The sequence below is a fragment of the Talpa europaea genome (assembly GCF_964194135.1).
Source record: "Talpa europaea genome assembly, chromosome: 6".
Lineage (NCBI taxonomy): Eukaryota > Metazoa > Chordata > Mammalia > Eulipotyphla > Talpidae > Talpa > Talpa europaea.
The window spans coordinates 65,364,098-65,508,276 of NC_140072.1; the positions used below are offsets into that span (position 1 = coordinate 65,364,098).

At 45.0% G+C, this 144,179-nt stretch overlaps 1 protein-coding gene across 10 annotated transcripts; it reads left to right on the forward strand.

Moving 5' to 3' along the window:
* Nucleotides 1–10,457: 10,457 nt before the first annotated feature.
* On the forward strand, nt 10,458–107,409 carry BCL11A (BCL11 transcription factor A; the record flags this gene model as incomplete). 10 transcript variants are annotated; one of them, XM_084235784.1, is made up of 6 exons in its annotated part: nt 10,458–10,512; nt 17,212–17,541; nt 92,193–92,294; nt 97,499–97,641; nt 98,179–99,241; nt 107,308–107,399. In XM_084235784.1, the coding sequence occupies 6 exons, from the start codon at nt 10,458–10,460 to the stop codon at nt 107,397–107,399; spliced, it is 1,785 nt and encodes a 594-aa protein (XP_084091910.1). The 10 variants fall into 10 exon arrangements, with proteins under 10 accessions (XP_084091910.1, XP_084091904.1, XP_084091911.1 ...); XM_084235778.1 differs by having other exon boundaries at nt 97,499–99,393; nt 107,308–107,409; XM_084235785.1 differs by lacking the exon at nt 98,179–99,241 and having other exon boundaries at nt 107,308–107,409.
* Between the last annotated feature and the right edge of the window lie 36,770 nt (nt 107,410–144,179).

Sequence of the window (144,179 nt, forward strand, 5' to 3'; positions counted from 1 at the left end):
CACATTAAAGTTTTTCTAGAATCTTTAAATCTACATAGGCAAAAGATCTATAATTTTTAGCACAACCTTTTTATGTGCTTAACATTCAAATAATTAATGTATATGCTTTCCCCCCTCATAGATTCACAGTCAGAAACTGAGTTTATTTAGAAAATCACTAATCTTGTATTTTCTCCTACTAATTAAGTTCTGAGTTCAAGATGCATTATTTTGAGAGGAGTGGGTCATGAGTCTTTTCTTGCCATATTTGAAGAGCATATTCTGATTTTCCTTGTTCCCTGGGTATCCCACAAATCTGTGTTTGGGGGTGGGTGGAAGAGCAATTGCTAATATAAGGAGGATCTGTGTCTCTTTGATTTGTTTGTTTGTTTTTAAAGATTTATTTTTGCATATGAGAGCTGGGGTGCAGGCCAGAGGTGCTGGAGGTGAGAGGATTCACCAGAGACAGAGTGGGGAGCAAAATAGGCAGATGTACTGAAATACATTGGTGAGGGGAGCAGTGGGCAGGTGAGACATGAGAGGTCTGCTGTGCCATGTGGGTTATAATTGGCATTATGTGCAGAAACATCCCTGGCTAGGGATCCAACTAGTGCTGCAGGAGCTGTGGATTGCTCCATAGTGCTGAGTTTTAACCCCTTGCACCACCAGGGAGGTCCCCCTCTTTGATTTGTTTGTTGAGCTAGAACAGGTCTCAATATTTAAAGAAGGTGGTATCCAGAGAATCATGCTCCACAGAACTTTGTTACAATGTACTTGGATTTTGGCTGTTTGAATATTTTATTGTATTTCAAAATCTGAGAATTGAGAATAATAAAAAGGGCATTTTGTTTGTGGTGGATAGGGTTGTGAAGTGCCTGGGAATCCAAGTGGCCTACTTTGTCTATCTTTATCATGTACCAGACTTTTTCCTAAGGTCCTACTTTGTGCTGAGGGGGCAAAAAGGATGTATATGACAAAGGCTCTGTTCTGTAAGCACTGCCAACCCAGAGGTTCTCAGGAAGTGGCTTTTATGACACCAGTTACCATATGAAATACATATAGAGAGACAGGTAGTTGTTTCCAATTGATGCAAATGGGTTTGCAGTTATAAAACATAGGTTAAACAGCTGTGCAAATAACCTATATTTCTAAACTATCTTTAAGTGAAAAAATACAAGTTTCCACTACATGCATATTTAATTTATTTGTGACCAAACTTGTATACCTGTGTCCTTTTCACCTGCAGCAGCAACTGGAAATTCACTCCTTGATTCAACAAATGTATTAAATGCCTACTATGTGTGGGCCTCCCCGGTGGCGCAGCGGTTGAGCGCTGGGTTGCAAAGCTGCCCACAGCCTCTGTGGTGCCGGTTCAATCCCCGGCTGCTCCCCGGCCACCAGAGGAGGGTCCCACATGGCGCGCAGACCTCTCCTGCCGCCCGCTGCTCCCCTCAGCAGTGTACTTCGGTCCTTCTGCCTGCTCTGCTCCCCGCTCTGGCTCTGGTGAATTCTCTCACCCTCCCGCACTTCTGACTCTACCCAGTGCATGTATAAACAAACGAACAAACAAACAAACAAATAAATAAATAAAAAACATGCCTCTATTAAAAAAAAAAAAATAAATGCCTACTATGTGTAAAACAAAGTCACTTGAAAAATGTAACATCCACAGATGCTTTGGATGGTAATACAGACAAATGGAAATACCAAAAACTAATTTCTCAAAAGTGACTAGTTATGCTATTATATAACATCAGAAAAATTGTTAAAACAATAGATAATACAGGGCCTCCCTGGTGGCGCAAGGGGTTAAGCACCGCTCTATGAAGCAATCCACAGCTTCTGCAGCACGAGTTCGATACCCAGCCAGGGAGCTGACCCACATGGCGCAGCAGACCTCTCCTGTCTTGCCCACTGCTCCTCTCACCACTGCATTTCAGTCAGTCTGTCTGTTCTGTTCCTCACTCTGTCTCTGGTGAAACCTCTCACCACCACCACCCCATCTCTGGCTTGTACCCCAGCTCTTGTATGCATAAGTAAATAAATATTTTTTTAAAAACAATAGATAATACAGATATCCTTGCTCAAATCTCATTAGTTAACATTCTTATTTCTGGGAAACCAAGTTCTTTCTCCAAAAAGTAAAAATCTGGTAACAGAAGTGACCAGTGCTGCGTTCCCTCAGACAAGTAATTGCTAAAAGCTTAGAATTGTTCAAATCAGCAATGTGAAGGCAGGGCTATACAAAGCAAGGATAATAGTATGCATTTGTATGGCTTTGGCATGTGTAATTCGTGAACTTTATGTGACATGCTTGTGCATGTGTATATGTATCTTAGTGCCTTACAAATAAAAGCCATCCAAGAGCAGGGACCGCATCTCATGTCTGCTCAGAGCGGTGCTCCATAAAAAAGAAAGAATAACAATTCTTAGGACCAGATTCTTCATTTTATAGGAACCTGGAGGCTTAGACAACTGACCTTGTGCAAGGGAATGTTTTTTAAAGAGAAAGAGAGAGAAAACAGGCAAATTGTATACAACCAGAAAAGGGAAACTAGAGAGATTTGTTTATCTATCATATTGCCAAGAATGATGAAATAGGAATAGATATTTTCTACCAGAAAAGTTTCCTTCCTTGAATTTTGCAGGGGAAAAATTACTGATGACTAACTATCAGGAATAAGAGGTGTCAATTTTTGGAAAAAGGACTAGAATAACCCCGGCTATGGGAATGATTGGCATACATCTGGAGTAATTGTGGGGTTGGGCAATTGTGAGGTTCATTGGAAACTGGCAGAAAAAAAACTTGAGCCTGGTGACATATTTTGATGACTACTTCTCTTTTGTCACCTACCTAATTCCAGAGCAGGCCAGCTAATGCTATTGTGAAGTAAGAATTAGCAAGGCCTTATGGTACTTGGTGGCCTGATTTGGTGGTCTGATTTCAGTCAGAGAGAACAAAAAAAGAAATTGCTCTTGTGGAAGTGCAAAGATTTTAAATGCAGATGTGGTTGCTGCACAATTCTTTGGTGGGTTTTTCTGTATAAAGTCAGTGACCCTGGGGTCTGCCAAAAGCAGAGGTCACATCTTGGTGGTAGTGGTGGCATGCATTTCAAAATGTCATTTTAACTCCTCTACCTCTTGATCTTTATGGAATAATCTTTCTAAAGCATCAAGAGTTGGGGAAGCAAGTGTTGGAGCTTTTTACCTTCATCTTTTATATCCCTCTAATAGATATGTTAACTAAAAAAACCCACACTATCCCCATCTCCCATCCCACCATCATCATTTCTACCACCCCCATCACCACCACACCACCATCATCACCATCACTACCACCATCACCACCACCACCACTACTACCACAATTACCACCATCACCACAATTACTACCACCATCACCACTATTACCACCACCACCACCATCACCGTCGCTACCACCATCACCAACACCATCGTCACCACCACCATCACCATCACCACCATTACACCACCATTAGCAACACTACCACCACCATCATGGTAGCTATTGCTTTCTGAACAAACCCAGTGATACCAGGAAAATGACAACTTTCTGAAAAAAGATGTTAATACTACCTTTATTTTTATCATACAGTTGATAGACCAATTAAAGACGATATGAGGTCCTCTATTTCTCTCCTTTGGTAAATTTATACTTTTTCATCAGAATGTAACCTAGAATGTATATTTCTGTGTATACGTTCTGTGATGCAACATCACTGACATATAATCTTGATTTTTAAGTTCTCACTCTATATATGTATATACATATATGTTTCAGGATAATAAAATAATGAAAACATAATAATAGCAAAGAGTACTTGTACAAGTAAAGGACTAACTGCCTATAAAATTTCCTTTTAGACAGTGAAGTCATAGCTAGAAGTTGGCAATAAGGCCATGTAAAACCACTAAAATTCATTTCATTTCTGTGATGTTCTGTAAGGGTGGGGGGAGGAAGGAGGGAGGTAAAGAAGGAGGGAGAGAGGAGAGAGAGGGGGGAGAGAGAGAGAGAGAGAGAGAGAGAGAGAGAGGGAGAGAGAGAGAGAAAGAGAGAGAGAGAGAGAGAGAGATTGATCCAAAGGCTTCCTCAGCCGAGTTGTTCTGTCTTTTATAAAACCACCTCACATCTGGACTGATAACTTGAATTCCACCCAGTGCCATTTAAATAGCCCAAGTTATAAACCTCTTAAACTTGGGGTTTATAATAGAAACACTGACAGAACCTTAACTATAGTGCCTCTATAGTAATGAAAGCACAACTATTTCATTATAGCAGTGTCTGGCAGGGCTGCTATAATTAAGAGTCTGTCAGCGTTTCCATTATAAACCCAAATTTTAAGAGGTTTTTAACTCACATTGTTTTAAATCACATTGGGCTGAAACTTGTGGTACAAAATGTCAGACCAGATGTGTCTGTGTGTGTGTGTGTTGAGTTGCTTTTCCTTTTATTTACCTCCTTTCCCCACCACCCCCCCAAAAGAGGCAAATAGGTAAAGCTTGTTTTTAAGATTAGATGTGAAAAAAATATATTGAAAAAAAATTATTCCCTTGCTAAAAGCAAAAGATTCCTGGGGAGAGGGGAACAGAGAAGGAAGGTTGAGGTAGTTTTTCTTTTTTTGGCTGCTTTGATTGTATTTTCTTGTTTTAGAAGCAACATTTTGAATAAAATGATCACTTGATACTGGGTTCTTAATACTGCTTTACTTGGAAGATATTTGATGATGTAGGCTGTTGGAATGATAGAAATAGCTTGCAGTATATTATTAATTGTTCAACTATTCTGATCTCTAGAATAATCTTTTTGACTACCCTTAGTGGAAACCCTTAGCGGAAACTTTTAGGTCTAAATGCACCTTTTAGAGTTTTACCTGATCAATGTCTAATTGGTCTCTGGGGGAAACTTACAGAATTTGGATAGTTATGTTGGTTTCATTTATACAAATATAGGATTTATTCATTTATTCACTGAAAAACCCTTATTGAGCATCTACTATGTGCTAAGTGTTGCATTAGGAAGTTTCAAATACAGTACATTGGCTAGGTATCATTGCCCAGCACCTATAGGCTTGATGTCAGTGTTAGGGAGCTAAATTAAATATTTCATCAAGCAGGGTTTTAACAGTAACTCCTTGTTTTCAAAAGGTACTTAAGGGGAAAGAATACTGCCCTCCCCCCTACCTGGCCCACCCCACCATCACCATTAGTGACTTAGCAGACAACAGCCCAGCCTAGAGGAAAGGATAGACTTATTTAGAGCAGAATCAGCTTTTTCCTTCTTTCCTTTCCCCTTCCCTTCCTCTTCCACTGTTCTTTCTTTTTTGGGCAGGTCCATCCAGGTCTGTGAAGTGGTCTGCCAGCCAGCAAAAGACCCAGAGAGCCTCTGGAGAAAAGACAGACTAATGTTCCCACTGGCATCTCCCCCGGGGAAGCCTGTACCTTTGTAGAAGGTGTACACACTGCCCCCCCCCCCAGGGGTGTCCTTTGGGTCTCAGGCTCCGGATCACTACTACCAGAGGAGGAAGAGATGTTATAGGAGAGTGGTGGGCTAAAGGAAGCTGGGGAGAGGAGGAGAGTGTGGCCTTTCCACTCACCCTTTCAATTTAGAGTGTTCACATAAAGACACCCCCCTTCTTCTCATACAGCCTCCCCCTTTCTTTTTTTTTAATTAATTTTTCTTTTATCTTAACACCCTAGCCTCCTGGCCCTCAAGAACCTCATGGAAATGCAAAACATATTCCTACTGTAGAACCCAAACCTAAGTTTTATTTTATGAAGATGATAGTTCATTCTGTGTATCCTGAACTGCCATTAGGCAGAGAGACAGAGAGAGAGAGAGAGAGAGAGAGAGAGAGAACCCATTGTATTTATAACCATTCATTTAGTCATTCATTTATTTATCTTTTTGTCTATAAAGGTGTTTCCCCTAAAGGCAGACAGTGAATATTTTATACTAATCTTGTAGTTTCCATCGAGACAGACCTTTTAACCCTTCATTCTCCAGCTCAGCCTGAGTCCCTCGCGCCAGGCGATCCGCACGAGGGCTGGGGCTGTATTAAGTCTTCCTCTCGGAGCTGTTTGTTGACCACATTCACGTTCAGAGCCCTGGAGCTAAAAGCACTTTACACCATAAAATAAAAGCACTGTCTTTTTTTTCTAAAAGGTTACGTCTGGAGGCCACGCGGCTCATACTTCATACCGAAAACTACTGAAAGGACTATGAAATCCTCTATGATTTACACTCTTTCACTACATTAGGGTATAGATCTACTCGACTCTAAAAATACGGTGGGTTTCTAACCGACGTGAATATATGTGCATTATTTCAGAAAGTCTGTTAGAAAACTTGTCAACACATTATAAAGCATAAACCAGGACTTGGCTATTAAGTACGGAGATCAGAGGCAGAATATATACTGCAGGAAGTCCTGGGGAGGCTCCTCCGCCGGCAAGATAAAAAGGGGGAGAAGGGAGGAGAGGGGTCGTCTGTTGGCCTGGAGTTTACACTCTATGTCGTCACCAAAGATTTGGGAAGGAGCCCACAGAGCGTTATTACCCCCTCCATGGAATCAGCAAAGGTTCTACAGCCCCAAATAAAGTTAACTGAACGGTGAGAAGATAATTTTAACGTTGCCATAATTTATTGCTTTCTAAAAGCCACTTCGGGAAAGGTAAATATACTTATTGTGTATCCAAGTGTGCGTGTTTAACGTGACCCTATACCCTCTACAAAACCACCTGCATCATTAATCAATACTTATGTAATATTCTAAGCCTCTTAAAACAACACATTTTTATTTCTTTAAGCATACACACAAACCCACCCCTCCCCCCGTTTTGGGCGCTTTAGCAAGAATCCGACAGCGGTGAGGGAGGGGGTGTCACGCGTAGTGGCGAGAATTGGGGACTGGAGAGGGGTCCGCCACCAGGAGGGATCAGATGCCGATGCACAGCTTTGGTTTTCTGGACTAGGTGAAATCAGGCTGGGGGAGGGGAGGGAGCGGAGGGCAGTTACTATTTCACTCTTGGCATTTTATGATGGTGAAATTAAATATATGTTAATGGTGGAAACGTTGCTGCTTACCACTCCATTGGCACTCAGGGAAAGCAGCTGCAACACTGGGTTTTTAATGTATGTTTTAAGATGTGGTTTCGGAAGGAACCCCCTGGAATCTGAAACAAGTGCAATAACGTAGCAGACCTACTTGTAACTAAGTGCTTAATTTCCTATGATTTTTTTAAAAAAGAAAATCAATAAAATGTTGCCAGTTATTTATTGGAAATAACCACAGATAGCCGCCCTGATAGGGTGCCGGTTTTAGAGAGCACACAATTGTGTAATGAATTGTAATTCAGAAGACTGTTAAATGTGAGCCACAGAACCTTTCAGAGGTAATAAAGTCATTACTTTTTACACTACAGCCAACCCTGAAAAGCCTTATACACACCATTATATATAAATCACACATATATATTTTCACAACACATTCACCTATTATATATCTTCTCTATATGTGGACTTTTATGGATGGATGGGAAAAATATTTAAATTTCAAAAGCTCTGTTCCAAAATAATCTGACTCACTATGGATACCAAAAGGGGCTTTTATTTTATTTATTTTTCAAAGGCCTCCCAGTTGCACTTTCTCCTTCCCTCTCATCTCCTTCCCTCTCACAATTCTCCTTGCCCCCCTTTAACCTCCTCCACGGCAAGGACATTCCTGTGGCCACGCTAAGGCTAGCTTAACCAGACCCGCCCCCCAGCCCCCCCTCAAAAAAAAAATCGTAGAGGAACAGAGACGCTAATCTGCTCTGAAGAATTCATGAAAAGGGGGAAATGGTGTAACGCATACTCTACAGAGCTTTACTGCAAGTGAATCTTTCTGCTTCTTAAACAGGATTTGAGTTTTTTTCACCCTTAAACTGGAGGAAAACAATAACAACAAACCACATTTACACAAACCCAGACCTGCCCACATCTCTCCTCACGCTGAGCATCCACACTTCATTTTCTTCCTCGGAGGGGCCGGAAGCATCCCCGAGCTAGGCAAGCCAGTCATTTTCTAAAAGGTTTGAAACTTTACTAAGACAGCACATGAATAAACAGCCGCTGGCGGGAGCGGCTGGGAGGTGGGGGCGCGCGTGCAAGACCCCGGCCCTCGCTTAAAACAATAAAGCCCTCCGCCGAGGGGGCGAGTCACGACCAGGACGCCCTTCAGGCCGAGGAGGGGCGCGGGGCGGCGCGCGGGGCCGCGGGGCGCCCGGGGGAGAGGGGAGCAGGCTGCCGGCTCGCGGAGGCACACTCGCGCGTCCACCTGCAGCGCGGTCTGCGGCCCGCCGCCCGCTCCGCCCGGCGCCCCCTCCGCGCCGCCCCCGGCCCTGGCCCCGGCCCGGCCCCGCGCGCTCCGCGCCCCCTGCCCTCCGGAGCTGCAGCCGCGGCGGTCTCGGCGCGGCTGAGGCTGCGGGCGGCGCAGGCAGGCGGGGAAGCCGGGAGGCGGGAGACGCCGGGGGAGTTTGCAGGCACGTTTCTGAATAAACTTTCCAATCGCAGGGGGTGCTGTTGCTGTACATTTTACGTAAAACTGAAAGTATCCCACGCCAGAGTGAAGCCCGCTTTTTGACAGCGGTGCGGTGGCGTGTGTGTGTGTGTGTGTGTGTGTGTGTATTAAAGAAACAGAGGTTTATTTCCCAACAGGTCTTCCCTGATTTCGCCGCAGCGTACACAGAAAGTCCAGCGCGGCCGCGGGCTCCCGAGCGCGCCCCTCGGCCCGGGGCGCCCGGGAACGCGGCGCTAACCCGGGGCCGTCACCCCACCTCCGCGGCCGCCCCGCTGCTCCTCGAGCCAGACGCCCTCTCTCCAGTCCCCATTTTCTCTCCCCCGGTAACAGCAAAGGAATAGTTGTGCCCTGCCCGCAAGAACCTCCCCCGCCCCAGTTCCTCAGCGCGTCTGCAGTAGCCCGGAGTGGGAGGGGGTGTGTCACTCCCCGGGACCCGCTCGGGGACCTCCCGCGGCGCCGGGGCTCGTTCCCAGGGCCGGGAGCTACCGAGACCGCCCGGGCTTTGTCCTCTGGCCCGCGGCCGCTCGGTGAGGTGGACGCCTCGGCGCCTCCCTCGCCCCGGGCCCGGCGCTCCCCTCCCGGGGTCGGAACGTGCCCCGAATCAGGCTCCAGGTTCTTTATTCCTCGGCCTCTGGCTCCCTCCGAGACCCCCGAGAGCCTCGTGTCCCGGCTTCCAGCCGCGCTTGGCCCCGGTCGCGGGCGCGGGCGCTCACAGCCTCGGCCCCCGGCTTAGCCTAGGGGGAGCTTCCCGGCCCTCCCGGCCGGGCCTGCGCTCCCTCACCCGCCCTCGCGCCCTTTCTCCAGGTCTCCAAGCTCCGGGAGGCCAGCCGCTGCGCCTCGGACCCGCACCCTCCAAACTTGGGGCCGGACTCCGCTTTGCCGCGCGCTCCCTCCCGCCACCCCGCGCCCGCTGCGGAGCTGTAACTTGGAGGCTCAGCGCTCAACTTCGGGTGATTTTCTTTGCTATCCTCTTCTTGGGCAAAGTTTCCCGGGCACAGACGCCGGCTCCGGGCTCGCGCTCCCTCCCCGGGCGTCCGCACGCGGGGCGGGGAGGCGGGTGCGCGCGGGGGGGGGGGTCCGGCGCGACTCCACCTGGCCTCCCTCCGCCCGCGCGGCCGGCCCGGGGCCGCGGGCTTCTCCGGCACTCCGCTCCCTCCCCCTTCCCCGCCCGCTTGAAAAAATAATCTTTCATTTTAGGGTCCGCGTGCAGGGGGGTGGGGGGAAGCGCTGGGCACACGTCTCGCTCCCCCCCCCCCCCCAGCCCCTTTCTTCTTTCCGGGCCACGCCGCCGGCTCCGCGCTCGCTGCGGCCACTGGTGAGCCCGCGGCCCCGCGCCCCTCCCGCGCCCCTCCCCGCCCCTCCCCCGGGGCCGCGTCTGGCGTCTGCTGAGCCCCCCGCCCCGCACCTCCCCCGCCCCGCACTGGCCATTGGCTTGTCCTGGTCTCTTTTTCATGTCCAGCCCCTGATGTGTGTCCATTGGTGTGAGCTTCCCCTTCCCTCCTCCCCTTCTCTCCTGCTCGCCCTGCCCATGTTTTGTGTGTCTCTGTCCATCCAGACTCCTGACGTTCAAGTTCGCAGGGACGTCACGTCCGCACTTGAACTTGCAGCTCAGGGGGGCTTTTGCCATTTTTTTCATCTCTCTCTCTCTCCCTCTATCTCTCCTCTCTCTCTCTCTCTCTCTCTCTTTTTTTTGCTTAAAAAAAAAAAAAAAGCCATGACGGCTCTCCCACAATTCATCTTCCCTGCGCCATCTTTGTATTATTTCTAATTTATTTTGGATGTCAAAAGGCACTGATGAAGATATTTTCTCTGGAGTCTCCTTCTTTCTAACCCGGCTCTCCCGATGTGAACCGAGCCGTCGTCCGCCCGCCGCCGCCGCCGCCCGCCCCGCAGCCCACCATGTCTCGCCGCAAGCAAGGCAAACCCCAGCACTTAAGCAAACGGGAATTCTCGCGTAAGTAACCCAATAATAGTAATAATAATTATTAATAATCACGAGAGCGCGCAGGACGAGAAGCAAGAGCGAGGGGGGAAAGAGGGGTGTGTGCATGCATTTAATTTTTTTTTTTCCAGGAGAAAAACCTATAGTAGGGATAAAAGAGATTAAAGGGAAAACAAACCCTCATCCCATCCCGAGCCATAGGCTTGTGTACACTTTTGGGATAGCATATACCTTTTAATTTTACAAATTTCTGACTTCTGTTTCCTGCTCTCCGGTGCTTTATTTCGCTTTTCAAAAAGGAATGCAATGATTTCCCTTTCAATTTTGCAAAATAATGAACAATGCTAAGGATGTGAACAACTCTCCGGCAAGCCTAGGGGAGCAAGCTGGTGGAGAAAGGGGGGCTGCTTTTACTCTTCCTAGAAAAAGGGGGGGGGGTGCACAGTCCAAACCTGAAAAACAATTCCCTGGGAGAAGAGAGGTGAGGCTGGCCCTCGGACACCAGCGCGCCCGGCCAAGTGCGCCCCGGAGGAAAGTATCACCTCCACGGCAGTGGGAAAGTGGGGCTGTGGGAGGGTCCGGGGCGCTCCCGAGTGCGGGGTCCGGAGAGGGGCGGCCGCGGCCGGGGAGAGCGGGACGGCGGGGCAGGACGCGAGGCGCGGCCGGCGCTGCCGCCTTTTGTTCCGGCCCGAGGTGGCCGTGTGTCCCGCTGCCTTTTGTGCCGGCTCCGCGCGGGCCTCGGCTCCGCCGCCGCCGAGGGCAGGAGCCAGGGCCGGGGGCGCGCGGCGAGGGAGGGCGGGCGCGGGGCCGCCGGCGCCGGGCTCCCCGCGGCCGACCCCTCCCGGCCGGACTCGGTGGAGGCGAGAAGACGCGCAAAATGAAATGGAATGAAATAAACAAGACAAGAAAATGTGAGATGTCTTTCCCACCACTGAAGTCCAGCGCTCCGCGGGCGCTTTTCCGCCTCGCTCTCCCCTTCGGGTCCCCTCCCCCCGGCGACACCCTCGCCGTCTCTAATAGTGGGGGGAAATGCAACCCCCTCCTTCCCCAAAAACCCCTTAGTTGCAAACTTAGAGCGCCGGCGGCTCGGAGAGGGAGCGAGGAACTCCCTCCTCTTACTATTTTTTGGAAGATTTTCAAAAAAAGTGGAAGTGGATTTTGATTGGGAAAAATCTCGTGTCTGAATGTTTACAAGCACCGCGTGTGCGGGAGCCTCCTGCCAACAAACAGGCGCAGGGCCGGGCGCCGCGCGGCGGGCCGGGAGCGGGCGGCGGCGGCCGCCGTGCCTGGTCCGGGCCCCGCCGGGCCGCGCTGCGCCCCCGCCCCGCCCGGGATCGCCCACCCGGCGCCGGCCGCGCGCCCGCCCGCCCGCGGCGCTGCGACTCCGCGCCCGCCGGACCCGGGGCTGCTCCTCGCCCCAGCACAATGCCCAGCCCGCCTCCCGCCAGCGCGGCCGCGGGGAGAAGCTCGACTTTCCAAGGCATTTTTATTTTGCAAAGCAACTGAGAAAGCGCGTTCTGCCTGCCCTCCCCCTCTCTTCCCCGGACGTTCCTGGCGCGCGGCGCGGGGCCGTGGGGAGGGCACCACGTGTGCTCCCTGCCCCCTCCGCGCCCCGCCGGCCACGAGCACCCCGCGCTAGAGCGCGGCCGGGCGGGTGGGGGACGCGGGGGTGGCTCTGGGGGCTGTGCGGGTGGACCGCGGAGAGCCTGTGTTTTGGGAGTGCTGGGTCTCTGGGACTCCGCACGCTGTACCCCCGAGCTCTCCCGGCCTCCAGCCCGGCCTGGGGTGCTGCTGTGTCCTTGAGACTCTGTGTACGGGGCGGCCAGCAGGATGCTCCCGGGAAGGCGGGCGGTGGGCACTTCCGAAAGTTTAGTCGCAAGGTGAAGAAAGGCTCGGGAAGGCCCACGTCCCTTCCTCTCCTCACTCTCGACTCTTATTTTAATTTTTGATGCAATTTTAAATAGCCACCTATACCAAGTTCTGCTTTTTTTTTTTAAGGGGGGGTAGGTGCGCTCAGGGAATCGAATTTTTCTCTGGGCCCTGGAACTTGTCACACATTCTGAAGCTCCCCCGCCCCGGCACGTCGCGGGCCCTCCCCCTCCCCACCCCCGCGCCTCCCTCCCCCGCCGCTCTCCCCCGCCCCTCCTCCCCCGGCGGCGCCGGATGCGGAGCAGACGCGGCGCGCGGCGGTGTGAAGTTACGGCGCGGCAGGTACCCGCGGGAAGCAAGGGCCGCGTTCGCAGGACTCGGGAAAGCCGGGCCCCTCTTCGCAAGGGCGCGCCGGGGGCCCCGAGGGCTGACCGAGGCGAGCGTGCAGTCGGGGCTGCTCCCAGCCCCCCCCCCCTCGGGGCCCATCCCGGGACCCTGCTGGCCGGCTGGGTCCCCCACCCCCCACCCCCTTAATCCTCGGCTAAGGTACCCACTTGGAAGGGATGCGTCTTTCTCGTTTTCTGGGTGCGCAGAGGGGGCGGGAGCCATCCGGTCCTCAGGAACAACCCCCCCCCCCGCCCCTCCTCCGCTTCTTGAGCTGCGCGAGCCGCTCGGTCGCTAGGAGGCAGCGCGAGATCGAGAAAGCCCAGCGAACTTGAACCTGCGCCGGAGCCTCCCCGCCCCCAGCCCTGCGTTTCTCGGCCGTGGAGGGACGAGCTTTGCGAAGGTGGGGGCGGGGGAAACGGACGGTTAGGGAGAATTCCTGCCCCCCCCCAGCACCCCCAATGTCTTTGTTCTTCATTTTGACTTAAAAATGCTCCTGGCTAGGTCTTCGGAGAGGAGCCCCGGCGCGCGGCGGCACCCCGCGCCCGGCGCGGAGCCGGCTGCAGTTCTCGCTTTCTTACCGGGCGGGCATTTCTGGCGGGGAGGAAAGGCGAAGGTGCCCGCGCCCCGTCGGGCCAGGCCGAGGCCGGGCCCCGGCTAGTTGGCACTTGGTCTCCGGGCGCACGTCCACCCTCTCACCGAGCGCCAAGCGGGGCCCCGGCGGCGGCGGCGGGCTCGCCGGCTCCTCCGCGCCCGACCCCTGCGCCCCCGCCTTCTGCAGCCCGCGCCGCGGAGCCCGAAATCACAACAATAGTAATAGTTATCATCATCATGATGCGGGCGAGCAGCGTCATTAATAATGAATAACTGCAGCCGCCACCGCGCTGCGCACGCCGGTGCCGGGAATTGCGGGAGAAACGCGTTTGTGGCGAGCGCCCAAAGTAAGAAGTGCGGGTCTGTGGACACAGAATGAATTTCTGGACCGGCGCTTGAGGTGTGTGCGATGGTATCGAGGCTGCACCAGAAGAGCCTCAAGAGTTTTCCAAACCTCACTTTCCATTTCACTGGCGGGCTGGCCCGGGGAGCCGCAGTCCCCCTGCGGCCGGGCCGGGCTTGCGTGCAGGCGGCAGTCGGGGGCCCCTGGCTGCCCTCTGCCTCCCGGCCCCGGGCCCCGAGGCTCCGCAGCCGGGGCTGCACGTGTTTGCAGCGAGAGCGGCCTGAGCCTGCAGCCAGCACGCTGCTCGCTTTGTGCCTCACAGTCCCCGCGCCCAACTTTCTGCACACCCCGCCCCCGTCGGGCCCCCTGCCCCGAGCCTGTTGCCCCTGCCCGCTTTTGTTTCTTTGCTTTTCCTTTCTGCATTTCAACCTCGGTCTGCTTCCTTACCCAGTTAAGACAATCAAAGGGAAGGACTTGGAAAGCGAACTTGAAGGCAGAGCCCCTTTTCCTCCTCCCCCTCCCCCAGCAGCCCACGTTTCCCCAGATCCTTCCCTACATTTCTTCTAAGGTTTTTTTTTTTTTTTTTTTTAAATATATTCCTTTGCAACTGCATGGAGAGGAAAGAGATCTCAGCCAGTCGCTGGGGCATTGAGACGTTCAAGTCTGCCTTGCTGTTTGAACGCAAAAGCATTTTATTTTCTATTTTCTCTCTTCCCTCGTAGAGAATTCTCGGCTAATTATTATGATTATTTGCCTACTCCCTTCTACTTCAATCCTGGACTCCCCGCTTTGTAGTCGAAGCTTAGGCCGGAGCTTAGAAACCGTGGTATTGTGGGGGCCAAGAGGATGAAGTTGAATTGAGGGAGGGGGTGAAAAGGCTGAGGTTAGGAATGTTTTTAGGGAAAGGAATTTGCATTAAAATACAGAGAAATTATCAGATACCCAGAAAGGAAATGTTGATTGCCACTGAGAAAAGATGTCAATGCAAATCAGTAGACTACACCAAGAGAATTGTATTTTCATATTTTCTTTGTGCCCCACTCTGTCTGATTTTTAATAATATAACAGGAATAATAAGAACACGTTTTGGTGTTTCTCTGACCATCTCTAGCCAAATGTTTTGCAAGGGGCCCGATGTTAAACGTATTTCATACATTAGGATATAATTCTTGTTAATTAGCAATAATTTACGTTAAGAGCATAGAAAATGTTGAGGTTACAGGTTTTATATCTGTACATTTGATCATCTTGTTATTTTCAAGAACTTTGCCTCCTATAAAATTAATTAGGTGAAATGTGGAGGTGTAATCAGCAACCTCTGAATTACCACTTCATTTCCTGGTTTTGATTGTAAATCAGTTCAGTCACTACATTTAGAAGACTTTAACCAAGTATGTTTTGTACCGCATTACCTTTTAACTATTTGATACCTAGGAGAATATTTCCTTTTTCTCCTAAATAATCCTACTTTTCAGGAATGTGTCAGGTCTTGGGAATAAGAAATGAATTTTAACAGTGGGATTTAAATTTTTTTTTTTTTGCAAAGGCTCTGCTTACTAATTTTAATAAAAAAATTATTTTTATGAGTCTTTCTTTAATCTGTAAACCTCAGAACATGCTATTAGTGTTGGACAAAAAAAAAAAAGCCCCATTTGTCAATGTGTACTTAAAAATCCTAATTCAAATAGCAGGGATCTTGGAGAAAGACTTCCCTATTCGGTTCCTCACTTGGTAAAAATGAAAGCAAATGTAGGAGAAAAATGAAAAAGGTGTAATGCAAAAGCACTTCCGTTTGTCTTTTATTTGAAAAGTATGCATGAGTATTCTGTATTTATCTTTTGGTCAGTATGTTGGGCAAAGTGCTTACCTTGCTGTCTTTATTAGTAGGAATATAACCTTCATATTCCTGTGGTGACCTTATGTTAAATTAGGAGGAGTACCAGAGGCTAGAAATTATGACATGTCCTACTTGAGCACAGGTGCAGCTAGGCAGGGCTCTCTCAATATTATTTCACCCAGCACATCTGGGAGTTACTCCAGATCTTCCCCCTCAATATTCAGCCTGGGTAGGGTTGAAATAAATTTAACCTGAGTTCACTGGATTTTTGCACTTTATCAAAATCTGTTCCAATATTCTACACTCAAATTAAAATCTATTTTTTGATTCTCTGTGGCTTTAAGTTCATTAAATGTGAAATTGGCAGCTTGCTAAAGAAGGTCAGACTGATTAACTGTTTAAGACTTGTACATTTTCTGCTTCAGTTTTATTAACTGGCAGCATCCTGAATGTGTTTTGTATTTTGTGATTTTTTTTTTTTTATAGAGTAAGTATAAGGCTGTAAGTTACCAACTCTTTTCCTCCTTAGGAAGGTTAAAAAATGATAGAAGCTGTTTAAATAGATGCTGGAGTATTTTGGTGTAAAGTTAGAAAAAAAAGGAAGCAGGAATGACAGACATATCTACCTTGTTATACCATCGCTGGTGATTATGTGTGCAGAAATAGTCTCATAATGAAGCGTTTTGGAGCTCATTCAGAAAATTAGTCAACTTTGACAACATTAGGCGAAGTATTTCAAGTCTAAAGAAAGGACTTCTCAGCCCTGTTCTGAAATGTGGCATTTGCTTGACCATTCTGATTTTTATGTGATGGGGGCCACCGAGTGCAAACATGTTTAGAATATTTTAGGCATTCCTTTCTTCAGAATGAAAAAATGACTAATTGGCTTATTTTCTTAAGTACTCAAAAGTATCCCATTTAGCTAATGTGTCTGAGAAGACTTGCCAGTGAATTTGGTATTTCTTTGATTTTGTGGCACTGCTGAGAGTGAGATCAGAAAGATTTTTGGCAGTGTGAATTATGCTGCGTTATGATTATTATTTAGATCCGTTTCACAGGTGAATGCAGTCGTTTTTTTATTACGACGGTGTAAATGTGGCACATTTTCTGTGTGATGTAGTAGCTTTCTAATTTATGAAGCTCTGTCTCTGTGTACTTATGAGCATATACATTTACACACAAAGGATCTGTGTGTGTTTGTCCACCTCTCCTTTTATTTATTTATTTTTTTGGCACAATAGACAACTTAGTCTATAAGAAAAAAAAGAAGTAAATTTAGTTTCACTCAATATTTTTGCCATGGGAGGGGGGTAGTTATTATTTAACTGTAAAGCTTTCTTTTTGTCTGTGTTAACTATTTATTTGAGTCACATTCTTTCTAAAGTCACAAACCAGATACAGTTGTATTGTGGGGTGTGCATGTGTGGGTTTTTTTGGAGTTATGCAAGTCTGACAGTTTTCTTTAAATATATGATGATCTGCCTCATGGATAAATTTTGCTTTCTTGTTGATGATTTCCACATCCTTGTGCATTTTAGATGCTCATGTTTTCTGGGCATTATGTAGAGGAGCCTAGAAACACTTTACATAATGTGGTGGGATGGGATGAGGCTGAGAATATATTTCCCCCTTTTCTCTCCTCCCTGGATCTCTAATAATTGTGCTTTTGTTTCTCTAACCACAGCCGAACCTCTTGAAGCCATTCTTACAGATGATGAACCAGACCACGGCCCTTTGGGAGCTCCAGAAGGGGACCATGACCTCCTCACGTGTGGGCAGTGCCAGATGAACTTCCCATTGGGGGACATTCTTATTTTTATCGAGCACAAACGGAAACAATGCAATGGCAGCCTCTGCTTAGAAAAAGCTGTGGATAAGCCACCTTCCCCTTCACCAATCGAGATGAAAAAAGCATCCAATCCTGTGGAGGTTGGCATCCAGGTCACGCCAGAGGATGACGATTGTTTATCAACGTCATCTAGAGGAATTTGCCCCAAACAGGAACACATAGCAGGTAAATGAGAAGCAAGGAGAAAAGCTGTTTGCATGTTTTCTTTTCATTTTCAGAGGCGCTGTAGCCAAGCACTAAGGAATGGTGAAGTGCTTTCTGTATTTCTCCATGTGACTGTCCATGCCAGCCCTGTAATGTTAAAATAATCATTCCTATTGCTTATGTCCAGAACACAAATAAATATTTTCCACTTCACTGAGTCAGATGTAGGTGGAATAGGTACACACACCTGGTACCCTCTCTCTGGATCTGCCGATTCTGAATTTCTTTCCTTTTTACTTCCCTCCTTGTTTTTAAGTGTTGAACCTTATTACTACACCTAGTTCAGTTTCCAGTGTCCATATCCAGCCTTGATGACAAATCCGAGGCAGAGTGGCCACAGAGGCATTTATAGTTGGGCCAGTGACCTGTTGGAGGCAGAATACCTGGTCAGGTCTCCCTAGCAGTGCAGTTAGTTCTAAAGACTTCTGTGAGCTAGGGTACGTTGGGGGGCTGCAGGGCACTTTGGAGGGGGTGGAAAGAGTTAACTGAGCGTCAGGACTAGCCTTGGATCCATATTGGCTGTCAGCCCGTATGGGGCTGTAATTAAACACAGCCCCGTGGTGGGATGACACCGTGACCTTGACTTTAAGATGCCATTTTCGACTGGCCAGGCCAGAGTAGAGAGGGCAGTTGCTGAAGCGCACAGACATGCTTACTCGAAAAGTTTAAGGGCATGTTGGAAATTTCAAAAGGTTGGTTTGACAGGAACGGCTGCTCCCTGCAGCCTGCCTCCTCAGCTAAATGATAAATGCTTCTCTGTGCTCTCTCTTGTCTCTGATGTGGTTTTGACAGATGTATCTTGATTTTGTTTGTGGTTTACACAACCACATGTCACCCTTACAAATGTCCAGTCCAGACTTCCACTGTTTCTGCTATGACACAATGTAAAATTTCTTTTGGAAAAATAAATCCACGTATTCAACAGCTCCTCTTCCTTTGGTTAATTTTAGCGGAGGTAGCTAGGCGTGTGCTTTTCTCAGTAGCTCAAGGGAAAAGGAATTAAAGGCTAACAGAGGGACTTAAATCCCTACACTGAGGGATAAACAGCAAAACTGCATAGTGGCCCTTAAAGCATTTTTTTTTTTTGTACTGAAACAACATAACAGAAAGTGAATGCAGATTCTGTGGTAACAAAAACCCAGTATCCCTGTGGGTGGATCCCTTTCCTCTGTTTCCCCTGCCCCCTCCCCCAGATACAGAAGGTTTGTTCAGTTTTAGACAGTGCGGATATTCAATTGATTCACTGAAACTAGTCTCTCCGACCTAGTTTGACCACCAGGTTGAACTGTAATAGGTTAGTGGTCCAGAGGGGATCGAATGTCATATTGTTTCTCCTCTTCCCCTCTGGAATTTTGATCATTATCAAACGTGGCATTTTCTTTCTTTTTTAAATGCTCCCTGCAATAACACTTACTTTGCCTTTAGTGAAATGAGATCTCTGCTACCAGGGAAGCTTCATTTACAAAATCTTTTTCTCAAATCTACCATCTTTAGCTTAAGTGACATGTAGTTTAAGGTTTTATCTCCTCACTCCCTCCACCTCCCACCCCTATCCCGCCACACCTCCCAGTAGGATATGGCAATGACCATTTCCATGTGCTGTTTTGTGACTTGAAGGAAAATGAACAGAAGTGTAAGGCATGATTAATGAAGCAAGAGCAAGCGGAAGGGGATTTGTCGTCTTCGGAGATCCAAAGCCTTTCTAAATCACCAAATATGGAGTAACACTTGCGTGATGTAACATCGTATTTACATATTGAGCTGCTCGTTTTAAAGACAAAACACAGTGTCTGTCAAGCAAGAATTAAAACCACACTTCTTACTGAGGTCCCAGATAGGTTATTCAGTCTCAGATTAACTAGCTCAAAAATTCTGTGCCTCTGTACTTAGAAAAGGAATGTAAAAACTGGGGGGAAGGCTCTATATATAGTTAAGACTTTTTACTATCACGGTTGTGAATCTATGTAGGAAAAGAAAAGATATTTTGCTTAACTCGCTGGTTGTCATAAAGCTTCTATTATTGTATATATTTTCAGAACTACTGCAATAGCAGAGCCCAGAGAAGCCAGAGTAAAAAAAGCAAGTTTGAAGTGTTCTATAGGACTAATACTAAATAATTCTACTAAGATTAGAAGATATCCAAGGTAGCTAAGATATTCAGTGGGTGCACAGGTGCTAACACCCAGGTGAGGTAAACCTTGCATGCATGAATAATTAGAGAGTCTTGATTCCTTTCATTGTGTTTAATCACCTGTTCCTACCCTGGAATTGGTTGAACATAAATAGCCTGGTCACATCTCAAAGCGAGATGTCAGTAACTAGAATCACGACTTCTCATGATTCACAGTAATGAATTAAGAGATTCCTATGGTGAAATTAACATTCTACCATTACACATAAATTAAGATGCACTGGCTCTCAGGTGCCTCTGGAGCTAAGTTCTGGAAGTCGGCTGTGTACTCCCAGCCTTTTCTCTCAAGCACGTCTTCACAATTCCATGTCTGCTTTTCTTTTTGTGTTAAGGAAGGAAACAATAAAAGCAATCATTCAGTAGATATTTGAATTGTGTCACAAAAAGAAAGGAGAAGCAATTCTCTGTATTAGGAATGAGCTATATTGATGAATCTCTGAAAGAGTATGTTTGGCAACCACATAAAGGTAGTCATTTAAGTGTGCTATGTAGGAAAGACTTTATTAAAGTGATGTAAGTTGGATTTGAGCTAACTGTGTGCTCTGTGCCATTCTGTAGGCAGGAAGCAGGAATAAAACAGTGACAGATCTTCTTCCTGAGATAAATGCAGCTTTGGATTTAGGGCTTTCAAATAAGAGAATAAGGTAGAGTTCTTTAAGTGTTCAATAAACTGGTATGCATTTTGACTGCATATAGGCTTCTCTAAACTGAGCATTTTTTAGAAAAGATGATTTTTACCTGGCAAATAGATGGGTTTGCGTCTAGTACTTCACCCATGGCCACGTGGTAACACCACACATAGACGTTGGGCAGGTGGCTTTTTCTCCCCCCACTTAATTCAAATACTCAAAATATTGTATGGCTGTGATGTATTGAGACCACGGAAATAGAATTAATTGAACTGGAAGTGAGCAGGTTATTTCGTGTGGGGCACAGTTCATCAATTTGTGTGTCAGATTCACCATCACATTAGCAGCAGCCTTTGCCTGGCAGGCTGGGCTTCTAAGAGGAGTTTGGTTTTATTTCCTAGTCACACATTTTATGATGGGGAAAGAGTCGCTGAAGATTAGTGAATATGAAACTGCCTGTTCACTTATAGGAAAGGCCGAAAAATACTATCCCACAGTGTCAGATCTGAGGTTTGGGGTATTGCATATAGAAATCTTTAAATTAGTGTTGGGCTGTCATAAAGTTATTTGCTTTTTGAAAGAGTGAGAGGAAATATGACAAGTCCTATCAAGTGTAGTAAAGTGTACTACAACTGTTATATAATTTTTTTCTCCTTAAAATCAAGAACATAGACTTTTATATTAGGATTTTAAAATTTATTTGCCTAGACAGTACATTCATATCTAGATAATAATATGTAAGACAGTCTAATGGAGGGGGAAATACTAATGCAAAACAGAAAGACAGTTGCATGTTTTTTAAAGGTAAATCAAGTATAACTCCATTTCAGAATTTAGAAAATCAGCTTGCTTTCTCTTTTTTTGTACCCGTTCTAATTCTTTCCTGGCTCAGGCTGAACTGGAGGATGTATTTGTATACCTTATAGTATAATTGTAAATGAGACTATAAATTATAGCATGCTATTATGACTACTTATTTTTCATTTCTCTTTATTTGTGTGATTCTGAATAAAAACTACTGACTTCTGAAGTGGATTTTTAGCATGGCAGTTAAAAAGCAACAAACAACCACCACCACCATTCCCCACCCCCCATATACTGGTGAATGTTTTATTTACCTTTAGAATCCAGAGAACAGAGAATATTGTTTCCTCATAAATACCTAGGATTTTCATAGGGAGCCTATGCCTGTCAGCCTACCCAGAGGCTCATGTTCATGAGACTGGGAGCCCTATGTACAAGCTGTATTTGTAAATAAGACAGAGAAAGGTTGTGAACTGGCAGCTTGGATGTTTTGTCAAAGTACAATGTCAGAGAAACTCTTTCTAAGACAAATTGTAAATAGAACTGTCACAGTGATTGCATGATTGAGCCGCAGAAGTGTCTTACAATTGTTGGCATTGTCAGAGGAGTTTTGAAAGCTTAATTAAACACAGTGGCCCGCATGGCTGCTAAATTTACTCCGGGAAGCCAAAAAGAAAAAACCCCTAAAATGTGGACGATCCCAAAGATCCCAAAGTTCTTTAGACATTACCCTTTCTGTGACACAGAAAAGATGCATTGTGCATTTTTCCTAGTTGTCTTTTATAAATAATAGTTTTGAGAATAGGTCCACGTGATATGAAGATCATCCTGTGTGTGATGTGGAGATTGTGTTAGTTTTTCTGTCTCCTGCTGTTACAGACAGTTAATGTAAAAATGGCCTTTTATTGGAAACACAAATATGTATTCACTTCAAGAACAGGAGCAGAGGGGGAAAGTTTCCCTCCCATTCTCTGTGTTCGTTCTGTGAAAGCTAAAAAAAAAAAAAAACAAAAAAAAAAAAACCCAGTGCTGTGATTTCTTAAATCACCCTATTCCTTGTTGTGTTGCAAGTTGTACATTTTACTTTAAAGGATCTGAAATCTGTTTTGCACACCTTTCTCCTGGTGAATGTGGCATTTAATTGTGGAGCTACCCATGGGTTGAAAAAGGCAACTGCGTTTAGAAATGAGCAGGCAGTGTCAGGACCGGGAACCTTAGGCTCAGGGAAGAGGGGAGTTGGATGCATGTTAATGGCACATTTTAGAGTCCTGGAAAATCATTAATTTCACACTGCAGCCTCAGTGTAGTTTGGTTAATGTGGGAGGACTAAATTGGAGGATGTAACAAACGTGCAGATCCTAGACAGGCATTTTTCAGCATTTTGTGATTTCTTAGTAAAAAGGTTTAATAAAGGAGACTAGGTGAATGGTGACTTCACACACTGTCCAGTGAGAAAGCAAGAAACTTTGCCTTTCTTTGGGGGATAAATATGAAATTTAACCAAGAAGCACAGCTAGGGAGATGCATGGCGATTGCGTCATTAGATGTTAATTTAATCTACTTTGGTTGCTCTGTTCACACCCTTTATTGCACAAAGAAATCATTTGACAAAATTTACCCCAAGCCTAAGTCTGTTTTTACATACAGTAGTACCAGCTTTGTGCAATAAAAAGCACTTAGCATCAAGCTGGACCCAGCCTGGCACTTTGCCACTTTTTTAGCAAGAGATTTAATCACCAAGGATCTTTAGTACCTTTCTGCTTGTTCAGATTTCATTTGGGTCATGGTTATGTCAGCAGTGTTGTTATTACAAGGATTTAAAAAAAAAAGATTTGAACTTAGTGCCCATTTTTAACATTATCTCAAATCAAGCCGGTTTTTATTTTATGTGTCAATTTGGAGGACATTAATAAAGTTCATAAAATATGTTCAGACTATGAAATCTAATGGATAATGGCTATTTATTTGTAATAAATAGTATTTTTATTTGTAATACAAAGAGAACATTGGCCATCTCATCCCACCTTCTTCTGTCCTTGCCTCCTCCCCAGGTAAACAGGCATCTTTAGACTGCTTCTCTCCTTCACTTGTAGGGTGGAGAGCACTGGCCAATATCAGTAAATTTACCTTTGTAATTTGCCATGTAGTTTTTACAACAATGACCTAATTAATTTGAGCACGAACCATATTATTGCTACTGGAGTCATTTTCTGTCACAAACTTAATTTCCAGGAAATGTAACCTGACGAATAAGAATGCTTTAGCTCTCCACATGTGCTCCTAGAAACCAAAGGCAGATTTAAAATAATAATAAAAAAAAAAGCCAGCATTATTAAAGCCAGTGTGCTTGATGCCAAACGCAATTGGAAGCCAGTAAACATCAGACTGTATTTCTAATCAGTTTTAGAATGTAACGTATTCCATGTTGGGTTTGCTGGAATTTGTCTCCCTGCTTTTTACTGGCCAGCTGCACTCCCTATGCATTTTTAAAACATTTCAGCAAAGGCTTTTGCTGTTCTTAGCAGGGTTTAGTAACTTGGGGTCTATTTCTGAGCTCATTCGTCATTCTGTGATGGCATTGAGTTAGGTTGGCAAGGGAAGGATTTGAGGCATGGGGGGTGCTGAGGTCACTTCTGACCCCAGCAGGGAATAGGTGAGCTTCATTTGCCTTTACAATAGGCGCAGAGTTACTGCACCTTGGAGGGGCTCTCAGGTGCCGCTCAGATGGGCGCATGTAAAATGCCCTGTCAGATGCGGAGCTGGAATATTAATGCTTCTTCCACCACTGCACCATAATAAAGCTGTACACAGCAAGCTTAATATGCAGCTAGTCTGGGGAATTGTGTAAACTTAGATAGCCCAGTGTGAAAGACAGCGATGTAAAAATGCTCGATATGCCACAGTTTCCATTCTTGTTCTCCTTTGATCTATAGCAAAATGAAAACATCATCCTTTCCTCCTTTGGAGTTGTCTCCCCAACTCTGCCACCTCCCAATCCACCACCAGAATTTTTTACATGTGCTGGTATGGAGAAATGCGACATAATTTGTTTCATATGGTTAATTACAGGCGCTTGAATATTTAAGATTTTAAATAGCCACAGTTCCAGCTTTTCCTGTTAAAAGTATGTGATTTGAACAAAGGGAGTACAGTGTAAATATTTGTGGTGATTTGCAACACCCCCCTCTCCCCATTAAACACACATACTCTCTCTCTCTCTCTCTCTCTCTCTCTCTCTCTCTCTCACATGCTGACTTAAAGGACTTCTGTATCTTCATTTGTACTTTTTTTTTAAAACAACTCTCAACTGGAACTCCATTAAAATATTTTACCATTATTTTTGAGTCCACTGTTGCTTGAGGTTTTAAAGAGGGTTTTTATAATGTGTTCATTTAACAGAATCAACAGCTGTCAGAACCAGTTGTGGTAAATCCACAAAACGTACAAAGAAAAATACACACATTTCCTGAAACAAAACACTTGGAAAAATAAGCTGCCAAGAACTGGCAAATGAGAAGTTTGCAGACTGGGAACCGGAGTGTTTCATCTCTGGGTTCACCCTGGAGACTGATGTGAGCGGATCTGATGCAATTCCCCTGGAAGGTTTACCTGGACAGGTTGCTGTCTGAGGCAACGCTCGTGCACAGGAGCTCGGCTGGCCTCTGCTCGCTCCCTCATCTGCTCCTCTTTTTTTCTCTTTTGAACCTTTAGATAGATGAAATACCGAGTTCTTAGAGTGCTAAACAACAAATTATATCCACTGAAGGTGAGATGATCAGGTTTAAGCTTCCTGTAAAAGAGGCGAGAAGGCGCTGGCACACCCTTTCCCAGGTAGGGTTGGCAGCCTGTTACTCAGGATGGAATCGGCCTCGCCAGGGAATCCCCAGTGGGAGCATGGAACAGGCATGCTGATGAAGGGGATACCTGGGGACCTTTGGTCACTGACAAAGAGTTTCTGTTTGTATCTTCACTGTTGTTAGCATTCGTGATGAACAATTACACCTACAATTTGATCTGAGTGTTAGATAGTGGTGAGTCCTCTGATTAAAAACTCCCATTAAAATGAAGAATGGAATTATTGTGAAACCCGCAAAGGTGCTTTCAGAAAGAACACAGGTGCTGTTGCGTAGCCCCTCCCCCTTCCTCTGTTCTTTTTGAACTTTATGAAAAACACCAACCTCCTGCTAAGCATCAAGACATCTAAATTTATATTCATCATTTTCTTGATATGTAATGACGCATAAAAAAGCTGCAAGAAAAATCACATCTGTTAATTTTTAGGGAAATAAGGTGCAGCTTGGGGACTTACTTTGGCTGTCGAGCAGTGGACGACATGCCAGGTCTGATCTTTCACTTTCTGAAAGGGGGAATTTCTCTTTGGGTCCCACCACCACCATCACCACCACCACCACCAAGCCTGAAGCTTTCTCTTCACCCACTCAGGGGACACCAGGATCCCATGATATAGTTACACATAGGGGCAGCTCACAATGAGTCATTTACTGCTCATGTTACTCCCCCTACCCCCAGTCTTTGAGTTCACAGTTAAAACAATGCATTAACCAATGTTAAATTCTAAATCTCATGAGTTTCTCTCTCCGACTCCATCCCACCCAAAGATTAAAAAAGGAAAATTATTCTTTTACATTCAAAAGTGAACATTGGCTACTGAAGAATGATTTAAAGGCTGAGAAAATTTTCATAATAAATCGTAACCTTCTCATGTTGTGTTTTTGTTATGTTAAGGGGAAATAATCAATAAGGAAAAATTTAATTCTGATAAAGATACTCTTGGATCTTTGAAAACAACTGCTGTCCTTTTAACTAAAACATTTGAGCAGCTTCAAAGACTATGTATTTCTTCTGATCTTGGAGCTGTGTGACTGGTAGCAAGAAAGAAAAAAAAAATCTTATTCTACATACAAGTGGATTGCTTAACAAGTCTGCACAGACACGTACTTGTTTGTACAATAGAGATAAAAATTCCTGTATAAAAATAATTCAGCTGCTGACAGCAGGCATTGTTGTTGGACCTGTCTTTTGTGCTTGTCCCAGCTCTGAGCCCCCTCCCCCCCTATCTGCTTGGGGCAGCTTGCTGCCTGCAGACTCCTGACCAAAAGTTAATTGCTGTGTATTAAATATACAGGTATTATATCTATAGAGGAAAATCTCAAGCCTTCCTATATACCGTCCACTGTACTTTCTGATGTGATGGCAGCACTGCCAGCAGGAGGGTGGCGGGCAAAGCTCTAATAAGGAAAATGACTCGAAGGCAGTTAGGGGAAATTTGGCCTTCAAGTCCCATTTGCTCTGCAGTGTAGCATCGGTTTCTAAACTTTTGTTTTTAATCTAATTCTGATTTACTCTGTCACATCCCATATCAACCCTCATTGAACTCTACTCATGTAGAGTAACATTAGTGTCAAATGAAATTGGTCAGGACTGTGGACCTGTGACTCACGCAGATGGTTGTGGATGCAGGTTACACGCGGCTCTGCAGCTTATTCTTTTTAATAAACGTTCAAATGTGGCACCTTTCTGAGCAGGCCCCACGGATAAGAGAGTCAAGGAGTGAGGAGTAGTCCCCGACACCTTCTCCCTTCTCTCCTCCTCTTCCCCACTTCTTTGACAGACCCACATTTCAGGTAAGAGCAACTGGAGGGAAAGACTTGAGGCTGGGGCTGGAGGGGAAGAAGGGTGGCAGAGAGAAGCTGCCAGAATATTTTCAGTAGGGATTCAGACACAGTCACCAAAGCAGAGCCCTTCTAGTTCAGCAGTGGAACAGTAAGCATCGGCATGTGGTCCTTTCAAGGCTGTTATCCTCAGCCTGACTGGTACCCTGACCGAGACACGGCTGACGTTTACTCTCATGTTTTCACCTGGTTTGGGATTTTGGATTAGGATGAGCCCAGAGGATGGGCTCGCTAGGAATTCTCTCACTAGAATTTCTCAAATGTCGTGAGATGAGTAAGGTGTGAGTTAGATTCTGCCCCAGACTCATAATTGGGAAATGTGGAAATCAAAATTCCCACGGTACTCTCTCTCATAACGGGGCGGAGTGGGGGTGGGGGGTGGACCCCAACACTTTCTGAATGCCACCTGATGTCTGCATGACCTGGTGCTCTTGGATTAAGTGCTGCCAGTGCAGGATGGGGGAATCCCCAGGAGAGAACCAACCAAAGGAAGGGATTTTCTTTTCTAGGAAGTAAACCAGATCCCGTTCCTCATCCTCACATCCTCTCCTTTCTTGCTCCTTTCCCTGTGGAAGGAGAAACTTCTAACATGAACGCCACTCCAAGCTGATGAAAAAGCTGTTTTTGTACCACAGTGGATGTTTACACAGGAGGCTCAACTTGAGGGGGAAAAGGCTTTTTGGGAGGGTGCTGGGGCTGGTGTTAATCTGTTTCGTTGGAGGACTGTACAACATTGCCTATGAACAACTCTGGGCTGTTTTTGATAAATGACCATGTTTAGAGATAGGTTTGGCTCTTAAGGGCTTAGTTTTATGAACAAAGTCCGTAACGATGTTTGCAGCCTCTGTTTGTCTCTTAGCCCCTTTGGCTTCACTAGAAGCTCAATGTTTAGTTTAAGCTCAGTCTGGAAGATATAACAATTTTGCATTAAAAAAATGAGGAAATCATAGGAAGAAAAACCCTTTGCTTTTTGGATGAATCTTACTGATAATTTGCTAAAGCTCATTTGAATTTTAAGCACTTCTTTAATCTTCAAAGGCTAAATTGCTTTATGAATATGCATGGTGTGGGCAGACTTCAGTTCATTACCTAGTTGTAAATTCTAATGACCATTAGGTCCTTCCAGTAATTGCGAATTGTTTTGCATTTTTGATTGGCCTATTAACATGTACATTCGGTGCACATCAGGCTGGCCTGTCAGCCTGCTGAAGGAGAAAAAAAAGGTGAAAATTGTTTATAGCACCAAGATTCTTAGATTTTCAATCTTGCAAAATTGATGATGTAAAAAAATTAAAGCAGTGTTTTTTCTTCTCAAGATTGAAAGTTCACCAAGAGATTTGACATATTTAATTTACATGATGACTTTGCACTCCTTCATTAATGCAATTTGCATATGAAGCTGTTGTTAATCACTTTTGATCATGTTTTGTGTATTAGCTGCCTCAGTGGCTCTACTCCTCAGATGCCCCAGTAGAAAGAAGCAAAATGATGCATCTTCTTGCCAAGTTTCCTTTAGTGAATTGAGGAATTAGAAGTCTAACCTAGAGTAATTACATATGTTTTATCCGTTTTTTCCTTTAACGTTAAGTACAGTTTGTGGAAGCACTGACTGGAAGTCGTTCTCATTTGGGGGGAAGACTGTAAAATTTAAGACTGTGATTGAGGCACATCCAGATCTGCATGGAAATATGTATTGCCTGTCCCTGCTCCCCCCCTCCAAAGTGGCCTGGCAGTTTCCTTGTCAGCAGGACGATGGCGAGGAGACTGGAATGTTCTAGTGTATTAAGACATCAGCTCTCCATCTCTGGAAAAAGAGACTGCTGCAGACTGTGGTCTTTCTGAACAATGTGGAGGGGCTGCTGCTTTAAATCTGCGGCCAGCACTTAAACAACATGGGCCTGGCTTTGGCCGACTTCTTATGCTCTGAGCTGGAGTAAGTTTTCCCGTGGCCTGCGTCAGCTTCAGCTCCTAGCTGCGCTGTCTGTCTCCTCCAGTCTGTCGTGGTCCACAGGCTTCCCGGTGCCTCGCTCAAGGTCCACAAGGCCCTTGGTTGTGAAAACAAGGTGCTAACTAACGGTTTCCGATTTTTGAGAGCCTGTGATGCTGGTGTTTGCCTTTGCTGTTGAATCGACTATGCGGTGTTGCTGATGTTCATCTTTGGTTTATGAGTTTATCACTGGTTAACAAGCAGAATCAGAACACTGAAACTGATATTCGGATTAAAAGGAATGTTTAATGAAAGAAAATAAATTGTGATGGAAAATGAACAGTGTGTAAGGAACATAACTACAATTTTAACCTCTGAGGGACCTTAGCGCTGCCCCACTGTGACTTCCATCCATACCATGCTAAAAGCATGCTTCAGTTCAAAGTTGTTAATATTCAGCTGGGAAACAGTATCCAGAACACAAATAAATTATTAAGTGCATGAACTTTTTAGGCAGTAAGATGAACTGATGGGGTCCATCTGTGAGATCCAGGGGCTTTTTATTTGTGTGTGTCGAGCGATTCTGCCCTCTCCGACTTCACAGCCTTTGGTCTCCGGCCAACTGCATGCATAATTGATTCCACACGCACTATCATTTTCTTGATGTAATTGCTTTACTAAGATATGATGAAATCTAATGGATAATTTGCTATTTGAAAATGGGCAAAAAAATGTCCATACTTTTTGTTGGAGGGAAGGTAGCAGAGAAGAGGGTTTTCGTGTGATCTGATGTTTAAGAAAACAAACAAAACGAAAAAGGCAAAACTAACTTGTGCACGCTGCTTCAGTGCTGTGGGTTGTGGGTAGGAAGGTCTTTGTGACATATGGAAGGCAATGTGTAAATCTCTCTCTCTCTATCTCACATCACCCCCTTCTTTCCTTCTCTCTCTGTCTCACCCCCAAACTTTACAAGAAAGGGATCCTAACAAGGTAAAAAGTAAACAACTTAGTCATCACAAGCCTTATTATTCAGTCTATCCAGGAGTTTTGCCATGTCGGTTTATTTAACTTCCAGGAATGTAAACACTGACACAGCCCTAGAAGCAGCAAGAAAGATTACAGTATTAGAGTTAAAAACCCGTGCGCATGGAGTAGCTGTGCTTTATACTCAGCTATAATAACACTTTACATTGAAACATAATGGTAAGTCAAAGCCGGCTGGAAACTTCTGCTTATATGGAGTACAAATTTCATTCTAATAGATTGGCATAATCTACTGTATCCAGAGTAGGTTGTTATATAATGGAGAAACTGTATAAGTGTCAAGTACACAAATAATTCTGCAGGAAGTAAAGGAAAAGTATTAGAATTTCTCAAATCACCATTAAATTTTGTTGGTGGGACAATCTCATTAGCTCCCTCAAAATCATGTGTGGCTTTGCATAAGTCTTAAAAATGCATTTTGAGGGAATTTACGGACACTGAAACATTGTTTTAATACAAACCAGTTCATGCTTTGAATATACCTTAAAAAAATTGTACTGTTTTTCAAAGCACTTAAATGGAGTAGAGGGGTAGAGAGCTTATAAAGCGAATCCATCTCACTGTGGCAAACTGTTTTTCAAGTAAAGTCATAATAATGAACAACACATGATCTGAAATTTGATCAGCAAACATATACTTATGCCAAGGAATTTTCTTTTTCTCTCTTTTTCTTTTTCATTTATTTATTTATTTATTTATTTATTTATTTTGCCATTCACATACCAACTTTCTGTAAATCAGTAAATCAGGCAGCGGGTAACTATTGTAAGGGGGAGACCAAATGATAATACAGAGAATGGCACAACCAAGCTGTCTTCTGGAAGAAACATTAACACCACCACCACTAACAACAACAAAAAAACCTTTTTTTATAAAACTGGAAACGACAGAATAGTTTTAAGGGGGGGTGGGCGACCCACCCTACCTTCTGATGCTCAAAACTTCAAACTATTAATAGACCACCAGTGAGATAGACTGTCTTTGTGCCTTGAAATGCAAAATGAGGGAAATAATTAGCAGAGGAACAAAATTCTCAAAATTTGAAGAACTTCTGTGATTACTAGGGGTACAGTGAAAAGAAAATGCAAATTTCTTCTTGATCTTAATTAGATTCGATTGTGCAGTGGGTGTGTTGGATATGGGGGGAGTAGAGGGGGCAGGGAGTGCTGGGGGTGAAGTGAGGGGCTGTATGATGTGGAGACAGGTTAGCAGGGGCTTGGCTAGCACAGGCTTGGTGGTGTCGCAGGAAGAAAGGCAGCTGCCTGTGCTGATGCAGGGAAGGTGCTGGTGGGCCCTGAGTCCTGTGCCCCTAATTTCACTGGGCTCATTTCCCTCTGGGTCTAGGGAATTGTGTTTTTGGGAGGGGTGGGCACTGAAGCAACAGCCCCGGCTGCCTTAGGAAGGGGGTGCACGCGGGTGTCTTTCCTGGACCACCTGGGAAAGCTTTGGGGGACATCAGGGGCTCTGTCTGATTAGCTGTGGCCATGAGCCTGTCAAGGCAGCGTTTGCACAGAACCCCAAGGTACTGTGCCCCTGCCCCCCTACAGGCGTGCTCTTTAGAGTTCAGTAGTGATGGTTTGGCCAGAGCCCTGCCAAAGTTTATGGAGCAAGTTTCCCTGGCTGGGTTTCCCCTTTTGCGTGAAATAATAAAAGCTCAGGCCAAGGCTTATGAATCTATTTTTGTTTCATTAATATTATTTATTATGTATTTTATTAATATTTTTAGGAGGGATTGTGCTCTCATTTGACCATTTGTAGTTATAATTAATACATTCCGTACTGGTTGTAAAAAGTGTTCTTGCATTTAATTGCAAGTCAGGATAAATTAATGGATATGATTTAGAACAAAACTCACTTAAAATATCCTTGCAGGGAGCAAAAGTGGGGCAGTCCCTGCATTTCCTTTATTTTCTGAGTGTCTGTGGGGAGCCGGTGGACAGGATCGGGTGGTTTTAACGGGATTCGTGTTCGTGTCCGAGGGACGTGGGCACCACAGGGCGGGGGAGGGGGGGGGGACCTGGCAGGAGGAAGGGCAGCCGGGGCTCCGTTCTTTTCTTTAATTTCTGAGGTTGCCAGGAGGGGCTTAAGCAAAGTGGTCAAGTCCATCTGCTCTGAAGAAGGTGGTAAAGAAAAGAGGTTAGTGGCGAAAGGGAAGGAGCACAAAGGGAAAATTGTACATTGGGAGCTTTGCTCTCCCAGGCCGTGGTGTAGCCAGACTGGTTTAGCAGACAGAATGATAGATTGTTTTGTCAAGGGTCCCAGGGTGTGCCCTGAACTTGAAGCACTTTGTTTATCTTGAATAGAAAGGGAAAAGCGCAGACATAATCGATGTCTAGTTTTTAGGAGCTCGAAAGAGGTAGGAGAACAGAGAAGAGTCGGGGAGGTGGGGGAGGTGCAGGCCCTGGTTGTGGCTGTCCATTAACAGATGAACTTGGCCGAGGGCCAAGCTTTAGATGAGAGCGTGTCAGGGCCCCAGAGCAGCCAAGCCTTTTCAGTGTGTGGTTTTTTTTTCCTTTTTTCTTTCTTTCTTTCTTTTTCTTTTCTTTTCTCTTTTTTAAATACCTGCTGACTGTACATCAAATGCTCCCAGGTCTTTGGCTAAAGGCAAGGAAAAAAAAGACACACAGCTCAATTTTTTTACCTTCTGAACCAGTTGAGGCCAGTCTTTTGGCTACACACACAGGTTCTATCATCTTTCCTGGCTTGCCATTGGGAAAAAAAGAGTTGTGATAAAGCCAGTAACCCCAGGGCCTGGGACGGGAAGGGTTTGGTGTGTTCAGGAGACCAGCGTGCGTGAGAGAGTTTGCCCGGACGTATGCGTGCAAAGCCGGGCTGGGGCGTGACCGCTGTGTCCCTGTGTGCAGGTGGGAAGTCAGTGGAAATGAAAATTTTTGTAACGGATGAAGTTAAACTCCTAGTTGGGAAAGATCTGTTGGTGACTGGGAAACAGAACACATGCCAGCAAGGCCCAGGAATGGTGGGGGGTGGGGAAAGTGACCTGCTGGAAGGCCAGCCCCCCGCCCCCTGCAGGGCTCATGGCAACCCATGTGTCTGGGCCTGTTTGATTCTCCATCATCTTATCTGTGTTGGTCTGTTTCTGTGTTTTTTAGTTTATTGTGACTTTAGACACTTATGAATGCTGGCAAGCCAGAGTCATCAACCCAGTAACTTCCTGACATTTTTAGTTCTTTTACTGTGCAGTCTTTGCCCTCCTGCCACAAGTGGCTAGGTAATTGAATTTCCTGTTACTTACTGGCAAGAGGCATGTTCTGGTTGTCACCAGAGGGGCTGCTAGGGCGGAAGCTGGGCGCTCAGAATTCCACCTAGGCGACACCCAGGGCTTCCAAGTGGTTTGGGGGCCCGTTCAAAATGTAATTCACACAATAAAAAAATGTTCTCCGTACCATCCACTTGAAAAGGCCCCATTGTGAACATCCCTATAAAATATGATAACATGGTGTTTATGTCCCTAGGCTGAAAACCCCCAAGGCTGGTGGATTTTTTCTTCTCCTTTCCTAGTTGCAGATAGAAACTGGAAAAATTGGGAGACCTCTGGGCTCCTCCCTGAGACAACCCAAAAAGACTCAGTCAGGCCCTTCGAGGTAGACTTCTCTCCACTTGGGTGTTTTTGTAACTTATGCTGATAAGAAAGGGAAGAGGGGGGCTGAAATAAGCTCTTAAAAATGTGTTTCTCTCATTTAATCTCCTTTTTCCACCTCTTCAGCCTCTGTGATTACTTAGAATAAAATGGTGAAGAATTGCCCGCATTTCTAGTTGTGTGAGGAGCTGGGCAGCTCTCTTCATCTCTCTAAGGTTATTTCTTCATTTGTAAAGTGGGGGGAGGCCCAGGCAGATCACCATGGACATTCGATAAGAGTGCTTGCCTGGCAGTGGGGATAAACGCTCCACAAAGCTGGTTACCACTGTGGTGATGTTCATGGCTTGGGACTTTCGTTCTCCTGTGAGATCAGGAGTCTCAACATCTCTCCTTACTGTGTGGGGGCCAGCAGGTGGGGGTGAAAGAGCAGGGGAGGGAGGGTTCTAATTGCTCAGAGCCTTGGGCTCCCAGGGGACCTGTAGTGCAGGAGCCACTGCAGATCCCGTGAGAGGGGACAACTGGGGTAGGCATCTGCTGTGGGCAGCTCCCTCGATGCCTGGATCCCCTCGTCCTTACAGACATGTGCTGCATTGCCAGGAGAGTGGTGTGTGACCTGGTCTCTGGGTTCCGAGTCTTAAGGTATCACGGACTGGTTGGGAGAGTGTAGGCAAAACATTTAACCACGCTGTATGGAAGACAACCCAGCGTACCTCTCTTACAGGGTTGCTGCAAGGAGTAAAGCCCTAAATTACTCGCCACACAGGAGGTGCCCCGTGTTGTCTGATGCACCGTTACTCCATCCCACAGCAGCCCAGAAGGGAAGTCCTATTAGCCCCATTTGGCAGAGGAAGAAACTGAGGGTTAAATGACTTCCCTGAGGGGCCAGAGTGATTAAGGATTCCATCCTTTGACTTCCAGTCATTATCCTCTGCTGCCTCCTCAAAAGGCGTGCAGCTTTCTGCTCAGCACCAGTTGGGTGGCATGCCCTGCTGCTGGACTGCTGGCGCTTCTGTGGACTCCATGGTCAAGTTTTTCCTTCTTCTGCACAAGAGATGCATGTCCCTCGGTGGCTGTCCTGGGCATACTGGAGGAGCCTTGGAGCTGTTGGAAGTTTGCAGCATAAGGAATCCTGCTTTGCAAGTTGTCTCTTCTTCGTTTGTCCCGAGTGAGCCAGAAGTGGGATGAGGAAGCTGTGGAGAAGAGGGAGGAGGTTTTACTCTTTGTGTGTGATTTTGTTAGGAGACAGCAATGGTCTGACCAGGAAACCAAGCTAAGACTTTTAAGGGCTGGTGAAGTCCAATTTTAAGCCATGTTGTTCCATTGTCATTTTGGCATTAGCTTGACTAACCACACCTTAAGGGGTGGGGAGAATCAGACCTGCACTGTGAGTGAGAGAATGTGTGCATGTGTGATAGTATGTGCATGTGTGTGTGCATGGGTGATAGTAAGTGCCCGTGTGTGTGTGTGTGTGTGTTGTGTAGGGGTTGCTGGGGACCACCGGTGCTGGGAGGGTACTAATCTGCTTCAAGGAGGTTTTCATTTCTGGTGGTACATGCGCTGTGGTAAGGCAAGTCCGGAAGGCGTGCTCAGAGACTTGAGGGATTTTTTGAATGGAAACTACAGTCAACAACTCCATCTGAGCCACATGTGGCTTTCCCTGAGGCAAGTCTTCAACTGCATGGTGGCCTCCCCCAGTCACTCCACAGGCTGCTCTGACACCATTAATATTTGCTGAAGCAAGACCCGAGGTTCGTTGCAGAGGGATTACATAATGTATTCCAAAACCAAATGTCAGTGTTTTTCTTTTTATTACCTATCATTTTGAATTGGCTGGGCTGCCATAGACCTCCATTAAATTTTTTCAGAGTCTTGGGTATTCAGGAGGTGCCTACTGTGTGATGAGGTCCCTCAGGGAAGCTGAAAGAATTGACCTCAGCACTGACAAGTGTCTTGCTTGGTGAGCCATCTATTTGAATCAAGGGAGGGTGTTCAGATCCACCACCAAGACGCTGTTGTAGGCGTGGATCCAGCTGGTCTTCTGAGTTGGGGATGGAGATGGAAGTAGCTGCTGAGAATACATGTAGGTAAAGACCTCCAAGCCTTCCATTTCAATTCTTACTCGGTCCTGGGACTGGCATGACCGTCCTGATGGTCTCGATTCTTTACTCTTTACCTAGCTCTGCACATTGTCTCGAACGCCTGAGGGCCAGACTGCAATGGTATTTATTCCCTGATCTTCCCGAAGAGGAGCTCCGAGTTTTGTTAGCTGGGACTCCTAGACTGACAGCTGCGGCGATGAATGGGAGACCACTGCTTTGCGCCCCTTCTTTTTTTCCTTCCTAGTTTTCTCTCCATTCTCTGGAGTAACAGGCCAGCTCTCGGTTGGTGGCCTTTTGTTTCTTTCTTCTCTTTTTGGCTCTGCCTTCGTTAAGGTAAGCACAAATTTAATGTCCCAAGAGGCAGGCCGGTGACCCGTCAGGCCAAGTGCCTGGATGTGACAACTCTATAATAAATATTGAATGGCGAGAGCAATGGAAATTTAACAAAGCCATAACTGAGGAGACCGCAGAGGGGCAGTGGACTGGTTAAGAGGCTGTTGGATGAGCTGGGTAGTATTTCTACTTCAACCTGATTGAAATGTCGACTAAAAATCAATGCTGTTGACTAGTGATAATTTACAACGTTCCCGGTGCTAAGTAGTTCCCCGCTTAAGAATGTGTTGGCTGGGCAGAGATTAGTGCAGGGAGTTGTGTGTGTCACAATGAATCAGACGCATTATAGGTCAGCCCTTTATTTGTTTCATCATGACTTTTACACAGTTGTCATGTAATTTATGGCTGCTTTCACATTGTCAAACATTTTCATTGCATCTTCTTCTTTAACACACTCCTGACACAGACATGCTGTCTTGGAAGGCTTGGTATTATTTCATAATCTGAGAGGAGGCCTATAAACCATCAAATTACACTATCTTCAGGCTAATCTAAATGCACTGCAGATTAAAATCAGAGCTCATTTGTCCCTGATGCAAATTATTAAGTTCTAATTATAAACATCCATTTAATTACCCAATACATTTTTATTTTGCGGACACTTTTGAACACTGCTGTCTGGGGTGGGGGGACAGGCCTAGGAGACAATCTGCAGTAATTAATGTACACTTCCCAAATGGTAAAGGATAAACATATGCTTCTTTGTTTGTCTTATTTATTGATTGATTAGATGTATAGAGACTTTGGCATCAGCACAATCCAAAGTTGAAATCCTTTTAAAAATGAAAATTATTTAAAATCTTTTAGGGAAGAAAAAGTAAAATATAGCCAACCACGAGCTTTCCGTTGGAACACATCATCCTAAAATATGGGATTTGCACCAGATTCCGAATTTGATCAAATCTAGATTTTGCAGAAGGACGAGAGAAATCATATCTGTTTGGCACCTAGGATGTATTTCACATTGTTATAGAAAACACTGTCACTTTTTTTTTTTTTTTTTGAAGGATCCCTTTTTCCAGTCCTTGGCCATTCTCTACTAGGAAAAACAGTCTCTGCCTGTAATATGAGGACAGCCCAATTGAGAGCATTGTGATAAACTATTTTTGATTAGCAAACAACAAATTAAAAAAATGGGTAAAATAAAAATTTGTAAAGATCTTACAACTAGACATTTATTCTCCCATAAAGTCAATGGAAAAATTACTGAGACTGGTTGGGGGGTGGGGAGGGGAATGAGATCTTTTGGATATTACAGATTTTTCTAGAACCAGACTTTGATTTTTTTTTTTTAATTTTATAGAGGCATGTTTATTTATTTATTTGTTTGTTTGTTCCGTTTATACATGCACTGGGTACAGTCAGAAGCGCGGAAGGGTGAGAGAATTCACCAGAGCCAGAGCGGGGAGCAGAGCAGGCAGAAGGACCGAAGTACACTGCTGAGGGGAGCAGCGGGCGGCAGGAGAGGTCTGCGCGCCATGTGGGACCCTCCTCCGGTGGCTGGGGAGCAGCCGGGGATAGAACCGGCGTCGCAGAGGCTGCGGGCAGGTTCGCAACCCAGTGCTCAACCGCTGCGCCACCGGGGAGGCCCCAGACTTTGATTTTTAATGATAGTATGTATGACTGCCCTTGGAACCAGATGCCTGGGTTCTGACCCTGAGCTGTGAGATCTTGGATTCCCTTTGCCTCTTGACATTTTTGTTTCTTCATCTGTAAAATATGGGTAATTTGAACCCATCCTGTACTGGCATAGTCTGAACACCACCAGCATATTCCCTACTTCCTCTCCCCTGCTCTTTTAGGAATCTAGTTGCTGGACTGGGCTCACCTGCAAAGAGGGTGGAATTATTTTCTTGGTTTGCATCGAAAGATAGAAGCTGCCATGGAAATTAAAGCTTGGACTCATGATCTCTCAGTAGAAAGCTTAAGAGCAACTTACAAATTGCTGGAAGCAAAACTGAAGCATGGTATAATGGAATGGTGATATTTCACAGAAGTTTCCAGCCTTGCAAGATTTCTCCATCTTTTTTAATTGTTGCAAGCTGTTTTTATTTTAATAAACTCGAAGGAGTATAATGTGTATTTTCTCCAAGCTTGCTTTTTTTGGCAACCATAGCTATGTCAAAATAGAAATACGTTTGACAAAGAAATCAGTTGAATTCAAACAACCAGGTATTTTAAATTCAATTAACTGACTGAATTCAGTGATATTTCCCTTCTTCCTCCCCCAAAGCTGGTTTCTCTGTATGGACATAGCCTACATATGCTGAGTTCTTGGAGTTACAAATTCTTGCTAGTTAAAGGCATCCAATGCAACATGTTTGAAAAAACTCTCCCTCTGTTAGTGCTGAAGACAGCATAAATTGAAGGAACGTGTTCTTTTTAATTCATGGTGTAGGTAAAAGCATATGGCCTGTTTGGGGACATGTGATCTTTGCAATCCATTTTCCAAACTTGGTGTTTACCATTGATTTTAACATGGATGTTTGTTTTTCCATACTGTCCAGTAAATATCATTGATATGTGGCATTGCCTTCCAAATAAAAAGATGTTTTCAGAAGCAGGATGAGAAAGGGCTTTCAAAGTTACTCTTCGGGTAGTGATTATCTAAAACTTTCTTTTATCACCCCTTGTGCTAAGGATAAGGAACAACGAAGCTGTTGTGAAATAGGTGTTCCTTGTAGGACACAGGCACTCTTGAGATCTCTGACTTCAATAGAAAAGTAATTGATTTAAATTACTGCCTCTTTAATTTGTAATGTTTTGGAGAGTTTTTTAGGTGTGCGCTGTTAGGGCACTGATTATCAGCTGCTTCAGATTTTGTGTACTCTTTTGTCTGTGGCAAAAAAAAAGTGCAAACCCAAAAACAATCAAACACACCCACAAACTAACAAGGAAAGGAAAAGTTTAGCTTTAATCCAGCCCAGTGGAAGAGAATGGGATAGATCGAATGAATGACAGCAACTAGAGGCACTCTGTCTGCCTTTAGTTAGTACCTGAAGACAAAGCACCATAACATTCATGCCAAGAGAAAGGCGACAACATATGTATTCAGATATGAAGTTTCAGATTTCATAGCCCTATAGTCTCCCCCAGCCCACGGTATCTTGCGAATGTATCAGCCATTGTATTGTTAATGTATGATAGGTTGCTGCAGCTAGGACAGTCTTGGCTCACTAATGGGGTCAGCCGTGTCACTACTTGATATATGGATTATGTTTACCATGGCATATTTTGTTGGTGAGCTGGACTGTGAGATGGGACCGGATGATAAATGAAGATACCCTACAGTTTTCACACTAGTTCCTGTGGTTCCGTCTCCAAAACAATCGAGCACCGCTGATAATGGAGAGGTTTTTATGGGGACATAATTGACTTCAAAGTTTTAGATCTCTGGCTGAAGTTTAAGATGTAATAGTCCATTATGTTAATGTCTTTCCTTAAAGATCCCATTGACTTAAATAAATTATTTAGGGTTTGTTTCTAAAACCTATGTAAATTCATGAACTTTCTGGCTAGTTAAGTAACATCCTAGTGGCTTTCCAAGACTCTTAATGGAGTCTTACTTTAGGAAAAAAAAACAAACAGAAATACCCCAATACACCAACACTACCATAATAAATAATACATGTGCATACATTACATGTATGCATACACGTTTACACATCTATACATACATGCATATGTATATATACATATATAAAAATAGTGTGTGAGAGACAGATTAGAAAGATCTTGAGCCTTTACCTTGATTCTGATAGGTCAGTATGGAAATTTAAAGAAGCTGTTCATGAGAATACCTCTTTTCATCAATTATAACTTAGGTAAATCAGTCTTCCTGCTGCCTCTGAGGTCTGTTATTCACACAGCTCTGGATTGAGGGACTCAATTGCAAATTTAGAGACTACAGTCTCTAGCCAAAATCAGGCTGGCAGCCTATCTCTTTTGCCTTAACTGAGTTGAAAAGGCTCATTTTTATCTTTCATGAGGCTGCAACACTTGTTGCCTTGAAGTTTCCCTTTCTCAGAGTTCTGTCACCAGTGTATTTCCTGTGATCTGCTTCTGCATCTGGTTAAATGGACTTCAGTAATCCGTACAAGTTACTTCTTACTTATTTTATATCCTGAAAGATATTAAGTCCAACAAGCTTTTACACGCTGAGTCTACAGAGAAAACGGCCAGGCAATTTTTGTTTCAATCTCCGTGTCTCTCTGGAGCACTAGTTCCAGAGGCTGATCAATAGGTTTTATTGTAGACCTCACTGTCTCTAAAAGCATTGTGACCTTATCTGGTCTAAAAATAGTATTTGCTCTTGCCTGCAGAACCTTGACCTGTGAAAACCCATTTGGAACATAACTGACATATCTAGTCAGCTGTATATCCAAGACATGCTCTGTGAATGAATTCTGTGCAAAATGGTCCAGGAGAACACACTCTCAGAAGAAAAGTAGACACCAGTTTTCTGCACACTGCAAGTGCACCTGCTTGCCTGATGTGGTGATGGGTCCCGTGGTGGGGAGCATTGCGAGGGGTGAAGATGAGGCCCCTGAGGGTACATTTGGTCCCTGATAGGGCAGGGGACTACGAGGGGGCAGGAGCTTGGCCTGAGGTACAAGGTGGCTTTAAGCAAGGCCGGGACCCTTTTTAGTGAGTGTGGCTCTCTGAATGCATTGCTTGGTGGCGTTAGGCTCAGATCTTGGTGCAAGGGATTCTCTGAAGCATGACCTGGGCTGGGAAGAAGTATTTCTAAGTTTAAAGTAACTCCCCAATTCGATGATATGAATTATTGTCACTATATTTTTTTTAGGAGTGATAATGGTTTTGTGGTTAAAAAAAAGAATCTTTATCTTTTAAAAATACATGCTGAAGTATTTACTGATGGAACGATAGGATGTCTGCAATCAATGTAAATAATCCAGTAGGCAGTGTTGGGTTGTAGATAAAACAAGACTGGCCATGAGCTGCTGGTGGTGACAAGGAGTTGGATGATGTCTACTTAGGGCTTGATTTATACCATTTTCTCTAATTTGGTATACATATTTGACATTTCCCCAAAAATAAAGGGACTGCTTGACTGGCAAAAAACCAAACGGACTTGTAGATTGGGTGTTGTCTCCTCAACCAGAGCTCAGCTCAGAGCGGGTGTCTGTGAATTCAAGTCTTGTGTCTAGAACATTCGTTGCTCAGGGGGTCGTCTTGGATTCTGCACTGTGTGCTGGGTTTCAGTCTCCTGGAAGAGAAGAGAGCCCAGAATTTATTTCAGAGTGTGACGCAGCGCAGAGGTGGAGTCTGACTTTCGCCTGGGTGCCTGTTCTTGCCTTTGTGGGCATTGGGAAGAAGCTGGTAGGAAGCACCCACTTATCTGGTAGTGTTGATGAAGACTAGTCTCTTGGGACCTTCTTCTCGTGGCCGTTTGAGCCTGGCTATTAGAGAAAATTGGTTTACCTGTGAGGAGGCTGACCATACTCAAGGGGAGGGGGCACAAATAGGTCAGGCAAGAAAAGGTGGGGCACAGCCTCCAGAAGGTGGAAATGATTGCACAGCTGTGCAGGGGCATTTCTTTCTCCAGTGGAGCAAAAGCCACAGCTGTGACTGCATCTCTGGGAGGCAAGGCCACCGGTAGTCTTAATGCAGCCAGTCACATAGGGGCCGGAGGGGCTGGCCTCGGCCGTGTCTGCTGCCTGGACTTCCCAGGCACAGGTCCCTCTGCTTCACAAAATGTCCGCTTCCGTTTCATGCAGAGGCTATTATTAGCAAGTGTCACTCAGTTATCTGAGTGGTGCTTTTAGCTGCCATCTAAGTGCCTGACACTTGGGTTTACAGCAGATTAAATTAAATTTTAGGCTGGTTTGGCTTCACTGGCAGTAGACAATAGGAGCAGCTGTTGTAGAAATGTAACCCAGCACCCTCAAGACCAGTGTGCGTGTGCGTGCGCGGGTGTGTGCGTGTGTACACCTACACGAGCACGCCTTTGGGAGTTCTAAGGCTGCAGGTGACTCTTGGGCAATTGGAGGCCTTCTAGGCCACTCCTGTGGGGATGGGGAAGGTGCCCGAGCAGTCTCCTGGGCAGACTCCTTGATACATCTTTTTCTCTTCTTCCCATGAAATCCCTTCTCCAAAAAAGTGTTTTTACAGACCAATAGTTTCTCTAGCTTGGTGTTATCATGATTGGTTGACAAAGGAAGAGTACGAAACTAGAACCATTTCCTCTTTTTTCTACTGTTTGCAGGGGACAAGCTGGCATGAAAACACCAGTGGAGCCAACAGAAGAAGGGGGTAGATGATTTTGGGTGTGTTGCAATCTTGTGACCAGGTTGTTGTTGTGGGTGGTGGAGGCAGCATGTGTGCCTACCCCTCTCCCCTACTTTCTATCTCCGATGCCTGGGGGTCTAGCAGGCAACCAACATGGGGGTGTGGGGCACTCCTGTTTATTCAGATGTGATCTTTGCTCTTCTTGGCACGCGTGGTGCTGGGTGTGGTTGTGTTCATGTCCTTTATGCCTCTTTCTGTTGAGTCAGAGTAAAGCAGCCACATCAACATCACTTAATAAAAATTCTTCAGAAAACTGTGGGAATAATTTCTCCTTCTTATAAATAGAATGCAAATGTGTACGTTATTCCACCAAAGGAAGACTTTTACTTTTGTAATCGAGATTTTAAAAATTCTGTGGCACTTGATTTCAGTTCCTCAGACTCCAGAATTTATACTCACTGATTAGTAATACATTATGCAAATAATTCAGTTTACATATCCAAATACTGTTTTGCATCATTCACACCTCATGTCTTGAAAAAAAAAAAGTGAAATGTTTCCTCAAAATAAACAAAACCTGCAGAAGAGTTTATTGTAAGGGTGAAAATTAAAAAGGCACTCATTTGCCTGGGAAATTTTGAGGAAATTTTTAATACTCCAGCATAAAAGCTGTTGCAAGACTTCTTAAAAATCTACCTATAGGACATACCATTCTATTATGGTCTATTATGTTATCTTTGACTTACTGAATTTTTCAATTTGGAGGAAAAAGAAGCTGTGACACTACATCAAGTACACATTTGTGCATATATGCATAGAGCCATCCGTGAAAATTTAAGCTGAGTTATTTGAAGGAGCTACAGTAATTGCTTACCAGTGACATGCTTCTTCTGCCAGAGAGAGGAGATAGTAAGTAGATGCGAATTTTGTAATATTCCATGTGAGGAGAGTTAGCTAATTATAGCCACGAATGCTTAAGGTATAGATTGGTAAATGGCAATGCCCCACAGAAAAATAAATACCTTTTGGCTTTCTGCGGGTTTATTTTGTCATTGGAGTCCTTCAGGAGAATAGTGGGTGTGACCTGGAGCCCCTGGGTGAGCGTGTCCCCATGCCCACGTGAATGTCTAGACCAGTGGCTTTGGCCTCACGTGTCAGAACAGAACTGGCCTTGGAAATCTGCACAGGCCTCCAGGGGTTGCAGCCTCACTCTCTGCCGGGGTTAACTTGCTGCTATTGCAAAGTCTGTCAGCATTCGGGAGGACTTACCCTCAGAAGGGAGGGAGGAAAGATGGAAGGAAGGGAAGAGAGCAAGCAGGGACCATGTTTTTTCTCTGCAATGTGAATGCTGTCATATGTCTCCTCCGATGCTCCACACCCATCTCTCTTCACAGGTTATAGACACATTTTTGGCACTGCATGAAATAAGCGTTCCAACATGTTTCTAATCTTTAACTTTCATGTCGTTGGAAGTCTGATGTACTGACTTATATTTGCCTGGAGATAGTTCGGGGCAGAGCACCTGACAGGTGTAATGTTTTGTGTTTTATGTCTCTCAATATGGAGGTTATAGAATCAAAAAGGCCACAGAATGCCTTGAAAATGTTGCTACCCACATACTGAGCATGCATGCTTCGTGGGTTCCCTTTCTTGCCCCACTTTCACATCTACTTTTTTTAATGTGGGCTATATTTAAAGGGACTCTTGGTGTACTTAAGAGACAAGAAACTTCTTGGCTTCAGGTATTACCTCCAAGTGTCAGGATTGAGGAATCCCACTTCTTTTGACTGTCTTTCAAGATTTAGAGATGTGTACTATAGCCTTTTAAAGAACGAGGAGTGAAATTTAGTGAGGAGACAAATTTAGTGGGTGCTGTGGCTTCAGACAGCAGCTTGACAGAAGGTCAGTAACATGCAGACCTGTGAACCATCTCAGTGGACGACTGTACTCACTGATCAGAGACTTTTCACGAGGCTCTTCTAGCTTACTTGTGCCAGGATAGGAGTTTTCAGATCTTCTGGATATCCTGGGTGCCTCCTCTACTATTCTGCTTCTGGTTGAACTTTTAAGGGAACTTTAGGATGACAAGTAGTCTCTTAAAATTTCCTCAACATTCTCTGATAGATTTCTGTTTCTTCTTCTTCTTTGTGCTGTTCTGGTGTGTGGCGAATCTCAGAGGGAGGGTGTGCTTTCTTCCTTTCTCCTCATGTTCATGCAAGTGAGAAACTGACATTCTCCTGTTGATGTGCAATTTCCGCCTGGGCCCCATCTCTAAACTCCCTTCCAGTTGAGCATATTGAAATTCAAGTGAGTTGAGATGTCATTTTAAGGCCTAATCTTGAGTCTGCTCTAATAGACAGAGTAAGTACTGTTATAGTACTTACTAATACTAAGTAGAAACAAGATTCTTTGGACTCACTCTGGGACAGGCTGTAATAACCTCTCGGGACTGAAGTTCTGATCCAGCGTCCCCTCGTCCCTGTCCGATGCACGTGCAGATCACAGAGGGAACCAGGTGAGATGAGCTCAGGTATAGCGTTGTTGGAGGGAGTCTGGCTAGAGAATACCTGGTCCTAGTTTTGTATTTTCTTAAATTAAGATAATTGAAGCTCGGCAATTATTTTAAAGTGTAGGAAAAGAATTTCTCCTTTCTCCTAAAATTAATTTTTAGGGCCAGGCTTTTGTTCCTCATTGGCCAGAGTGTCTGAGGAATCATGGAACAAAGTATAGATCTTTGAGCATCAACATTTTCCATCATGAAAGGGAGAAGTAAGTATTTATTGGGCGTTTTCTGTATAGGTATAGAACTGTGTCTTTTTTTTAAAGATTTATTTTATTTATTTATGCATACAAAATCTGGGATACAGGCCAGAGGTGCAGGGGTGAGAGGATTCACTGGACATAGAGTGGGGAGCAGAACAGGCAGACTCATTGAAATAGATTGCTGGGGAGCAGCGGGCAAGACAGGAGAGGCCTGCTGCACCATGTGGGTAGCCCCCTGGCCCGGGAACTTGTGCTGCAATGGTTGCCAATAGCTTCACAGTGCTGAGACTTAACCCCTTGTGCCACCAGGGAGGCGTGGAACTGTGTCTTTCACTCTCATTTAACAGATGGGGTAGCTTGAGGCTGAGGGGACAGTGATGGACTTGTCATCACTCAGTAGGCCCAGAGCCCTGGCCTCTCCTTGCCCAGCATGACTCAGGGACCCCTTTGCTGCTGCTGGACAGCTGTGCTGCCCCATCGTTTCTATGTGTGAGGGCTGGAGTACTTCTCAGAACTGGAGCTCTGCTGATGAACATCTCAGAACAAGGTGATGCTAACCCAAGGACCTAGTGGTAAAACCCAAACAACGGAACACCCACCACCTGGCTGCTAGTTATCGTGCCCTTTCATTGCACCTTCTTCCTTTCCTTGTGTCCTCCTGCTATTACGGCAGGACTTTCTGCCATGTTTCCTGATGGCACTCCCACCGTGTGGAATGGCTAAATTTTGCAGATGTGTTTGTGGAGCAGTTTGGCATTTTGATCCAGATCAAGGGACATATGGGGTAGATGGAATCAGGTTGGTGGGGATATATGGCCCTCACGGGGCAGACAGGTCTTGAGAATTGGCCACTCTGACTTCTTCCTTTTCTGTACGGTTCTATTTTTAAAGACATCTCTCAGTAGCAGGAAATCCTTCTTCTTGTCTGCCTTAAATCTCTTACGCTTCAGTTTAAACCCATTTCCTCTTCATTCTAGCAAAGACAGTATATTATCACCAGTTCTGGGATGCAACCTTTCATGTTTTAGAATTCTTTGCTCCCTGCCACCGCTCCTTCCTAATCATCCTTATTCCCTGAACTTGAACTCATAGATCTATTATCTTTTAACTCATGTTTTATTTTTATACTCCTCTTTAGAAGCACCTGCATTCCCAAATCTTTTACTCAAACACAACCAATTACTGCAGAATACCATGTACCTTAGTGTTTCCCCTGGCCTTCACTGCAGATCTGTACTCGGTGTCTGGCTTGCTTTAAAAAACCCAGTGCTTCATTGATGACTCACGCTCAGCTCGATGAGCACTAGGAATCCTTGGTCTTTTTCAGTCATCTTTGAGCACAGTTAACCTTTCACTGCCAGCCACACTGATACCTCATCTCTCCCTCCCCCAAGACTCTCACCTTGTGCATATTGAACTTCGTTCTCTACACCTGTCCCAAGATCCCTGACCACCATCTGCCTCACCAGGTGATGGAGAATTATGATCCCTTCTCTGAAGTTATCTTCTCCCTCTTGGCCTCCCTCCTGGTGACACCTTCATGGAGGCTGAGAAATGCAGTGAGTGGCCTTGTGTGCCTCACTCACTGCAGGGGAGAGAGCTGTTGATGACTTTCTGCTGACATCTGGGGAACACAGGTTGGGAGGAGCAGAGCCTAGATTCCCCGAGAGCCTGCAGATCCAGGTCTTTTTTTTCTTTTCTGAGTTTCTAGCCCAATTTGTGTTATAAAAATAGGAGTTGGTCATTGTGTTTAATAGTGTGCTGGGGTGAGGAGAGGTGACAGTGTGTATGGACGCTGATGGAAAAGCATTACAGACTTGGGAAAGCATTTCAGAGCACACAAACATGGCATGAGTAATGACAGGCTTATAGCCACAAGGCCAGATTTTCAACCCTTCTCCCTTGTTGTACCCCAGTTCAATCAAGATATAAATGAAATGGTGAGGGGCCTCCCTGGTCGCGCAGGGGTTAAGTCTTAGCACCATGAAGCTATCCACAGCCACTGCAGCACGAGTTCCATCCGCGGCCAGGGAGCTACCCACATGGTATGGCAGATCACTCCTGTCTCCCCCAACTGCTTCCCTCAGCAGTGTATTTCAGTAGATCTGCCTGTTCTGTTCCTTACTCTATCTCTGGTGAATCCTCTCACTACTCACACCTCTGGCCTACACCCCAGTTCTTGCATGCATAAATAAATAAATATAAAATCTTAAAAAAAATAAGTGGAATGGTGAGAAGAGGGACTCTCTAGGCTTCAGACTCCAAGGTGTTGCATGATAGTCTGGAACCTCTTCCTCAGCCCAGTGGAGCCCAAACATCCCCTGACTAGATCTTTCTCAGGCTGACTGACTCACTTCCTGTTCTGCCTAGCCCAGAGGTGACTGGTAATCCCCACAACATGACCTCACAGTGGACTGAGGGTCCTGGGAACTTCTGCCTCTAGTCTGAAGTCACCAGCAGAAGTGGGGAGTGGGGGCCACTAGGTGATCAAGAGTCAGTTTGCCACACCCTGCTACTCCTCTTGTCACACCTCCACCTTCTTACATGAGGGCACCTGTGTTTCAAAGAATTGAGAGGTAGCCAGCCCGATGGAGTTGTATGAGTGATTGTGTAGGGCTATCTCTGGCTGAATCTCCAAGGCCATTTCTCCCAGTAACTAAGGCTGTCAGTGGGGACCTGGCAAAGACCTGCTTCATAGTCAGTGAGTGACCCCAATTCTTTGGCTGTCTTCGGAGACATGTCACACTGGTACTGGTGAGAGCACATCAACAGTATTCACGTTGCTTCCTAGGTATGGGTATTGTATCCTTCAAAATCTAGAAACTTTCTGAAGCAGGCATCTCATTTTATTTTTATTTTATTTTACTTTACTTTATTTTATTTTATATTGTCATGCCCTGCATGATGCTGGCTCATAAAAGGTATTTAATTCATACTTTGTTCAGGTTGATTGAAAATTGAAAGGCCAGGCTTTGAATTGGATTCCTTGACTCCCTGTTGTGCAAAGGTGGGCAAGTTCATTTTCTCCTTTCTCCCTGTGGAGAAATGGAGAAAGGATTGGGTTGGGATAGGGGATGATGTCTTTGGGGCCTACGCTCCATGGACACCTTTTTTCTTGGCCAAATGGTGAGCTCTTTGTTTGCAACTTCTGCCCCTTCTCTGCTGGGAGTAAGCATTGGGGAGGCTCTTCAGGGCTGGACAAACACTGGGGATCCCTTGGGATATGGGAACCTGGGAACAGCATCCTGTCAACACCCAGAATATACCAGAAAAGAGGACCACCTGCCTTTAGCAGGGCCTGAGTCCTACTTTCCTTCTGGTAGCTCTGGCTGACACTGGCTTGGCTTTGCATGGTAATTGTCTCTCTCTCTCTCTATTTTTTTTTTGGGGGGGGGGGTAATGTATATGAAAGACCTTTGCTATTTGAGTAGGGAAATCCTCTTTTAACAGTGGAATTCACCAACTCTGCCAGTGTGATGATACCCTTTTCTGTGGCTGTGAAGAGAGTCATTCAACAGCTAGATTTATTTGTACAATTCTGATTTATTTCATAAGGAAAGAAATTCCCAATTTAATTCTGTGATTAGGTGAGCTGTTCTCCAAGTTCCAGAACTATGTGGTAGTGAATTGCTCCTCAGGGCCCAGGCTCAGTCCTGCTGTCCCATCAGTGGCCAGGGAGACCCCAGCCTTCCTGTCCTGCTATGACCTTTCTCGTGTGTCTTTTTTTGCCTGCTTCCATCTACAACCCTAGAAGTGACCAACTGGAAAACATTCTCTCTAGAGAGCTGTCTGGAGCGCTGGTGGCCAGAAGTGCTCTTGGGCAGTCCAAGAGGAAGTGTCCTGTGTGGCTGGGGGTTCCTGTGCACTGCCTGAGTCCCAGCCCAGCCCACCTGCCTTCCCTTAGGCCAGTGAAAGCCCTTCCCTTCTGTCCACCTCCTTCCCTCCCTCTCCCCTTTCTTTGGAATTTGGGACTGTGGACTTAGAGAATTCAAGAATAGTGGATCTAGAACCCTTGTTTTCTGACTCTCGCTAGAATATTTTCCCACCACTTGCCAGGAAACAGCTTCTCTTCCATGTGGAAGGCAGAAAATCTCTGGTTTGTTGAGAAGAGGCTTTATCCGCTCCAAAGTATTTTTAGCACAGAACCTGTTGTAGGTGTCATCCCAACTATGCCCCTTTCTGGAGCTGGTCTCACTTTAAATTTTCTAGATATTGGAATAATTGGAGTTAGTAGTTAGCATGGGAAACCCTTCTCTCCCTCCTTGTGAGGGGTGGAGTCGATTCTGTGGTGGGTGGGAATGGGCAGCCAGCTCTTGGAGGGCACAGAGGATCCAGGGGGAAGAGGGGAGGTCAGGGAAGATTCTAGTAGGACCTGAAGATATGGTCCAACAGGACAGAAGTAGGACCTCTTGTTAGAGGCTGACCTGGCACTCACACCTGGTGAGAGTGCCCCCATGGGGTAGTTGGCTTTGGGGCAAATGTACAGTGGATGCTGCTGTGGGAAGCAGCAGCCCCCTCTCTGCCCATGGGGGCAAAGGTTCCATCTATTGCCAGTCCTAAGACTAGATTCGTGTTTCCTCCTTGTCCCACGTTCTACCATCTTGGAGCAGGGTCTGTGTAGATTGGACATGATAGGTGTATGCAGGTCCCTTACTCTGGTCACCCTCTTCCCAGGGGAGAGCCTTTCAAAGAGTTGCACTGGATGAGAAAGAGAAAGTAAGTGGCCACCCCTCTATGGCCTGTGGATTTGGGTAGGGAGGTGAGGGCTCACTATCCCCTAATCTCTTCCAAAAAATTGTCTGTTCTGTGGGCTGCCCTTTGTCTGCTTTTCTCAGGGGTTACCAGAGACGGTGATGTGGCCATGTGACTTGTCACCTGCAGCCCAGGGAGATCTTTCTTGGGTGAGATTCATCTCTGAGATGGCTAAACAGTAAAGCTCCTTCCTCCTTGTATCATCCAAGTGGTGCCATGTGGGTGGGCAGCACGATCAAGTTTATTCTTTCACTTTAGATGTGTATTGCAGTAAAACCTGCCTGTTCTCCTACCCCTCATTAAAGGTGACTCACAGTTGAGAAACCAAAAGAAAATAAACCGTCTTCATCAGACTGTGATCTTCTTCAGGCTCTGAACCAATTTCAAGTAACCTGGGGATGCCCTGATGACTACATCATTGAAGGCTCTTAAATCAGATAAGGGACATGAAGTTATTGGGGGCTTTCATTTCACAGGACCAAAGATTTTAGAGCTGAGAGGAGAGGCAGATGCCATCTAATCTCATTTTTGTAGTCAACCTGTGTTTATTGAGCACTTACTTGACGCCCAGCACTGCGTTGGGTCCTGGCAGTGCAGAGGTAAGCAAGACCAGACAAGTTGCCTCTCATGAAACTGACTTTCTCATTTGGTAGGTGGGTGTGTGTGGCCAAGTGGCGGGGGAGACCACGGGAGGGAAATCCTTTATACCCGAAAGCCAGGAAAGTTAAAGTACACAGGCCGAGAGAGGTGATGTGACTTGCCCAGGCCACCCAGCTACCCAGCCAAGCTTAGCCACAAACCTGAATAGGTCTGCCTGAGTCGCAGACCCCTGTTTTCTCTAGCACATCACACAGCCACCTTTAGTGCTTCAGTAGTTACAGATGGGACTCTAGCTCCGCTTCTGAATTGCCCCCTGGAAGGCATCCAAGATCAGTGGCTTCCAGTTTGCACAGCTCTCCAGGGAAGGTGAGCACAGAGGTGCCTCTGCAGCTCCCCACTGCAGTGTTACCCAGCCTTCCAAAGTTCTTTGGGTAAAATTACAGGCCCAGCAGGGTTTGGAATCACCGAGCAACTTACATTTCCCGGAAAGAGTTCTTGTATTTTTGGCCCAGTCAGTACTAAGTGATGAGCTACAGCTTTTCTTTTGTCTTTGAACACTCATTCCAGTTACCGAAGGGGCGGCTTGGTGAGTAGGGGTAGCATATGATGCACCTCAGTTGCTTGCATATTGGTTTGTTTTGAAAGAAAAAAAAAATCCTGCTTGCTTTCCCACTCCTGCTTTCTTGCCTTCAAGGAATCAGCGCACAAAGCTTGGAGAAGAATTAATAGGAGCCCCTCCTCCCCGCTCCATGCCTTACATGATGAACTTCTCTGCCTCCTGCATTTTTGACTGCTTTTCTGTGGCTTGGAAAATACATTGACTGAGTGATGATTGTTTTCATGAAATGGTGCAACATGTAAAGCAGTGGTTGTCATTAATAGTGCAGTTTTGTAGAGTGTGGCTCTTTAAGCCTTCAGTTTCAGATCAGATTAGCACTCTGTTAACTTAAAATAGCCCCAAAAAAGAAAAAAGAAAAAAAAATAGAACTGTCGGAAATCAGAGGGAAATATTAGCATTATGAAACATGTTAACAAGTGGCCATTAGCACTTTATGTCTGCATGAATAGCATCTTTAAGTGTTTTATTGGTAACAGAATAGAGTGGAGTCACATAGAATGGCATTACTTTTCAAATTGGCAAGTTCTTTTAATTCAGACTTCTCCTTGTTATTGCCTACCGGGGAGCATTTATTCACCTGTCAAAATGTTCGCCAGGGTAGGAAAGGTACTTTAGCTCTTCTGGCTGATCCTGGTCTCAGGTGTAAGGAATTTGTCCCTTTATCATGGCATGCCCCCCCCACCCTGCCCCCACCCCTTGCACCTCCCCACCAGGAGGCTGGAGAGCAAAAGCACAAAGAGAGGAAGACAATGCGTAGAGGAGGCTGGGCCCCTTGTGCAGTTTTGGGTGTGAGTCTGAGCACCTTATCATGCCTGGACTCACGACTGGCTATGGAGAGAAGTGTGTGGGGACTCCCGAGTGGAGACACTCTGAGCCCCTTCCCCTTCTAATGATTCCTCATAAGCCTTGGAGTGTGTGTGTGTGGGGGCTCTAATTTGGTCTTGACGGCCCCTCTCAAGAGCCCCCATCCTTTCTCTTTTCCCCAAACCAGCGCAACCTCTCCATTTATATAATAATTCAAAATTCTGTTCCCTCTGAGCCTTAGGGCCTCTGGGGAAAATAGAATTTGACTGAAACTCAAACTCCAAGCCCAAGTGTCCCTAGGCCAACCGCCTGGTGGTTTTAGAGGTACGACGTGAGTGGCTTCCTGGCAGTTCGGAATCTGGAGGTTCATGTAGTTCATTTTCAGCACTTAGTGATGTGCCAGAAACTGTTCTTGGTATTGGGCTTGTAGCGATGATCAAAACATTCCAAAATCCCTGCTTTTAAGGCACTCTTCTTCTTGCTGGGGTGACAGACAAATAAATATGTGAACTATGTAGCCTGTTAGAAGGTGGTCATACTGCTTTGGAGAGAAATTAGGGGGAAGGAAGCTGGGCACATGTATAGGGTGCTTAGGAAGGCCCCCCCTGAGCAGCAGGATCGCCAAAGAAGTGAGATGTCGGGCTGCGGGGAATCCTGAGGAAGGAGCTTCCGAGTTGAGCACATAGCCAATGCAAGGATCTTGAGCTGAGTGCAAGGAGTAGGGGAGGTGGGTGGGAGCTGAGGTCTGAGGGTGAGGAGACTAGCACCCTGTAGACCAGTGCTAGGACCTTGGCTTTGACTCCAAGGGAAATGAAAGCCCCTGGAAGAATTGGCATCATGTGACTTGGGATTTCCGGAAAGTCACTTTGGCTGCTTTATGAGACTTGAGTTTGAGAAGGTGAGGCAGAAACATGGGGCTGTTGTTCAAATCTAGGTAAGATGATGGCAGCTTGGACTGGCATGGTGGGGATGCTTGGCTTGGTGGCTGGCTGGCTGGCATGGCTGCTTTCTGGGGTGGGGAAGGCATTGGAAGTGCTCAAAAAGATGGGAGAGCTCAGCCCAAGCCCCCTCCTCCCTCCCCTTTCCCTTCCTTCTCCTCCCCTCCCTGCCTCCTCCTCTCCTCCCTCTCCTTCCATTTCCCTTCTCTCCTCTTCCTCCGCTCCCTCCCCCATAAGGCCTTGGATAGGTATTAGATGGAGGAGGTCAAAGAGGTATTGGGAGGGAAGGGAGAGCAGCCCCGGGCCGGGCAGTTAGGAGAGCTCCATCTCAGCTTCACTTGAGGCAAACTCTCACTGGAGTTCTTTCGGGAAGGTGCTTTTTGAGCCCTTTTCCCCTTTTCCTTCTCTGTTGTTTTCAGCTGTACCAAAGACAACTTGATCTTTTGACTCAGAGATAGGTGCTTTGTTTCTTGCATTCCTTTTCCTTAGCTTGTTTTTTCCAGTGCTCAGGTAAACCATCAGGGGCTGCTGGTGAACCATGGGATTTAGAAGTGGGTATGCAAGTTGCATCGTTTACTGGAGTCACCCTCTCGACAGTGCCCGAAGAATCTGCAGCGGCCACCCCCCCCCCCCCCCCTGCGGTCTGTGGCTCTGCCACGCTCTGATGTGCCGGTCAGGCTGGGTTTGGAATTTTGTATGGAAATCTGTTGTCTTCCTTTCCACAGGTCTCCTCCTCTCTCACTCCCCATTCCTGGAAAGAAGCTGGCTGGCAGATAAAGTATTTTTCCTTGAAAGGAGAGTGGAGAGCCCTCTAATGGAAAAGTAAAATAATTCTTGGAATTCTCTTAACATCCAAGCCAACCAGAGCAGAGACCAAGTAAATTATTTGGGGATGGTTTGCAAGGGCCAGAATCAAATTGTTTTCTCTCCCCGACCTCAGCTTGAATCTTTAGAACAGAAGTTGGTAATTTTAGGAGTCTGATGACAAACAGGATTCAGCATTTCTGCGTGCACCACTTTTGTTGCAAGGAGGTCTTTTAGGCTTTGGGGCTCAGAGATGAACATTTTTTATCGGCCACTGGTTCCTTATCATAGGCAGTGCTCCATCACCCTCAAGTCTCTGTGAAGACCTTCAGTACCAGTTTTTAGAGGTACTTAGCTTTCTCTCTCAAGGTAGGTCTTAGCTTTCTCTCTCCTCTCTGGCGCTGGTCTTGCCATTTGCAGCACAAAGTGTTCTGGAATCATAGGTAACCCCAGGGAGAGCCCATAGAAAAGTCTAGGCTGCCAGGTCAGAGATGGAGTAGATCCTCAGGGAAGTGCAGAGGCCTCCAGCCACTCCCTTGGTCCCAGATAAGCAGGTGCTGAGCCTGGTTTCTGCCTTTTCTGTTCTCAGCGCTAACCCCCGCCCCACCAGTTTGTCCCAGTGCCTTAGCTCAGTTTCTATCCTCTGCCCCATTCATATCCTTTTTATTCCAGAGGAAAGCAAAGTCCTCAGCAGAAAGAGCAAAGTCCGACACAGTTCCAAGGGGTGCTGTTCCCTAACCTGACAGCCACACTGTTTTAACTGTGTGTCTGGGGATGTTTGTCTCCAAGCAACGAAACCCTGATGCCCCTTTCTTCCTGCACAGAGAGTGGCCTGGGATAGCATTGTGTCCCCAAGAAGCTTTTTTCTGACTCCTCTTACACTTCAAGCCTTTTCCATCATGTTCTAAAATAAGTGTGGCCAAGTTTGAGTTTCCTCCTATTTTTCATTTATGAAATTTTTTGTAGCTGCTGTCTCAGGGAGAGTAACCAACCCTAGGGCAGTCAGCATTTTAGGTTGGCTCTTTGAGATGAATAACCACTTAGCCGTTGCTCAACTACTTTTGTTTGTGAAATAAAGGGCAGTAAGCGCCATGACATGAGAGAATTTCAGGTTTATTGTGATTGCTTTTTTGTGTTTGCATCTGTCCTGCTCAGTTAGGGCATTGCCTGTAACCTCATAGGAACCGACACCGAAGACCATATGATTTTAAAGCTTTAGAAATCTGCGTGTGTAATATGTCTTTTGTGGATTTTTTTGTTCTTTTCTTTAGAAACTGTAATAATAATCCATAGTAATTATCCCATAGTATGCTGTCCTTTGTTACAGGAGCACTGGATTAGTGTGAAAACGTGTCCTGTGTACAGTTTCAACAGCTTGATTTTGCTTCTTCCCTCTCCCCCACCCTCCGTTTCTGTCTTGTGCTATTTGGAAGACAATTTCCACATTTCTGCCATATGTCTTAGAAAATCTCAGGACTTAGAGGCAGTAGCAGACTTAGGACGGAGAGCTTAGTTCAGGTGGGGAGGTAGCCTGTGTAACAGAGACTTATGCAGACAGTGAGCTGTTGAAACAGCTGCATTTGGAAATAGTGCTTTCCCTCGCCTGCCCTCTTTTCTTGAGAGACTCTCAAACATCTGAAAATGCAAAAGCACTTCACTAGGTTTTAACTTTTCTGGCTCAAACGAAGCAGCTTTAAATCAATGAGCGTGCAGCAGTCTTTGTTCACTTTGCATGTATTTTCCAGTTTTTCGAGAAAAAAGAACTTTTTCTTTTCTTTCTTTCTCCCTTCTGTCCTTCCTTCCTTCCTTCTTTTTCGTGGGTTTTTTTTTTTTTTTTTGGTCCCTTGGTTTGCATTCTGCTGAACTGAAAGAGCATTTAATCCTTGGCCTCCTGTCTGTTGAGATATTATGTTTTTTTAATAGTGCTTGTTTATGACTAAGGTCAAAGACAGTATTTCAGAACAAAAATTAGAGTTAGTTCATAATTGAGTACATATGTATGTAACTGTTTATTTTTATAGTTTGCTAATTTATTTTAAAACAGCTCAGTTATACCAACATGTTTATAGCTCCGTTCATCACATGCCTTACCAGGCAGGGTGTTAAAAGGCACATGCTTTTCAATAGTTTGGACCCCAAGTTAAATTAGATAATGCCATCAGGTAGCAATTTAATTACATTAATTGAATGTTTAGGCGGAAAGGTGGTTTTGCAGAGGCTATAATGAAATAACATTTATTAGTATAGATGTATAAATCTCAGCATTATAGACATTATTTGAGGTTGCTGACAGAAAAATGGACATACAGCAGGCGTCTAGGAGGAAACCTGAGGGGGCTCGCTCATCAGTGCTAAATGCGGCCTTCGCAATTTAGGAGGCTACAGGCACGGCCAATTCCGTCTTGAGCTGCCTTTATCATTAGTCCTCGGAGCAGACACACAAAGGCATTTGGGTGTGTTTTGTATAGCCAGGGCTTTCCTGGGAGGCAGCGTGCCAGCTGGGCTGGCTCACTGAGCCAGAAAAGGCGAGACACAGTCTGGTGAGGTCTTTGTCACCTTGGAGGGTCGAGGCTTGGCACACTTGGGTCTATCTCCCGCTACTCTCTGTAAGCCAGCTCTCTCTGTAATCTGAGAAGGGCTGTCTCAGAGTTCCAGAGGATTTTGTAGACCAGGGTGGACGCGCCTGGCAGAACCCAGGGGCCTGGAAGTGGCACGCCAGCCCGGAGCGAGCACTTGCCTCTGAAGGTGACTTTCCCTTTGATACAGAGGGTGTTAAATGAGGGGCCAGAGCCCCGGCACCCCCCACCCCTCGGCTGCCTTCCTAAATGCCCTTGGACAAGATGGGAGCAGCGGCACTTGGCGAATTTGACAAGCTATTCTGGGCCCAGGTGTTCTTTCCCACCTCTCTGTGATTTAGTGTGGTGGGTGTCAAATGGTGGCTAGAAAAAAAGGGATTTTGAGGTGTGCTAACAACAGATCCTTTGCCTATGAGTAATTCATTGTCTCCTGACACCATCTGGTTTCACCCAGGCTGCAAAGCCTAGTGTGGTGTCCCATCCCCTGCAAAATCCTATGTGGGTTACAAACCAAATGCCACCACGCTTCCCCCACAGCGTCTGGCAGATAAATCAGGTGGGGCTGCTTTAGCTGTTGGGTATTTGCTGAATTCGAAGTTTTTGGCCCACCATTGTTTTGGGGAATGCTGCCCGCATGCCTCAGGTTATTCCTGGCATTCCTCTTCAGGAGTTAGCTGGCAATGTCTGTGCTTAAATGTACGACCTACACGCGGAGGATCCATCATCCTCATTACACATGGGGCCACCTTGTGTCCCCGGCTTTGGTGAAGGATAAGCAGGAAGTTATTTTGTAATGCTCTCGCCTTGGTGTCCTGAAGGTCCCTGTCCCTTGAAAGATTACGGAGGGAGTTGCAAGGAAGGGCCGGGAGGTGTGCATTGAAGAGGAGGCCTACTGGTCAGGACAAGAAGGTAAAGGAGGGTTGGGTTGGCTCCCAAGGGCAGGAAAGTGCTGGTTCTCGGTCTAGAAGCGGTGTTTGTCCAGCTGAACGAAGCCCCGCACGCTTGAATACCTGAGGAGTGATTTACCCCAAGTCGACAGCTGCTCCAACACATCCCACCTACAAGTCCTGACAAACTGGCCTGGTCTTTGGGGGCCATTGTGACTGCAGCAGGCATTTAGAAAGCTGAAGGAAGGACTCCAGAAAAAGACCTTGAAGCAATGTCTTAGTATCTATTCCTTCCCTTCTTGTCAACTCTCAGCTTTTCTGGTTTATGAAAAACGGCCTATCCTTTGCAAACACCCATTGTGCTGTTAGTAATGAAGATGAAAATAAGATCACAGCGTGTTTTTGTGACTCTTGTGTAAGCCTTTGATGAGCATTGTCATATTTGAGCCTCACCTTATGAGTAACCATGTGAGGGGGCAGGAGAGGTGGTAGCTGAAGTCCAGAGAGATTGAAAGGCACGTCTGGTCTTGCACAGATCAGGGCAGACTTGGGATTCATACCCTGGTCTCCTTGCTCCAGGCCCCCCACCTGTTCCACAGCCCACAGGGCAGACGGTTGGGCTGCAGAAGGTTGGTATTTGGTGGAAGATCTGTTTGCAGGGAAGTTGGTAGAGGAGGCAGGTGACAGCAATTAGTTTGCTCTTTTTAGGGTTTGCAGGGACAGATATGTGCCTGACATTTAGCCTTTCTATATAATTTCAAGGATTTATTGCCAGAGTCCCAAAGCACCTGGGGAAATGTTAACTTGGAGAAGTTTCTGAGTAAACACCTCAGGTACATTTCCCAGTGATCAGCAGTACCTGTTCCTTGGATTTGTTCCACAGGGTTGCAATGCTGAGAGAAGGCTCTGAAGAAGAGGCTATGGAGAAACATGGGGGTAGTTATTTCAGCACTGTTGACCTTCCATTCACTTTTTGCTCTAGCTGGACTTTTCTTGGGTTCTGGGTTGCTGAGTCCATTTCAAGGAGAACATTACTATAAATCTGAAAACCACAGGCAATTGGTGGTTAACTTTTTTTTTCTTTTTACACCTTCCTTGTTGGGAGAGCAGGCTGGCAGGGTGGAAGGTTCAAGTGTGTATAATGTTCTGGCATTCAGATTGGTAGCCTCCTCTACCTTTGCAGTGGGTGGTGGGGCAGGGTGAAGCCACAGGGTGACTTAGAAAGGAAAGGGTGGGCCAGGCCTCTGAAAGACCAAGCATCTTCATCATGACTCCTGCATGCCTGCCAGCAGGCAGCTGTGCTCTGATGGCCTGGGAAACCGCTGTGTGCTCTTAACCCCCTGGCCCAGTTTTCTCCCGTGAAGGCTTGGCAGGCATCTCTGTTTTGCGTGTGAATCAAAAAGGAGACTGGGGCCCTGTGGCACGGGGGTGGTGTAGTCCAGCCATCCAAAGGCATGAGTCTCCAGCAGACAGTGGAAATGTGGAGTCTGGTCTGATGGGGCCTTGACACTCAGTGTCTCACATTCTCTACTTCCTTTCCTTCATTTTTTTTTTTTGAACTAATAAAGCAGTTGATAATTTTCAGAAGGTGTACATGAATGCAAAATACTGTCTAATTCTAAAAACTTTACAAAAAGAATTAAACTCTGACAAAATATACAGAATACTGTTCTTCTCAATGGATTTTGGGTTTGCATCTTGTCTCTCAAATCTTCTAAATAGGTTAGATTAGTTGTCACAATCTGTCACACTTTCCTGGCAGAGCCATCTAGGTATTGAATGAGGGCTTTTCATCCCTGGGCAGGAAATTTGAGGTCCAGAGACCACCAGTGATAAACCCTGATACAGCACCTGAATCAGGGTGTGGGGTGTGGGGCTCTGACAACACTTAGGTCTGAACCCCACTGATTCTCTCCCGTCTTGGGCACAGCATGGGAAGTCTTACTGTTTGGTGGGGGACTTATGTCCCCTTCTGAGAATAAGGCAAGGGGCACCCAGTGTGGGAGGAATTTTTCTGGGGCTCAGAGGCAGCAAGGGCCAGCTGCCTTCCAGGGACAGGACTGGTCCTGAATGCCTGCCCAGGCTGGGGTGGGCAGCATGGGTGAGGGGGGCTTTAATTAGTCAGAATTCCTGGAAAAGTGAGGTTCCTTCGGAGCTGCCCCCCCCCCCTTTCTCTCTTGGGTCCTCCCAGAAGGACCTCTGCTTGTCCTTCCATCTACCTGTGTGGAGACAGCTGAGACTGAGGCTCCAGAACTGAGCTGACATGTTGTGGGGGAATGTGACCACTCCCTTCTGGAATTGGGGGTGACCCAGTTTGGAGGAGGTGGTCTCCTCCTCTGCTCCCATCCCCAAGGCAGCGAGTACCATGAGAGGGTCTGGGTCTGCTCCCTTCCCCACAGTGCCTTCCTGAGGTGCTTTGATCCTTCTCTTAACACATTCCATGTGTATTAAGGTGACATACTGGTTTTCCTCCAAAGGAGTAGTCATGCACTCTACATGCACCCAGGCCCTAAAGACTGGTAGGTATCTGAAAGAGCGCAAGCAGTAGGCCCTACTGTTCCTTTTGGAACTTTGGGTGGACCAGTGTTCTCTTTCGGTCTCACATCTCCTTTCCTGTCTGATTTTATCCATAAGAAACTTGACTCTGAGAGATGAGGCGCCTCCTCCTGACAACATAGCTTCTCAGTGATGGGACTAGAATGCCGAGGACCTTTTGATGACCATGGAACATTTTTTTCTCTTCTGCTGTATTACTAGGATCAGAGCTAAATTTGCTTTGTGTGCTTGGTACTAAGAAAGCATGGGGCTGGGTGTAAATGATAGTTTTTGAAGTAGGAGGAAGATAGGGAGGAAGTTCACTGGGGACGATTCCAGAGTGATAGCCAAGATCAGGGAGTCGCGAAGCATGTGTGATGCAGAGCGAAATATGTGCCTGCTAGAACCCGCTATACTGCTCCTCGGAATTCCACGAAGAAGTTTTTCTGTCTGTGTAATTTTATTAGGCTGAGACTTTTTCCGATAGTTTATTTTTCCGTTTGCTCACAGCCCACAGAGGAGAGCCAGGGAGAGTAGCCAATACATTTGCACTGTTTACCTACTCTCTGAGTCTGGAACTCAGCAAATCTGCTGTACGTTGCTCTGTTTCACAGACTTTTACAAAGCAGGACAATAAATTGTAAGCACATCAGCTCACTTCGGGGGACCTGCTATCTGATTGTTGCTTTGATAAGAATCTGTACAAATATTTATATGATTCTGATAGTCCTGAGTTGCGTTGTTACAACATGCAAAGCTGTCAGGTTTCCAGGACTTCTGGTGGCAAAACTTCTCCGTAGAGGGAGGCTTATTTTCAATCTGGTCTTTCCTCCCTAAAACCTTGTTAGCCTGAGATTTCACCTACTGCAACACAACTTGTGTAGAGAGAACCATAATGTTACCTTGCTTCCTCACTCGCTCGTAAATTATCTACAAGAGGTCACTTAGGAATGCGCAGAGGCTGGGGTGGCTTCTCACATGCATCTTCCTGCTTCCCCCTTCTTGTTTCATGTGAGATGAGCACATCGCTATAATTAAGGAAACAAATGTAGTAATTCTGAAAGGCCTTTATCTCTTGCCACTCAGGTGAGTACCTGAAAGAGAATTTATAAGTCATTTGGAAGCGACTAATCAGATTACAAAAGCATCCTTCATTTCCCTGAAGGATCTCTGGCTTCCTGGGACACTTACTTGCCTGCTTACACATCACTGAGGGTTCCAGCCTCTAGACTGTGACCTCCTTGAGGCCGATGGGTGGGGCTCATTTTGTTGGGTTCTCCTACATGTCTGGAAAAAATAGATGAAATTCGCTGCCACTGAACATCCAGTGGAATGAAGGTAACATTCTGGAACAATGATATAAATAAGTGCAACTGACAACCTTCCAGAAGCAGGTCTAGTTGTGAAAACTGCTCTAAGGGTATCTCTAGTGGGAGGGGCTCTCCTGGCAGTTGGAGACCCCTGTTGGTGATTTAGTCACCCGGGAATTGGACCAAGCAGTTAAGTTTTATCCCACGTTAGAGATGAGGACATGGAATCCCAGAGGCGCTGGCGAGCCTGCCAGCAAGGTCGCTGAGTTCCAGCAGCGTGGGCCTGAGTGCATCGAGACACTATTTTAATCAGCTCCCATGGCCACTCTTGGAGGTTGGCAGTACAGTATTGCGGTGCATGTTTACTGCTGGAGAAACAGATGCAGAGAGGTTAAAGGGCTGCTCTGGGCTGCACTGCTAGCAAGATTCCAGAATCTTCTGCCTCATCCCAGAGTCTGAGTGCTTATCTTTCTGACCTTCCAGGCCTTGGACCTGGGTGCCTGGATCTGAGCTCTGGGCTAATGTTTCAGGCCCATTAGCCCTCCACCTGGGCTGCTGGCAGGTGCTGTCTCTGGAGGTAAAGCCGCCAGCCTGGCTCTGGACTTGGTCCTGAGGGGTTGGGAGGAGCCTTGGGTACACCTAGTCATTTCCAAACTTCCTGTCTTGCCCAGGGCCTCACCTTCCTTCCCTGCTGGAGACTGTCTGCCTGACTCTTGGGTAGGCCCCCTGCTCTGAATGCGTTCCTGCCAGGATTACTGCCCAGGCCAGGCCATGGCCAGCCACTCCTCACCCGGCTCTGAAGGCATGTCTGTCAGCCTCAAGGGTGCGGCTCAGGGCAGAGAAGTCAGAGGCTGCTTGGCCTGAGAGAACCGGTCCCAAGGAACCTCACAGCCCTCTCTCTCCTCCTGCCCCAGCTGGAGTCAGGGCCTTTCACTCTCAGGACCACCTCTCTGACACACAACCCCTCAGCGGCCCCGGGTGCTGTCCCGGGCCTGCTGGGTCTCTGGGTTCTCCATGTTGGGTGGAGCAGCAGAACTGTGGGAGTCCCAGCCCCCCGTGCCCAGGGCAGAGCCCTGACATGCAATCGCTCTGGCAAGCAGCCCCGGGCAGGCCTGGGCAGAGGACCGAAGGCGAAGGAGCAGGGGAGCTGCAGCAGACCAGATGAGAGACAAAGCCAGCTCCAAAGCAAATAGCCTGGCGCGGGGTGGGTGCCCCGGCTGGAGGGGCCGGCCTGGGCTGGCCGCCTGGGAGGAATCAGGTTGGCGCCTGCTCCTTCAGAGTCTCAGTCCTGCTGGAGGCCAGCCAGCGCTGGGGAAGTGGGGGAGGAAAAAGGGGTCCTGCAGTCTTGTGGTTGTAGGTCGGGCGGAGGAGCAGTGAGAGACCTGAGATGGCAAACGGCTTTGGCATTTGTCTCCCTTCCCCAACGTGCTGTAGCCCTGGCACTGCCCCCAGGGCCCTTTCCAGCAGCCACTCCACCTCCACTGCCCCCACGCTTTAGTGTTAAGGCATCTCATGGCTCCGGAGGCTCACTGAAACCTGTTCCTGGGGCTGCTGGATAGGTGTGGGGCAGTTGGCAAACATTGTCTTAAGAAGGCAGGACTTTGAAGGGGCTTGGGCTCTAAAGCCAGGCACACCTGAGTTCCTTCACATGCTGGCTGGGTGGCCTCAACGAGTTGATCAACCCCATTTAGCCTCAGGCTCCTTATCTGTAAAATGGGGCTAATTACCTTTCTTGTCCACTGGGAAGAAATGTTCTTCTCTACTCACACTCAGAGGTGTGACAGAATATGCATCTTCTGCCAGGGTATGTTCCAGAAGGTGGTCTTTGAACTTCAGCCTCCATCATTGTGGGCTGGAAATGTGTGGCTGAAGAGGTGTGCCTAGGCCCCCACACCTGCCTGCAGGGCTCTGTCTGCTGCTCTTGCACAGGGCGTGTGTGAGCCCGAGCTCTTCCCAGCCTCCCCAGGTTCTGAGCAGACGTCATTCTCCAGCTCCTTGACTTGGGGCTAAACAAGACAACAGCAGACTTAACCTGAGTTTTAGGGCATGTGCCATAGGGTCATGTCCGGGAAAAGGCAAAGAGAAGTGGATTGTCCCTGTTGCATTCTTACTCTTCCCTTTGGATACCCATGTGTGGAGAGAGTCAGAGGAAGGGAGGATGCGGGAGAAATACTCTCTCTGCCTCAACCCAAATACTCTCAATACCCAACCCTACCTGCTTCCTGTTCTCCTAGAGAAATGTCATTTTTGCAGGAGCTAGACAATATCTGAATTTGATCAAGGTTTATGGTGATTTATGTTTATATAAAAGCCATATGTATATTAGTATATAACTCTAAGAGGCTTCCTTTATAAAGCAACACATTCTTCAGACTCCTCTGTGAATCAGCAGCCTTGCAAAGAGTGGGGGGATCTTGGAGGATCTTGGACTTGCAGCTCATCCCAGCAGCCCCCCAGCTTCCCTGGGCTGCTTCCCAGCCTTCTTCTCCTTCCTGATCACATGGTGGGTGAGCAGATGGGTAGATCTCGCTCACTTCTCCTCAGCACCTTAAATCTGCTCGCTGTTAACATTTAAAAAACAAATGCAACTGCCAGTGGTGGCTGTGTTCTGAGTGTCCCGGGCCACTTCTAGGAAGGGAAGTGGGTATGGGCTCCCTAGTCTTTTATGGTACCTTCCTGGTACTGAGATGATGCAATACCTGAGGCTGTCACCTCCCCCACCTCGTTGTGCATGCCCTGCAACCTTGTGGGGACCCCTCCATCTAGCCCAGCCTGGGTGTGTTTCTTATGCACCTGGTTGGTACTGATAGGGTCCCCGGTGGGGAGGAGTCCCTGGAGTACCCTGAACTATCCCTGCGGCTGTGCCCTGCCAGTAGTGTCGGGGCCCTCTTCTGCCAGGACCCTGCTGGTTATCATTGTGGGCATTATCTTCACTCACCACCTCTGTGCCCAGGGTTGTGGTGTCCCCTTGAAGAGCAACACACCCATCTAGCCAGAGGCCCTTTTTGCTTGGAGTCTGACCAATCTCTCCTCCACTCTGCCTCCTCCAAGGACTTTTGACTCACCCCAACCCTGCTCAGATCAATGTCCTTTCCTATAGGGTCATACTTGGCTCTGTCAGGGTTGCCCATGGAGCCCCCCATATCTCGCCTCATTGGGATGCCTCCATTTTATGCATAACAACCTCTGCAACACCCAGATCTTCGTGAATTTGCACAGTGGTCTTTGACTGATGAAATAGTTTCTTTTAGGACTATGCACTTTTGAATATTTCTCTACTAGATCATTGTTCTGTTATTGGCAATGGGAGAAATGGGACAAGAAGCCTTGCAGTCCTTTGGGGACAATGTGGCTGAAGATAACGTGGTAGCACAGAGAAAGAGGATGCTAGAAGAGTGGTCTTGTATGCCTTCAAAGGAGGGAGAGTTTGCTAAATTGCTGTGTAAGCTGCAAAGTTCCATTCAGTGGGAGCTATTACTATTATTATCATCATAATGGTTTTTATCATCACCATTATAGGCTATGGCAATGAGGGAGGAGGTAACTGGCAAGCACTGAATGAGTTTCCAACTGACTCCTGATTTAAGAAGCCATGAATTTGTCTACCTGAAGCATTCCAGTTTAGTTCAAGAACGAGGTTTGAGTCTAGACCTCAAAGCTCTCTGACAGTTCCTTGGCTTACTAAATTGAGGGCTAGTGTCTCGGATTTGACATGAAGACAACTTATATATCTTTGAAAACTAATTACCCACGTGATGATAAATCTGAATTTCTCAGAGCAGTAAAAAGGTGAAACTTTATCTATGGAAGTTTTTTTTTTTTTTTTTCACTTTACAAGAGGATGCACAACGATATTGATATTCTTTTTCTAGCTCAGTAAATGTTCACAGGTCATTAAGTACTTCACAGAAGGACTTTGGTGAGGGAAGGAAGGCTGCAAGGAAATAGACTCAGCTCTAGCATCTTCTGGTGCGGGCTAAGCACTCTGTGAGCTGAGTGCGGGGAGAGAAGCGGGGAGCAGGAGCTTCTTTCTCTGAGAGTTTACAGTCCCTTTGGAAGCAAGATTTTCTCCCAAGCTGTTGGGAAGACAGAATTGTCAAGACAGAAATCAAGTACTAAGCTGTGTTCACTCATCTCTTAGGACTGTTGATGGGGAAATGGGTGTGCGTTACAAAAATTCAGTTTATAGACTGCTTTTTAGGAACAGAGCTCTTGTGTACAGTGAGGGAGATTTGAGGCAGGAACTGGCCTAAGATTCCTCTTGAGAGAGAGAGTGAGCTCTTGTTGGCAGTCAGAGGGGAAGGCTGGTGTTGGGCGACCCTGGAATTCAGGTCTGTGGAATCAGGACTTGTAGTTCAGAACTGGCCCCTGCCCCAGACAGCTCCGGGGAGAGGGGTCAGCAAGGGGAGGGCTGGGCAGAATTGGAGAGATGCACTCATCAGTCTCTTCTGGAAGGGTAACTGCTCAAATCCGTGTCTTGAACCCGTGGCAAAGAGGCAGATGAAGCCATACTTCTGTCACCCTGCTCCCCTGCTTGCTGCTCCTCTGACCTGACTTTTGCCCTGTGCTAGAGCTCACTGGCGGACAACAGTGGGACCTGTGGTCAGTCTGTACCCACTCTGTCTCTGTCTGGGAAACGGTTCTACAAAGCTCCTGGTGCTGGCCTGGACCCCTACCACAGAGGGCTAGCCACATGCCCTTTGGGAACACCTTAGGGATTGTCAGCTCTGCCTCCCCTGGCTGTGGCAGCCTGCACCATCTATCTCACTGGGCCCAGGAGCCTGTAAATGTGTTCCTTGCACTTCCATGTATAGGTTGCAATTTGTGTTTCTCATTCCCAGGGACTCCCCCTGGTTTGAATGTTCTGGAATCTCATGAGAAAGTCTATGGTCCCCCAATCCATTTCCTTCCCATATGCATCAATTTCAATCATTTCCCCTCTTATTACCTAAATCCTTCATCATCGGTTTCAGTTGAGCATAGCCTGGTTCCCTTCTCTTTAATTTGTTTCCCCTTTCTGGAGTCTTCTCCAGATCTGTGCGCCATTTAGAATCTGGAGCTACAGTTTGCCCCGAGTGTGCCGTCTCCACCCCAGGTTCCTGGGCCGTGGCTGTTGGGTTGTGGGAGGAGTACTGAGTTGTTCATCATTAAGCAGAAAGGGAATTGGGGTTTGCCAAGCACCTTTTATGCCTATCTCCAGATTGAGGGTTCCTTTTGAACATTTTTGGCTTTTAGGGAAGCTCCACACTTCCAAACCACAGGAACCACAGTAGACACATAGGTGTGCACCCCAACCTGGAAAACAGCCTGACTGCCCCCACTGGTGGAACTGGACGTATTTCTAGGGGGTTTGGCCCTGAGGTGCTGATGGACCCCGGGTGCAGAAAAGAAGGAAGCAAGGCAGAACCTGTGCTGAAGAGAAATACATGGGAGGGTCTGGCTTCTGATGGAGGTGGGGAGTGGTAGCCTCTTTTGAGGTATTCTTGTTGGTGGAGAATTACATTGTTTTTCTGTGTGAATAAAGGGACTTGTATACCATTCCAGGTGGACCAGGTGGACCTCCTCAAATGATAAAGGAGGTGATGGCCTCCCTGTGCATTCACCCCACCTCATCACTCTCCATTTTTCATCTGTCAATCTGTCGGTCCTCCTGGGATATGTGGGTATCTATCAGCTACTGTGCTAGAATCTTCATTTTCAATAGGCCCTCTTCTTCCCCCAGCCTCACATTCTTTTCCGCTGTTCTCTCCCTCTTCCCCTTTCTACTCTTCTGAACTTCCTCTGGGGAAAGAGGCTGATGACCTCATTTCTGCTGAGGTGTAACTAATAAATACCAGGAGGTATGCATCTTATTTCACAGAGCACTTACTCTGTTCTAAGTACTTTACAGATACTAACTCATTTCATTTTCTTAGCAGCACTATGGAGTAGATGCTACTTCCATACCCATTTTACAGCTGAAGAAATACATCCCATTTTTTCACCTGAAGAAATAAAGCTTGGTGGTAAAACAATAGGAGTGAAGTTGAAGTTCTCTGTCATCACAGAACCAATCTGTGTCTTTCCAAGTCTGTCTTTGCCAACTGGAGATTGGCTAGTCAGGACGAACATTTTCTTTCCCATTCGATATCTCAGCCAGCGCTGGGCCATTTCCACTCTCAACTCTCTATACTTCCATCTCTGTGAAAATGGCACAAGATTTATAGGACGTGAGGGTATTAGTAGTCATTTACTCCCACCCCTTGTTTACTGGGGGATAATGAGGTCCAGAGAGGATGACCATGGGCTGCCTGGCCAGTTAGTGGTGATGCACAGCCGAGAGGCCAGGACCCCCAGGTCCAGCCCCACCCCCAGGTCCAGTAGGATGGAGTAGGTCCATCCTACTCTTCCTCCCACTCCCAGCACCATCCTCTCCTGCCTTACACTTCCTGTCTGTTGGGCTACAGGATCTATCGCCCCAGCAATAAGACTTTGCTCAAGTGTCAAAAGTAATTTAGGTGTGCCTCCCTCCCCGGGCATCACTCTCTCCTTCAGTTTCTTTCCAGCAGCGGTGTTTGTTCTGTTTTGGTCAGCTTCGTCTCCTTGACTTGTTTTCTGTCTAAGATGGCTCTCTTTGGGCCTCCCTGCTGGCGCAGCGGTTGAGTGCTGGGTTGCGAAGCTGCCGCAGCCTCTGCAGTGCCAGTTCGATCCCCGGCTGCTCCCCGGCCACCGGAGGAGGGTCCCACATGGCGCGCAGACCTCTCCTGCCGCACTGCTCCCCTCAGCAGTGTACTTCGGTCCTTCTGCCTGCTCTGCTCCCTGCTCTGGCTCTGGTGAATTCTCTCACCCTCCCGCACTTCTGACTGTACCCAGTGCTTGTATAAATAAATAAATAAAAATAAATCTTTTTTAAAAAAAAAAAGGAAAGAAAATGCTTACATTGCAAAGGCTGGTTTGAGGTAACACCTAAGTGTGAATGAACTAAAGAATATCCAGCCCAACAAACAAACAAACAAATAAATAATGTCTTCCTTTAATTCCCTATTTAATTCCCTTTAATTCATGTCTTCCTTTAATTCCCTATTGCAGCTCGAGGTTCTAGGTCTTTCTTGCATGCTTCTGCTTCCTGTATAACTGTTGCCCTCCCCTAGTTCTGCCCTGTCATAGTAGATGAGGGTGGGAGAGGGGAAAGGGAGGGTGTTTTTTCATCACCCTTCACCCCCCCCTCTGCTTGCCACACCACAGAGCAACAGTTGTCCAGCCCTGGGGTGTTGTCTGACAGAGGCCTTGATGTTCTCTTTCTTCCCAAGGGTTTTTAGCAAGGTGGAAATTATCTCCAGAACCTTTGGCTGCTCTTCAACTATACAGTTAATGGGGGAGGTCAAACAACCCCCCCACACCCCACACCCCCACACCCCCACCCCCCGACCTACTGGGAACTCTTAGCGTTCTTAGCACCACATTTAATAGTCATCTGACTCAGAGTGGCCTCAGTCCAAATGAATACCCATTGTGAGAAATTTGGGGGTCTCTTTCCATCATTTCCTTAATGTAGTGGAGAGGTTTCTGCTTATGATAAGGAGACATTAAGCAATTGACCCAAACAGATCGCTAGGACAAAGCTTTGGAGCTGAACTCCAGGGGGATGGAGGAGAAGAGAGACAGTCTATAGAGTGACAAAGTGAGGTTTCCTGGGACTCTAAAACTCAAAGCCTTTTCTGTGTTCTCAAAACTTGAGTTGCCCTAGATATTTACATAACAGACATGAAAACATGCATACATACAAACCCATGTACACAGATGTTCACTGTAGTACTCTATCCACAACAGTCAAAAGTGGTAACAACCTAAATATCTATTAATAGGTGAATGGATAAACAAATCATAACAGCCATATAATGGAATACTTGATTTAAGAGTGAAATGACTAATGCAGTTAACAATAGGGATGAATCTCAAAATTATTTGGCTCAGTGAAAGAATTAAACACTAAAGGTGACCTACTGTATGATTCCATTTGTATGAAATTCTAGAAAAGTGAAAAAATATACTGATGGGAAGTAGATCAATGATTTAAAGGGCTAGAGAGTGAGAGGAGAGGATTGACTGCAGAGGGGCATGAGGAAACTTCATAGTGATGGGAATGTTCTATATCTTGATTTTGGTGGAGGTTATACAACTGTATGCAATTAGCAAAATTCACCAAACTGTACACTTAAAATGAGTGACTTTTATTGTTATGTATATGATCCCCTAATAAAGCTAAAAAATAAAAAAACAGCCGCTTGAGTTGGACCATCATGGAAGACCATCTGTCTATCTCTAGCCTTTAACTGTTTGCGTCTTCTCAAGACTCCAACCATCTCTGAGGGGGGCACCAGAGGACATTTTAGGGAAGTCAGAATGCACTTTGAAGTCTCTGAAGAGATTTCATTGAAGGTGGTAGTGCCTGGGAGAGGAGCAGAGGCAGACTGAGAGGGTGTTACCTTCCACAAGCAGAGCCTGTGAGAAATAACTGGGTGCCTGTGAGTGTGTGAGGGAAAGGGATGGTCAAGGGAGGGGACTTATTTCATAGAATTCCAGTGGGTTTTAAAAGATAAAAATGGAAGGGCCTCCCTGGTGGCGCAGCGGTTGAGCGCCGGGTTGCGAAGCTGCCCGGAGCCTCTGCGGCGCCGGTTCGATCCCCGGCTGCTCCCCAGCCACCGGAGGAGGGTCCCACATGGCGCGCAGACCTCTCCTGCCGCCCGCTGCTCCCCTCAGCAGTGTACTTCGTCACTCTGCCTGCTCTGGCTCTGGTGAATTCTCTCACCCTCCCGTGCTTCTGACTCTACCCAGTGCTTGTATAAATAAATAAATAAATAAATAAATAAATAAATAAATAAATAAATCTTAAAAAAAAAAAAGAAAGCCATTTGTTTAAAAATGGAAGAGGTGCCCAAGTCAGTCTCATTTATTAATATGTCTTTTCCTTCGTGGAGATGCTAGTCTACGTGTTTAGTGAAATCCTGTAAAGTGAGAGATTTTGTTAAACTTCCAACTTTCTCTTCCAAGCCTCTGTTATGCAGAGTCTCCAAGGTAGTCAGCATTAATGCAATACTGAACTTTCCTTGTGTGTTTGGCAGGCTGGTGTAGAGTGCCTTTTCTGAGCCCAACTTGGTGCAAAGGCTTCATCAATCTGGGCCCTGCCATGGAAAATCTCCATGCACACACAGCCATGGGTTCACCTGGCCACATGGCCTGACTTCCTGTCTTGGTGGAGTGATGATGCCCAGGAAAATGCTGATAGGAGTCAGCCCAGCCTGGAGAATTTGGGGAAACATTTCAAATAATACTTCCATTAGCTGTGGCCTTCGTTTTTGCTAGACTTTTTTCCCTTTACACACCCAATATCTATCTATTTATTTTTTTTATTTTATGTATTTTTTACATCATTTTTCATTTTTGCACAATGTATGCATTTTCATGTTGCTTATTTATATTCCCCATACAATTCCCATACCCCTTATTTTGACCCTAATCCCTACTCCCCTCCCCCCCACCCTGTATACACACCTAATATCTTTTTTTTTTAAAGATTTATTTATTTGTTTGTTTGTTTGTTTATTTTTTTATTTATTTATACAAGCACTGGGTAAAGTCAGAAGTGTGGGAGGGTGAGAGAATTCACCAGAGCCAGAGCGGGGAGCAGAGCAGGCAGAAGGACCGAAGTACACTGCTGAGGGGAGCAGCGGGCGGCAGGAGAGGTCTGCACACCATGTGGGACCCTCCTCCGGTGGCCGGGGAGCAGCCGGGGATCGAACCGGCACTGCAGAGGCTGCAGGCAGCTTCGCAACCCAGCGCTCAACTGCTGCGCCACCAGGGAGGTCCCACACCTAATATCTAAAGGGGCCTGAGAGCATCCATGTTTGCTACTTTCTGGCATCAAATCCAAGTCCTTTTTAGAGGTGTTAGATTTTAACGAAAATTAAAAGTAAGTTTTTCAAAGTTAGTTTTTTGGATTCAGGATATGCTCCTGCTGTGCCTAATTTCTTTGCAGATGACCAAAGCTGAAATACAGCTGGAGGGTTGAATGACCTTCAAGTGGGTTTCACATACAGAAGGAGTTGCTATTTTTCAGTAACTCTGAGACAGACAGACTTGCTCGACCCAGCTCAATCTCTGGTTAGCACATGCACTTCGCTTCTGTTCTTCTCCAGAGTGTGGGATGGCTGTTTAAAGAGGGTGGGTATTAATTCTAATCTTTGTGTAGCATAGCATGTTACTGCCTCTTGCCTTTGTTATCTGGAAGTTCAAGCAGATATCAGAAGGGAACTGTTTGTGGCTATAGAGATGGTTAAAATGACCATTACGAACAGAAATGATACTTGGAAAAATGTCTTCCCTTTTAGGAATGTAAATCAGTCGTCTAACCACTGTCGAATTCCTAGAGTATATGTGTCTTGTATATCACATACGATGTTGGATACTTTGAAATATAATACAAATTAGTAGAGAACAGAGTTGCTGCACTGAAGAAGGTTATTGGGAAGACAGGAATTAAGAAGAGGTACAGAGAGGCAACCAGCAATGTCAGAACTGGGGATGAATCCAGGGAGGTGCAGAAAACAAGTGCTATTTGGGGTTGGAGAAGGAAGAGAGGAATTCTTACGTCAGGACTTGAAGTATGAACAGGATTCTAGGAAGTCAGACAGGAAGAAGAAAAGCCAGAAAAAGGTTTTTACTAGGACAGAGTATTTCGTTGTTACACAGAGGATCTAAGCCTGGAGTAGAAGTTTGAGACTAGAATTTGGAGCTCTGGAATGGCAGCTGAAGGAGTTGGACTGTATCCTGTAGGCTTTGGGCTGTAGGCAACATTCTAGGAGTTGTAAACTGAGGACACTGTCTAAGGGTGTGGTGGGAGGTTGTCAAACTCTAATACCCTTCATGCTGAGTTTTATGCTGTTGACATGTATGTTCTAGGGGACTAAGTTGGTTGACTTTAGGGTTCCTTTCACAAACAAGATGGAACCAAGATGGAGAATTGCAAATGGGTCTGGTTTTAACATAGAGGAACTTTTAAGTGTTGGCAAGTTTTTGTTTCTCTCCTGTTACAGATGGGGAGTAGAGGGGAATGACGTGTGGAAGTAAGATGCCATCAGGGTGCACTCTGCTCCTCGTCCCTCTCCTCCAGACCAGCCTTGCTGGGGAATTGTTGAGAACTTGTATCATTTTTCAGGATGACATTTATCATTCGGGTGGCATGTGATAAAATTCATAGCCTATGAACTCTCTTTAATAGCACCGTCCTACTTTGAGGGTTATTAAGCTAATCTGAATTTGAATGGCATAAGAGGAGAGTTGATAAAAGGGGTACTAGAAGGACAAGGACATGTGAAGATGCAGATTAGACAGGGAAGTCCAGGAAGTAAAAGGGAAAGCAGAGTCTCATATGAGCTTGGAATGTTCAAGAGGAGAACCAGTCTCTGTTAGAATTGGAAATGGTCAGAACATCTCTTTAACCTCCCTCGTGGTACTTCCTCCTTTCACCAGAGTTTTCCTTTGAGACAAGTTGGGAAAGCTTTGGTTTGTGGTTGGTCACTTGGCATACAGCATGGCTTCCTGTCCTGGACAATGAAGAAACGATTATAATGGTAGGAAGGCAGCTGTGTGTTCACTGCAAGGGAATAATTGCTTCTAGGAGACTTGGTGACTTTGGGAGAAAAACTCAGTGGCTGAAATTAATTAGAAAATAGAGTAGAACTGACTTCCAGAGTCTGGTATGATACAGATTTGGATGTGCCGTGGGCAAACGGACCTAAAGCAAATGGGATGAGAAATGGTGTGACTGACAAGGACCCTGGTGGTGGGTAGAGTAGTGTGACTGGTTTCCTCAATGTGAATTATTTAGGTGTTTCTACTTTATCTTCTCCAACTCTCTCAAGAAGCAGCTTCTTTGTGGTCTCAGACATGCTTCAGAAACCTCTTGGCCACCTATTGTTTCTGACCAAGAGTAATTTTTTCTTCTTTTCCTTGAAGATAAATTCATTTTGGGTGGTAGTGACTTCAGGCTGTTTTTGAATCTTTGGCTATTGGCTGGAATTTTTTTTTTTTTCATTGTTTTTGCCAAATCCCCCTGCAGTATAAGTGCTTCCTTTTGATCAGGGAAGCAAACTATTTACAGCTATAACAGGGTTTACAATGAATTGTATAAGTGATACTGACTTCTGTGTCAGCAAAAAATGAAACAAAAACTGATCATAGATGACATTACCTAAATGACAGTACCTACGTGTGTCCTTTCTTTCACATTTGCTGTAATCCCGTTATGGCATTGTCCTATTACCTCAAGTACTGTCATCTTTAAATGCTGTCAAATCATAACTGGATTGCCAAGAATGGAGAAGAGGCATCAGGGAGAACACACTGGCGTTCCCAACATACCACAGAGACTAGCATTCCTTCTCTCACAGGTTGAATTCTTGGAGAAATTGTTCAATTAAAACGATGACTCAGGTGTCTTTTACAGGCCTTGATGAAATAGCCAAATCCACTCCTCATGTTCCTAGAAGGAAAGAAAACTTCTTTTAACAGCCAATGAGACAGACCCTTCCAGGCTACTGCTAATGTTCCCGCATAATGAGAATGTGTTATAAGTGTTATTGTTGTGTTTTCAAAATCAGGTCAAAAGTATTAGCAAAGACAAGGCTCTATCTAAGAGTTACTGTGCAGTTGTTTGCTACCTTTCTCCAGAATTGGTTAGGGAACTCCATTTTAGAGATGGGAAAAATGAGTCAAATCCATTCAAGGCAGATGTTGCTGGACAGTTGGGAACATTTGTATTTTCACATTTGTACCAGATGTCCATGCTCCTCATCATATATTTAGACCAAATTCTTATGCAAATTTCACATAAAAAGTTCATAAATATCCAGTCTTCAGCTTTCCGCAACTTGCTCAGATAGAATGGTTAATGGAGAAATATATATCTGCATTAAAATTAAGCCACTTGCATTTTGCATTCTTTTATTCATAAATAAGAGTGAGAACTGGTGGCTTTGAATGCCCCCGTTAAGGATTGGCTAGGATTACTTTTTCATGTCTTTTGGATTTTATAACAGTATAATTTAGTTTTTCCTGAATCTGATTCTGTTTTCATTTTTCCATATATAATGTTGATTAGTATGTTTTATTATTTACCCCTCCAGAAGGAGGGGTAAAAGGAAAATAATCTCCATTTGAAAAGATGGTTTCCCACTTTGCTACTTTCCATATGGATGACAAAACAGTAACTTTCCACTGCATCTCCCTCAGTTTTCTCCCTACATCTGGGGGTGTGGTGTGGTAGCCACTGGTTCCTGGAAGCCTCACTGGGGTGCAACATGGGACGTGCTGACATTAACACAAAAGGACTGGCTAATTGACTTGTAAAATATAGGTTAGGGAGTTTTATGGGATATCAAATTATCTTATTCTTTCTCTGATTAAAGACAAAATATTATATTAAGTAGATCATTACATGGGTAAAGGTCAGAACTTCACACACTCAGGGGTGTGGTGCTGCTTTCCCTCCTGCCTGTGGCACATAATGTGGCACATAACGGATGGAAGGCTGGGGAGTGCACTGTGAGGAACTCAGTTAGATTTATAGGGGGAGTGTTTACCTTGCTTTTGATTTCCTGAGACTTTTTTGATTCTGGTGGAACAATAATCTTAATGTTAAATAGCAGTTGATTCGGATTCCTTTCTGTTAGCAGGGAAGAGGGGAGATGCATGGAATGGGGTTGTGTAGCAGGCTGAGCAGCGATCAGTTAGGGGAGATAGTCTCCACTCAGGCCCGTGAGTAGTGTTGACTAGACATTCAGCTGAGAAGTTCTGAGAAAGGAAGTGGTCATTCCAAGACAGTGGGTTACCGCTCTGTCACACCTGATGGCTTGGTCAGTTGTAATCCTATCCGTTTTCCTGACAGAAATTCCAGGCCCAGGCCCGATTCTGGTGTGGAGTCAGATTTCCATGGGCTTGACAGTCTGCCAGCTCACCCTGCATGCTGCCCCTTGCTGTGCATTACTTATTTCAAAGCCTGAGGACCCCATGCCCACCCCAGGGCTTGTAGCGTCTCAGAAGGGGCAATTTTAAGGCTTTTTCAGGCTGGATGTAGCCATTTTCATTCAACAGTGCAGATTGGTAAGTCCTTAGAAATTCTCTCTTAAAATGTATGTGTATGCAGTTTTCTGGAATTTCTCGCTCAGAACTTAGCCACCCATATGTGCGTGAAGTGGACTTTCGGCATTTGGCCACCCCCGTCTCTCTCGCTGTGCGAGGAGTAGGCACAGCTGCCAAATTGGAGGTGGGGCAAGTGGGCTAGTAGGGTTATGATGGTGTCTTGTCGTGATGTGTGGGGGAGAGAGCAGATCATAAGTCATTCTCTGGAAACACGCCATTGTCCACCCACAGAGCAGCGCCCCTGAATGCCCGGGACTAGCCACCCTGGGATGTCTTGACTTGCAGCGGCCTTTGAGTCAGATCCATCTAGGATGGAGAATGACTTGAGACTGTCCTTTACTCTTGATCTGCTGATAGAACAAAGTGTTAGAAACCTGGGGTGGATATGGAGATAGATCCCTAAATACACTGTATGTGTGGCGGGGAAGGGGGAGGAAGGAGGAGGAGCGAACAGGACCAGGGGAATGGAGAAACTGATATCTGTAGCTTCTTTCCCTCGTTCTCATGTTGGAAATGGAGATCAGTTGTAGTAAATATTTCCAAGGGAAAACAAAGCCATCTATTTGGTGAATGGGTTGTCTGGGGAGAAGCTGGGATTGCTGTGTAACATGAGGGAAACACTTGCTGTCTCTGTGTCACGCTCTGCCCATTGTTCTCCAGGGGGCAGCGCTGGTATTTATAGACCAGGTTTGACAGTCCCGAGTGAAAGGCAACTTCACTTCTCACCCCAGAATAGCAAGCGTTGTTTCTCATATCTAGGTTGCTGGGACAGCTTCCTAGGAACCTAATATTCAGCAGCTTTGTGACGTTAAATGGAGGGTTTTTCTTTTCAAACGATTGACTTTTGCTACTTTCACATTATTTTCCGGGTCTGGTTTTTTCCCTTCCTCTTCTTCATAGGCAGTATACAAATGGCAAGGATTTAGCCAATGTCCTGTCTCACACAATTCTGATTTTTCAGTTGGCTTCAGGGAACAGTGGGATTTCCTGGGACTGTGTCTGGAAGCCAGTGACTAAGCTGACAGCGGCAGGATGTCAGTGGAGGCAGAGATCACTGCTGGGATTTCAGCCCACTGTGACTGTTGAGGATGCTGTCCTTGGGGTTCTTTTTGGGGTCCCCTTGCTCCACCCTTTCCAGTCATTGTGACTTTAGCTAATTCTGGGTTTGCATGAATGCCTCAGAATAGCCTGTGGCATTCTGTACCATCCCATCCCACTGCATTTCCTAAGTCAGCAACTGCAAAGCCAGGCTACCAGGACCCTCAGTCTCCTGCATTTTTTAAAATAGATTTATTTATGCATACAAGAACTGGGGTATAGGCCAGAGGTGCAGGGGGTGAGAGGATTCACCAGAGAGAGTGGGGAGCAGAGCAGGCAGATCAGCTGAAATACACTGCTGAGGGGAGCAGCGGGCGAGACAGGAGAGGTCTGCTGTGCCATGTGGGTCAGCTCCCTGGCCAGGGATTGAACACATGTCACAGTGGCTGGCAATAGCTTGATAGTGCTGAGGCTTTAACTCCTGCGCCACCAGGAGGCTGGCCCAGCCTCCTGCATTTGTTTTCTGGGACCTCAAGATTTGGGTCTGCATAAGGAATGGAATTCTGACTTGTCTCAGCAGACAAGTCATCTTGGGAATAGGGTGGCAAAGGGATAGCCTGTTCTTCCAGAGCCAAGCCTTAATGATTTTTGTATATTTTCTACTTTGATTCTAGATACTGGTCTCCTTTTTGGCCAAATCCTAAGCAAGTGTCACAGAGGATATTTTGTTACTTGATGAACTTAGATCCATTTAGATGAACCTGACACAATGAAAAGACATTTGCTCACACATAGTCATGAACATATCATCTCCATCCCCTCCCCCCCGAACATAGCCCATGATGATCTATTCCTAAATGAGGGTTTCTGTAATTTTGAGGTCTTGCATTAGAATGATGATGAGAGCAGGCAACCTCAGTCCCATGTGCATTTTTTTGCTTCTTGAGTTGTTGACCTTCCCTTCCTTCTTCCTGCCCCTCCTCTGCCCCTCCCCTCATGCCTTAAGACATGTGAGCCTTACTGTAAGTGTAGACTTGACCTCCACCTCAGCAGGTGCAGCTGCTGACCAATGCAAAGAAATAGGAAATAGATTTTTTTTTTAAGGATGGGGGAGTTTCTGTTCCACAATCACTGCTGTTTCAATAAAAAGCAACCTGGTTGAGCTGTAAAACCTACTTCCCTTTATGGTGAATATGACCATTTTCTATAGCAAAGGACCCTGAGTGTTGGGGACTCAAGGAGGGAGGGTGAGAAAAGGGAGATCTGGAAAGGGCATGGGAAGAAGAGAGAAGCAGGTAGTAAAGAGAAGACACAGGAAAGGGAGAAGGCAAAGATGTGTGTGGGGGGCGTGAGAGGATTGAAATTTGAGCTATTTTTAGCTGAAAGTGAATGCAAATTTCATCAGGCTTGCTGGCTGTGGGGAAACAGTCTGTGCGGACAGTCACCTTCCCTGTAACTTCCTGCAAAACGGCATGGTGACTGAATTTTATGACACTGTCAGAGTTTGGACAACCCTGCCAGCTCCTGGAAGGGCAGCCTGACAACTGTCACAGACGAAGCATCAAAAGCGTGAGCTGTCGATAGTGACCTGCATTTGCAGAAAATCTGAGGGCTTTCTAATTAACGGAGGAGCTCTAAATTAGAGTAAAGCTGTTCCACAAGCCCCCTCATATGCGGTAAGTGTCACGGCGCAGATAATCATTACATCTAACAATCTTCTGATTTTTAACAGAAGCTACCAGGCAAACTCGCTTATAATGGTTTGGTTTCAAGGGGAAAAAAGCCACCCCCCTCTTCCACCCCCCCAAAAAAAAAAGAAAGATGGGAAGAAAGATTAACAAGAAGAAAATAAAATGAAAGTGGGGGGCGGTGATGAAAGGATATCTTCAGGCTCCAATACTTCAGGCAAGTGCTCAGACCCCATCCCTGAATTCTTGCCTTTGTAGCTAGCTGGACCATTCAGATACATCTTCTGTTTTAGATTTTCCTTACTGTAATCTGTGTCTGCTAATACATCGGCTCATTCATTTGATGTTTCCCGGAGACAGGCATCCTCTGTGAGTTATTTCTGACCATCATAGCATTCCACAGGGTCTGAATTGTTGAAAGCAGTGCCCCAAACCGTAACTACTTGAATATTACGATCAAAACACACGTTGTAGACTCAATTGATTTGGACTCAACACTGCTTTGGATGGAGAAATAGATTGGGGTGAAGGGAGTCGGGGACTTGCCTGAGATCACTTGGGCCCCGGGTTCTTTGCATAGAGGGGAGAATGTGAGTTCCATTTGAGGGACTGATTTAAACCAGCTTGTAGAGACTTGGGCAGAGTCCATCTTTTGTGTCTTCCTTTCTGGGTCTTCTCCCTGTTAAGAGCGTGCTGGTGCCAGAGAGTACATATCAGCGGGGAAAGGGCTGTGAACCCGATGGCTGGCTGGCATTGTTCTGAAAGGACAGCATCAGGATCAACACTTCTTTTGCCTGAGTTGATTCTCTCCAAACTCCCCACTCTATCCTTGCAATTATTCATGGGAAATAAAGTAATATAAATCACGCCGCCTGATTCTTCTCAAACAGCTCACAAAGTAATCACAGGCTGATGTGCAGGTTCTCTTGCAGTGCCTTTATCAGTAAATCAGATTTTGAGCATTTATCAGCAAAAGTTAGATTTAAGCATCATTCCTGTAATGTTTGAAAGAAAGAAGATTTGTTTCAGTGGGGACTCTGCCAATCAGTGATCTTCCAGCTTGACTCTGCTATCAATTATTGCTGCAATTATTTGTCTAGTTGGATATTTAAAATGTCATCAGAAAGAGATGATTACATATTCCAGAAAGCAAGGCACTGTATAATCAGATGAACTGAATCCAGTTAAACGTAGTATGGTACCAACCTGTCCTTCAAAGTAGAATTCTTGAGCTACGGCCACAGCAGCGGCCCTCTGCCCGTTCAGGAAGCTGATCTTAACCTTAGGATGCAGCGCGCTGCCGGGGTCGGGCGGTACTCTCTATGGGGAACTTTCAAGTCAGAAAGTGGAATTGCTCCTTCAGATACATGAGAAGTACATTTTGGTTATCTTCTTCAATTCATCTGCAAATCTATAAATAAGAAGTCCTCCCATTCTTCTTGCTTCCTGTGGATTTAAATGCCAAATCCTGATTTGTGGCAAAGTTGTCACATGCCCCTTTCCCCACTCCCTCTGCCTGGTGCCCAGGATCTAAGCAGTGGCAGTAGAAATTCCAACTGTTTAGAAGCCAAGAAAAAGCTCCTTTTCTCACTTTTCTCCAATTCCGGATATTCTCGGCCCTGCTCCATCTATCAGCCTGCTCCCCACACATCTCCTCCCCTGCACACCCTCCTTCTGTCCGCTTCACGAACAGGAAATAAAGACAGATCCAAATTTATTTCTTCTATGGAGGAAAAGAAACCACAACTTGAACCAACAACAAAAAAAACCTCCAACCAAGCTAAACTTTCTAGATAGAATGTTTCCAAATGTTCCAAATGTCAAGATGAGACCCAACTAGAGGTTTTGACCATGTTCTGTGTCTAAGTGGGTATCACTGGTACTAGAATTTTCTGTCAGGCTGGCTGTCTCTTGGGCTTCTCCCAATTTACTTCCCAGAGACTCTACCAAGCTCTTGCAATTCCAGAACACCGCGGTGGTCAGAAAGCTCTCCCCCCATGACATAAAATGTATTAGGGTTCTGTTAGACAAGCTCATCTGTGAAAAAAAGCCAAGTGTCTTTTAAGGGACTGGGTTGTGTGTACTGGAAGGTGTGGGAGAGAGATACGTAGGGAGTGGGGCATCCAAAAATGATTTTTAAAATATCACAACTCGTTGAAATAGAGAAGAAGAACAGTCTCCCCTGCTCTCACTCTTAGCTAGGGGCCTGTGAGGACAGCCCCGGCACCTTGTCACGGCCCCTCCTTTACTAGCAGTGCATAGGAGCCTCATCTCGCCTGGGTTTCCCTGCCAGCTCCTGCAGCTTGTGACCTGGGTGACCTCAGTTCTGCCCTGCATGACCCAGGTCAGCAGACCACACTGCCCTACTTGGGGAAAATATTGCTTCGACCCATGAAACGTGTTATATGTTTGTGGTGGGTGAGGTGTAGTGTGTCAAAACCACAAAATAGAGGTGCAAAGGGCCTGGTTTACCTCTTGGGAGATGGAGAGGAAGCCCTGGGCTCTGATTGTTTTTTACCTTTCCTGGGATGCCTACCACGTGTTTGTTTTCAGGGTGTCTGTGTTTCTCTGTTCTTTCCCCCCAGCATGTCCCAAGCAGAAATAGAGGCTGAGCCCGGACACGGGCACTGGATGGAAAAGGAATCTGCCAGGGTTATCTCCTAAGCCCATGCCAGTCATTCAGCTGGGAAATTCTGGTCTCATAGGACACATGAGGGCTTTGATTCTTTCTTCCCTGGTCTTCTCCTGGGCTGTGCCAGGACCTGGTGTACCTCAGATGATGGATGTGTGGGCTGCTGCAGGTGCTCTCCTTACATCAGAGGCAGGGAGGCAGATGAGATCATCTAGTCAGCCTTGAATGCACCTTCATGGCTGGTTTCCTAGCCTTATTTTTAAGCCCTTTTAGTAGAGCAAAATTATGGGATCTAAATGGGATTATTTGAACGGAAGGACTTCACACTGTTTTTTCTCTGGGGGCAGAAAGACGGAGGTGTAGGTGGGGGATGAGAATAGAGGAGAGTGTGGGAGATTGCTAAAATGAGGGAGAGGGGGAGGAAAGGGACCCAGACTAAGTAATTGGGACCAATTCATCAGAAGACTTAAGGAAATTTAATGTCTTATTTTGTAACTCTTAAATGTGCAATTAATGCACTGTATGGAAAGTGAATTACTACCCTGATTCTTTATAACAACTATTGCATGAATACATAATAATAGATTGCCAAAATTATACAGTGAACTGGTGGACCAGCAGTCACTTTCTGGGGGCTATAAGCATCTCCCAGGTCAAGGCTGACATGGAGGCTCCTTTCTTAGCCATTTGCCTGAGAGACCCCTGTGACTTCAGGAAAGGAAAGGTCCCCTGGTCACTTCTGGCTCCTTTCAGTAAGGTCATTTGGACTGGCTCTTCAACAGGAAGAAAAGTCTAGACCAGTGTTCAATTTCAAGTATTAAAAAGTATTTTTAGTATCTGGGCTTGTCTTTGCCCAGAATGGTGCCAGGCCATGAGAAGTGGACAATATAATCTTGGTTCTCAGAGAACTTCAGTTGGGGAACCAGCACTGGTTAACACATAGGGATCACATGGAGTCCTGGACCCAAAAGAAATGTAGTATAGAGCGGGGGACAGAATTAAGACATATCGTTTGCCATCCCTTCCACTGTCTAAGCCTGGGCCTCATCCGCAGCCCGAGCTTCAGTGCCCCCGCCCTGGGTGCGAGGGAGCAGTCAGCTCAGACGGGCCTCCTCCCGGGAAAGTCCAGGGCCTGCTGCACACTGGAGGAGCCGCCAGTATCAGCCAAGAGCCGCAGGCCATAAATGCAAAGTATGGCTTAACAAAAGCAGCTTTTGAGTGAGAAAGCTGAGTGGAGTTGTCCCAACCTGTCAGCTTCAGATTTCTTTCCTCCTCCCCATAAATCAAAAAACGGTTGGTGGAAGGGAGGGACAGAAGCGTTTCATTTTCAGATTTTGTAAGAAAATAAAATCAAATCAAAAGAACCTGTCCCACGCTGATACCTTACATGCCAGGTTTGAGCCTCAGGCAAATTTTTGTGGCCATGTAATAAGCCTCTTTAAAATGGTGACAGACCCTTGACTCTTTGCCTTGAATTACACTGATAAAAGACATTTTATTGCGTTAGAGCTGGGGCAGGAGTACAGGATGGTTCTTGCCTGGTCGGCCTCTTTGAAACCCCGTCAGCCCTGCTGTCCACACTCCCCACCACCTGACAGGGTTTGAGCGCGATGTCTGTGGAGATCTGTGGGCCCGTGACGGAGGGGGCTTGCTACCCAGCAGTCAGAAGTCTAGGCTCTGGAAGCAAAGGATTTCAGCCTGAGGGGCTTGTTAGGGAGTGTAGAGCGTCTCTCCTTGCTGGTAGACATAGGAGATCTTGACATTGGTGGCCCAAGTCAGTCTCAGAGTTAGGATGCATGGAAATTGAATGCTAAATCTTATTTCCCAGGCAGTCTTAGATATTCAAAATGAAACCATCCTGGGATCTTGGAAATGTGGGGTGTCTTTAGTCTCACTTGATGCGTACGGAAAGGTAAAAGGGGAGTATAGCCTCTTTGCCTAGAGAGGACAGGTCTCCCCAGGCTGAGTTCCCAAGTAGACCCATCTGGTGGGTAGAAAGGAGTGATGAGATGGTGGGTTCTTGGTCTGAGGCTCTTGGAGGTGTCTGATAACTTTGGGTGTTACCGCATTGTATTAACAGAATTAGTAAGCCCAAGAACAGCCAGCAGCCCCCCCACCCTGTGGCTGGATTGGGGCCTTTTGATGACTATAGATTAGGCATGTGGGTATTTCATTTTTATTCAGGAAATTATTTCCAAGTTGGTCAGTGGTATAAGTGAAGGATTAGAAATTGGGTAAAAAGCCAGGAAAGTAAGAATGAAGTCAAGAAAATAGGCCTCAAGTAAATAGGCTGTGTTTACCTCTGCTTTGTTCTGTGGTACTCATGGGAGAGGTAAGGATGAGCCTGGGGGAGGGATTTGCTGAGGGACTGAGAAGTCTGTAGCAGAAGTTGGAGGAACTTTTGGGCGGGCCGAGGCCTGTATCTGAGAGAAGAACTGATTGCCATGGGACAAGGCCTGGACTCACAGATTCAATCTCACCTCAGGCAAGAGGGCAGCCTACTTTTTTTCCTGAAGAAATGTCAGAGCCTGACCTGCTAGACCATTTTTTTTCCCAGTTTGTAGAGCTTTGAAGCCTTAAATTAGCTCTCATAATTTCCAAGCAGTTCTGTGTTAACCGTAGGATATAATAGGTTTTAATTCTGGAGAATGGCCAGTCCTGGTTCTAAGAATCACTTGGCCAAGGTTGTCACAGAGCCATAGGCCTGTCGTATGTGCCTTCTTCACATCTCCTGATGCACACACTCCACATTACTGTCCCAGGAAGTAAGTGACTGTATGTGGCCATGAAACTAGTGCCGGACAACATACTCTGCCTTGGTCCAACCCCTCGAGGGCTCCTGAAGTGAGTGTTGACCAAGGGCAAAAAAACTGCCTGCAGCCTCTGCAGCGCCAGTTCGATCCCCGGCTGCTACCTGGCCACCGGAGGAGGGTCCCACATGGCGCGCAGACCTCTCCTGCCGCCCGCTGCTCCCCTCAGCAGTGTACTTCGGTCCTTCTGCCTGCTCTGCTCCCCGCTCTGGCTCTGGTGAATTCTCTCACCCTCCCACGCTTCTGACTGTACCCAGTGCTTGTATAAATAAATAAATAAATAAATAAATAAATAAATCTTTAAAAAAAAATTGGTCCCCAAGGTGGGCAGGACTCCAACCTTCACTGCTTGCGGCAGGACACTCTTGAGATCTTCCCTTTCTACACTGGGGAGGTGAGGACAATATCTTTCCTTCTCCCACAGGATCATGGGGGTAGGTGGGGTAGGAGCAGAATACAAAGCAGATGCTTTGGGAAGAAGATAAACCATACTTCTTGGGGCCATTCTTCGGTTCCTTCCCTGTCCACACATTGCACAGGCCATTCATAGAAGATAAGACCAGCAGCATCACCTGGACCTGTCACGTCTACCAGCACACACCTGTCACCCCAGCACCGTTGCTCCCGCCCCATCAGCTTCCTTTTCAGTGCCCAAGAACACTTGAAAATATGTCCTAAGCTTGGTTTTCTGGTATTTTCTCCAGACTGATGAAAATGTTGAAAGAGAATCATAAATGCATTTGTTATGCGTCGACATAGATAAAAGGCTGGGGTGGGGGCCTCTTCAGAGTAATTTGGGAGTTGCATGTTTTGCTGACTTTGATAGACAATCCTCCACCCTGGCTGGTATTATCAGAATGAGATGTTTGTTAGGGAAATGGTCAGTCTCATCAGATCCTCAAGTCTTTATAGACCTTTCCTCCCCATCACTGGAAATGTTCATTCCATCCTCCTCAGGCATCTTATACTAGAATCAGGAGAAGTGTGGTTCAGGACTTTCCAGGTGTCTTCATCTATGACTTTCTATACTTTTCTTCTTTTCTTGGCTGGGGTAGGAAGGCATTACTGGCATCCACAGTTGAGTGTGTAGAACTCCAGAAACCTTGGGTGAGAGAAGGGCATGCAGGGCAGTCTCATCACTCACCCCTTGTCTAGTCACAGAAGTATTGCCCTGGAACCCACCTTAAGAAAGCCCAATACACACTAAATCTCATCAGTGGAAACTGATAAATTAGAGGGTGATTTTTCACATTACAGAAAGATTGTTAACTTTTTTCAAAAGGTTTCACCACAGGGTTCCTTTAAATAGTGAGCTCCCCTACTGAATTTAAAGTGTTTATTTACAGATCATTAACTACTTGACAGAGAGGTTGGGGGGGGGGGGGGTGGAGGAAGAAGCACTTAAAAGGTAAAATGTTAGAAGCCCTGCCAATTTTCGATGAGCTGGAAGGGTGATGAAACATCTCTGAAATTATGTCCGTTAGCAAATGTGATTCAGTTTACAGAAATTCATTTTACACATGGCTTTCCAGGAACACTTTAAGTTGGTTGAGGGCAGGGACTATACAGAACCTTGCCACCCTGGTTTGCGGTGGCTGGGAGAAGACTCACTTTTCTTAGTCCTATGTGTGCCCTTGCGAGCAGTGGGTGCCAGATTGTGGCATGAGGCCAAGCTTTGCCACTGGCCTTCTGGCACGGGCAGCAGAGACCTTTTCCCTTGACATTTAGCTTGAGTTTGTGGGAAGTTTCTTCCTGGTTCTCTCTGACCTTCAGTCTCTTTGGCTTAGGAATCAGCTAGGTTTCCTCCTTGAAGCTTAGACAGGTGAGCTTTTGCAAGATTATGTCCAGGAAGTTGAAATCCACCACCAAGCTTACCCTCTCAGGCTGAGAATTAGCCTGGCAGCTGGACCCAGCCCTCACTGGCCTGTAGGTTCCTCCTAATCACGGCAAGGTCACAAGGGGCACAGGCCTGTCCTGGCCAGCTTGTAGGATGGCCCATGCATGGTCTCTTACCTGCATCCGAGACTCCTGCCTTAAATCCAGTCTCAAGGAGACTCAGGCTGGCCTGGGGAACAGGAGAGAGAAGCTGTCCATCTAATCCAGCCTTCTCTTTTTAAAGACAAGAAAACTTAGGCCAGAAAAGGGAAGGATTTATTGACTCAAGGTCATGCACAGGTGGTAAGTAGGAGTTAGGACTGAAGTACCTAGATTTCTGATTTTGTTCTAGCAAGGTCTCCAGTGGAACCAATTTCTGACATTCTAAAGGAAGAGAAGAATCTGAGGTTCAGTGGAACTCTTTAGTGAATGCATAAGATAAGGGCATCTTTAAAGTTAGTGCCCAAATTTTCCCAAATAACTTGACAAATACCTCAGGCAGAGGCAAGTGTGTGTGCGTGTGTGTACACACTCACAAACCACAGCACACAAATAAAATTCTCTAATAAGGAGAAGGAATTAGAGTACTCCCCCCAGGCTTTGAAGACCAGGGGAAATTTGGAAGGAAGGTCAAGTTCGTTATTACAGAGACAAGACAGTGTAGAAAGGCCTCCACATTTCTTGTCATTTGCTGAATATGTGTCAGCAAGTTCAAGCCCATTTTCAACTGGCAATGAAACATCTGAAATAGATTACTTAAGCCAAGGAGGTGGTATTGCAAAGAACTTGGTTATCGACACTTGTTTGTCTAATTGAGAGGAAGGAAATACAGTGAATTCTGCTTTTGCAGACTACACACCATTCATCAGAGGGGAATAACCCCAGGTGGAGGGGAGAAACAAAACAGGATAGGTGAACTTCATAGTAGTTCACATGGTTGTGTCCCTTATTTAAGAAAAGATGATATTTGAAAATATCAACTTGTGAAAGCTGAAGACTTCACTGAAGTCCTCAGAGGGTTTAGGTGGATAACATTATCCTCTGTTGACAACCAAATAAATTGACACTGTTTTGATTTAGAGGTAACTACCTATTTGCTCTGTCCACACCTTGGGCTTTGCTGCTCTTCAAGCATCCTACCTGCTTTTTCTGTTGTCTAGCAAACCCTTTCTCTTGGCTCCCCAAGTCCGGTTCCTCAGTTACCTCTTCCCTAAAGCCACTCTCCTCCCTTCCGGATAGAAGTAATTTATTTTCCTTTGAATTCCCAGTTTATCTGTCCTCCTCTCTTGACACACTTTATGCACTGGAGTAGAGCGATTTCTGCCCAGTCTTTATTTTTCCTCCCAGATGAAGGTTCCTGTAGGGAAGTCTGTGTGGGCCTCTTCTTTGTGCCCCCCACAGAGGCCAGCACACTGCTTCGGGCAATCTGTAAATACTTGCTGAGTGAATATAACAAAGAGTGAATGAATGAACCTTATCCTGAGTACTCACATTTTTTTGCATAGTGAGGTACATGGCTAAACAAAGAAAAAAACACTGACCCAAAGACAATTTGTCTTTTTATGCAGCTGCCCTTCTTTCTGGTCTCCTCCATAAGTTTCACCATTCGAAGGCAAAAGCTTAAAGTGTAATAAAAATTTATCTAATTCACGATCAAGTGAAAATACTTTGGGCCCAGAGCCAAAGAATATTATTGGAGTGAACTTTTTTCAACACCCTAAATTTAACCAGCTGGAATTCTTTTTTTAAGTACCATCCTATTCAACCTTTTGAAATGAAGGATTTGCCTTTTAGTGGGAAATCTGCATTTCAACACAAAGATGGAACACAATGTCTTTGGCTTAGTTATTCTTCAGAAACGCAAGCTTTTTTTTTTTTTTTTTGAATTATATGCTTTGCTTATGTTAAAGACACAGATTGCAGAAAATGTTGTTTAGGCCTGACAGATTGGTGACTTTCATTTTATGCATTTTTATAGATAAAGGGGCACAAAAGATGTCATCTTTCCCTCAGAGAGAGAATGCTTAGGGTAAGAACTGTAATAAGGTGAACTTAGTAATGTAGGGTTTAGATAATCAAGGCTCTGAGAGGATAAGATTAGTTAAAAAAGAAAAAAAACCAGTTTTTTAAAATGAGTGATAGATGAAATTAAAGTCACCAGTGAAGCACCAGGGAATATAAGAAGCCCTGGTAAGTTTCAGCTAAGAAGTTCTGTAGTGCCATGTCTTGAGAATTCTCACTTGCTTTCCTTGGTACAGAATACACTTTTTTTTTTTTTCCAGAATACACTTTTTAATGAGCATCATGGTTTGGTAAAACTGTAGCTAACAGCAGTGATGGGGAAAAATGCTCATGTAAATAAATGCTTATTTCTAGAACAAAAGGGATTGTGATTTTGACAACATCAGAAGGTTAATTACAAAGTCTGTGAGTAATGATAAAGCGGGCACATTTGATTGATAAAACTCAAGACACTGGTGTAGGTAGTGTTTGCTCTATAGTTCTCTGATGAATCACAGAATCTGAGAGAAGAGCTGATATCTATCAAATAGCATGTCAATGGTAAGGGAATCCTTGAAATGTTCTTGAGGAACCAGAAACTTGATTTAATGACCTTAAAATCCAGGAATATACCACTGAACTTCCAGAACTTTGAGTCAAAAGAGAGGGTCAAATGACAGAAGGACCAAATCCAGTGATTTGGTTTTCTTCCATATAAAGAAACCTCATATCCAGACTACCTGCACAGTTATTATTTTTGTAATTTGGGTCCGGTAATATTGACAGACTGGAATTGGTTCATTCAGAGAACTTTACAAATTTTCAGGATACATTTTTAAGTGTAGCCTAGAAGTTGGCCACTGGCTGTGCAGAAACAGGGCACTTGAGAATCTTGGAGAGAGAAAGGCCCTTTATTTTGGCCTCTCACCAACACAGAGATCTCTCCCCATCGTGGGGGCTCAGCATCCAACCTCTTCTTGAAGGCCCAAGGTGAAAGAGAGGTCACAGCTTTATGAAATAACTCTTCTGCTTGGGGTCAACTGAACTGCTTTTATGTCCTTAGTAAAATAGGGAAATCAACTAAAAGCATGTTTAAGAGAAAAAATTATTCACACCTCTACATTTTAGTGAACAGCAAACATCTATACATCCATATACTCCTCTAGTGAGGTCTGGATTTTAATTCCTGACCCAAGCCGGGCATTCAGAGCATCCCAAAGTGTGCTGGAAATAACGCTTAGCTGTTTCAGCGCATTTGTAGACTGGCAGCATTACCTGTTAGTGGTCAGTGATGTGACTGTTTTACACACCCAGTAATTAGTTTCAGAAACAAATAGCATGTCAATGGTAAGGGAATCCTTGAGATGTTCTTGAGAAACCTGAAACTTGATTTACGGACCTTAAAATCCAGGAATGTCCCACTGAACTTCTAGAATTCTGTGTCAAAAGTTGGTATCCAGGGTGGGAGGGTAAAGGAAGAAAAAAAAAAAAGATACTCAGTGTATATAGAATTGTACAGTGACTGATGGAAAACATTTAATCAATACCATCCCCAATTTGTTGCAGGTTTGTAATTAGACATGAAAAATAAGATTCATGTTTTTTATTCAACCATAAGGAAGCTTTGCAACCTAATAATGCATATAAAGCATTTGTGAATGCCCAAGCGGAAGTGTCAGGGTTAAAGAGACCTTTATGATACAGAGAACAGGTGAAAAACACCAATCACTAGAGGCACACAAGGCCTTTGAGGAAAGATTGATATAGAATAGGGCAACAGGTCACATTTGAGAGTCTAGAAAGGGAAACAGGCATCTGGGTCTTGCTTCATCTGTGCCATGTGCCGCAGTTTTTGTGGAAGCAGTGAGGTCTCCAGCTGCCTGGGGTAGACTTGAGATGTTGGATGTTGTCTTATGCTGAGAAGGTTCCCTGCTTGATAGAGAGCCTGGCTGCCCTGGCCAGTGAGGAAAGGGGACCTCACATTGCACTTGGAACAATCCTTTGGGGTTTTCCTAGTGTGAGGCTCTGCTTTTGACTGTTCTAGTCTTTGAGGAGGGAGCCTCCTGGACAGAAGAGACACAGCCTGTCTCATGGCCAGTGGCCTCTACCTTTCCTTCCCTAAGACAACACTTGCTAAGCTGGAGCATCTACATTGACCTGGGGGGTTTGTTACACACAGGTTGCCCCTGTCTCAGATACAGTAGGTGTGGGGGGGGGCCTGAGAACTTGCATTTTGAGCAAGTTCCTAGGTGATGCTGAGGCCAGGCCCTGGTCTGTACTTTGAGAACCACCGTGTTAAATATACCAGCAAAGGAATAAAGAGGGCATAGTTAGGCCACCCACTTCCCAGCCAGCAACCCAAGCCCACCTCTCCCTGGGGCGAATGAAAGCAAGGGTGGGAAAAGAAGTCCCTCAGCCAGGAGCAGCCCCCTTCCCCAACCCCAGCCTGTGAAGACAGAACTGCTGGTGGAGTGTGATGCTTAGAAGCATTAATTGTGAGACTTTACTCTGCCTAAACCCTGATGAAATAATTGAAAGCATCATAGCAAGAAGTTAAACCCTAGGGAGGCTATTAACAATTTAGCATTTCTGGTTCCTGTGGGAATGTCAATTCTACTTACAAGGGGAGTGGCATGGACGAGTGCAGTGGGAGCAGCAGCAGCAGATCAGCCGAGAGTCCCGGTCGGCTTTGCTCTGACCCTCTTCCCAAATGACAACAAGTGCAAGCAGGAGTCCTTCTCACAAAGACAACGAGCTTTCAATTTTTCTCCAGAATAGCTTATTTGACTGATAGGAATGCCAGAGGTAGGGGGTGAAAAGATGGGGTGAGCCAGGAGGCAGATCAGGTGTTGTTCACCAATTTTGAAACCAAGTCAGTTCATTTGAACCTTTTGAGAGCCCAAGCCACACCTCTGGGCTAGAGTCTCCCCCAAGAGGGTGTTAGGAGAGATCTTTTCTCTCAATGGATGAGGAAAAAGAGAACTCTGCCGCTTGGTGCTGCTGGGGAAGTCAAGGACAGAGGGAAGGAGATCAATGGACATCCCAGGAAAGAACACTGGTTGGGGATTCAGGAGACCAATTCTGATCTTCATTTGTGGTTAGCCATCCATGTCACCAGGGTCCTTCACTGAATTTCTCAAGGCCTCCATCCCCGCCTGTTCATGGAAGGCACAGACTTGATGATCTCCAAGGTTTTTTCACCTCAACAAAAACCAAACCAAACCATGATGCCAGATACTCCTTTGGCTACCTCATAGGCAGTACTTTGGAGAACTGGGCCTGGTTTTTGCCCTTCTCCCCTCCCTCACCCCAAGCTTACCTTGCTCAGGACCGGTGGATTTGTGGACAGCTTGCCAACCAGAGATGGTGCAAGTGGGTCAGGCTGGACTAGGTTGCCAGTTTTGCCACGTTTGCTGGAGCCCATTGTGACCCTTTATCTCTCCCCAGACTGGACAGCAGGGAATTTAAAATCTCAGTGTCCTCATACAAGGATCTAAGTCCCCCTTGCTGCCTTATCCTGGGGTCACAGAGGCATCTGAGTTTGTGGGTCTCCTAAGAAAAGGATTTCAGTCTTGGCAACACACTGAGGCAAGAACAAGTGCAAAAATGGATCCTTGGATTTGTAGTTGACACACATCGACTGAATCTGTAGTTAATTTTACCCTCTACTCTCAATTCTTTTAACATAAACAGTCAAATAAAGACTTGTTTTTTAAATCTGATCTTCCTGCCTGTGTTGGTTCATTTTGTGGTTTTTATTTTGTTTTGGGTCAGGGAAGAGGAAATGCCATCATAGATGGTCTTGGGCTGGGTGGAGCCACGGGGGCAGCCTCCCTTTGCAGGCCTCTAAACAACAGATTTTATGTGAGAGCTTCCACGAGCAACGTGCCATTGTCACACACCAGGCTCCTCCTGAAAGGATACCTTGTGCCTGCCGACTGCCCTGGCTGTTCTTGGCAGTGTGATCTATATAAGGAGAACAGGATGTATTTTACACCCGAGACCTGCTATCCTAGAGTACAACAGCAACACTTTTAAGTGCTTTTAGTATTAAGCTAATGGAAAACATACTCTGTTTACTCACCATCAAAGTCTGTTTTTCTTCTCTCCTGCCTCCCCCAATCATCACAAACCCCAAGCCTCTAGAACATACCCAGCAGCTCCTGCTCCACCTATCCTCCACTCTGTCTCAAACTTGACCTCTGCATGCTTGGTTAGCTCAAGGTAGACTTGGAAAAGCTAGGAACTTACCACATCAACCATATAATCCCCAGGTTGCACAAACCAAATATTTCCTTTCTCACAAAAATCTCAGTGCTAGAAATGCTTGATTTACTGCTAGATTTATGTTTATTAGTGTGAGAAGTCATTTTTCCTCACCAGAGTGCAACCAAATGCAGTAGAATGGAGAAGTGGGCCACTTTTTCTGGGTGCTGCTATTCTGGGCTTGCTAGTTTGCTGTCATTCAGTGGTAGGATTCCTTGCCCTCAAGGGTGAGGACTTGCCCAAAGTTATTTTAACCCCAGAAGTCTACTCTTTATTCTCCACTGCTTTAAGAAGCCAAGCTGATAGAATTCTAGGGTGTGGCCCAACCAAGTCCTGAACTGCCTAAGGTTTCCCAGTCATTGAAGGTGCTGTCATAAATATAGCTTGGGGCGGGGGTGGGGGGGGGTTGGGGGGGTACAGTGAAGGGCAGTGGGACTGGGAAGGCACAGCGGAACTCTGTTCTAGAAGAAATGATTCCTAAATCTACTCATTTCCTATTAGTATATTGTTTTGGCTTGCGCTGTCTGTAATATAAAGTAAATGTAAGCATGTAAACCAGCCTTGCAGATAACCCTACCCATTGTCACTAATTTTCTCTTTGCTATTTATAAATCTCTTATTATAAGACAACTATCAACAATAACAAATAAACAAACAAATAATCCCCCCCACCCCCACCTAAAACATCCCCCTTTCTTTTTGTCCAAAAGACCAAAATTAAAAACAAAACTAAGCTGGGGGAAAACTCACTCCTGTTCTTTTGATACAGGCCCTGGGCCTGTTAGCTATCTGCAAGGCTGTTGTAATGAGGTTAATCTATTTTAATGGAATTGAAATGTGATATCCTGTGGTTTAAGATGTGCGTTGTTTATAGCTCTAGTGCTTGATTTTGGGTTTCTTTCACAGATAAACTTCTGCACTGGAGGGGCCTCTCCTCCCCTCGTTCTGCACACGGAGCTCTAATCCCCACGCCTGGGATGAGTGCAGAATATGCCCCGCAGGGTATTTGTAAGTTCAACATTATTTCTTCTACAAATGTCCGTGTGTATAGAGATGAGAGTTTCTGGAAATTACCCTTACTTTTTAAGTACTGAAGGGAGTTACTTCCAAAATAGATTGGTATCTGCAAACGTATTATGCCATTACTTACTTGGCACCCTTCCCCTTCTCCACTCAGCCCCCAGTGACTTTTTCCTCCCCCTGCCCCCCACTTCTTTTTCTTTCCTCACTGAAGGCACGGAGCTGACAGCAGCGCATCCCTGTGGGTCTCCTCCGCAGGGACTTGTCTGGCTCCACAGCTGGAGACTGCATATGTCTGTGTGCTCAGGACCCATTTTATTACTGGACATTCGCTCCCATGGCCTCATTGAGGATTTTGAATTTTTTCCGTAGCATCTATCTTTAATAGAGGCCAGACCAGAAGTTTAGAGTTACTCCAGAGTTATTCTCATGCATGTTATATATGCATTTACATGTGTATTTAAACATGGTGTTTTTTATATGTCCATTGTACATTATAGATGTGTGTGTCTATATTAATTTCCTATTTGTTTTTTACCTAGTTTTACTAAAATTTAAAGATACCACCACCACGTCCATTTGTTTATTCAAGCCAACTTTTATAATGAAGATCATTGTTTTATGAAATTTAGACTTATATGCTTATAAAAATGTTTTTGAAAGATGTTTGCTTCTCTATGTAAGAATAAATGGTATGAATCATGCATGACTAAAAAGTCAGATTAGAGGGAGAGGGGTGTTGAGTCCACCCCAAACACAGAAAAGCAGACTCAAGAAAAAGAAGTGTGACATCTAATTTTTATTTAAGGGAAGTATTTTTATTTTGTAAGTAAATAACCTCTTGGCGGAAAGTAAAAAAAAAAAACAAACAGGTGTGGGGGGGGAAGTGTTATGGAAAGAGAATAGCAAGAGCAAGGCGCAGGAGTTTGGGCAATAAGTGGGGACTGGTTTTTCTATGGGAGGTAACCTAGACCCACATCTGTGAATGTGTCTACAGGGCAGGCCAAGTGGCGGGAGACCAAATTCAAAGCCAGTTGTTTATTTTAGTGAACTCCTGGGTAATCCTAGATAACAAAGAGGTATTGTGTGCATTTCACAAGCCCTCTGGTCCTGAGGGCTGGGTGGTGCAAGGGTTAAAAGCACCTTCTTTGCCCCCACCCTTCTCCCAACATCTAACTGGGCCCAAGCCTGGGTTAGGTCACAGATTGCAGAGTGTAGGGGCTGGACTCTCGGGTTCAAGTCCCAGCATGCTGACTGGGTGGGGAGAGTGTTCCCGGTTTTGCTGGGGGTGCCTGGGGCCCCACTTGACTGTGGGAACAGAGCCACCCTTGGAGGGAAGGTAAAGGAAGGGAGCTGGGCATCTGAGAGGAGGGTGGAATGGACAGGCCAAGGGCTGCTGGACAGGCAAGCAGTTTAGTTCTCCCTTCTGCTTGACCTTCCTGAGGGCAAGGAGTCTGATTTGAGGAGTGGGGAACCAGGTGTCAGATCTGGAACACTTGTCTCCTCCTCCACTCCGCTGCCCAGGGGAGGGCGTAGAGTGTCCTAGTGCCCACGCTGGCAGGACCAATTTAGGAGTGACCAGAACGAGGTATGTGGAAATGAGTTGTGGGGTTCCAGATAGACCCCGCTGCACTCTGGGTCCCTAACCTTAGCTTTCAGGGCACTCAGCACCTACCTGTGGCCTCCACCTGGTGGATCTCTGTCACCTAACTTAAAATCACCCCCTCCGGCCTCCCTCCAACCACAGCCTCCCCTCAGCCTGGGCTAAGGCCTGGATTCTGATTCTGGACTTTCCTCTGGAAGCCATTCTGGGTGTGTAATGTGGTTAGTCATCACACTAGATAACTACGCAAGCCTGGTGGTAATGAAAACTCATGTTCCCATTGGACCTGATAGTTTACAGAGGGCTTTTATCTACACCTGTCACGTGAGCTTCACAGTTCTTTAAGGTACTGTTTTTCTGCTCATTTCACAGATAGGATACCTAAGTCTCAGAAAAATTAAACGACTGTCCAAGAGCCACAAGCTAGTAAATAGAGACGGGGTCCAGGACCAGACCTCCTTGTTCTTCTAGATCCTAAGGCTTGGATGACATGACTTTCTAACCAGCGGTCAGCTAGAAACGTGGTCATTCCTTCCCATACAGTAAAAGGAAATAAAATAAAAGCTGGCAGGGAAGCTTGCAGGGGAGCTGGTAGGGGATTTTAACTGTTTCAATGCCTCAGGTTCCCATGCTTGGGGCCAGGCCTCAGTTTATTGCTCTAAATCAAAACAATCCCTGTGAATGCCCAATGAGGCTCTCAAATTGAGAAGTTGATTTTCATCAGAGTAAATGAAGAATATTATTATATTTTACACGTCAATAAATCAATGTAGCCCTAATTTTGCCACGCAGGAAATCAATTCTGGTCTTTCTAAACCATCAAAGATGTTATGAACAAAGTAATTTCACAAATTATGGCAAGTAACACATTTATTGATGACTGCAGTTTAGGAATTTAGAATCTGTGAGCACTGTAATATAATATGGTGCACTGGCATGAGCTGAGTGAAATACAGATTATATGGTGAAACTGTAATGCATCATTTGCTATTAGTGGACTGGTAATAATTACCAGTTTCAAAGCAGCTCTTTCCATGTAATCTTTAGTCTCAATCGTAACAGCCCTTCTCATTGACATTATGATTACACTAGCTGCCCTCATGATCTAGAATATCTAGTTGATGGGAATACTAAAATGCGATAGTGAAAACTGTATGTTGTATGCTCATTATAAGATAAAATGCCATTTTCTCTGACCTGATGTATGACAGAGGGGAGGGTGACAGCACAGCGATAACATATTATAGTATGATCACATAACTAGTGTTGAAATAAATTTTAAGAAGCTCAGGACAGCAAAATAAACTGGGTTTTGCTCATTTAAGTCTTTTTGAAAGAACACAGATGAGATCCTTGATGGAGGGTTATAGATTCCAACATTTATCAATGGCCACCTTCGTGGTGCCTGTGAACCCCACATTGCTAATTATGGGTCCAAGCCCGGGTTTCAATAGAATATTATAAGGTAAAATATGGTTTTAAGACATTTGGAGTGATGAAAGTGTTAAGGACTTGTTTCAGCTGACAAATCTCCTTTTTACTTACCCAATTCAGATTGTCAAGCTAAATGTATGATAATAACACAGAGTCCTAGAGAGGGAGAGGAGAAAGCCACAGAGGGTCACGGGAGTGGGAACTAGATCGTTTTTTTTCCAGCCTATTTAGGACCCAAGTCATTGTTCAACAACAACAAAAAATTTATGAAAATACTCTCAATGATGCTTTTTATTTCCCTTTGAAGAGAGGAGGCAAACAAAAATAGGCAGATAATGTGATACTAATGTCAGCGTTTTCTTTCAAAATCTTTCTGCTTTTTTTTTTTTCCCCCTCCGCATTAGGCAAATGTTTGAAACCTAATTTTGGTATCTTATCATCTAATCTTGTTAAAGAGATTTACCCAGGAGTGGGATATATTGAGTGAGATTATAAATGCATTGTAAAGTAAATTACAAGGTCAGGGCGGGGAGTCCATTATTCAGACAAGTGCTTCAGTGAGGCTGGCTTGTTTTGGAATAGAGTGTTTAGGGCTCCTGAGAAGACCCTGCCAGCTTTTCTTTCTGCCTTGCTAAATGGAGGAATCATAATTGATTAATTCCTCATTCCCACTCTTTAGCTCCATGGTGAATTTTTTCCCTTTTTAAAGTTACTGACAAATACTAGCAGGGTCCTGAAGGAACTCCCCTGACCCCTCTTTTAAAAGAGGGGCGAAAGTTTGTTAGTTCTCATTTGTATTTCACACACCATCTTTTTTGCAATCCCTGGGAAGTTATCAATTGTTCTCATCCTGTCCTTTGGCCACCAACATTTGCGCCCTCTTTATTGCTGCAGTTGACTGGAAAACTGTGAGTTACTCCCTTGGTGTATATATGTTTTTTAATTTAGCTATCTCCAAAAATGAATAATTGTGAAGTCAAGCTGGCCCCTCTTTGCCAAAGTGGCATTTACCACTCTCGGGTTCTTTTCAGCGAGAGAGAAATAATGTGACTTAAGCAGGGCCCTTCTCCAGACTGCTTGGCTACTGGCCAAAGAGTTGACTAGCTGAACTGTATCTTTCTGTTTCTTTCTCAACTGGAGCTGAGGCTCAGCCGAGGGCGCAGGATGTTGTATAATTTGGTTCACGTTGTTAGCCTCTCAAAATAATGAGGAGGAGGCTAGTGTAGCATTTCTCAGCCTGCTGCCCATCATGGTGCTGGCGGCTTTAACTGTTCTTAAGCTAGGATGCTGTGTCTGCTGAAGCCTGCGCCAGCCACTCCTCCTGACTTCTCTAGACTCGCATTTGTTTGACTGGGGGAACAGCTCCTGAAGATTTGAAACTACCAGTTAAATCCAAATTAAATTTCTCTTTTGAGACTTTCTGCAACATTCCTTGAGATAAAAATGGGAGACCCGGTGGGGTGTGATAGATCTAGAATTGGGGCTCTCTGAATTGAGATGAGAGAATGTTGCTAGTCTTGCATCTGCAGAGTTATTTTGTGTAACTTCTCATATTTAACAACACCCACAATCAGTGCATTTTGGGCTCAGATTAAAAGCATCTCTGAGGCCACAGAGAATTGTAATGAGTTGACCTTCTCTTTTGTGATATCTCTGAAATAAGTGATAGCCTATTTAGGAAGTTCATCTGTGACCCAGGGGGCCTGAGGTGGAGTGGCTAGAACCATGGGCTTTCAGAAGCAGAACAGTTTCTCTGAGGTCACCTTGCCCAAATCCCTCACTTAACAGATGAGGAAATGGAGGCACAGAGATGAAATGGTTTGCTCCCCAAACCAATGTTCAGAAGATGATTATCGAGGTTCCCTAGACTATAGGGGATCTCATCCTTAAGCGTGACTTGGTCTAGATGTTTCTGCTTTGGAAATTCTCAGGACTGAATTAAATGGCAGGAAGACTGACTTGACAAATAATTATTGGGCACCAGCCATTAGAGGGTGCCAGCAACCATCGAGGCACCAGGGATATATCCACGGAGAGTTTTGGACCCGGGGTTGAGGGCTGGGGGCAGGGAAGGCTGGAGGTGGAACATAAGTAAGCAATTGCAGATGCCCTCCCCGTGATTAAACATTGATGTTGGTGTTGTATTATTTTGCAGGTAAAGATGAGCCCAGCAGCTACACATGTACAACTTGCAAACAGCCATTCACCAGTGCATGGTTTCTCTTGCAACACGCACAGAACACTCATGGATTAAGAATCTACTTAGAAAGCGAACACGGAAGTCCCCTGACCCCGCGGGTTGGTATCCCTTCAGGACTAGGTGCAGAATGTCCTTCCCAGCCACCTCTCCATGGGATTCATATTGCAGACAATAACCCCTTTAACCTGCTAAGAATACCAGGATCAGTATCGAGAGAGGCTTCCGGCCTGGCAGAAGGGCGCTTTCCACCCACTCCCCCCCTGTTTAGTCCACCACCGAGACATCACTTGGACCCCCACCGCATAGAGCGCCTGGGGGCAGAAGAGATGGCCCTGGCCACCCATCACCCGAGTGCCTTTGACAGGGTGCTGCGGTTGAATCCAATGGCTATGGAGCCTCCCGCCATGGATTTCTCTAGGAGACTTAGAGAGCTGGCAGGGAACACGTCTAGCCCACCGCTGTCCCCAGGCCGGCCCAGCCCTATGCAAAGGTTACTGCAACCATTCCAGCCAGGTAGCAAGCCGCCCTTCCTGGCGACGCCCCCCCTCCCTCCTCTACAATCCGCCCCTCCTCCCTCCCAGCCCCCGGTCAAGTCCAAGTCCTGTGAATTCTGCGGCAAGACGTTCAAATTTCAGAGCAACCTGGTGGTGCACCGGCGCAGCCACACGGGCGAGAAGCCCTACAAGTGCAACCTGTGCGACCACGCGTGCACGCAGGCCAGCAAACTGAAGCGCCACATGAAGACGCACATGCACAAGTCGTCCCCGATGACCGTCAAGTCCGACGACGGCCTCTCCACCGCCAGCTCCCCGGAACCTGGCACCAGCGACCTGGTGGGCAGCGCCAGCAGCGCGCTCAAGTCCGTGGTGGCCAAGTTCAAGAGCGAGAACGACCCCAGCCTGATCCCGGAGAACGGGGACGAGGAGGAAGAGGAGGACGAGGAGGAAGAGGAAGAAGAGGAGGAAGAGGAGGAGGAGGAGCTGACCGAGAGCGAGAGGGTGGACTACGGCTTCGGGCTGAGCCTGGAGGCGGCGCGCCACCACGAGAACAGCTCGCGGGGCGCGGTGGTGGGCGTGGGCGACGAGGGCCGCGCCCTGCCCGATGTCATGCAGGGCATGGTGCTCAGCTCCATGCAGCACTTCAGCGAGGCCTTCCACCAGGTCCTGGGCGAGAAGCATAAGCGCGGCCACCTGGCCGAGGCCGAGGGCCACAGGGACACTTGCGACGAAGACTCGGTGGCCGGCGAGTCGGACCGCATAGACGATGGCACTGTTAACGGCCGCGGCTGCTCCCCGGGCGAGTCGGCTTCGGGGGGCCTGTCCAAAAAGCTGCTGCTGGGCAGCCCCAGCTCGCTGAGCCCCTTCTCCAAGCGCATCAAGCTCGAGAAGGAGTTCGACCTGCCCCCGGCCGCGATGCCCAACACGGAGAACGTGTACTCGCAGTGGCTCGCCGGCTACGCGGCCTCCAGGCAGCTCAAAGATCCCTTTCTTAGCTTCGGAGACTCCAGACAATCGCCTTTCGCCTCCTCGTCTGAGCACTCCTCCGAGAACGGGAGCTTGCGCTTCTCCACGCCGCCGGGGGAGCTGGACGGAGGGATCTCGGGGCGCAGCGGCACGGGAAGTGGAGGGAGCACGCCCCATATTAGTGGTCCGGGCCCGGGCAGGCCCAGCTCAAAAGAGGGCAGACGCAGCGACACTTGTGAGTACTGTGGGAAAGTCTTCAAGAACTGTAGCAATCTCACTGTCCACAGGAGAAGCCACACGGGCGAAAGGCCTTATAAATGCGAGCTGTGCAACTATGCCTGTGCCCAGAGTAGCAAGCTCACCAGGCACATGAAAACGCATGGCCAGGTGGGGAAGGACGTTTACAAATGTGAAATTTGTAAGATGCCTTTTAGCGTGTACAGTACCCTGGAGAAACACATGAAAAAATGGCACAGTGATCGAGTGTTGAATAATGATATAAAAACTGAATAGAGGTATATTAATACCCCTCCCTCACTCCCACCCGACACCCCCTTTTTTCACCACCCCCCCTTCCCCGTCGCCCTCCAGTCCCACTCCCTGTAGGATTTTTTTCTAGTCCCATGTGATTTAAACAAACAGACAAACAAACAAACAGAAGTAACGGAAGCTAAGACGATGAGAGTGCTTGTCACCAGCACCTGTTTTTTTTTTTCTTTTTCTTTTTTCTTTTTCTTTTTTTCCTTTGTGTTCTCACCGTTTGAATGCATGATGTGTATGGGGCAATACTATTGCATTTTACGCAAACTTTGAGCCTTTCTCTTGTGCAATAATTTACATGTTGTGTATGTTTTTTTTTAAACTTAGACAGCATGTATGGTATGTTATGGCTATTTTAAATTGTCCCTGATTCGTTGCTGAGCAAACATGTTGCTGTTTCCAGTTCCGTTCTGAGAGAAAAAGAGAGAGAGAGAGAAAAAGACCATGCTGCATACATTCTGTAATACATATCATGTATAGTTTTATTTTATAATGTGAGGAGGAAAAACAGTCTTTGGATTAACCCTCTATAGACGGAACAGAGAGCTCTGAAAAAAAAAAAAATCTCTGTGAGCTAACTGTCTATCTCTAAAGGGTTAAAAGTATCAAAATTGGAGAGGAAAAAAGGGCCTTGAATTGACATATTAATAGAAAAACAAAACCAGTTTATTCTATCATTTGGTTTTAAAATGAGTGCCTTGGATCTATTAAAACCACGTTGATGGTTCTTTGTACTTGTTATAAACTCGTAGCTTAATTCAGCATTGGGTGAGGTGATAAACCTTAGGACCTAGCATATAATTCTATATTGTATTTCTCACAACAATGGCTACCTAAAAATATGACCCATTATGTCCTAGTTAATCATCATTTTCCCTTTAGTTTAATCTTGTAAGCAAAACTGATTATACCAGTATAAAAGCTATTTTGCTCCTGGTGAGAGCTTAAAAGAAAAGGGCTGTTTTGCCCAAAGTTTTATTTTTTTTAAATGATGATTAAATTGAATGTGAAACGTGCAAAAGCCCTGGAACACGATTAAATACATTAGTAAGGAATTCATTTTATGAAGATGCTTGTTTTAAGTAATGTCTTTAAAAAAAAAAAATCTGGCACCAAAAGAAATAGATCCAGATCCACTTGGTTGTCAAATGGACAATCAAACAATAAACTTTAAGATCTTGTATACCATATTAAAAAGAAGAGGCTGACAATAAGGTTTGACAGAGGGTAACAGAGGAAAAAAATATGTGATTTATTAGCACAACGTGGTACTGTTTGCCATTTTAAACTAGAACAGGTGTATAAGCTAATATTGATACAATGATGATTAACTATGAATTCTTAAGACTTGCGTTTAATGTGACATTCTTAAAAAAGAAGAGAATTTTAAGAGTAGCAGTATATATGTCTGTGCTCCCTAAAAGTTGTACTTCATTTCTTTTCCATACACTGTGTGCTATTTGTGTTAACATGGAAGAGGATTCATTGTTTTTAATTTTATTTTTTTAAGTTTTTCTTTTTTATTAAGCTAGCATCTGCCCCAGTTGGTGTTCAAATAGCACTTGACTCTGCCTGTATTATCTGTATCTTTTCTCTAATCAGAGATACAGAGGTTGAGTATAAAATAAACCTGCTCAGATAGGACAATTAAGTGCACTGTACAATTTTCCCAGTTTACAGGTCTATACTTAAGGGAAAAGTTGCAAGAATGCTGAAAAAAAAAAAATTGAACACAATCTCATTGATGAGCATTTAAAAAAAAAAAAAAAACTAAAAAAAAACTTTGCCAGCCATTTACTTGACTAATGAGCTTACTTACTTGGACTCAACATTGCAAGCGCTGTGAATGGAAAACAGAATACACTTAACATAGAAATGAATGATTGCTTTCGCTTCTACAGTGCAAGGATTTTTTTGTACAAAACTTTTTTAAATATAAATGTTAAGAAAAAAATTTTTTAAAAAAACACTTCATTATGTTTAGGGGGGAACTGCATTTTAGGGTTCCATTGTCTTGGTGGTGTTACAAGACTTGTTATCCATTTAAAAATGGTAGTGGAAATTCTATGCCTTGGATACACACCGCTCTTCAGGTTGTAAAAAAAAAAAAAAACATACATTGGGGAAAGGTTTAAGATTATATAGTACTTAAATATAGGAAAATGCACACTCATGTTGATTCCTATGCTAAAACACATTTATGGTCTTTTTTCTGTATTTCTAGAATGGTATTTGAATTAAATGTTCATCTAGTGTTAGGCACTATAGTATTTATATTGAAGCTTGTATTTTTAACTGTTGCTTGTTCTCTTAAAAGGTATCAATGTACCTTTTTTGGTAGTGGAAAAAAAAAGACAGGCTGCCACAGTATATTTTTTTAATTTGGCAGGATAATATAGTGCAAATTATTTGTATGCTTCAAAAAAAAAAAAAGAGAGAAACAAAAAAGTGTGACATTGTACAGATGAGAAGCCATATAATGGCGGTTTGGGGGAGCCTGCTAGAATGTCACACGGCTGGCTGTCAGAGGGGTTGTACATATCCTTTTTGGTTCCTTTTTCCTGCTGCCATACTGTATGCAGTACTGCAAGCTAATAACGTTGGTTTGTTATGTAGTGTGCTTTTTGTCCCTTTCCTTCTATCACCCTACATTCCAGCATCTTACCTTCATATGCAGTAAAAGAAAGAAAGAAAAAAAAAAGGAAAAAAAAAACAATGTTTTGCAGTTTTTTTCATTGCCAAAAACTAAATGGTGCTTTATATTTAGATTGGAAAGAATTTCATATGCAAAGCATATTAAAGAGAAAGCCCGCTTTAGTCAATACTTTTTTGTAAATGGCAATGCAGAATATTTTGTTATTGGCCTTTTCTATTCCTGTAATGAAAGCTGTTTGTCGTAACTTGAAATTTTATCTTTTACTATGGGAGTCACTATTTATTATTGCTTATGTGCCCTGTTCAAAACAGAGGCACTTAATTTGATCTTTTATTTTTCTTTGTTTTTATTTTTTTTATTTGGATGACCAAAGGTCATTACAACCTGGCTTTTTATTGTATTTGTTTCTGGTCTTTGTTAAGTTCTATTGGAAAAACCACTGTCTGTGTTTTTTTGGCAGTTGTCTGCATTAACCTGTTCATACACCCATTTTGTCCCTTTATTGAAAAAAATAAAAAAAATTAAAGTACACAATGTAAGCTTCTTGTGTCCTCATTTGACACACTCTGTAAATTACTTTCAAGAAAATAACAGGTTTTGAGAGAAGGCCAGTCAGTCTTTTTCAGGATTATTTCTATGGGCATTTTGATGCGTGTATTATACCCTAAAGGAAGATAAAGTACTTACTATATTAAAATAGACATATCTCAAATCATGGAAATAGCTCTTAGATTTTAGTGTTCTAGGATAATTTTCAAGAAATGCAAGGTGTTTTCAGTCTGACGTTTAAAACTTTCCCTTAATCTCTTACCCATAATTCATTCAGATATAAATGAAAAAACTTACTGGTAATAGCTTCTTAAACTTTTATTTCCTTTGGATTTTTTGCTGCCCTTGTTGTCTGAAAGTTCTTTTCTATTCTCCCATCCCTGCCCTGTCTTAGGACATAATGTAACAAGAGGTTTATTTAAAAAAAAAAAAAAAACAAACCAAAAAAACAAAAAAAAAAACCAGCTCTTTCATTTCCACATGAGTCTTTCCTCATACCAAAAATAACATCCCACCCACCCCCTATATAAAAATTCGGAAACAAAGGCATCAGATAAATAGAGAGAGAGAGAGAAAAGAAAGGAAGTGGTAACAAGGTGTTTACCCAGAAGTTGCCAGATCTGTGGAATCAGCCACTGATTTCCTGAGATGTATGGTGGTGTTTGCCTTGTGAATCTGAGATTCTAGGGACCCTAGACAGGACAGATGTTTTAGGTGTTTTTGTAGGGTCTTTCTGGCTGATGGCAAACGAGGGTGGGAATACCCTTCACTTACCCTTTGATCGACCAACAGACTTACAAAATGAAACGTCGTCTTTGAAAAGCAAGTCAGGTCTACTTAAAAACCTCTCCTTAGAAATCTGTGTTGTCAGTTTTACAAATACTGCATGTTGCAGCATCTATTTGCTTTATTAAAACACATACCTTTGTGATACTGTCTCCCTGTTTCCAGTGTAGATGAATGGATACAACATTGTTCTTATTTTTGTAAAAACCAAAACAAAAGCCATTCTGTTGTCTTCCTGTGGTAGCATTTTTTTTGTTGCTCAGTTCTTATGCCCTACTGCCTGTGAGGTGGCCTTTTCATGTAATGCCTTTCATCTGAGACAAGAATAGTTTCATCTTTCGCAAATAAAGAGAAAGTTGGTTTTTTTTTTTTTTACTTCCATTTGGGTGTGAAACAGAGTGGAGGCAGCGGAAAACTGGGAGGAGAGGATTTGGGGGACCATGCACAGAAGCTGGGATGGATGGGGGGCAGGTACCTTGCAGAACCTAATACTTGGCAGTGAGCTGAGAGGAGACCTATGTGTTTTGGATTAGGTGTCTTCCCAACTGAATCCAGAATGCTGTTCAAGACAGAGAGAATAGAAATATTCCCCAGTGCCATGCTAGTTTTAGACGTGGTGACTTCCGCTCCACCATATTAACTATCCATAAAACCGCTGTGTGTCCCTATTACTCTTTTATTAGGAGCTGTGAGTGCAGCTGTGCAGGTTTTATATACAGTATTCATTTTAATTTCTCAATATACGATGCTCTTAGTGTAATTAGGTTTTGCATCGTGACAGACAGAATTGATGGTGGATACTGTATACTTGTATGTTCAAATTTCTTAAATCAAATTGGGGGGTGGGGAGGGGTGCAAACAGCTGGTGATAAATCACAGATTATGCTTGATTTACATGGTCCCAAAGTTAAATAAATTTATTGGGAGACAGTTTCTTCAGGGTACTTAGTCTCCTGACTTATTGAAACCCTCTTATAAAATATTCCTGAGACTGAGTGAACAATGGAAACCTGGAACTTAGGCAACCGGAATATAATTTATAAATGCCAGCTTGTATCCAGTTCCCTAAAATTAACAACCTTCATGTAAAATAACAAAAAAACAAAAACAAACTAACAAAAAAAAAAAAAAACATTTCCAACCATAGGAGGAAGTCATGGTGTATTTGGATAAGGAAATACTAAGGACATTAACATTTTTCAAAATTCTCAAGTAGGTTTATGTGACATCCCTGTTGTATCGGTGCAGTGTTCGCCCCTTACCCAAACTGATGCTTAAACTATTTCTTTTTTCTTCATTTTGAGAGCAACTTCATAAACAGGAGTACAGCAAATACTACTTCTCATAGATTGTAAGCCAGAAACCCTCCCCGTTCATGTACTACGTCCATCCTGAGACCATTTACTCTTCTCTCTTTGTTTAGGACACACAAAAGGACTGAAACCAACACATTTTAAAGGTTGTTGAGAAGTGAGGTTAACACTTGGCTAGTTCTTCATTTGTGTGGCAGTGGCAGGTAGTGTGAAGTAGTAGACTTTTTTCCCAGGGCATTCTGTGCTAGAACTGTTCATTTAAATACCATTTGTGTATATGCAATAAGTACATACTGTATGTATTCATAATGCTGAGAGTGAGAATTTAGAAGGCAGTGGCAGTGGGGGGTTAGGTGTAATTTCATTGGAGAACTAAGGAAACAAAGTGTTTTGTTTGCAGAGACACTGAAAGTTTGCTAGAAGGTACTGGGATAGTTCCGATCTTCCTGAAAGGGAGATGAGAAGCCTCAGGACTCATCTGTCCTGCTTGTAGCAATTTACTCACAGAGCGTGAGGGAGGAAATACAGATTTCTTTTTTTTAAACCCACATACACACACGATTTCTTATTGACTGTATGGCAATCATGTGTTCTTCATTATGATGCTCTTACTCCATTGTCCCTGGGCCTGGTGTGTTCAAGAATGTACCATCCCATTCTCTTTTATCAGACAATTTCCCATTAAAAAAGAATTATGGGAATTTTGCTGGCATGAGGATGGGATTGGCAGTGTTCCTTAAACCTGCTAGGAAAAATGTTTTTGAAAAGACTGTTAACTTTTAAAAGGTCCGAGCCACTTAGCAAATTTTCCTAAGTGTCTCCTAAGGCCCTGCAGCTGTCCCAATTAAGAATAAATGAACCCATTTTTAGAGAAATGGACATCAGAACACATAGACGGAACTGGGTTGATGCACATTTCTTCCAGGACTGCTGTAGCTACAAACTGTAGACATGGGCTGTTGGGTATGCACTTTTGCTTGCTGTCATCTTGTTATCCCATTAGCCCGCTGTTTCATTTACTAAAACACATGGCCGGTGAATCAGCCTTTAGGGGGATGGGCCTGTTTCTCTCTCTCTCTCTATTTCCCGGTGTCATCTGTGGTGATGGGATGCAATTAATTCCTCCCTTTCAAATGGGAAAGGAGACCAACACAGTTCACATGGGTCACGGTACTCAATACCTAAACTTGGCAGAACACAACTCAATGGTTGATCCAAATACTGTTTTTCCTTTCTGTAAAGTGGCAAAGACTACTTAAAGGGAGAGCATCTATCAGGTCTTTTATAAGACAGCAGAAAAGGCAAATTAAGCAATTTCCCCCCAAGTCTATTTTCTAAAGCAGGACTTGCCCTGTCCCCCCAGACCTATAGGGGGCTGTGCTTTTAAATACCTGGATCGTGGTCCATGCCCATGCTCTATTTTACTTGGTCTGTTAGGGCTTTGAATATTGGTGGCAGGTCTGACAAAGGGGTCTGACTGGGATATCAGCAAAAGGGGCCTCAACGAGAGTGACTTAGGGCCGGACTGGGAATGGGATTCTCCAGAGTCCACCTGGACACAGCAGGCCCCTCAGCCCAGGTCTCCACTGCTCAGGGGGGGATGCGGAGAGCAGCTGAGCTCCAGACCCTGGGCCTCCTGCGGCGCCAAGTCTGGGGAGAGGAGGCCCCAGGCCCCAGCTTCGGTCGCCATGGCAACGAGGCCTGGAATGCCACAGTGGTAGCCCTCTTCCTCGGCACATCCGGACTCCCAGCTCTGCTGCTTCAAGTCAATGTGCACAGCAAGGGAGGAGCCCCGGAGGAGAATAACCACTCCCTTCTGCCCTTCACCATTGCCTTTCCCCCTTACAAAAGAGAAAAAAAGAAAAGAAAACTGCATGTTTGAAAGAAACTACAGGCAGTTTTTGGTGCCATTTGGGAGCAACTATTTTGGGTTCTGGTTTTCTCTTCAGAGATTTGTTCGCCTCTTGTAAATCGTTGGCTGCTTTGACGTTGAACTTGATGACATTTCATGTTTTCGTTGTGCTGCTTTTACATCAATTTTGATTTTTTGTTTCTTTATACTTTTATTATTATTTTAAGGAAATGTCCCCCTTCCCTCCTCCCTCCCCTGTTCTCCTCAACCAAAGGACTGTTTCCTACTCAGTTTTCTCAGTCATAAGGGAAAGTGTTTCCTTCCAGGTGTGTCCCGAGTTTACTAGGACTGTCATATGATTGGGTAGGGGGTCTGGGTCCTTGGTGGGGAGGGAGGGAGGTCCGGGAAAGACACTTGGAGGTCAGAGATGGGGTGGGGGGGGGGAGGGAGATTGAGTGAATCATGTTTAAGATGCCAGTGGCACAAGCTTGGTTGAATGCAGTAATTAAGTTTAAGAAAGCTAGTTAGAGAAGAGAAAATCACTGGGCCAAGTCACACCTGTACTTTTTTTTTTCCCTCCTCCTCTGTCTCCAACATCTTTCTAGGTTCTTCACACACCCCCATTCGGCGTAGCACCCAGAGAGCTCAAGATGTGTGGCAGTTTTCGGATGGAAGCTCGAGAGCCCTTAAGTTCTGAGAAAATTTGAAGCCCCAGGGGCGGGGTGGACGTGAGCCGCCCAGTCGACGTCAGCGTGGTCTGTCATCCTGCTAGTTTGTGGTGTTTTCTGACAGTAGCCTCCAAGAGCCGTTGTGCGAAGACAGAGTCCTGCAGAGTCCTTCCTGCCTGGGCCTGCAGTGCCATTTTATTTATATTTTTTAATAAAAAGTAAAAACAAAAAAACAGACCCACATTGGAACAGTGAATCAGTCCCATATAGACGGCCCGTGGACCACCGCTGGCCTGAGTGACGTCCTGGCCCTTTTGAAACCAGCCAACCTAATTACCTGTATTGTGGAAATGAGCATGAGTCCCCCAACCCCTTGTTTCTATACATTCTATGTTGTCTTTTAAAAAGTGTGCTTAACATTGACACAATAAATGTTGGAGCTTTAGGCGGTGTTTGTTTGTTCTTTAATTATTAATGCTGATAAGACAGTGCAGCTTCTTGTGACTTTGTATCTCTGTATCCAGCATCCATCGGGTGGGTTGGACAAACAGATTTGAGGAATGGGTAGGAGGTGTAGGAGGGGAAGTAGGTTACCGCTTATCAGATGGCATAAATTTTCAAGGAGAATCAAAATGCAAACCTTGGGAATAAATCATAGCAATATCATAATTAATGTAGTAGTAGTGTTGCTGTTTATTAATGCTGAAGTGTGGTTTTCCTAACTGTCTGACTTATAATTTGCATACCATTAAATAATGCATAATATGGCATGCTGATTCTGTTTTTCAAATATATGCTTTTGGTGGCTACCATGCAGGATTTGAATTTGTCTTTTAATTTAGCTGAAGAAAGATAACGTCACTGGGTTAGTGGTAAATCCCAAAGAAGGTGATAAATGGCACTTGCTGCTTATTAAATATTCTAATTTTAGTTTCCCAAACCTTCAGCAAATATATCTTAATGCCAACAAACAAACACATATAAAACTCCTTTATTATTACATCAGGAAATTTGGGGCAGTTTTTACAAGGGAAAATGTTGCAGGAGAAAAGAGGTTCACATCAGAAGACGCTATTGTAATCAGGGCAGTGCCCAGTGCCCCATTCCCTAGAAATTAGCTACACGAAAGTTAGGTCTACAAACAAGTGATAAAAATTACTTCTGGCCCAGTTCATTTGCAAAGAACTTTTCTCAATTTGGTGTTTTCCTTTGCCTGGCGATCCAGAGGAGAATTGGAAACAATATAGCATATTAAAATAGGTTTATAAATAATAGAACTCAGACACCTGTGTATTATAGATTTACATATTGGCTGTGAATGTAAGTGGGGAAAGTCTTACCCACTCACCCTCTAGCTAGTTACCTAGCCTAGTGAAAAGATAGCAAAATAATTGGCATCTGGAGTCGTTCCTGCTCATTCATCATCTATAATGATTCCTTACAGTAGTGTACTGCCTCCCATTTTATACAGTGCTTTCATGGACATTATTCCATTGGATCCTCATTGGGACAGATCTCACAACATCCACACTGTGAATGAGGAGGCGGAGGCTGAGGCTCACCAAGGTTAAGAGCTTGCCTGGACCACAGCAATAACAGGGAAGCAGAGAACCTGAGTTTTCTGATGTGTTGTCCAGAGTTAATTCCTCTCAACTCTCACTGAGCAAAGGGGATGTCTCTCCATAGGGTGCCTCTTCCCAGGTTAGCACATTAGTGTTCATGCACATGCACATGTGACACACACACACACACACACAGTGAGGATACTTATTGGTGAGGGCATGTGAAGTTGTCTCTCCTACCAACACTTGTGTGCACTGCAAAGGGGCACTTGGAGCAAACATCCCTCCTTGCCATCTCCCTTCCCCAGTGGCTTTCTCATGACAAATAACTGATTGAATAGGTGACCTTGAGATCTCGAGGACTCTTCTCACTTAGGTGAGATAGGACTTCCAGACAAAAGCTATTTCATGGAGAAACAGATGGTCCCAACCCCATGCTCTGCCTCTGTGCTGTTGAAAATAAAGGGATTCCATGACAGCATCCTTCCTGTACATGCAAAGCTCCTTCCTGGACCTAGAACAACAGTGCTTCAAAAGAGAAATCCAACTGAAACAGAACCACCATGGGGGTTTGGACATCTGTCTTTGGACCACCACACTTGGTGTACACTACTTTTGGATTTCTGTTCTGTGTTGCCACCTCCACCTTTTATTTCTTCTTGGAGTTTGCATAAAAGTGGACATTTCTTGATGGAGGAGAAAGTGGGTGATTCCCTCTAATTTGGAGAATATAGATTACTTATTCAAAAACAAAAACAAAAAATTTCTTCTCCCCACATCCTTTATAGTTGAAAGAAAATAAAAATTATGAAATTTATTATGAATTTTTGAAATTCATAGAAACATTAAAACCCCATGTGAGATTGATGGTTTGGGAAGACATCTCCCTGTATGATATGTGAAAGTCATGGTTACCTGTGAGTGGTGGGAGCAGAAGGGACAGACACATCTGATTGGGGTCCTCAATGTGGCTTCTCCCAGGAGTGGAACTTCAAATTGCAGAGATTAATTGGTTGCCCAGCATGTTCTGAGCACAGATTAGAGGACACAGTCCTGGGTGCTTGGGGGTAGGGGGCGGGGACCAGGCAAAGACATTGTTTTTGCCCTCCCAAGCCTGGTCTTGCAAATTAATTTTGTGGTCTGTCCAGACTGTCACATTAAACAAAAAGGTCTGCTAGACTTTGGAGTCCATGATGCAGTCAGTGGTTCCTGCAGCTCCTAGCACCCAGTCTTTTGAAGACCAGTGATGCTAAAGAAACAATTGTATCAGAATCTGTTCTTAGTTTAGTTTAAAGAAAAATGTTAGGCAAGGAGAACAAAGTTGGATTCTACTGAGGTCTCATCCAGTGCCTCAAGCCCCGTTAGAATGTTACCTATGTATTTTGGTGTGGAGTTTTCAAGAGCATTTGTATGAGAGTCAAGCTTTTCAAGTGGCGAATGTATCTTTCAAGTTTTGTGCGTGATTTTCTTTTCTTGAGGATTAAGTAGGGAGGTTGATTTTGAAAAAGATGATTATTACTATTAAGAGATTTTTTTTTCAATGTCAGTGTTGATTCTTGTCAAGAATTCTTATCTCACATATCAGTGTCCCCAGAAAGTAGCAATTGAGAGGATCAGATGAAGTATTTTTTTAAAGATTTATTTTATTTATTTATGCATACAAGAACTGGTATGTAGGCCAGAGGTGTGGGAGGTGAGAGGATTCACCAGAAACAGAGTGGGTCACCAGAAAATGGGTGAATCTACTGAGATACACTGCTGAGTGGAGCAGTGGGTGAGACAGGAGAGGTCTGCTGTGCCGTGTGGGATAGCAACCTGGCCAGAGATCAAACTCATGCCACAGTGGCTGGCGCTAGCTTGATAGCGCTGAGACTTGAACCCCTGTGCCACCAGGGAGGTCCCAAATGAAGTCTTTTGTTGGTGGTTGTTTCCCCTCTTACATGACACCTAACTTTGATTCCTTTTTGGAAAAAAGTATAGAGAAACAATTTGAGTAAATCTGAGCCTGTAAAAAATTAAAAAACAAATACTATTGAAAGCACACCTTTTTTCAAGGATCCATCCTGTCAAATTTCTTAATCAGCAGACAGTAATATCATGTTTCTTTCTTCTGGCTCTGTAGCAGACACAGCGTTTTTCCGTTTGCACTCCCGCAGGGTTCTATTAAGATGAAGACTCACTTCCAGCAAAATTCAGAAACAGAAGTTGTTTTCCTTCCTATCGTAGTATAAATTAAGATACCTTGTTGTTAAGCACATTACCTTTTCCCTTGCTTTATATTTTTAAAAACACCTTCAGGAAATATTTAAATTTTATAGACCATTTGTAGACACACGATGGAATCAATTCTCCTAGAAAAGAAGTCGGACAAAGATAGATGAAAGCTAGAAGGAACCACAGCAATCATTCATGTTACAGATCAGGGCAACAAGGCCAGGAGATTAGGTAAAAGACCTCAGATCATGTAGCTTGAAGAAAAAGTGGGGGCCACTCCTGAAACCAAGCAGTTAGTGGAAGAGCCAGGATTGGAACCCTGGGCTTCAGGTCCTGTGCTGAAGGATTTCAAGTTGCAAATCTCTCCCTTGTGACCTACTAAATTCAGAAACAGGAGTGGAAGAAAATAGTGCATTGCAGAAAGATTTAAGAATGAAATAAAAAACTTGTTTTTGTGCCAGTCCTAGTGGGGAGTATGTAAGCATGTCCTATATTTCAAGGGTTTCTAAGCAGCATCCGGATGAGAGAGAACAATTAGGTCACTACCTGGAAGGATTCCTCCTTTACTTCACCCTTCTGATGATAGAAATAAACTTAGGGACCAAGAATTGCTGGAAGACAGCTTTTAAAGTTAAAGGGCATAAAAAAGAGCTACTCATCAAACCAAATTCATCTCAAATGACTTAAATAGAACCCACAATCTGTTCCATTCTCAGGACAGGATTTAAGAGAAACACCCATTTAATTTGAATTTCGAGGCCACATCACATCCTGTATAGCATCCAGATAGCCAATCACATGACCTGAATCTTGTTACTGAGAATATTTAGTTTTGAGTTCAAAGGTGGAGAAATAGCAATGAAGTAAAGGGAGGATTGGCTGAAATTATACATAACTCTGGACTGTAAAGATGATTCCATTTTTAAGATGCTATTTATGCTGTTCATTCTTTTTCTGTACAAGATGAAATCTTATTAATTTTCCCTTTTGATCAGGGGTTTCTGGTTCTGTTTAGAGATGTACAAATTCGGTCTCACACTTTATTAGATCTGCTGTGTTCAGCAATTCTGCTGCCATTTCTTTTCTTCCAGCCACATTCTGATTCAAATTCACTTCTTGGAATGGACATAGGTTGACTCTGAATGTCTCAGGGCTGGGGGACTGGCAGTAGCTTTGCGCAGGGGCTGTTTTGAGCCTGCACAGGCAAAGTCATTCCTGAAGCAGGAGCAGGACAGGAAGCCCAAGGAGGGAGCAACTGCAAATCAAGTATCCCTGGTAAGGATGATCTGAGAGGAAGTAATTCTCCCGACTCTTCCCCCCAGCACCCCCATGATAGTTCCCTGAATTTGCTGAGATAGTAACATAGACAGGCCACTTCAGCTGACATCACTGTCTCTTTTGCTTTTGCTTTCCTCCTGATTCTTTCCCTCCTCTCCTCTCAGATACCCGGAAAACCTACAGAGAGATACGGGGAAGCAATGATTTCCCCCTGGCTTCTAAGACTTACAGAGAACCTCTTACACCCTAATTCAGAGTGCCTCGTTTTTACCTGTTGCTTGCTTCACTGCACTGAGGGGAAAAACTCAAATGCAAATACTCTTTTTCAGAAACTCCCCTAAAGTTTAGAACTCAGGAACTTGAGAGAATTTCCTTTAAAGTGGTTCTCTTTGTGTGGATATGCCTGTGGTCATTCCTGGGCTTCTTGGCTCAGGCTGGTGAATGGGACAGGACCCATCTCTGACCAAAAAGCTTGGGACTGGGATCATGACATCATCTTTGCCAGGGTTACCACCTGGTGTCCCCTCTTTCTGTCATTCACCTCATTTACAGCCTAGTCCTCCCTGCGAAGAAGGAAGGACACACCCTGCTTCATAATCCTTCTCCCCAGCAGCACACAGCAGTCAACTGTGTGGGCCACCAGAAGGCTCAGACTCCATGGGTTTGGGGATATTGACTATGGGGAAGTGGACCTAAGTGTGAGGCCTCCTTTGCTTTTGATCAGTGAACCCATTTTATTTATACATTGATGTCATAAGAAAAACAGGTGCAGTAATTTTTGTTTGGAATCTAAAGCCGTTATCAGGTTTCAAAACCACATTTTGGAAACAATTGTATTTCTAGTGTTAGGGTGTATTTGATCACTTGGGGGCAGGCTACATTTGGAGGCCTCTCTCTACCCCTTGCTCTGCTGGCATATAGCACTGGAGAGTAACTACTCTCTGCCCTGGGGTGATATGCCTGTCCCCGAGTGTGGCATTGTTTCCTGGAGATGGAAGGCCAGAACATGTTCAAAATATGGTCTCTGACTGAACACCTCACTCATCTCCTCCTCAGCTGGCAGACTGCCTGGAGCATGGAAAAGAGCAAACTATAGGTTAAAGTAGAAATAAGAATAATGCCTGATATTTATTGAGAAGTTACTGTGTTCTTGGCACAGAGATGCATTTTCTGTTCTTATTTCTTCTTCATAACTGTCTTGTAGGGTAGATAGTATTATTCCCACTTTACAAAAACTTACAGAGACTGACATGTCCAGGGTTATACAACTGTTATTGCCACTATGATATGACTCTAGGTCTTTACTCCTGACCCTACATACTGATTTCCAGGATCTATCTCATCCTAGAATACTGTCACCATATGTAGTGCCAAGGTTGAGGAGACCATTAAAAAAAAAAAAAAAAAGACAATTTCAGGGTTCTGGTCCTGTTGCTTATTGGGTTGGCTGGTGTCATTATTTCCCACGGCATTGGCATGTCTGTCCACTCTTGCCCTAGGAGGACCAGTTTGATTTTATGAGGCATATGGGAGTAGTTTACTTGCGAATCTTCCCCAAGTGCAGTAGGCTCATTCATTTGTTCAATCAACAAATATTTATTAGGTCCATGTTATATGCAACCTACTGAGCTAAGTGCTAGGGAAGGAATGCAAAGAGGTAAAAAGCACAGTCATTGCCCATCAGAAATTGCCACCAGTGGAGAATTAAATTAATTAGAATCCAACTAAATAACTAGTCTCAGTTACGTTGATGTGGTGAGAACTGTGGGTCTTTTAAAATGCTAATATATTTTTTACTTTGCCACTGTAGATAGCAGTCTCAGGCAAGGGACTGTAGCACTTCTGAAAGGATGGGAATGTTATTCTTTATACCTTATCAGTAGGATGCACACTTAAAAGTTGTTTTTCAAATGGTGGGAATGAGTCTACATTGATGGGTCCTCATGTAATTGGTTCAGTCTTTCTTGTAAAAAAATTAACAGCAGATGAATTAGAAGGAGAGTAGTAATAGAAACACAGTCCTTGCCCTGTGATCAAAGTTAAGCAACCTGTGCAGGGGATAACATCACGTATTTCAACTCTCTGAGTTGACCTGACACTGATTACTTGTTGCTAGCCCATACTAAATAGAACTTGGCAAAGAAATCTTTAAGTTTCTCCCATGTGTAGTCCTATGATAAGGCAGATTTGTCTTGCCCGTATATAAGGTGGATTTCTGAGGCACCTTGAGCAACTCTAATGAAAAATAAGATCCAACCTCTATCCTCAAAGGGAATATAATTGGCCTTAATGGGGAGGGGAGGGAGGACCAAGATTATAAGCATAAAAATAGATAATTAAGTGAGACACTCATTGGGATGCAAAGGAAGATAATTTCTCTGGGACCCACAAAGATGATGGACTTTTAGTTGATCACAAAAGACTGGCTAGGATTTAGATAATAAGGGAAAAGGATGAGGGCAAACCAATATAAGGTGCTGTGTGGTACAGGACAAGAAGACTTGTTTATGAAAATACTGGAAGCTATATTTGAAAACTGGTCTTGTCATATTATGGAGGCCCTTTAATGATAGATGGAGGGGTTTGTATTTTGTCTTATAGTTAATATATTTTTAAAAGAGCTTGTTGTCAATAGATATTCAAAACGTGTCCATGGTTAAGTTTTAGAAAGAGTGTAGCAGGGTATGGAATGGATTGAAGGGAAACTCAAAGGAGGCCCAGAGACATGTAGGAGGCTGATGCTTGAACTGGCAGTTTTCTAGAGGAAGGGATTGCCTGTGAGGATGTATTTGGGTCAAACTACGTAGTCATCCTCACCCCTTTCAAGCAGACAATGACCCCATTGTTCAATGGTATATATAGGTTCCCCATTTGCCCTGGTAGAGACCCAGCCCAGATTGTCTATGGAAGCCAACTAAAGGTCTTCTTAGATGTTGACTTGCTAGAAGCCCATACAACAAAGGGCCTAAAGATAAAGACTTTGAGGTCCAATCAGGTCAGTCAGTTCCTAGAGATTGACTATTTTTACAATAAAAAGGGGATACATCACGCCTGATCAAGCATTTGACACTTTAACATCAAGTCTCAAGCAAAATGAGAAACTCAACTTGAAAAAGAACTGAAAGGTCTTGGCAGGTCAGTTGGCTCCAAAGATTTACTTTTGGGGGAGAAGAGTATTTTTTGTTTTTTATTCTCTGAATTACTTGTAAAAGTTGCATCCTAGTGCTTTTTTTCTTTGCAATATGCTTGTTGATACACGTTGTGTCAACGTGTTTTATTATGTTATGTTTTATTATTTGGCCACAGCATTAAATGAATTTCATAATAAAGGCATGAATTGAAAGTAAGCAAGCATGCTTACATGGAATCAGATAAATATTTTCCTAACAAAATAAGGCTGAGCAGGCTGGGCCTTCATTCTCTTGGACTTTGGGTTTCAAAGTCCTTAGTGTTTTTGTATTGTAGTCGTATTACTTGGTATCTGTTTATACCTCCCTTTCGCCTGCCTGACACCCCATTCTGGAAGCAGGACAGGCCTAGAGTCAGTGTCATTTGCTTTTGACACTGTGTTGTGGACTTTCTATTTCACTCTTGAGTTTCTCCAGGATGCTCTCCCCACGCATGTGACCTGTCCACAGTGACTGGCAGCGAGGACATAAAGTACATGCCAGGGTCAGGCACAGGGAATGGCTTCTCACAAGTGGAAATACTTCCCTTAGGTGTGAAAGCACTTTGATATTACCAATTTGCGCCCTTTTTCCCTTCCTACTGAAACATAGTGGAGTGTAACTGAAAAAGTTAAGTGTTCTCGACAGACCTGGAGGCCGGCGTCAGAGAGGAAAGTGAGGCCTCTGTGAGATGAAGTCCATAGAGCAGACAACAAAACCTCCTTCCTGGCACACAATCCCTCTTCTCTGTCAGCACAGGGCTCACGCCACACCTCAGCAAAATGTAGTCCCTGAAAGCCCTGTTTACTTGGATTAGAAAACACAAATATGCAGGGCGTCCCCGGTGGTGCAAGGGGTTAAGTGTCAGCACTATGAAGCTATGGTCAGCCACCGCAGCACAAATTCCATCCCTGGCCAGGGAGCTACCCACATGGTGCAGCAGACCTCTCCTGTCTTGCCTGCTGCTCCCCTCAGCAGTGTATTTCAGTAGCTCTGCCTGTTCTGTTCCCCACTCTGTCTCTGGTGAATCCTGTCAGCCCCCACACACCTCTGGTCTACACCCCAGCTCTTGTATGCATAAATAAATAAATCTTAAAAAGAAAAACCCACAAATATCCATATAATTGTTTAATATCTTAGTTCGCTTTTAACTGCCCTTTCTCTTTTCCTGAGCCAGAATGATGGCGTCCAGGTAGCTCTTTATTTTTGAACGTTTGAGCCAGGCCATTTCCCATTTGCAAAAGGCCTGCTTATGCTAACTGAAAGAAATCCCAAGAGTTTTTTCTCTTTTACGACAAAAGACAGAATGTGAACATGCCCTCTAAGTCTGCTTTAGGGCAGTCGCCCACTGAGGCAGCGTGCACCCTGGCGGACAGAGTGGCCTGAGTTCTTCCCTGGACTGATGCTCAGTGCCAAGTGCAAGTGGACAAAGATGATGCTAGGTTTTGGAACCCCAAGACTGAGAACTGACAGAGGGAGAGCGGACGCAATTGCAAGAGAAAAGGATCCACATCAAAATGGAAAGCATCAGTGAGTGGCGGGAAGTGAGGTTGTCCTGCAACTGGATACTTGCTGTGGTGTTCCTGCAAGGACAGCGCCATGGCCATGGCAGAAAAGCATGACTTTAACTTTGAAAGGGTACGTAGGTGTAGGGCAGGGCTGTAGGATTTTCTGAGTGCTTACTCAGAACTAGACAAAAGGAAAAAGCATGAGCCTAAGCCGTCAAGCCTGCGGTCATCCTCCCAGCCTTCCACTCAGCCCTAGCACACAAAACTCCAGCTCTGACTTGGAGGCCAGCTGACCTAGTAGTGGTGGACATTTGTGACCTGCCAATCTTGGAGGATTCAGATGACAGTGAAGTGTTAATGAAGAGGTGGCCCTCTCCCTCTCTCTCTCCTATTCCCCTGTCTCCAGCACCCCACCACCCCAATCTCCTCCAACTTTGCCTACACACCACCATCACTGTCTCTCAGCCTCCTAGTGTGCTGGTGACATTCTAGTAAGTGAAAGCACACTGCCCCTTTATTATTTTTCCTGTGTACAGTCCGTGTTTATCATATGGTACCATATTTTACTTTATGTCGATGTTATTTTACATTTTATAGGTTTGGTATGATTTTGTTAGTTATTTTTTCGGTTTGGAAACACTAAAAAAAATTATCCCTATAAACTCATGATAATTTCTTCTTGTGGCTTAGGAAAGGTTTCATAGGAGCAGGCTCTACTTTTGGCTAGTGGGGGAAGTCTGTTTGTACAGGAAGTATGCATATATGCACACTTCCACTTATAATTCCTTATGCACACACCTATTTATAGTGTATGCATATTCATATCTTGTGCGCACAGCCAGTGCACACACCCAGACAGGAAAACCCGCCTCTTCCATAAGGACGGTGGGGATCTCAAGGACATCACTGGGTTTTTACCTTTGATAGTCATCATTCTCTTGTTTTTAGAAATCTTGTTTTTAGAAATCATATTCATTCTGGGTCCCTGCCCTTTTTCTTCGAGAGTTAAAGACGAGGCTAGAAAGCCCTGCTAGAGAAATTTAGTTTATCCCATCCTAGTCCCCACAGCCCTTGTGTCTACAGAGCAGGTGTAGGATGGACAGTAGAGGAGTAAACCTGTTCCCTCTCCTGGAAATCACCTTTCATTCTGACCCCTGGGGCCTCTGTGTTGCAAATGAAGAGGTAATTAAGCCTCCAGACTCTGAGCCTTTTGGGGTAAGAAGGCTTATTTTTTGTTATTTTTTTTTTTAAAGATTTATTTTTATTTATACAAGAACCGGAGTACAGGCCAGATATGTGGGAGGGTGAGAGGATTCACCAGAGACAGAGTGGGGAACAGAACAGGCAGACTGATGAAACACACTGCTGAGGGGAGAAGTGGGTGAGACAGGAGAGAGATCTGCCATGCCATGTGGGTAACTCCCCCATTGGCTGGGAATCGAACTGGCGCTGCAGAGGCTGTGGACAGCCTCATAGCACTGTGCTCAACCACCTGTGCCACCGGAGAGGCCCAAGAAGACTTAGTTTTTATGTTTCCATCCAGTATATTTTTAAAAACAGGGTGGGGATCAGAGAGGCAGAGGAAGCCTTGAAGAGAACGGGAACAAGATGATGGGCTCTGGGATGAGAGATGACTGCTAGATGCATGGATAAAGAGAACACATATTTAAAAATGAATTGCAGTTTTAAAAAAGCTTGAAGAATTCTATCAACATTCTCAGTGGTGTGAGAGAGGAATGGGCACGTCAACTTGCCCATGAGTGCTCACAGGAAGGCGTTTGGGCTGTAGTGCTTCTCTGCCATCATTATTATTCTTTAAAAAATTATTGTTGAAGTGGAAAAGTTTCACCTGCAGAGACCTGGAGTGAGACCTCGAAGGACAGGAACCCTCTGCTGGTAACGACACTTGGTTGTTAACCAACACAGCCAAGGCCCAAGCCCAGTGACCTAGAGGGAGATGGCTGAGGTAACCAATCCCCAGGAGTGGTCCCCCCAAGGAGTGTCGGTCCCATTTCAGCCACTGCTAGCGAGGAACATTCCACTTGCTGCTACTCTGTGTTGATTCAGACCATCCCTCCTGGGTGTATGGCTGCAGCAGAGCTTGGAAAATCTGAAGCAAGCGGGAGGACTTGAGATTTCCATTTGGGAATGTTGACACTTTGCCGTATTCAAGGGACACTCTCTCTGTGTATGTGTGTGTGTGTGTGTGTATGTGTGTGTGTGTGTAAGTGTTGGGCTTGGAAAGGCATGAGGGTCACTCCTTCCTCTTCCTCCCCGCTGTGTCAGGGCCGGGCAAGTGGAAGGTGCTACTGTGCACCACACACACTCTCCATTCCCACCCTCCTTTGGAACCAAGCTGAGAGAACTCTTTAGCATGGGCACCCTTAGTTTTTTTTTTTTTTTTTTTTGATGGGCCAAGCTTACAGTTTTCAAAGTGCTATGACAGGATGGTTGCAAAAATAAAAAGCTAGTGAAAGCTTAGTCACAATATTTCTATAGCTGGCAATCAAAAGATCATATTGCATGCAACTGGCAAAATCATCATAGGGAAATTATGCATTTTCCAGAATACCTTATTCCCTTCTGTGTATTAAACATTACTTTAATATTCTGGTGACAATGTTTTATAATTAATCTAAATGTAAGGCAATGAACACACCAGAGATTTTGTCTTAGTGGAAAGAGGTGAAAAAGACTTTTTTGCAATGGCAGACCAGATTCCTGACTCAACTCCTCTCACTTAAGAGCAGCCACAGATATCACTAAGGGCTAATACACCACCTCATCCTCCAGTGAATGCAAACATTCTGTATACTTTGGGGAGTTAAGCCCTTTCACTCATAAGGGTGTTAATGTTAACACAGAAGGAAAGCATTTTAAAAATTGCATTAGTTCATAGACTTATATTGAACTCATGAGGGGGAATCTAGCCCCAGAGAGATAAAAACTAAAGAGCTGAGCCATAAACCAGTATGATAACATCCTTATTATAAGATGCAAATTGAGGGACCCAATTCACTAAAACACATGTTACTGGTATTTAATTTTGCTTGTGGGAATATATCAGAAGTTGGCCTATGCCTTTTGCACAATGTACTTAAAACGAGGGCAAGTAACTTTAGCTATAAAAAAAAGTGATAAAGAAGCACTGGGCAAAGCAGGATTGAGAGATAATTGCAAGGATCTAATTTAAGTGTCAGTGTGCACAGCTTTCTCCCCTGGCTGGCTTGGGCTTAGAGGCAAAGCCTTGTCGTGGGGAGGCAAAGAAGAGCCCAGCTCCTGGGCAGCGAGGCTGAGGTCCCTGGCAAGACAGCATAATGCCCTGACCACCAGGCCTGTGGGGAGGCAGCTCCTGTGGGTGGGGGACAAGAGAGGTGGGCCCACGCCCAGCGGTCATTGCAGGAACTTCACTTGGGCTGGCATGGCTGTGTGCCTGTGGTTTGGCGAAGAGAAGAGGCACTTCCCCATGAGAAAAAGTTCAGTTCCTCTTTCCTCCAGTGGCACAAACAGCCTGCTGGGTGTACTTCGACTTCCTGCCACCACTTCCACCCCCAGTAGGTGAATTCTGCTTCCTCTCAGGCTGATATCATGAGGCTGTCTCTCCAGGTGGTCATCTCTGGAGGTCTGCATAGAGGAGAATGCTGTACCCCCCCGCCCCCCTCCTCCCGTACCCAAGGTCCTCACCTGAAAGCTTCAGGAAGGGATCTCTCCTTTCAAGGCAGTTTGATGGAGATAACTGCTCCATTTTGTTTTATTTAATGAAAGTTTTGTCCTGGAGTGTGGGTGTTGCCTGAGGGCCTCTTAGTTCTGCAGGACCTCACCCACACCCTCCTCAGAGTCATGCCTGCACTATAACGATGTAGAGTCACTTTAGAGAAGAACGGCCAACCCACCCTCTGACCTGTTACAAGAGGCCCTCATTTGGCATTTACCCTTTAGGACTTCTGTGATGAAGACCGGCCTCCATTTACCTACATTTTGTGTCAGGGGAGGAGTCAGATCTTTGTAGTTGGAGGGAAAGGTACAATGGGAAGCACCCAGGTGCACTGGAGGATGTCAGAGCACAAGCATGACAGGCTGTTAAATACTGTCTTAGAAAACACTGGGGTCACCTTGATGTCGGCTGTGGGGGAAGGCATAATATCTGACCCTTGGAGTCACAGAGGGGATACATTTGCCTTGACAACACTGACTGAAACCTTAGAAGAAGCAATGGGCATAGGGTGACCTGCCACTGCTTAGCCTTTCCCTCAAAATGGGTTGCCAGCACCCTCCTTGAGAAGACTTCTCAAGGGAGGAGAAGAAAGGGGCAAGAAGGCCGGGACCTGGGGTGACATTAGATGATTCAACTTGGCTGGCCTCAAGATGGGCTAACTAAGCTTACAGTGATTTCAGGCACTTCTCAGACTAGTTCTGCTGTCACTGACCTGCTGGTGCCCAAATTTCCTTCAATAAGATGAAAATCCTTTCTTAACACAATTAAGAAAGAAAATGCTGGGGCCTCCCCAGTGGCACAGCGGTTGAGCGCCGGGTTGCGAAGCTGCCCGCGGCCTCTGCGGCGCCGGTTCAATTCCCGGCTGCTCCCCGGCCACCGGAGGAGGGTCCCACATGGCGCGCAGACCTCTCCTGCCGCCCGCTGCTCCCCTCAGCAGTGTGCTTTGGTCCTTCTGCCTGCTCTGCTCCCTGCTCTGGCTCTGGTGAATTCTCTCACCCTCCCGCGCTTCTGACTGTACCCAGTGCTTGTATAAATAAATAAATAAAAATAAATCTTTTAAAAAAAAAAAAAGGAAAGAAAATGCTTACATTGCAAAGGCTGGTTTGAGGTAACACCTAAGTGTGAATGAACTAAAGAATATCCAGCCCATCAGTCCTTGTCCTTGTCTTGATAGGTAGATAGACCTGTCCTGGTGTTGAACTAACTAACATGCCCAGCCAACACAGAGCAGAGAGTGGCTGCAGAATATGAATTTTGAAGACTCTACTCTTTCAGCCATGAGTGGGGCCTAGTTTCCTTCACACTGAGTGAGAGGAATGGAAGCATCTAGAAGTACTTTAGTCATGCAGTTGCAAGGATTACAGTTCCATTTTGCTTTATTCAATGGAGGTTTTTATTTTCTGTTTTTAAAACCAGGCTATTTCACATAATAACCTTAAGCTTGATTCCTAGGGCTTTATTCATTGGAACATTACATTTAAATGTCTTCTCTTTCCTCCTGTCCCTCCCCAGACTTTGTGACTTCTCTGGAGCAAGCACTTGCCTATACATAATTCCTGGGTGATGGATAAACTCTCTAGAAGTGCCAGGATATAGCTGGCCTCAGGGACGAACCAAAAAGAACTTCCATGGTTTAATCTCTCCCAGGATGGATTTGATTCATTGTGTTATCACCAGGACAGCCCACAAGCATCCAGGTTTCTGTAGTGATTAACTTATTTTTTTCTTCCATTTTTTAAATGCAAAAAGGATACCTTTCATGAGACTCTCAAAGTTCAAATTACACTATCAACTTGATCCTAAATGCTCTCAGATGGGCAGGGAACTGAGGATAGGGTGGGGATGGAATTCATAATGAAAGCTTTCAAACATTCAGATTAAAAGGCTTATGTTTTTCCAATAGTTCAGATTCAGGATCTTACCTCTGTTTCCCATTTGACCTTTGAGATGCCATCTCTCCAGGTGCTTCCTTTGGAAGGGAGAGCCTTGGAGTCTCTCTCTGAGGGAGCCCTTCCCCCATTTGCACTTGACCCTAACACTGAGGATCAGGAGGAATAATCAATGAGAGAAATTCTGGAGCTAGATTGTTGGGGAAGCAGTCCCTGGCTGCTGGCTTTCCAAGGAGATGAGAAGCAGTTCACAGAGGACTTAATTCTGTTTAGGTTCACAGCCATTTTCAAATTTCTGCTACTCCTTGCGTTTGTGTAACTGTTGACCCACAGAAACTTCACAAGCTTTCTCTGGTTTGTTGCTCACAGTAGCACTGTGGTATGATATAGGTGGGAGGGGCTATTACCACCCTTTCACTGACTGGGAAACTGAGACCCAGGGTGCTCTGGGGCCACTCCCAATATCACACAGTTATGCAGAAGTCAATCAGGTTCTCAGGGTATTTGTTGCAGGATATGTGAGATATGTGAGATATGTGAGAGAGGGCATAAAGTGAGGTCTGCAGACATTGTTTCCCTAACAAGTTCAAGTCAGTCCTCTGGCTTGCTTCTTCCTCTCATCAAGACAGTAAGTTGATTCCTTGCCCTCTCCTGGAGCAAACTTTGGAAGCATCTCTTTAGTGTTCAGTATCACCTTCGTTTGACTTTCTTCACAGCCACCCACAGAGGTCTGAAGGCTTTGGATTAACTTATGGTTTAGGATAAACTCCATCCTGCCTTCCTACCCTACATCAAAAAAGCAAGCAAATAACACATCACACCTGTTAGGACAAGTGTAAACACCAACAAAAACAGAAAATAGCAAGTGTTGGCATGGATGTGGGGAAATTGAAACCCTCATGCATTGCTAGTAGAAGTGAAATGGTGCAGATATGTGGACAACAGTGTGGGGGTTCTCAACAAATGGAGTATAGAAACAGCAATTCCACTCCTAGGTGTGTACCCAAAAGAACTGGCAGCAGGGATTTGCGCACATACCCCTTCACCCGTGTTTGCCTAGCATTATTCAGTGGTGTTCTTTAAACTTGCCCCAGACTGGAAACAACCCAAGTGCCCATCAACACATGAATGGATAAACAAAATGTGGCGCACACACACACAATGGCATACGAGTCAATCATAGATAGAATACAATTCAACATGTGCTACAACACGGATGGGCCTCGAAGTCATTACTCTTAATGAAATAAATCAGACACACAAGGACAAATGTGTAATTTCATTTATGTGAGGTATCTAGAACAGACAAAATCATAGAGATTAGAGGCTACTAGAGATGGGAGGAAGGAGGGTAGGCAGTTGCTTAATGGATACTTTTAACACAGAGTTTATGTTGGGGATGGATGAAAAGGTTCTGAGGTGGATGGTGGTGATGGCTCCCTAGCATTATGCATGAACCTAAGGCAAATAAATGGTTAAAATCAGAAATATTGTGATAAATATCATCACTGTAAAAAGTGTTCTTAAAAAGCAAGCAAAATCCAATAAAAAAACACAACAAAAAGCAAAAACAAAAGAAGATGTAAAGAAAGCTGAGAAAGCACAGGATAGAGGACAAGGACTGGGGAGAGAGAGACAATGAGGGGAGGGGTATGGAAGAAAAGAGCTGGAAAGGGAAGGGGCATGGAGGGGTCTGCATGCTTGTTGGGGAAGAGGGGCACCCTCAGGGCCCTGAAGCTGCCACGGGGACAACTTCCCAGCCAGCATCTGTCAGACCAGGGGTGATTTTCTTCTGCAGCAGGCCAGTGTGCATGGGGCCCTGTTGCAGGGCTGCCTCCCCGGGCCAGGAGAGGTGTCCTTTTCCAGTTTATTTACGTGTTTTATCCCAGGATGGTATAAACGGCTATGAAACTGACCTGATATTTATGTCCATTTTAGGGCCGATGGTTGGTATGAGTGCTTTCTAGATGAACTACACACTCATAGCCATTTACTTTAGTGGAAGATTTCTGTTGGGGAGGAGACTAGGGAAAGTCATCAAATTCTATGCCTGCTGTATCCTTTAATTCTCACTTTTGAATAATTTCTAAGCACTTAGGAAGCCTTAGAAGTGGGTTCCCTTAAAGTGCGGGAGCATTCCAAAGACAGGAAAAATGTCCCCTACCTGGGTGGGCTCTTTACTGTGCGTGTATGAAATCTACTTTTATCATTCTAAAAGTTTCCATACTACATGTTAGGCAAAGTCGAAGACTGGTGAGTATTTGGGCTGCTGGATCAGGAAAGACGGATTCTAAATAGTGCCTGGTCTGTTAATTTGTGTGGTCAGTGCTTGTTTGTTTAGACTTTCCTCTCCTCTTCTTGCCCTTAAGCGACAGGAGGGTATAATCACAGCTCTTGCTGCAGCACTCCCTGCCTGTCAACCCTTTATGTCTAGGCAGAAAGAAACTGGAACATAAGGTGTGAACACTGGAGGTGAAACAGGGTGCCGTCAAGAGTTTTTTTCTAGGGCCTCCCCAGTGGCGCAGCGGTTGAGCACTGGGTTGCGAAGCTGCTCACAGCCTCTGCAGCGCCGCAGGTTCGATCCCTGGCTGCTCCCCAGCCACCGGAGGAAGGTCCCACATGGCGCGCAGACCTCTCCTGCCGCCCGCTGTTCCCCTCAGCAGTGTACTCGGTCCTTCTGCCTGCTCTGCTCCCCGCTCTGGCTCTGGTGAATTCTCTCACCCTCCCGCGCTTCTGACTGTGCCCAGTGCTTGTGTAAATAAATAAATAAATCTTTTAAAAAAAAAAAAAAGAGTTTTTTTCTGGTTGGCATTGAACTTTATGAACTCAAAGGTCAAGAACTGGCCTCAAAAGCAAAGGAACTTGAGACTTGAAGTGACATCTGAGACCAGAGCAAGGATCCCAAACTTCAATCCTGTGACTTGCTCTTGGCAGGTATTCCCTGCTGAGGGAAGCAGATGATTACGATTCATTTTTCCTCAGGTGATTGTGTTTTCTGAGTCTTGAGTCTTGGTCAAACCTTCCCTTTTTATCTTATTTTTTAAAAAAATCAGTTAGCAGACTGGGCTTAACTGCAGGGGAATTGAAGCAGGAGGAGAAGCTATTTCTTACAGGCTACCTGGTAAATCTGGGAATTCCCTAAAAGGATTACAAAAGAAATCTTGTGAGTGTATGTCTGAGAGGAGGACAAGGAAGTGATTGTATTATTACTAATAACATAATGAGATAATCATAGCTTGGAAAATACGTTTTGCTTTGTCAAAGAGTTTATTTTCTCATTTTGTCCCTGTGCTATCCAGGCATTCCCACTAATCTCATTTCTCCGGTGAGTAAGCAGAAGTGCAGAGTGCTTCAGGTTTGCAGGGGACCACAGAACTGGCTAGGAGATGAGGCAGGGATTAGGGCTCAGGCACTGTGACCCCTTTGAAAGACTTTCCTTGAGGCCTTAAATTTTGTCCTTTCTGGACACATCATCCTGGGTTTAGACTCCTGCTACGTGGAGGGTACTGGGGAGAGTGTTGGGTGGGGAGTGGTTCTTGGAGGACCTGGAGTCTGACTGGAGCTGGTGCTGACCTTACCTGGTGAAGGATGGGGAGAGATGACAGGGTTTTTCCTGGAAGGGGGATGTGTGAGTGTTGGGCCCATTTAGGCCAGGAAAGCAGGTAGATTTACAAAATGCACCCCCTTGGCCACTTCTGAGCCTGGTCACCATGTATACCTTATGCTTCAGAGGGTGATGCACTCCACCACCCTCACAGTTCCTTTTAAGTAACCAAACTGGTCTGGATACAAAAAGTCCTTGTAAGGACTTCAGAAAGTCCTTGTAATAATTTCAGAATAGTTCATCTCCTTTCCTCAGATGGATTCTTATGTCAGATTTCATCCCTCTCACTTTAACAATACTAGAAGGGGTCTAACCTTGAGAAGACAAGATGCAGGCAAGTCAGCTAAGAAGAGAGTAGGGACTTGTGTGATGGGAGGGAGGGTGGCAGCCACAGGGAGCCTAATCAGGCCTTGCTTCTGGGAGTGTCAGCCTGAGGTACCCACTGTCCCCTGCCTGGACTTCTCACTTTCCCTCCATTGGGCTGGGTGCTGGGAGAGCCTGCTGAGGACATTGTCAGGCCACCTGCCTAGTAGCATGACACGGGATACAGAACCTGGGATCTAGTCCCTGCTCTTTTTATTTTCTACTCTGGGCTTTAGTACGCTCATCTGTAAAAACAATAGCTGAATTCCAAGGTTACTTCAGTGTCTAAGATTCAATGTGATTCTCCCTGGAAGGGAGAGCCTGGGAGAATGCTGTTTGGGTTAGGTGGGAAGTCACCTGCCACAGCCAGAGGAGGAAACTGTGAGTCACTGCCATGAGTGATCTCTGTGGAGAGGGGTAGCTAGGGCCAGTCCGGGATGGGAGGGTGCTTGAAAAATGCCAGAGAAGTTATATAAAGAGGTTTTGCTGGAGTGACGGGCAAGTAAGTGCTAGTAGCAAGCAAACCCAGCTCAGGGTCTCAACTTGGTCAGGAATGGAATTTTTTTTTTTTCTTTTAAAGGAAATAAATCCAATCAGGTCTTTTATCTTGTTTAGAAAGCATAAATTTAACATGTATTGGGGTTAGAAGACCAGTTCAGGGGCTGTTTTTGGGCATGGGTTCATTACACTGGGAGTATTTATGAGGCAGGTTTAAAGGACACCATTCAATAATTCTTGGCCTGGGGCTGTTTTGACTGCAGCTTTGGGTTCTGCAGATCTTTTGGAGTTCTGTTTTGTTGAAATATAGTTTGAATACAAAGAGGTAAATGCCTTTTGAAAACATTTCCCTACCACTCTGACTAGTTAAATTCCCAGTACATTTGAATCATGGTTATAATTTAATTTGCAAACACAAATGGGGTGCCACTATATCCTACTAGGTGTAGGACAGTTTTTGAGAGAAATAACAATGAATGATACTGAGGCCATGGTGACTCATACAACATGCTCAGGATTGTAATACATTTTGGAAATTTTCCTTCTCAAATAAGAAGGCACATCAACAACACCCATCTGCACTATGACCTCCGTGTGTCTTTTTGCTGCAGGACTTGGTTGAGGTTTCTGGAGTCTTTTTCACAATTGACAAGTCAAACTGTCCTAATCAAAATATGGTAGACATGTCCCAGCTTGAACACTGTTTTGAAAAAAAGAGGACTGTGGAATACAAGCTGGTTTAGACAACAAGTGAATGCTGATTTACTGGGCACTTGGCAAAGGTCAAGGTCACACTTTGTTCTTGAGCACCTCTTATGTGTACTTCATTTATTCCTCTAAGCCATTTTCCAGATAAGGAAACAGAAGCTTACACTTGTTCAATCACTTGATAAATGTCATCTAGCTAGTAAGAGTTGATGTCAAGTATTTCTGTCTCCAACTGCCATGTTCTTATTCACTCATTCATTCAACAAAAGTTAAGGGAACACTTGCCATCTCCCATGTTGTCTCTGTGTGAGGCATGAGATATATAGACCCTAAGGAAGACAAATCTAATAATCATGAGCTGAAGCACAATATGACATATTTTATAAGTAAGTGCTACTTTTAGAGCAACATGAACTTATAGGAGGGAGAATGATATGGATTGGAGAGGCTTGGTGAGATATCTTGGTCCTTAAGTTGGGTCTTAGCTCATAGAAAGGAATTGCAGGGATAGAGAACAAAAGGAGAGGCAGAAAAGATGTGTTTGGGCGGGGGAGGCAGGGAAAGGGGGAAGAGTGAGGTGCAGAGGTAAATTACCACACAGCCTTTCTGGCCTTTGAAATCCCAAAGTATTGGACAGGATGGAAGTAACCTGCCTTGTCTTACTTCCATCTGCCTTAATGTTGACTGTCTCTAGGTCCAGGAAGAGAGCCGGGAGGAATGAGAATATAAAGTAATTACACTTTGATGGCAATTTCCACATGCTTCCTAAAACAATACACAACCTGATTACCTTTCTGCAGGTAAATCTACACAGATGAGGCTTAATAAATCTGAAATAATAATGGGAGAAGCCATAACAGTAATGATTTTAAAAGCCCCATGTTCCCAAGGGGTGTATGTTACCAGCTGCACACTCCTTTGCTTCTGGGTGTGATCAAAATTTTTTTGTTCCCTTTAAAAATAAGATGTATGTAAGTAGGTGCTTCATTGGTTGAAGATATACATAATGGGCTGTTGGCTCGATTTTTGAGAAAAGAAATGATGTTTCTGTGGCATCAGTCAGCTGGGTGTTTCATTCAGCTTTTCAAAAGTTTCCAGTAGACTTTATTTAAGAGATTCTTTGGAGGCAATCATGACTGATTTAGTGTATCTCATACACAGCCCCCTCCCTCACCTCTTTTCAACTTTTTTTCCCCCAGCCCCGTGTAATGCAGAGGGGATGGCGTGGAAGAAGAGTACAGGATGGTTTGGGCTCTGATGTTCATGAGGAGAGGTTGGAGGTTGGGGTGGAGCCTCAGAAGGACGTGTCTGCTCAGGGTGGTATGGTGTGGCCTCTAAGCCATCGCACTGAACCTCCCCAAGGAGAGGCTGCTGCCACCATGCTCTCCTTCGCCAATGGTGTGGACTCCTGGGAACATTTCTCCTAGGATTTGGGAGGGATGTCCAGGCTCATCTCGCGGGGCCCATTAACTTGGTTGCTTGGGTGTTCTAGTGATAGATTTGTGTGGTGTGGTGGAAAGAGCACGATTAAAAGAGAAACCTTGGACAAAGTTTCCGTGGTGTAATGGTGAGCCCTCTGGTCTCTGAAAAGAAGCCTTGACCCTGGACAGTTCTGGTGTGCAGCCTTAAGTGTGTTTCTTAATATCTTTCCATCTCACTGCCTTATTTGCCATCAAAATGGTTGTACTAGATAATCTCCAAGCTCCCTCCCACATCTGCGACTAGAGCCCAAGGTTGTCAATGCACTCTTATCATGTGATAAATAATGCTGCTCTCTGCCAGGGTCACAGACTGTGGCTCTCCCCAACCCTCACATCTACTCCTCTGGGTGAGAAAGTTGATGGGTCAGTCCCAATCCCTTGTTATTTTGGATAAAATGGCTCCCAATTGATGCTGACAACAAAATTGTGTAAAAGGGCTAGGGTGAATAACCAGGGGTTAAAACTCAGTTTTAAAATTAATAGTGAAGGGCCTCCCCGGTGGCGTAGCGGTTGAGCGCTGGGTTGCGAAGCTGCCCGCGGCCTCTGCGACGCCGGTTCGATCCCCGGCTGCTCCCCGGCCACCGGAGGAGGGTCCCACATGGCGCGCAGACCTCTCCTGCCGCCCGCTGCTCCCCTCAGCAGTGTATTTCGTCAGTCTGCCTATTCTGTTCCCTGCTCTGGCTCTGGTGAATTCTCTCACCCTCCCGTGCTTCTGACTGTACCCAGTGCATGTATAAACAAAAACAAACAAACAAATAAATAAATGAATGAATAAAATACGTGCCTCTTTAAAAAAAAAATTAATAGTGAAGATGCTGCCCAATCTTGGCCACTGAAGATATCACAGAGAGTTAGGAAAAGTTCTAGAAAACCCCACTTTCCCTCGGTAAGTACTGTGTTTCCAGAGACTTTTCAGGTCTCTGTTAGACAAATAGTGAAATTTAAATGATGAAATATAACCCCTCACTCTTATATCTGGGCCTAGTACCTAGGACTGTGTGGTGAAGACACTGCCTATCCCAGAGGATGATGTGGACCTGGTCTAAATGGTCCTGCACCTTTTCCTTCCCCACAGCCTCCTTGATCAGCATTCACATCACCAAGGTGCTAGCAATGATCTAGTTGGGGCTGATAGGGCTGGACTAAGTCTCCTCCACAGTTCTCACTGGCCCTCCTACTACTCATTCTTTGCCCTGGAGTGAATAATCTTTTCCAGACCTGTTGTGCTGATTGAGCTACTAAGTTAGAAACATGTGACCATGAAAAAGCAGGAGCCATAAGAAGGGAGCATGAATGTTTCATGTCCAGGTCCAAGATGCATGGATTTATTTATTTTTAAAGATTTATTTTATTTTCATTTATGCATACAAGAACTGGGGTGTAGGCCAGAGGTGTGGGGGTGAGAGGATTCACCATAGACAGAGAGTGGGAAGCAGAACAGGCAGATCACTGAAATACACTGCTGAGGGGAGCTGCAGGGAAGACAGGAGTGGTCTGCTTCACCTGGTCACCATGTATGTCAGCTCCCTGACCGGTGATGGAACTCATGCCGCAGTGGCAATAGCTTGATAGCTGAGACTTTAACCCCTGTGCCACCACGGAGGCCCTGATGCACTGATTTAAGTAGTTTTTTCTTGGAGGGAGGATTTTGAGAGTGATTGTAGAATCTAAAAGAGCCTATTTTGGCATAGTTTAGTCCCTATTACCAATAACTACTCTTTGGAGGAACATTGCAACTTGTTTCTGGGACTCAGAAATCATTTTCCTCTTTCCTCTAAACCTCTTTGAGTTGAGGAGCATGCAAGAGGAAGTCTTTTCTCATCCATCTGACTCCTAGCTTTGTATACAAGGGTCTTCTCTCTATGCTTTGAGGGCACAGAACATTAAGCAGTCATTTTATAATTTCTAAAATCTATTTGAATCATATCTTATTTTTGTTGTGAAATTTCAAGTGTTGTCAATCTGATGGGTGAAAATGGTATGTTCTTGGTTTAATTCACATATCTTGGGATCTCTCTTGATGAAGTAGGCCCTCTCTCCCTCCCCACCTTTGGGATAACTTGTATCAGATTGTGATACAAATGAGAAATTAAGCTTTATTATGTTGAGGCCATTGAAATTGGAATTGCTTGTTACAGTAGTTGGCTTCCTTGACCAGTGCAGGGCATTCCAAATAATGGCAGAATACTGAAAACTCCTCAGCCTCTTTTTAAAAAAATTTTTTAATGTTTTTTTTTATTTTTATATTCCCTATACAATTGCAACCCCCTGATTTTGACCCCAACCCCTCCTTTCCCCATCCCCCCCTAAAGTGTGTCTCTGGTTCATAGTTGTTTGTTGATTTTTATTTTTTCTTTCCTATAGTTATTCTTTTTCCTGGTCCCTTATTTAGGTTTTCTAGATTCCTGTTATGAGTGAGACCATCCAGTATTTTTCTTTCTCTTTCTGGCTTATTTCGCTGAGCATGATCCCTTCCAGCGCCATCCATGTTGTTGCAAATTGCATGAGTTTATCTTTTTTGAGTGCTGAGTAATATTCCATGGTGTATATGTACCACATCTTCTTGATCCAGTCATCTATTTTTGGGCATTTGGGTTGTTTCCAAAGCTTAGCTATTGTAAATTGTGCTGCTATAAACATAGGGGTGCAGGTACTCTTTGGAATTAATGTTTCTGTGTCCTTTGGGTAAATACCTAGGAGTGGAATTGCTGGATCATATGGAAGCTCTATGTTTAGTAGGTCCAGAAATCTCCACACAGCTCTCCATAGTGGTTGGACCAGTTTGCACTCCCACCAGCAGTGCAGGAGAGTAAACCAGGCCCTGCCTCACTGGCCTGATAGCACATGACTGAGGGGTAACTGGAGGCCCTAAACTCTTAAGGACTGCACCTTCTAAATGGCGTGATCAGCCACATACACAAAAGCAAACAAAGCACACTCTCAGTGAAAGAGTTTTAATAGAATTGGCGTATGGCAGGGGTGGTGAGGGGTAGGGGGGAGGCTTTCAAATAATAGTTTTCAATAAATCTCCAAAAATTACCGATTTCCCTCATGGGCAAATGCCCAAACAGGCTTGGCCCACAGAGGGGGTGGTTGAGGCCCCAAAGCTTGCCACAAATCTAAGATAACTTCTGGCAAGGAATCACAAGAAAGGTTAGGCAAGTACCAGAGGCCTGGGACAGACGGAAAGCCCCTAGACATAAAATCTACCACACAATCCACCATGAGGTCAAGTTAATGGCTGCCATTTTCTCTGCCAAGGTTCAAGAGCAGCCTTCCCAGGTGTCTGTTACCCACATGTCTCTTAAAGAATCGCTTCCAAATGTCTCTCCTCCATGTATTTCTCATGTGTTCCTCCGAAGTGTTTCTCACAAATGTCTCTGTCCCTCCTTTCCCCCTCCATTTATATATTTACCTTGCTCCTTCTCTGCTGGCCCCATTCGGGAAGTTTTGTTCATGGCATAGTGGGAGTTGTAATCCAAGGCATTTAAGAGCTCCTTTGTGTGGAGTTGGGGGTGAAGTTTGTTCAACACATCATTCACTGGCTCCGAGTTGGTTCCTCACTGTTCCTCTGACAGGCCTGTATGTGAAGCCGACTTCAATTTCTTAAGACTCAAAACATGGTCTGAAAATCCAAGTACCTGTAAGGAATTGAAATAGCCTGTCCTACCTCCTCTATTTCTGTCTCCCTCACATAGCTATCCTTTTCTCATTGTCTTCAGACTTTTCCTTTTCTCTCGCTCTCCCAATTTACAGAAGTAAAATGAAACTGTTCAAAGGTTAAAGTAGGCCAGTGATTCTTTGGCTATGTCAATGTATAACAAATTGGGGTGGAAAATTTTAACAATTAAAATAAAATTCTTTCTGAATCTTCCTTTGGCCTTAAGTACCATCTAGATAATTAATGCCGCCATGGTGTCTTTTCTCCTCATTTTGGGAGACTAAATATTTGCACCTTGGCTTCCTCCCTCTCTTTGTGTATGTGTATAGAAATTATTTCAATGCCCTAGCTTATATCTGGCAGAGAAAAACCATCCTTATCCCCTTGGAGAAGGTCATCCAATTCTGGAAAAGCTGCCTCAAGAAAAGACCATATACACGTTTTATAAAATGCATGATTATTAAGTTTCAGGTTTATTATCATGCAAATGCTTCTATTTCCCTTCTTACTCCACCCAGTCCCCTCCTATAACTATGAATAAAATGACATCTGGGACATTGGGAATTTAACCAGCTAGTCAGAAAGGCCGAACTATATTTCCTCAGCAAGTGGTTCACAGGCTTCTCAGAGGGCCTTTGCAGGTAACTTAAGTTGTTCCTTTCAACAAGGTGCCGGCTTATCTCACATTTTAAAACTCCCTTTGCTTTCAAAGTTAAGTGTTTATCTCTTTGGGAATATGAATTGGTGCAACCTTTTGGGAAAGTAATTTGGCAACATGCATCAGGAGCCTAAAAATCTTGACCTGACAGTCCTGCTTCTACGGCTTTATCCTAAGGAAATGATCAAAGATGTTATCACAGACATACGTGCAAGTATAACTTACAGTAGCAAAGCATCTGGAAACAGCTTAAATGCTGAATAAGGACAGGATAAATTTGCTCCATAATGAAATATTATGCGGCCTCTAAAAATGGCATTTTCAAACAAAAATTAAAGACTTGGGGAAATGCACATGATAAAAGTGTTAAGTGGAAATAAAGATACAAGACAAACAAATTGTAATTCTATTCTTAAGATGTTTACTTAGGTATTATACATAAACTACAAGGAATAAATAAAAGCTAGAGGAGTTTGTTTCTAATCTCAGTTCTGACACATTCTTAACTGCTTAGCTTTGAACTAGTGATTTGAACCCTTGGGATTATTTTCAGGATTGTGGTGAGGAACTGAAAGAATGTTTGCAAAGTTCTTTGTACATAATGGTTGCTCAATAATGGTAGTGTCTGTATAGTTGTGATTCTTATCACTATTGTTAATGAGTAGTAGGAGTTTATCAGTGATGAAGCTCACGTAGAATAGTTGTGTGAGGTCAGCCTTCCTATTATTTTCAACTCACTTCCCACAGTTGTCAACCTACTATCTTCTGTGAGGTGGTCCTGCCCACAAGCCAGACGAAATGAACCCCAAGCCCTGAAACAAAAATCAGAGGATAAAATCTGGAAAATATATGAATGATGGCATTTGGAGGAGAGTGGAACTCCTCTGGCTGCTTAAACAAGCAAGTTTAACAATTAGGAAAATGGCTTATTTACTGGGTTGAAAACATTCATTATTAAAAACCCTGGTAGCTTATAGGAGGAAGCCTTCTTGTGAAGTAGTTTAAATGGCTTGATCTCCTGTGTCAGTTGTTTATCACTACATAACAGATCACCCCTAAAGTTAGCATTTACATCAATGCTTATTTATTATTTCACACCTTCTCTAGGTCAGGAATCCAGGTGCAGCTTAGTTAGCTGAGGATCTGTCACGAGGCTGAAGTCAGGGTGTAGGCCAGACCTGCAATCTTCTCAAGATTCAACTGGGCAGGATCCACTTCCAAAGTCACTCAGTGGTTGTTGGCAGGATTCGGTTCCTTCGTGGATTGTTGGACCCAGACCCTCAGTTCCTCACTGACTGTGGCTGGAGGCCATCTTAAGTTTCTTGCTAGGTAGTCCTTTATAAGGCAGCTCACAACATGGCCGCTGGTTTCATCTGGGCGAGCAAGTTGACAGAGAAAGAGGTCACACCTTTTTGTAACCTAATCTTGGAATTACTTTTGCCATTTTTTTATTTTTATTTATTTTTGTTAGAAGCAAGCCACTAGATCCAAATAAAAGGGAGGAGATTACACAAGGGTGTGGAAACCAGAAGGCTAGGGCATTGGGGCCATATTTGAGACTGCCTACCACATCCTCTTTTTAAAGCAGAAAAAAGCAAGGCTTAGTGAGGATGTGTGGCTTTCCTTAAATCATTTGTGAAGGAAGACTTGACCAGGGTTGTTGTTATACTAAAGACCATGCTCTGTCTACTCTATCATGCAAACCTCTACTCATCCTATGCCAGCTTAATCCTCATGCATGAAGGCATATGTGGCATAATTTATTGAGTGCTTAAGGATTGTCGCATCACAAAAATATCCTTAGAAACCTGCAACGTTTTACAATATTCTAGGATGGGGGCACATTTTGGACACAGGCAGAAAAATGTAGTGATAATTAGAAAAATATACAGAGGGTCCATTACCTACAAATGCCATTCAGGTTTTCATATACAAGGGCCTGGAAAATAGTTCTTTAGGCCATCCAGGGTAACAGTGATGATTAATTCCAAGCTGTTAACGCATTTTATTATGCAAATACTCCAGCAACTCAGCCATGGAGAAAGTCTGGGCACCACCCCCACCCCATTCACTCAGTATATTCAATTTGCATAGAAATGTGGCACTCTCTGTAGGAGAGGAGACTGTTTGGTTCTCCTTGGGGGTGGAGGGGAGGATTGGGATGTGGGTGGGGGAGGTGGCTGGAGAGAGATCCAGTACCCATTAGTGACACCGATCATTTTAATACAATTTGTGGTTAGAATAACAGTGATACTACCTTAATTTAGTAATTAGATTAGACATAAGCAAAGTCCAGGGCCAGTTCCAGGCACACTAAGGTTTAGGCCTTCTGGGAATGGGAATCCTGTATCATCAGGAGAAGGTTATTCTACATGAGCAGTTTTCAGTCTCAGAAGAGTTTCCGTTCTAGGGCACAAAGAGACAAGCTAAAAAAGAAGCATGTCTCTGAGAACAAGATGGAGTTTTATCTGGAATTTTTTTTAGACTGGTCAGTGCTTGATAACTAGGAACTAATCACTGATGGCTTCTGGCTCTTCCCACTTAATAATACTTGGGTGGGTTCGAAACACTGTTCAGTGAATGAACAACCTCAGCTGAGGCATGGCAGACTTACGGGAGAATTATCCTTAGGTTGTTGGAAACAGCAGTTGAGGAGACACATCAGGGGTATGACTGGAGGCATCTCAAGAGATGGGCCAGGAAACTACTCCAACTGGGAAGGTGGGGAGGGGGCAGTTGCAACTTGAGGATTTGAGCAGTGCACTTCTCTGGGAGCAGGAGGGGCTTCCAGGACCAGGGCAAAGGTGAGGTGAGTAGCTAAGTTCTTATTTCCAGAAAGAGAGAAGACAATGGAGAGATGAAAGAGTTGGGATGACCCTTCACCCACATATATCAATTCTCTAAGCACAATCCTCTAAGTCCTTTCGTTCTTCATGGGTCCTGTGTGATAGGACCCTGGGAACAAAAGGACTGTATTAAGTTTTCCTGCAGTCAGGGAGGGGGTTCAACCATAGATGAAAGGTTCGGCGGTAAAGAAAAGGAGAGCCAGGCTAAATTTCTCAAAGGGAGGGAAAGTTTATTGCGCCCCGGGCGGACCTCACAGACCCAAGGCGGGGGTCAGTGAAGCTGCGCACGTAGTTAGGGGGAAGCAGGGTTTTATAGGGTGAGGAGAGGTCAGGTGGGAAGTTGGGCTCCTACGGTGGGAAAAGTTTGTAGGGCAGGTATAGGTTCTTTGTCTGAGACCAGACTGGTAGGGGGAGGGGGAAGGCTCATTGTCTGAGTCCTCCAGGCAGGTATCCGCATTCCTGCCCCCCAGGTGGGCTTCCTGGTTGGCTCCTGCATTCCGGCCTGCTGCATGGACCTTTCAATAGGGAGAGAGTGTGCTGCAAGGACAGGCTCATCAACTTCCTTTGTAATCCCTTCTGGCCAAGGAACCTTAGAAAAGCATGTTTTTGGAGTATGTAATCATCTCTGTACCTTCCACTGTATACTCCCTTAAAGGCATTGCGAAGCGCTTCTGCTTTATTTTCATTGTATCCTCATAATGTCTTCAGGTCAGTAGAACTGCTGTCATTGTCCTCATCTGACAGGGGAGAAAAGCCATGACATTGAAGCTGAGTGATATGTCTGTGAATTGGGGGTAGCTGGTCCAGAAACTGGGTCTCCTGGCTTCCAATCTAGGTTCCTTTCCATTTCACTAAGTAACTGGGAAAGCCAAGTTTGTCTTGAAATGAATGACAGAGAAAGGAAGGTTGGTCATAGTGGGGGTTCTGAGAAGAAGCCACTAAGGTTTCTTGAAAATAGTTTCTGCTGCTGGATGAACAGAAGGGGCAGAAGCATAAGGAGAGACCTATAGACCAGTCTCTGACTTCTTGGAACAGCCATCGGATTAACTTCTTAGTGCTCCAGTTCCTACGGCAATGACTGTTAGTTCACAGATAGGAGGGGACACACAGATAGGAAGGGACACACACAGCCAAAAGAGGCTGGGATATAGTGGAAAAATCACTGACCTTGGAGACAGAAGATCTGTTTGCTTTCTAGTCCTAGTTGTGCTAACTCACTGTTTAAATCTGTTACTGTGGTGTGCCTCATTCTTGTTTTGCTCACTTTCAGTTTGGATTAGATTATCTCTGAGATCTTTGTGTCTCTGCCTAGGTGAAATGGTAAATACAGACAGAAATAAAATCCACTTTTCTTGGGAGTGGTCATGGAGGTTGGTTACCAAATCCAGGTCTCCAAGAACCCTTCTTCTTTTAGAATTTTCAAGTTCTGGGAATCTTGGAACTTTTCCTGTGTAAAACTCAGTGACCTGAACTACTAGAGAAATTGGCCTCTCTGTACTCACCACTTACATGTGCCACTCCCAAGAGCTGCTATTCATTGTCCTCTTGTCTGTGTTTGACTTCACACCATTAACTTGCCTGGGGTTCATTAGTTCTGCCATCTATTGTTCTGCCCTTAGCCTTCCCTGCACTTAATCATAGCCACATTTCCACAGAGAAGCAGTTATCTGATGTCACACAGGGCCCATGAAGAATTGTGAGATAGGTTCCTTGTCTCCCAAAAGCTTAAAACATAATGGGAGAGAAATTGATCAATAGACTCAGTGCAGATCCATTTAGAACCCCTGCAGGTTATTGTTGTTGACAAACTGTTACTAAAATTTATATAGAAATTCAAATGTCTAAAATAGTCAAAACAATTTCAAAAGAGAAAAATAAGGGGCCTCCTTGGTGGCGCAAGGGGTTAAGCACTGTGAAGCTATCTGCGGCCTCTGCAGCACGAGTTCAATCCTCCAGCCAGCCAGGGAGCTACCCACATGGTGCAGCAGACCTCACCTGTCTTGTCTGCTGCTCCCTTCAGCAGTGTATTTCAGTAGCTCTGCCTGTTCTGTTCCCCACACTGTCTCTGCTGAATTCTCTCACTCCCCGCACCTCTGGCCTGTACCCCAGTTTTTGTATGCATAAATAAATAAATCTTTAAAAAAAGAGAGAAAAACAAAATTGGAGGACTTAAACTATCTGAATTTCAAGATTTAGTGAAAAGGAGAATAATCAAGATATTGTGGTATTGACGTATGGATCAATAGAACAGAATGGAGGCCAGAATAGACCTACATGTATCTGATTAGCTTAATTTTATAAAGATGCAAAGACAAGTCAATGGAGGAAAAGATATTCAGTTGCAAATGAACTGAAGCATTAGAATCCATATGCAAGAAAACCAAAAACCAAAAACTTCAGTCTCCTTACATACCTTATTAAAAAAAAAACTCAAAGTAGGTTATAGTCCTAAACATAAGGGTTAAAACTATAAAAAATAATCTAGGGGAAAATCAATGTGACCTTGGACTAGACAAATAGTTTAACATAGGACACATACACACACACACACACACACACACACACACCCCAAACTATAAAACAAGAAATTAAGCAACTGAACATTATCAAAATTTAACACCTTTGCACTTCAGAATATACTATTAATGAAATGAAAAGAGAAGATCAAGATCAGGAGAAAATATTTGTGGAAAATATAGCATATCTGATAAAGAACTTATATTCAGAATAATTTCATATTAAGAAAACAGCTCATTAAAAATGGGCAAAAGATCTGAACAATAGACATTTCAAGATATACAAATGGCAAATAAACACATGGAAAGAATTGTAATATCATCGGTCACTAGGGGAACAAATTAAACCACAAGGGGCTACCACTACATGTACAATGGAATGACTAAAATAAAAAATACAGCCAATAATGAGCACTGGCAATGATGCAGAGCAATGGGAGCACTCATTCATTGGCATGCAAGATGATATAGTCACTTTGGAAAAGAGTTTGGAAGGTTCTTATCAAACTGAATTTCTACACTGACTGTAGACCCAGCGATTCCTCTGCTAATCAAAGAAATGAGAACATGTCCACACAAAGGCTTGTGTTCAAATATTTGTGGCAGCATTATTTATAAAAGTGAAAAACTATAGGGCCTTCCTGGTGATGCAGCGGTTGAGTGCTGGGCTGTGAAGCTGCCCACAGCCTCTGCAGGGCTGTTTCGATCCCCGGCTGCCGGGCGAGGGTCCCACATGGCACGCAGACCTCTCCTGCCGCCCGCTGCTCCCCTCAGCAGTGTATTTCGTCAGTCTGCCTGTTCTGTTTCCCACTCTGGCTCTGGTGAATTCTCTCACCCTCCCGCGCTTCTGACTGTGCCCAGTGCTTGTTTAAATAAATAAACAAATCTTAAAAAAAAAAGTGAAAAACTATAAACAACTGTAATATTCATCAACTAATGAATGGACAAGCAAATTGTAACATATACATGTAGTAAGTACAGTGGAATAGTTGATAATACAAAGAGTTGAAGAATACAACAATGTGGACAAGTCTTAATTAAAAACTTTGTGCTAAGTGAAAGAAGCAGACACGAAAGAGTACATTGAATGACTCTATGTTAGTGGTGGTGGTGGTGTTACCTGACCACACAGAGTAACTGCTCACTTAGGTACTTGGAAACTGGGGCTTTAATGGAAACCACATAGAATGAAACAAGATGGCCAGAAAGAGCACCACAGAAATGTCACTATGTCACCTAGTTCCCCAATCAGATGTGGGATGATCCTGGGAGGTGAGGACAAAGGTGACTTGAGGGTAAGGGTCCTGGGCTTGGTTGTTTTGGCAGAGAAGGAGAGTAAGAGCAGGGGCTAGCTATAGACGGAACCCAGGGGAATGCCAGCTTCTGCAGGGCAGCCGGGGAAGTGGTTGGCGCTGCGGGGGTTTTGGTCAGCACCTTTCCAGTAAGTGTGGGGAAGTGTGGAGTTGCTGGAGTGTGGCAGCACTTTTGGCCTTGAGCCCCACACACGGGTCACTTTCATCAGAACAGGAAAACGAAACAGGCTCCCCTGAATGATTTATGGGAGGGCTTTTATTTTGGGGATGTGATACTGCAATTTGTGTTATAGGATCAGGACATCTGTTTCCAGGGAGGTATGATCTCTTATCGTGAGTCTGTCCCACCAGGGAACATGCGCCCCCTCAAATAGTTACATGTTTTGTCTTGGTTGCTTGTTAGCATAGTGGGGCCTTCTGGTGACAAGTGGTTGCTCTAGGGCATGAGTGGGAGTGGTCTGGGGCCAGTTAGGAGGTGAGTAGGAACTGCTTGGGTCCCATCCTTTCCCTCAGATGGCATCTAACTGCAATAAGCTGTAGGATTAGGGAGTGTGCCATCTGTCAGATGGCAAAGGCAGGTTCCTACTTAACAATTAAGTTTTAACCATTTATTTGATGAAATTTCAGTTATGCTAACTGTCCCCATGTGGATCACTGTCCCTTGCTGGGGAACTCTATTGCCAACAGATCTTATCCCACAACCCCTTCTCACCAGGAGGCACATTTCCCTGGGAGTCTGAAGCAAGAAAGTATGGAATCATACAGTGCTCTGGCTATGGGGATTTTGGTTTGCTTCTTTTCAACTCCTCACTTCACAGATGACAAATTTGAGGCTACCTGGTCACAGGAAGCTGGAAGGGAAGGGTCTAGCTCAGTGTCACATAGCCTGTTAGGTGGGAGCAAGACGGGGTGCCACCAGCCTCAGGGTTCTTTCTGAACCCCTCTTTCCTCTTGGGTTACCAGGGGCATGAATGCCTAGCATGTGTGTGGAAGAGACCTCGTGTGTGCCTATGGAGGGCAGGGTCCACCTCCTCTTATTCTTGTCATAGGGGACTATGTGGACCTTAACCTGTGCCCAGCTTTCCCAGCCAGACCAGTTGAGGAAAAGAACCTCATTAACAATCTTATGGAGGCTCAGTACAAACCACAATTTATTATTTTGTTTTTAGAAGCCCACCCTCTTCTGCTTTTAAAAGAAGATACAAATTCTCAAGTCTCAGGGAGAAAGGTCTTTGTCTGCTTTAAATCCTGGGGACTTTGTTTTGTCAAAAGGGTGTTTGAGACTCTGGAAGCCCCACCCTGCCCAGTTTTAATCCCTTTTCACCCCAAGGCCTTGTCCGCATGGTGATCATGGTCTCCTGGCTCGATTGGGTGAATCCTCCCAGCGCCTACCCCGAGAACCTCCTGCCACCCATAAACCCCATGAGCCTATTTTGTAAGAATGTGTGTGTACAAGCCCCTCCCCCCACACTATATGTGGGATAGAATGTTCATTGTTTAAGTCAAATTAAAATGTATTAACTTTCCTTCCAGATGCCCCCTGATAGCAAGTTTAATTACTTTGGACATAATTAAATGAGTTTAGGAGATTAGAAATATAAGGGGATAGTGAAGAGCATATATTTATGGGAAAAAAGGAAAATTTAATTTTGGAGTCTTTTGTCACTTGGCAGTAGAGTGTTAGGGACTTGCAGGGAAAGAGGAAATGCTGGGGTAGAAGAGGAGTGAGGAAAGTTTTAGGAGGGTTGAACCAGTTTTGATGTATCAGCCTCTGACTCCAGAAAGGCAGAAATGCAGGATACTCTGCATGTAGGAAATTTCCTCATGATTTGGGGTGGTCTTTCCTGCAGGAGGTCCAGTCAACTTGGAGCAGATGTACCCTTAGGAAAGAGCAAGCACACAGCTGTGTCTGAGTCTCACCCTATCCCTAGCTTCATTCTAGGGTGTGGTGTCATCTTGGGTGTGCCTTTCACTCCTGAGATAGGCTTCTTCAGGGAATTAAGGTCAAGTTCACAATTGCCAGCGTCTTCAACAACAGAACTGCCTCCCTAGAGTGTTTTAGTGTTTCTCTGGCCCTTGGGGTCACACCAACCTTGCCTTGACTTGAGGTGGGGAGGGTGGGTTCCAGGAATAGCCAATAGACCCATAATTCAGCAGATTAACCCAACCTGTGTTTTTCATTACAAAACCCAGTCACACAGACTAACACGCACACCCATGATGCAACTGACATACACCTGATACTCATGTATACTCACTACGCATGCATACACAAGTACACTCATTTACATGAACACGCACTCAAACATTCAGTCATAAACTCACATATGTGAACTCACATACTTATATACACTCTCACATATGCAAATACATTCACATACTTGTACACACATGCATAGACAGTTGCACATACATAATCTACTCATTGACATGTGTATATACATACCTTTTATGTATATGAACTTATTTGTCCATACTTGCATAACTATGTACTTATCAGACACATGTCCACATATCACTCAAACTGGACACTCAGGTCAAAGGTGAGTGTTTTAAGGAGAAGATATCCTCTTGTATCTCTTTAGAATCCACTGTTTCAGCTGGAGGGGGTGTCTTGCTTCTGAGTAGGAAGAGCAGTGCGGTTTGTTAAATTTTTCAGCTGCACAGGGCAGAAGGATAGTCTTCCTTGTGGTTTAGAATTACACTCTAGAAAGTTGCAAACAGATTTCCACACCCTTTCTTAAGGTGCCTTCCCCTGTACTGGGGCTGTTTTTGAAAAGGCTGGCCTGAGCTCTAGATAAGATCCCAATATTTTTTTTTAATAAAGGCAAAAAGAAAGCACCAAGACACTGAATGAATAATGAAAGTGAAGGCAAAACAAGCCTGAGGAGATGGAGTGGAAATTCTCTTACATTTGAGCCTTGGGTTAAGGGTGGGGGTTGGGGACTGCCAACTGCTGTAATGGTGTTTAGAAATAAAAAGTCTGTGTTATGTCTAGTGGTCCGAGTATTTTGTGTTACTCTGACCCTGGCATTGTATCATTTCAGTGCAGTGGGGTGTGCAAACGTTCAGTTCTGGTCAGTGGTAGGTGTTTTGTATTCAAGCCAAATCTACATTTCAGATATGAAAGGGGGGGTGGTTATAGGGGGTGGAGTTAAGAGGGGGCGAAGGTCAGTGTTTGCAGGTCTGAGACCATGGTTAATATCACATGACACCTTTGCCAAACAGTATGTCCCCCTCCCTCCTCTCCGGACACACTGGCTGTCTGCGTTTCTCTACCTCAGGGACCTTCTCTGGCATTGCCTTCCCACCCTGGCTCTCAGACGTGCTTTCTGTAAACCAGGAGAAATGAATGAAATTTGACCTATTTTAAGTTTTTGTTTTTGTTAAAATGTGGTGGCATGAGAAGCCCTAGAGGGTCATGTGCTCTTTCTCTCCCTGGTCAGGCCTGTCTGCACCCCCCTCCTGGGTTCCTGTGGGCTGTCTGAGGCCTGAGGCTTTGACTGGAGGCTAGGGGGAGGGAGCGGTATTGTATTTCATGCATGTCCTTGAAGGTGAGCCTCGGGTCTGCAGCCCAGGCTCACGCATCTCCTGAAACCTCAAAGGAGAGGAATGAAACCCAGCACTCAGATGCATTCCAAGTGACCCCAGAGAGTGGTGATTTTGGTTTCTGGGTTCTGAGGCCCTTCAGCTGCTCTGTGGTGCCAGGGGAGTATGCTTTCACCTAGTGGGCCAGAGTTCCCTTCTGGCTTGATCTTCCCCTGCACCCCGGTGGACTGTGGACATCTACCCTTCTCATCCTGGTCCCCAAATAATCTCTGCTGTGCT